Raw genomic sequence first — 122809 nt, 5'->3', positions numbered from 1 at the left:
AACATCTCATTTCTGCTACTGACTAAAATGAAGGAATACAGACAAACATTAACTTCAGATTAGTTTGAAGTGGCCCGACAACTTTGGGTTTTCCGATTTTTTATCGTAGGACTTCCTTTTCCCTTTTCCTTACGGCTCCTACATGACTCAGATTAAACTTCTATGTGTGTCAGAGGGAAAATTATTTTACCACAGAAGATTCAGAGGTTTTATGAATCTCTGTGTGTGTGTGTGTGTGTGTGGGGGGGGGGGGGGGGGGGGGGGGGGCATCACCCCAGTCAGAGCTATTCCCAGTTATGTGATGGGAACTTTTCAGTCCAATCCTCCTGTTAAATGCAGGTGGCTGTGAAAGTTTGTGAAAATAGTCAGTAACACGATGTTAATTATCTTTTTGTCACACACACACACACACACACACACACACACACATATACACTATTTTTATCCTGATTATTCTACAATAAATGGTTACAGTCAGCAGTAAACGTACATTTATGCAGAGCTAGAGAACAAGGCAGATACCTGAAGGGTAAACACTTGGATACATAAAAATGGGCAAATTAATGGAGATTATAAAAGCACAGAATAATAAAGTCTAAGATTACATGTAATACTTACCACACTTTAGCCTAAAGTCATAACTCTACCACACAACTCATCACACTGCGGCTGTTAAACAGTTCATTGATGTCACTGCCAGTGAAGTGATTTGTAGGAATAAAATACACTAAAACAACAAGATCTGGATTTGTGAGTCAATTAAATGATCAGTCATTCGACAAATTAATAGCCAACACATCTAATAGTCGGATAATTACCGAAGTCATACTTTTTTATGATAGAAACAAATGATTTTTTGGACTGTAGGTCAAATAAAAGAAGACATTTGAAGATGAGATAAGGATTTCTGTTTAGTTTGACAAAAAAAATGTGTCAATTAATTAATTAGTTCCCTGAAAACGTTTAAGTGAAAGATTTCTGTCTCGTCTTTCTGTGAGTGAAAACAAAGACAGCCTTTCATACAGATCATACAAATAGGATGATTTAAAAGCGAACTAACTGAGAAAAAGTCAAAGTCACAGCACTTTCTCTTAATATCCTTGTTTTTTGGATATTTAGTCAAAACAACTAAAAGACTAAAACATGAAATTAGTTATTTAATCAGTTAGCAGATTAAGAAAAAATAATAAGAAAGAATTCAGAGTAAAGACTGAATCGACTGTTTTTCCTTTCATGTCTGTGGATTTTTGACATTTTTAGCTTTTTATCAAATTTAGTCAAAGTAAGAATATTTCCCCAGCATGAGGCTCCTAAATTAGTCAAATATGATTAGCTGTAAGACAAAAACAGCCAATTCTGTCATGGACAATCATGATAATCAATTAATAATTCAATCATGTATGTCATTGTTTGTTCCACTGATAGTTGGACAAAAAAGAGACATCTGAATATCAAACTTAGTATTTCTTACTACTTTGAGTTCTTTTAGGCCACAGGCCGAACAATCTGTCGATAAAACAATTAATGAATGAACAAAGAAAAATCTAATTATTAATTAATGTTTCTCTCACTTTTTTTCTCTTAGTCTTATCTGTGTGTATCTGTAGTGTCTGGTGTGTTACACAAAATAAAAATACCACTTTTCTTTTTCCCATTTTGATCTTTAGAGGCACCAAAGATTGACCCTCACGAAAATAACACATTAACTAATATACCACCTATAAAACACGATTTTCATTACAATAAAAAATGACAAATTCTTTCCTTGCTAAACATAATCAATAGTTCCACACACACCGCTGCAGGCTTTATAGCAGATGGGTGGCCTTGTAGAGTGTATTTTTATCGCGTCACTGAATGGCTTTAACATATTTCAGAGCTGCGGTCACTGATTGTCTGACCAAATAACTGAGCCATAGTTTGGGTGGGGTTGAAGTGGAGCCTTTTGAAATCAGAGCTTTTGCCAGTCGCTTTTTTTTTTTAATGAGGTGGGAGGAAGAAAAAATCTCAGTATCTTTAGCAACCATTCGACAAAACAATGGCCCGTAAAAAACACACAAGCAGCCGCTGAAGAAAGTCTGAAATCACGGCGTGAGTGGCTGCAGCAGATAAGGCCGAGCCCAGAGGCTTGTATAAACAAACATTTCTGCTATTCAGCTCGGACACACACACACACACACACACACACACACACACACACACACACACCGCGCCGACTCCATCTGGAAAAGTGCAGCCGGCTGAAATCGTGCGTGGAGACGGGAGTCGTGATTGGGGGCCCCACCCCAACACAAGGACACAACCGGGATAAAGTTACACAACAGACCAAGTGATTAACAACCGTCTGCAGCAAACTGTCAGCTCTGGAATCCACCGGGAATAATCACACACACAGACAGGCTGCGAAAGTAAACTGTCAGCGGCGGCACCAGAACGCCCCAGAAATGAAATTCATCAGATTTACTGGAAATCATGAAGGTGTAACCACGACGCGGAAACACACCGGTTACAAAGGCACGGGAGAAATCATTTAGACCAGCGGTCTCCAACCTTTTTTGCGCCACGGACCGGTTTATGCCCGACAATATTTTCATGGACCGGCCTTTAAGGTGTCGCGGATGAATACAACAAAATAAAACTAGTACCGGTACCAAAAAAAAGAAGATTTATTCATAACACACGTGAAAAGACCCAGGAAAACAGAGTTAATGATAAAAACGATAACAAAATAACGCTGAAAACCGATTAAAAACCCTGAAAACGATACATTTCACACCTGAGCCTCAACTCTCGCGGCCCGGTACCAAACGACTCACGGACCGGTACCGGTCCGAGGCCCGGGGGTTGGGGACCGCTGATTTAGACCAGAAACATCAAACTAGATTTAATTTAAAAAAGTTCAATTTGATCCTATAAGTGGGCAGGAACACTTTGATAATAACCTACATTTATTTGAATGTAAAGGTCTGTTGTGATGACATCCACGGAGCAGACGATCAACAGCCGCAGACACAGTTCATTAAAGATGAAAGAACAAACAGAAAAGCCTCACCTGCATTGTTTCTGCTATTAAACAGCTATATGATCATTTATTGACGTGATAAAGATATATCTTCAGTATGTCTTCATGTCTGTGTTGTAATTTAATCTAAAAAAAAAAGATCACCATAATTACGTCACTGCTGTTTTCATTGACGCGTAAAGCAAAGTATGGGCCGGTTTGGATCTTCGGAGGATGTTTTCTCAGGCCCGGGCCGCATGTTTGACAGCCATGTTTAATACGTCAGCATAATGTTAACGCGAAGGTTACTTTAGCTCAGATGTTGAAAGACATTTTTCGCTTGCAGTCCTTTACAGCATACGTATCAGAATGTCACTTCACAGATCAAAATAAAATCAACGTAACAATATTATTTTAAAAAACATGAAAATTGTTTGTGTTAAGTGGTCTAAAAGTAAAAGAAAATGCTGCTTTTTACTATCATATAGGCATTATTAAGTAAATATTGATATTTCATTTTTGAATATCCTGATTATCACAAGTTCTCAGTGTTGTGTATGGTACACATTTATAAAGACAACATTTATTAAAAAACACACACATTTAGTTCATTTAGTTTTTAAAGCAGCAGAAACATGAATTTCATCTTGTTGAATATAATCGTGTTTTGCGTGTATTTACTAACCTACAGTTACGTCATGCGGTTATGTGGGGCTTTGGATTGCACAGTACTGTTTAAATTGTGATTGCAGAGTAGTTTTACCTGCTCTAATCCCTTTATCTTTACAGCCAGTTTATTTTTTGTGCTGCTGTAACACCTAATCCTCCCAGCAGGGCATCAATAAAGTGCTATCTTATCTCACCTTTCCCCTGCTGCTAAGTTTTTCAGTTTTACTTTAAAACCTTTGTTTGGTGATTTGTGACTGTTGCTGTGTGGCTAAAATATATTTTCCCCAGAAGCCCCGAAGGATAAAAGTGGACTAATTAAAATATATCTTTTATGTTTCATAAAAATCCAAAAGTTCCTTAGTTAACGAGCCAAGGGCCACATTTTCTCGAGCATTTTCTACAGCAGTCCTGAATGAAACAGGAACCTCTTATTAAGAGGGGCTGTAAATTTTATGAACTGCACCGTGCTGATGCACTCTGTCAAAGCACTAACTGCCACCATGAACAGCTCTTTTTTTTCCACTGAATGTAGATCTTCTAAAGGTCAGACGAGTTTTTCAAAAACGTTACGATCTTTATGAACATGCAGGAAGTTGAAGATTTTTTTAAAGTGACAACAAGAACACAAACAGGTTTTTTTTGTGATATAATCTTTTCTTCTCTTATAAGTGGTGTGGTGATGGGGCTGCGGTACTTCTTATTGGAAAACTTACTCTTCACACCAGCGAGATGTGTCTACGTTTTCTGAGCAACATCTTCTCTTTATGGTAGCATGACTTCACTGCAGCTCAGGAGGGAAACAAGACGACCATCTGCTGCACGATGCAAATTGTGGAAGTCTCATCTAAGCTGCAGGTGGACTTTTGAATACATTAGTGTTCATGTGGGCACCTCTGCAGCAATTTCAAAACACTTTTAAAAAAAGAGGCCTGTGCCCCAAATCCAACACTCAACACTAACATCTGCCACCAAAATGAGACAAGAGCTTGTTAACATAATGGCCCTTAATCTGCTACAGGTTCATAATATATGTGAAAGGTTAATATCCCATAACTGTCTGTTTGCACTTCAAATGCAATCAGGTGGGAGTCTGACAGGAAGTTTAGTATTTTAAAAAACTGCTGCTCACTGCAATCCCAAACCAAATGAAATAATTGAAGAGCTCAATCACCTACAACGCCGAGCTGCTGCTAGAAATATACCTTTAATGTTAACTTTACTTGTATAAGAAAAATAGGAGAGAGAAAGGGAGGCTTAGAGACAGTAGAGTCCAGAAACACACATTTATGACTGGTAGGTGCTTCCCTGTTGGTGAAGTAACAGTGAATTATTTATCTTCTTCACAGGCACAAAAAGGCCAGTTTTACTTTTTCTAAATGAATCTTTTTCAGTGGGTTTACTTAAGTGTAAACAGCCAAGGAAAAGCAGTTTTTCAGATGAGGAGTTTATTAGTTTATTAGTCGTGATACACACCTACATCTACTGTGAAATGAAACCAAATGACAACAACAAAAAAAGGAACCAGTGCTCGCTAAGTACAACATAACTGTTGTTAATAATAAAACCTTATTTTCAAAATATGAGGATTAATTGATCTCATATGTCCTACTCTCAGGGAATGTTTGATATTTATCACAGGAATAAAGATTAAAAGTTGCAGTTATTTATGGAACTCTGTGTGTAGTTTCAGTTATTGTTGGATTTAAGATAAGATAGAACTTTACACCAACGTGGGTGCTGAAACGTGTGGAGTGTGTGCAGTGATGAACTTCAGCCTGTCCTATGACTACAGGCTAAAAATGGCCTTCATATGTTCATATAGTCAGGTTGTCTAAATATTCACAAGATCAGTGAAAAAAAAAATCAAAACAAAATAATGGCTTCAGTACAACGTGGAACTGAATGAAACATACTCAAACACACAAACAGGAGTTTTATTTCTAGGAGATTTTGTGATTTTCCTTTAATAGCGCTTAAAAAAAAACAAATTTACTCTTTTTCTAATGTTGTGTAGTAAGTTGTTCTAAATCGTGGGCACTTATTACCCAATAAGAATATTTTTGTAATCAAATTACATGCAAATAGTGTGAAGTCTGGCTGTTAACCATTTAAAGCTGCTGGGACTAAAATCACAGAGGCTAGTTGTATTTAACAAATATATATATATATATATGTATATATATATATATATATATATATATATACATATATATATATATATATATATATATATACATATATATATATATATGTATATGTATTCAGTCACATCTCAGCTCTGCCGAGGTGATGCTAAGACTCGCGCGCTTCAGACGGTGTGTTGATGCTTTGACTTCTTATGAATCTAATAAAGCTTTTTTGTTTTTCCTTCTAAGCAGGACGTGTTGGTTTCATGAGAAGTGACTTTACTGCTTTCAGTGTTGAGAGTGACTTCACTTCCCAATTTAGAGTGTGAAAGAGAGAGAGAGAGAGAGAGAGAGAGCGGGTGAGAGAGAGAGAGAGAGGGGGAGAAAAAAACTTGCCATCCGGTTTATGGTCTGTGAGCAAAAATTGTAACTGCAATGGTTTGCGCCATAGAGCCAATGCAGCCGTGCACGATTTGAAGTGAGGTTAGGAGCTAAATTAGCTGAAACAATCACAAAACGACTAAATGACAAAGACCGCGAGGCTGCTGCTGCAATGGACTGTTCGATAAAGGTAGGTGTTTGCGCCGTTTTTTTAACGCCCGTGTTGAAGATGACAGGCGGCCACCCACACCGTGAGTCTGCTGAGTGAGAGAGTCAAGGCGGTGATGCGAGCTCCCCACTCTTTCCTTCTTGTACAAAATTTCCTCTTCCTTCCCGTTCGTGGTTGTATGTCGGCTCTATAATAACACAACTAACCACTACATCTTTACACTCAGATAAAAACACTAATTGGTGGCCGGTTATACGCGTAAAAGAGGATTTCCAAACGCACGCCTTTCGACTTTTTTCGTAATTTCGTCGAGCTCTTCCTGCATTATTCACGGACCCACAAATAACGACAAGCATAAGGCACGGACAGACAAATTACTGACCACCGATCGCTTTCATAAACGCTTTTGTTTCTTTAACGAAGATGAAGTAAATGAAGGGGATGCTGGACTTTCTCGGTGCGCGTAAGGCAGGTGTCCTCGAAGGCGTCATGGATCGAATTGGAGCAGGAGGATCCATTTCCATCAGATGACTGGTATTTCACATTCCACACTATTACAGCTACAGCTGTTTATCGTCTCCTGAGGACCGTTAATTGTTTCGATGTCTTATCTTCTAAGAGAAGCTGAAATAAAGGCCTCTGTGTCAGAGAGAAAACTTACTTTTTACCGAAATTAGCGCCGACTGTTGCGCAACGAGGGGAAAATGCAATTATTTTAATCAGATTATGCACTCAAGTGACCCAATTCACGCTCGGTTTCTATTAAATGTGCGCCTGTATGTAACACTGGGCCTTTATATGCATGTATATAATTCTGTACTGTAATATTTTGCAGTATGCACGATCACAATTCTTAATTTCGACGCTATTTTAATATTGACTTTTTTAATTAGTTCAAAATTAATTACTATAACGAATTCCTTTAAAATTTCATGACGGCTGCAAAAACCTTTTTTTGCAAGAAAAAGCGTTCCTCGGATGCAGGAAGTCATTATTCGCTGATTTCTCGGGTTGTTTCTAACATGCATTTGTATGTGCAGCTGTTTTTAGGCGCTAAACATGACCGAGATACGTGGTTTCTCGTTATGAAAAGGACAGCAATTAAAGGGCTAGTACAAAAAAAATGAAGCCATACTGAAAGTAAACCGTAAATTATTATTAACACCCTTTATAACGAGGTTTTTTTTTAATTCTTTTTAGTTTGTAGTTTAATTGTCGGGAGACTCTTTGGGATTCTTTGTTATTTTTATATAATTATCCAGATGCTTATTCTCTTGTACTCTGTAGCTGTCGATTGTGTTTGAGGTTATTTTAAGAATAATTTATAGCAGCAAACGGGAGCACTTGTCAGGTGTCGTTATCTGAACGCAGCAGGCTTCCTGTCTCAAACCTCAGACTTTCCGCTCCCTGGACCAGAAAAAAAAAGCCAAAAAGGCAACAAAGGCTCTGAAAGACAGAAACAAAGTGGACAAAGTGAGGCGTTGCGTTGTCGTAGCTGCGCTGCCCGCTCCCTCGCTGACAGGGAGCTGGAGCAGAGAGGCCTGGCCCCGAGTTTGCGGCCTGCAGAGGCCTGCGTGCTGTCAGGATCCGAGCTGTGAAAACCGCACCGTTGTTTGTGCAGCACAAAGCGCAGCTGCTCGAGCCTTTGCAAAATCAGCTCAACTTTTACTTCTCCTTTCTGCCACTTGTTGCTTCAGACATGGCGAGGACAAAGGGCTGTGCCTTTGCACAACGTGATCTCTGGTCTTTTACTGCAGCATGCACTCATGCGTGAGCTGCACTTAAACACAAATGTAGGTGTTTTTTTTTAATTATTATTATTTAAATTAAACTTAAATAACCCGAAATCAGACTCTTATGTAAGCAGGAGCTCAGTTAAGCTTTAAGACTTTTAGTCTCTATAAATAAAAACACTGAGGGGGAGAAGAGGAACTCAGAAATCACCAAAATACAAAGTTTCTCATTAAAACACCAGCGTTTGAGATGGATATGTGGAAGTCCTGTTTGCGCTGCACTATTATTTATTAAAATATCAATCCAGGTTATTTGTCAGGCTGCACGCAGCACATTTTACTGAAGGCAAGATAATGCAGGCATCAACATATATCACCCAATCCGCTTCTTCAGCCCAAGATAAGCCTCGAGGGGCGTCATAAACGACTAAATATAAAACAGATTTTAATCATGTAACTGCTTCTTGCAAGTTGTTAACCACATCCTTTGTTCCAGCTTAGGGTTAGTGGCTTACCAACCTTTTTGGCCTTTAACCCCTTCATACAGTGTATTGTTTTATTAAATATCGCGTAGAGGTGGAGATATGGAACATTTATACAGTGAGCCAGATAAAAGACATATCTTTAAAAAAAAATTGTTACACAAATATTCTCTAGTTGTCTTGCTAACCATTTGGCAACCTGCTGGAAACTACAAATTAAATGAACAACAGTAAATTAATCTAAAAGGGCTACTTTTTGTTTTTAGTGCACCTAGATTCCAAACTGGGGAACTGACAGTTTTCCCTCCCCTTTAAAAAGTAGAACCAATGACCTTCTACCTCTATGGTTAGGGGATGTGGTGATTTTGTTATGCTGTGTTGCAAGCATGTTTTGGGTCAAATGATCCCCTCAGTGGTAAAGGGCGACTGTAAATCTATATAAAGTTGTTTATGAAATATTTTTCTCCTGATTAAGGATAACACTGCTTATCCAGGGGGTGAGGGTGAATGTTTGAAGAGAATGAAAATGATGTGAATCATAATTGTTTCAGAGTAACCAAATCTCAGCCCACCTTAACAGTTTTGTTAGACCGCAGTCTTCCCTAATATTGCCACACAACAAATACAGAAATAATTATAAAACCGGTGTTTCATCCTTCCACTAAATGCTTCAGACTTGCAGAATCATTTCATTTAGGTTAGTCTGGCTCACTAAGACCTTTTATGTTGGTTTCCTTTCATTTGTTACCTGTTTGTAGTCTTTTAAGGCTTACACAGGAATTTCTACAATTTTTGTTTGTTTGTTTATAGATCAAATTATTAACCAGGACATATTCATTAGATTGTGGGATACCTGAATGGTAGTTTTTGGTTGCAGCCCTGGTTACAGGTGAACTTTAGCAGTACAAATACATGTAAAATAGTACATGCAGCAGGATATATTTAAGGGGAAATTTCCTTTAAATGAAAAGCTCTTGGCAGTAAAAACTAAGAGTCTTTGAACACCGACACCCTTCGTGTGTGATTCATAACGGACTACTACCTAACGTTATCTGATTCAGGCTCTGCTGTAATGGCCCTGCTCGTGTGCTACTGAAAAATGACTTTTGGAGGTAGAGTTATTAAAGTGAGTCTTGGAATATAAGGCATTTGGATTCATGGTTAAATGTGGACAAACTATGAATCTAAAATGTCATTTATACAAAGATGAATAAAGATCCACATCTCGACAGGCCTCCTGTGAGCACGCTTTTAGTTGCTGGCTTGGGCAAGACTGCACTGATGCAACCTGCAAAGCTGCTGACAGCCATGTCAAAAGTTTCCATGCAGGACTTCGTGTTCGTGCGCTCACTCAAAGTGGAAAGTGCGTGCTATCAAAGTGAGCAGCAGCGGCGTAAATTTTAGGACATCGAGGCACAAGGCGGCCTCAGTTTCAAGAAGGTCATGTTTTTAAAAGCAGTTTTGTGTCACTGAGCAACAGCCTGAAACGCTCTCAACAGGAAGTCAGTTGTGGCATCGGCGGTCAGGCCGCAGTTTGGTATATTTGTATCAGTGAGCAGAGGAGATGAAGAGAGAGGGAAAGAGCAGAAAGAAACAGATAAAGAAAGAGCGGGAGTGTGCGTGAGCTCTTCACTGAATTCACTGTGCCGAAGAGCAAACGTTTGGATGAGAAACTGCAAGTGACGATAATGTCAGCTTGAATTTTGAGCTCTAAATAAAATTAAAAAACTAAACAAAGCAACAAAAAAAAGATACAATCTTCAGCTACGGCTCACAACTGCCTACTATCACGCATTCTCGTGAGAATTTGCTGTCAGCAGCGAGTTTTATCCCGCCTTCAGTTGACTGTTTCACTTCTGCACAGAGTGAAGGGCCCCGGAGTGTGAGAAGACAAACTGACAACAAGAGGACAACAGAAGTAAAAGAAAGCAAAGAGATGGAGAACAAAGCACAACATGCAGTCCTGCTAACCACTTCTCAAACATACAACACACACACACACACACAGCCCTACATTTACAGCATTACATGCGTCAGACTGTGTTGCCGGTCTTTCATATGCAGAAGTATTCCTGTAAACAAAGTGTGAAGAAGCTTTTGGTTCGGCTACATTAAGCGTGACCAAAAAAACCTGCAAACTCGAAATAAAAACAATATTAGATGGTGGTTTACAAAAGTGTCAGCGTTCATGTTGCATTATGGGTATTGTAGGCAGTTTTTTTAAACGACAGATATTCATCTGAAGTAAGAATCTGCATGAATTTGGATCAAACAGCAGCCTGAAGCTGAGAGTCCCAAGTTAAAATCTCCAACTTTACAGCACAAATAAACATGTTTACAGTAGAAAGAAAAAACCCACCCCTGAAGCTTATTTGTGCGTTCACAGTGACTATACTTGGCGGAGGGGGTTCTTTTTATCACGTGGCATTATGAGGGCATCCTACTTTGTTGGTGACTGTAGTCACTGGCTTCATCTCCAGTAATATGAGTCAGAGAAATAGACCCGGCAATTGTATATTTGGTGTTCGCGCTTTCTGAAGAATTTTCTAAATCCGTTATCTGATATACTGATACCTGCTTTGTAGCCATTTGTAATATAGGACCATCCAAGAAGTCTGGATGGTCCTATAGTGCAGCTTCTCACCTCATTAGTTAATTAGTTTAGAGGAGGTGAGTATTAGCATTGTATTTGGGTACATTAACACTAGTCAGCAGGTGTCTGTGTTTGTATGTAACACTGCGATCAGTCATCCAAATATGGCCACTTTTGGCTCAAATGTTTCCAACGACTCACATTTTGAAACCTAAATTTGAGGCTTCAACAAAGCAAGGAGTCCACAAACCAGTAGGTGCTTACATCCATCTTTTACATACAGTCTATGATTTTGACAGTAGTGCAGTGTTCAGTATTTTTCGTAACAATTGTGTCTTTAAAATCTTGTGCAACTTTTTTGTGTAATCGTGGGTTGGAGTGAAATGAAAACGTAACCTTCTTCTAGAAAAAGGGCGTATCCATTACACAGCAGCAAACGCTCCACGCAGCAGAAGCAGTAGCTGACTTCTGTAGGAGTTTGTCTGCAGCATGAAGGAAATGCAGAATTGTGTGCCATGCATTAAGATGTGGTTCACAGTGCTCAGGCAACAATTGAGCTAAAAAAAACAAACAAACAAAACAACACACACACGCACAAATGAAAAACAATGTGATGGCGGCACTTCAATCAAGGCTCATACTCTTCTTTCCGTCCACCCTCTCCTCTCCTGACCACAGGCCTTTAAGGGTTGTTTTCCAGCTTTAAAATGACCCACATTTTTACACCATGCACCCCCTCCTCCACCATTTCCTCTCCCTTGGCCTGTGCCAAAAGGTTCCTGTGCACATGGCGGCCTGGTTTCCTGTAGGCCACTGAAAAAGCACGGCACTGACGTACAAGGCCCAAAGACAATGCTCAGCTCCTCTAAACAAACATGCACTTGCACCCACTTAGATGGCCGTGGTCGCATCACACATGCACGCACTTAATTTGAGCAGCAGACAGAACAACAGGTCCGGTCTCTGGCCTCCTGAGTACGTGGGATGAAAGTGCCATCTTCGAGCGGTTTTGAGGCCACATTTTGGGCGCTGAGCACAGGAAGACGGACTTAAATCTCAATTAGACTCCACCTTGAGCTAACACCCCTCCCCCTCCCTGCAACCCCGATCCTAACGACAAAATAAAACTGTGGTTAAGGTTACTGATGTTCTTTATGATTAGGCAGCCTCCTGGCTGCTTTCACGGTTCATTTTTCATTTCGCTCCTCATTGTAGTGGTTTCATAACCTCCTGTAGCTTTTTACGTTAAACATGCATTTAAAGTTTGAAACAGTCACAGGGGAATTCTTTATCGTGCAGAGAAGAGTTGGATCCTTCAAACTCAGCCCAGGGCCCAAATCTGGCCTCTTCAGCCAGACAGTTGAAGTTCAGGAAAACTGCAATATGTTTGTGATTGACAGATTTTCATGTGCTTCTGTTTTCAAAAATATGGCCCATTATATCGACATGATTACCTTTTTTTTTTTAGGGCTTTCTAAAAAGACTTTTTCTTGAAATTTGTCACTCAAGTTCTCGTCTTGAGGCCTTCAAGAAATACATGAAAACAAAATCAGGGATTATTTTGCTTTTACAAAATCAAAGGAAAATAATCTTTATTTTTACCTCTTTTCCCAAACAGCATTTATGTTTGCAGTGTTATCAAAATTAACAAATTAAACACTTTTAAACATAAATAAACAATGACAATTTGGACAACAAACCACAACATAAACATACATTTTGCAACATAAAAAAAGATTTTCAGCATTTTAAAGTTGACAGTTTTCCTGGTTTCTTGTGTAATTACTTCCATTCCTGCACAGTTCATCAAAAATAGCTCATCTGACTGAATTCAACCTTCCAACCAGACAGTTATGTTTCAACGCGGACTCTATTTTGTGCCACTTAGCATTTCTTTATCTGATCCTAAAAACTTATAATTTTGGTTTTGGTTTTTTGGGTCAGAATTTTGCACATCTTTTAATTATATAAAGACCAAATCCCATGTTAGCAACTATTTTAAGTGAAGTATCGGTAACAAATCTACAATAATACCCAGGACTCCCAAACTGGGTTTAGAAGCATTTAATTTATTTAAAAAAATAAAATTAGATCGTTTATTTTACTAAATGGATTGAACCAAATATAATGGTAAATGTCTCAAACACATTCAGAAGCAGTTTATCTGTGTAGCCACTGACTGCAACTCTAACATTGTGTAATGCAGTCGTTTCGAAAGCCAAAGAGGCTGAATTGAACTAAGTTTGAATAAAAGTGAACAAAAACAAACTGATTACACGTTTCATCCACAATAAATAAAATTAAATATTAAAACGAAACGTATTCAGCCCATATTAACTGACATACGGCATTAATTTGCTGCTTTTTGATGTTTGCTGATTCTCAACCATAGAACTTCTGTTGGAAGCCATTTTTCCCTTTGTTGAGCAAGTTTCCAAAAATAGAAATGTGTTTCCTCGCAGCAGGTATCTGATCTGATATATATGTTTCCTCTCTGCCATTGTTGTCCAAAAACTATTAAGAACTCTTGACTGGGGGACTAGTTTGTTTTGACTCAGTCACACATCATCCTGTTGCTCACTAACGTGCATTAATCCACCGGCGAAAATAGTCGCCAACAAATTCATTACTTCCTGCTGTTTGAGTAACATTTAATAAACAATTAAATTAATTCGTATTCAGTGAAGACCATTTAACCTTCTTCTTAAACTCTATATTTGTGACACAGATTTAACACTTTATGGCAGCAGGAATTAATATACTTGAAATACGCGATATTATTTCCTGATTCCAAATCCTGGATGTGATTAATTCAATCTGGTTTCATACAAGCAGAAAACATTTTAGCATTAAAGCTTCAGTGTTACTGCTACAATCACCGCTGCTGCTCGTTTCGCTGGATAAAAATAAGTGTTTTGAAAAAGCAGTTTCCACAGGTTGTGACCCGGCAGACACTGACCCGCGGTTCTGTTGAACAGGAAGCGCTGTCCGTGGTGAGTGAGGATCAGCCCATATTCGAGCCAACCTACACCGCAGCCCCGGCCATGCACATGAAGACTGAGATGACGTCGCCCGGCGGGTTCAGCCAGACGAACAAGCAGAGCCCCGAGCCCACTGAGCCGGAGTGGGTGGGGCCAGGAGCACCAAATGCTGGGAAGAGAGAACACGTCAATGGCACCAGGTGAGTCACGGCACGCCGAGGCCACAGGAGAGCGCGGGTTCCCGTATTATCTGACTCCAGTCCATGTTGGTATGTCGGGTTTTCCACATGCTAAAAATATTTGTTTATCGTTCACTTCCCAGATTCCCGCCTCTGATTGTGGTCACGGCTTTGTTCATTTTCCCTCACCATCGCTACAAAGCGTGGGCTGGCTGTGATGGAAAATTTGGGTCCCTGTGTTCAATATTTTAATTTCCTGCATTATTGTGGTCCACCTGAATATGCTGCTCACTTTATACTGCACTGCGTTTACACTCCGCAGCTACGTAATAAAACACGATACACCAAAAAAAACATTAAGCATATACTTTCCAAAACTTTTGGCTTCTGAGATATCAATGTTGTGAGCACCTCACTGTTTGTTTGTTCTTCTGTCTCCGCTTCTTCAGTTAGAAACCGCTAAACTACTCAAACGCAGGCTGTTTATCAGCATCCACCTCCCACTGTGAGACATAAACACTATTAGACTGTTGCCTTTCTATTAATGTCAAATGTGACATCCATCACAGCTGACATTTGAATGAATAAGTGCTTCTACTTTTGATACTTAGACTGAAAAAAGAAAAATTAGAACCTTTTTTTAAAGCGTTTTTTCACATGTGCACATGGCTCCATGTAGATCTAACAAGATATCCTAACAAGGTTTGAACAGCTTTTTTCATTTAGTAAAGTCAGTGTATTTTTTAAGTCTTTCTTTTCCTATTTGTTGCATGTTAAATCTAATTAACAGGGATTAATGTCCATTTTTAATAGAAATCCTTTAATTCAAATGGACTTTTTTAAAAAGTTAACTTATTGCAGCACAAGTAATCCCTTTGCACTGAAAGCTCAGACTACTCTAAATGCTCAGTTTTACAGATTTCTTTGGCTCAGTATGATGTCAGAAATCATTATTAAGGCACACAAGCTCAGGCTTTAAGCACAGAAGCCACGTCTCTGTTCTTACCTTGTGTTTGTGATAGGCACCCAATCACAGTGCAGTCCCATGAATGGCGAGGTAGCTCACCAAAACTGATTGTTTCAGACAGCATGAAGCCTGACGTAGTGAGTCATTCTCAACAGGCAGGTTAACAGTGCTGATATGGAGATGGTTGCCAGTTTAGCAACCCACCTTTCTCGTGTTTTCACAACTTTGACCATCTAATGTGACGGTAAATATTACCGCTTCAATAAAAGAACTCTATAAATATAGAACGTGCAAAACACTTCAGGTAAAGCTCAAAAGTTTTGCTCCTACCAAAACTACCAGATACAAGTGCCTGTGTTGTGTTTACTGGGATTCTATGATCAGCAAAATTTCAGCTGGACTTTGAATTTGAAGTCAAATCCCAAGTCGGTGAAATATTCTGGAAGCTCCTTCAACTCTGAAGCTTTTAAACAGAATAAATCAAACAAGAATAACATGAAAAATGACTTCAACAAGTTACATTCACAATACAAATTAGATTTTTAACCTTGACACATTTACATCTGCTTTCTATATTTAAGTGTAGTACACTCTGCTCATACCATTTCTGTACCGTTATTTAAGGCTTTTAATTCTAGATCAGCGCTGCAGAGTGCAAGTATTTTCTAACAACTTCTATTTTTATGCAAAAACTGTCTATGTGGTGAAAACTGGGTTAAATTAGTGATGCACGCCACCTACTCCTGACAGGTCGTTTCAGTGGAAATTGTTGCAGAGAAACAGTTTGACTAAATTTACCTGCTGTCATATACAGACTAGCGAAAACTCTGAGGAAATGTAGCTGGCTGAAACTGCATCCAGTCTATTGTCACAGATTTTTCTCTCTTCATAATTTGACTGTGGAGAGTAATTGATATATTTCCGAGACATTTAGAAGACTGAAATTGCTCCTCAGATGCTGACTAAAGCCTCTCTTTTCCTTTTGTCGTAGTCGCGAGTCCCCAGTGGATTGCAGCGTCACCAAGCGTTCCAGACACATGAGCAATGAAGGGGCCACGATGCAGTACCAGGCCTCCTCGTACACGGAGCCCCGCGTCAGCCCCCAGGCCACCACCCCGCCCAGCAGTGCCACTGAGGAGAAGAGGGTCATCGTGCCAGCAGGTGAGCTGAGCCCCTCACACGAGCTGGCGCTCAGCCGCCATGATGCATCACTGTCCCCATCACGAGACTGTTTCCCAACAGCCGGCACAGCCTGGGCTTGTGCAACATCAGTAACTGAATCAGAGACGGGCATGTGCGTGTAATTATTCGTCTCTTAAAAGAGCCCCAAGAGCCCCGGAGCACAACAGATAAACAATAGCAGGTTTCTAGCAGTTGTGGTACAAGGTGACATCAGGCTTTGAAAAAAAGTGTGAAGTCTAAAGTGCAAAATTAACACTCAGGACTGTGATATTAATAAAAGAGAGAACAAGCAAGAACAGATCTGATGAGCAGGCTTCAACATTTTCAGTTTTAATCAGCTCGCTTCCTTTTTCAGGACTGTAATGAAAATAAATCAATAACCAGCAGCTACGTCTGAAAACACAGTATTTAAATATTCTTTGAAATGAATTATTTTTTAAACTCACAGCAAACCTAAGAAATCACATAAATATGTGTGCACATTAATACATCACAGGAATTTATCTCAAGGAATGCTTTAAATAATTAACCGAGCACTTCTGCCATAGTAGTTCATTTATTGTACTCTTACTTTATTTTACTTTTTATTTTAATGCAGAATTGCAACAAAGCAGGTATGTAATACACAGATTTCACTGTAATATACATCAGATCACATGAAGATTATTATAATAGTGTAATGTAACTCAAACAGCTGGTAGTATTAGACTGCAAAGCTCCTATTTGATATGCTGCTTTTATAGCAAGAAACTGTGTACAACATGATTTTTATGGTATATTAATCAGCAAGAACATGCAGGCATATTTCAGCAGCTTTCATACCTTTTAGTAAATCTATATCACTATAAAGCTAATAATAAATGTTTGTCCAACCAAACTGTAAGCAGGCAAAAGAAGTCCAACATCCAGAACTTGAAAGTTGCTTTTTATGATTTATTTATCAAGTTTGGCAAGAAATAAACAAAGATCCATTTTTGTTGCTTCCTGCTGCTTCTCCTGCTCTGGTAAAAAAACCATAGGCCCACCCCAGTGCATGCTGGTCCTATACCAGGCCCTACTGTTCTTCCTGGCTGACTTAACAAGATAAACAACAAAACAAAGCAAAAAATGAAACAAGTATTGACCTACAAATAAAACTTATAACGGAAAATATAAGTAAACCAACAACAAACTTTAACAAATTTAACAAATAATAAAAATAATGAATAAAAAGCTCCAACAATAAATAAACAAATGTTTACTTCACATTCTTCTACAGAAACTACAGTATCTATCTTTAAAAAGTACACATTTTAAACACTTTAAACATAAATAAAACAATGACAATCTAGACAACACACCACAACATAAACATACATTTTGCAACATAAACAAAAAAAAAACAAAAAAAAAAGATTTTCAACATTTTAAAGTTGACTATCTTTAAAAATTACACATTTGAAAGGTATTAAAAAAATCTGAAATGAATGAGACTGATGTCATCGGCTGCTTTTCACATTTGTTGATCTTCTGAGAGAACAGAACAACACCAGCCCTAATATTTAATACACACGAGGCTGATACTCATCAGACGAATGTGAACATGACAAAACAGGAAGGATGTGTCGCTGCGACTAATTCAATGTATCGTTTTTATAAGTCGTGGTGTCGATGCAAGTTTGTTTCAGCTGAGCGATGTGAAAAATGCACCGATCTCTCTGTTTGCAGAGGAAAAAAATCGCCCATGCACAAACTGGATTAAACACGCCGATGTGTCATTTCTAGCTGAGTAGTTCAGTTTGCTGTCCCTTTTATCGCTGCTATGAATCACTGGTCCAGTCATCTACAGTCTTCCTCTGTCACAGCTTCCCTGATTTTGTCATCCCCTGAGATTCGTTAAACAGACAGCATGTTTCGGTGCACGTTTCAACTGGCAGGTGATTTTAAAATTAATGTAAAAATCATCCGTGAGTCACCATCACAGAGTTATTCTGCCTTATAATACACGGATGTTGCATCACAGCAACACGTGTTGATCAGAACAATCAGGAGCTAAAGGGCAGGATAACGTCCGCTCAGAGCTGAAGCTGCCGTCCGATATCACAGCCAGTTCACAGCATACAGTCATTGTTTGCTGCTGGAAATGAGCTTCCTGAATCGGACCAGGTATATTTTAACAGATCAACACCAAGCCAAGCTGAAGCTGCCACTGACTGGAGCTTAAAAACATGTTAGGCTCTTAGCACACAGGATACAATTAAAGAGTACAATATTCAGCATTATATAAATGAACAAGACGATTCTGATGGTTCAGATGGAAAATCAACATCTGTTCAATGTCTCATTGCTATCTGGGATGTGTATTGGATCCCTCAAACTATAACAAAAAAAGACAATGAAAATCCAAATGTGCAAAAATAAATATTCAAGATGAAGTCTATCTCCGTGAGATGCATATTACTACAACACGATTAAAAAAAACATACTTTTAAGGCTAGAATGAGTAAAAAAACAATAAGTAGAGTTTAGGAAATTTCATCATGTGGTGTATATATATATCAGAAATATGTTCGTTATTATTTCTGCAGATTATATCAGTAAGGAAGCTGATTAAATATTGACTAATGACATATGGCAAAGGGGTGAGATTAAAAAAAAACAATTCTATGTCTGAACAAACGTGTAATCAGAGTTTACTCAAAAATGGTTTGTTTGTTTGTTTTTTTTTAACATGTATTGTATGTAGATTATGAAATATTGGACTCACACCAATGTTTCACCTTTACAATAATAATTTGACCAATAGCAGACCGGGACCATCAATACCAATATAATTCCCTCGAAGCTCAGGCAAAGTGGTTTTCTGTCACTGGTTTATTTGAAGACTTCTCTCCAAAGCCACCGTGAAAACTATACAGCATTAACAAAATAAAACACAGCAGTAAAAACACTACAACAAACACGATAAATAAATAAATACCTCGTTGGCTGCAAAAAGGGAATTAGCCGCCGTTCTTCTGAGGTTTCCTTTAACCGTTTAACCGTGTGTAGTTAAAGTCCACTTAACATGTCTTTCAATAAAAACCATCATTTCTGCGCGCTTACAGGTGTTTTTCTTCTTTCTACCCAAAGAGGAAACTAGCGCAACTTGTAAGCGAACCCGACTTTCAAAATAAAAGCACCAAAACGTTGACTACAAAAAACAAAGTAATGTACAGCTTAAACAATTTACAATCATGACAAGATAAAGAAATAATACAAATTATATACAACCAATGTTTTTGTCATTTATTCCCAGTTTGTGTGCAAATCGAATATTAAAATCTTTTTTCATTATTAGAAGTTTCAAAGCCTTTCAGCGCTTCATAATAATTTAACTTTAAATCAGCTCAGAATTCCTGTGACACACAGCCGATGGGCCATTTTCAGTCCCACCAACCGGCACTACAACACTAATGCATGTCAAAAATGTAAAACACTCCCAAGTACATGAAATATGCTTAATGAACATAAATATAGACGGCTTTGTCAAAGCCACTGTAATATTTCTAAAAAGCTGTTTTCAGCTCAGTATTATGGTCATTATTTACTTCCTGAATATTGAGCCCTTCGGGGAAATCAAGAGAGCAGATGGAGAAGCAGTTGAACAGAAGAAAAAAACAAAAAGAGAAAACACGTGGAAACCAAAGAACAGCTTATTTTAAATGTAATTTTCCTAATTATGCATGTAAATATAACAGAAGTGTTGTCATAAATTTTAAGATGACTATTGATTTATTAAAAGAAAAAAGAAAAACAATCCCAGCCTCAAATTTCAGTTGACTTCACAGCCCTTTAGAGATCACCAGATACCCTCTGAATGGCTCCACTGGATGAACTTATGACTATAAATATAAGCAGGACCCATTTAAACGTGTTCTCTGGTTAGGGGTGTGTTATCTGTTTTGACAGTGTGGTTATTCCCACCCTACCACCTATTTTACAATCACTATCAGAATCACTAAGAAGTATCCGGTGTTAATCAGCACTTTCATGACCTCCAAAACAAACACGTCGTATTTAGCTGAGTGCTCTTTACACTGTTGACTCTTTCATCCCCCCAATGTGATGGTGTGAAGGATTACAGGCGAGCACTGCTGGTATTTAAAGATTCCTTCCTGACATTCTGGAAAACGTAATTTTCCTGACATCATAAAGGTAAAACTACAATTTTGTAAAAATTAAAATCTTAATAATCTTCACATCCAGGCTGCAGTGCTGAGGTAAACAAAATCCAGGTTTTAAACTCGTGTGAAAGTCTTCACATCAAAGCTGAAGTTACTGCTTGAGCTAGCCACTCCTGGAAGTATTTTCACAGGAAATCAGTGACCAGATTAATCAGAGTAATTTATGGTAATTCCCCAGGAAGTAGCTTCTACAATTTCCTGTTTGAAAGTTTCTGATACACAAAAAGCAGAACAGCCTCACAAAGGATGTTCAACTCTTCAAAAAAATGCCAAACATGAGTGAAAGTGTAATAAATGACTAAGCGCCTCTCTTCAATTCCAGATCCCGAGGTGTGGACGCAGGACCACGTGCGCCAGTGGCTGGACTGGGCCATCAAGGAGTACGTCCTGGAGCAGGTGGATGTCATGCTTTTCCAAGCGCTTGATGGGAAAGCCCTGTGCAAGATGACCAAAGACGACATGATGCGGCTCACGTCGGCCTACAATGCAGACATCCTGCTCTCGCACCTCAATTACCTCCGGCAGAGTAAGGCTGGCTTCACGTGTGAGATCTTGCTCTGCAGCTGGTAACATTGTTCACATGTCTCGCAGATTTCAAAGGTTTTCAAGTGGCAGAAATGTATCGAACACGAGGATCTAACAGTTCCCCGACGCAGCTGCTTTAGTCTCGCTTCAGTCTCACTCTGTGATCTTCCGTGTAATGAAGATCTTCTGAAATTAAACACTCTGAAAAGAATTGCAGCAAAAACCATTTTTGAAAGTGTGCATTTGGATTTTTTAAAATATTTTTCCTGAGGTTTGTTATCTCAGAATTGGATTTACTGATAAATAAACTCCACCCTGGTATCAGTGCAGTTAAGAGTAACGCAGATTCATTGGGGGCAAATAAAGAGTTCATGATGTTTTTTGTTTTGAGGAACATGATGTCACTTCAGGCTCTCGTTTGTTGTTCTGTTAACCAAATTTGTGGTCTTCACTGAGCGCTGTGACCACTGTTCCTCTTTGCAAAAGCAGGTTTCCTGTGTTTCGCGTAACACACGTACGTCACCATGAGTTTGGATCCGTACTACATTACATAATTTACCAAGTGTTTGTGACTGAAGCAGCAGCAGTTTGACGAGTGCAAATCACTGCAGTCATCGTGTCTGAGCTGGTTCGACGAGAGGTGGACAAATGAACAGCAGCATCCAGTTTTGCACTGAGGGTGGGCTGTGAGGAAAACAACGTGGGTGCTTGGTAGCCTCGAGCAGACATTTTGAATTAACAAAAATCAAAGTGAAAGTTGCAGGAAAAGGTTTGCGGTTTTAAATGTTCGAAAGCAGATTTAAAAAAGATTAAAAAGTAGTGAAACAAAAACAGCCGTGGTGATTAATTTACTGCAGAAAACGATGCAGGGTTTGTAAAAGTATTTCTTTCAGTATCACAGGAAATGGTCCTCTCAGATCCTTCCAGAATTGTTCTGGTGAATTGGCACCTCAGTCTTTGATAGATCCTCATTTTTTTTAAAATAAAACCTGAGTTTTCACCTTCAAGTTATCATACCGGTTCACGAGGCATTCACAGTCCATTCTTTTCAACTGGCTGGACCAAAAAGTCGAGTCTGTTGAAGCAACAGGAAAAACAAAGGACCCCCACCCCACAGTTATAATGTTATTCTTCTGACACACAGGACAGACACTACTCTTTCTACTCTGCTGTGCATGTTTAAAAGAATATAACATTGAATTTTATTTCATTCTTGAATCTTTTTTTCCCAGGTAGTCCAACGTTCTCCTACCCAACAACTCCCACCAACAACACACCACCACAACAACAGCCGCCCAGACAGGTGAAAACAGGTGAGATCAACCTCTGACACATTTCACCCATTTTCAGGACAACACATTCTCCTAATCAGCTTCTTTGTGTGATGAGGTCCTAAATGTTTTAATACCTAACATGAGGGATTTTATGTTGTTGCTTAGTGAAAAATCATAATTAGCAACACTAACATCAAAGTTGTTCAGTTATCCTCTGATTTCACATATATTAAAAGGTGCAATTCACCTCAGAATTGAATATAAATATTTATATATTTTAATGTATTCATTTTGCTTTCGACTGTCTGCACCCATCACCCAAAAGTAGTGCGCAGCTAGCTAACTTCACAGTTCAGTTCAAAGAGGCAGTGTTGGTAATATTTACCTTCCGTCACGAGCACGAGGCCTAGTGTCAGATACGCACTTCCTTCTGCACTGCGATACAGTTAGCGGGTGTAGTTTGATAGAAACAAATAGTTCCTACATGAAACCACTCACAACAAGGTTTGTGGAGGTTTTCAGTAACCTGGTCACGGTTTCTGGTAAGACACACGGCTGCTTAGGTTCTCAGATGTATTTTTTGTTTTTGCCGCTTTCAGCACCACAAAGTTATTGTGAATTAATTGCATTACGTACAAGGAAAGGACGACATTTCTTGGGGTCATGCAAGGTTCATTTTGGGGTGAACTGTAATTAAACTCAGTTATACCTTCATCGTCCAGATGAAGCTGATTAGCTGACTTGTGTTAAGTTAATAAACAAATTCTAATTTGAGGTTTTGGTTTACTGGGACAGTTATTTACCAAGTGGGACATTAAAACCAAATCTGAAGGGAGGTGCATTTTTATTTTATGCATCGTTTCTATAAAAATACATTTCCATTTAATGCAGGATGTTAGGGTTCTGAAAAATAGAACAGTTCATAATATTGTGGTCATTCTTCAAAATGAGGTCACGGTAACAACTGTGCAGGACTGACATGTATAAAACGCTTGGCTGTTAGAATTTCACCAGTCACTGCACCTTCTGCAGCAAAACCATCACAATCATCAAAACTGATACTGAAATGATAAAAACAAACCGGTTTTTAATTAAAATGCAGTGGTGGATGTTTACTCGAGTATTGTAGTTAAAGTAAATTATGGGCAAGTCAAAATCATTTGATTTTACGGTATTTTTATGTGTTTAGTCTTACATTTCAGAGGAAAACAATACGTTCCTTTCTCCTGCACTGCATTTTTCTAGTAGCTGTGTTTAAAGGTTGCTGATCACACACACACACACAGCTACAGTAAATGAAACCATTGTGAGACGTCAGGATTTCCAACCTTATCTTGTTTCAGGTTTATGTGAACAGCAATCTTTCCTCTAAACCTCACTGCAGACTCTTATTTAGATCATGTCCTGAACTCTGAGGTCACATTTTCTAATAATACACACAGCATAACTGTCTTGGTTTACTGGTTTGCTACCAAACTACTTACCTAAAAGATTTATAATTAAAAAAAATACAGTAGTTCAAACTAGGCTTTCTACCAGTAAACTGCACTTGGTGTACTCTGTAACTGTTGAGCATGAGCACTATTATGCACTTTAAGCATTCATAGCAGATACTGCGGTATGATTTTAATTGGAGGATTCAAAATGAACCCGTTGGGCTTTTTTTGTTTCATATTTTAATTGCTGTACTATATTCAAGTAGCTTAGTATGATCACTATTCAAAATAATCTATATGCGCCCCCTTAATCCTCCATCTGAAAGAAGACATTGTAGCAGTTTCTCCTTTAAGACAGCTTCTTATGATTGGCTGCCCCTCATAAACAGAGTATCTGAGCTGGGTGGGGCTTTGTATTCACAGGTAGAGATGTCTGACATCATACAGAACCAAGAGTTAAATTAAAAATATATCTTTCAGATGTGTCCTTGATCCAACACAGCTGATTTAAATGGTTAAATTTCCTCCTCAACATGTCTTGAAGTTCTCCAGAGGCCTGGTAATGAACTAATCATTTGATTCAGGTGTGTTGACTCAGGGCGATGTCTAAAACCTGCAGGACACCGGCCCTTGAGGCCTGAAGTTCCCCACCCCTGGATTACATGATGGTGGGGCAATGTCTTAGAGATGTTTCACACCTTACGGTGACAGTAATGACCCCCACATTTTTTCTACACCTTGGCTCATGTGGCAACAAATGATTAATAACTGATGAGTGACCCTGAGGTGAAACAGAGATGGCTTCCTGTACAGCTTGTGTAGGAGGGAGTAGCTTGTAATAAGTACTGATGTGTCTCAGCATTGATAAAGTGTTTCTGTTTGAGGTGGATCAGGACACATTAGCATCTACACTCAGTTACTGGACATTCAACTTGTAGTAGTCACTGCACAACTGTGCAGTAGTTCATGTTTGCCACAGTTTGCTATTAGTCATAGTCTGTGTTTCAGGTTGCTTGATGCAACTGGTGGTTTTTTCCATTTTTTCATTTCCATCACCCACAGGCCCTCTCAGTGGGGGCCGGGTTCTGGTGGGGGCCTCTTCCTTTGACTTGTGTCGCCTACGATCATCTGATTATTGGGGTTCTCGCCTTGAGTTCAGAGTTATTATAGTTTTGTGTTGTTTCATCAATTTCCATTTCATTTGACTACAAAGCCTTGAGCTGACTGTTGTTGTGATTTGGGACTATATAAATAAAACTGAAATGAACTGAACAGACTTAAGTCTAGCTTGAGGAGGAGGTTTGCTCATTTTAGTTTGAGTTGTTATTATTATTGTGTGGAGGGCATATGTCAGGGTCAGCACAGGTCTTACAATAAAAACAGTTGACTTACATTTTGTAGACATCCAAGTCTCAAACACATCAAAGCCTCGTCTGACAAACTATGATTAAATTTGACTAAAGTACTAAGTAATAAAACGTCCTCTATATTTTTGTTTCATTCGTTAGTTTTCCAAGTTCACCAAATTGTTTCAGTTGTATTTTCCAAGTCTATTTTTTTGTTCAGTAAAATATTTTGGGGGGTTTTTACATCTAGTTTTAGAGTTTAGTTTTAGTTAACTACAATAACCTTGCTTGAGAGAACCATTGTTGTGAATTGGTGCCATATTACCAAAAAAACAAAACAAAACCCTGAATGAAATCAAAGCTCATGAGCTCAGGGTTTAACAGAGGCCTGAACTACTTGAACATTTAAGAATTTAAAAATGATGTGCCGAGTTTCAGAACCATGTTGCCCAGTGCCCAGTCTGAAAGGCTCCTTGGCACAACATTGGCCCCAAAACCGACGAGTCCAAACTCAACAGCCAGTTTCAAACAGGAAACAGCTGCACCGACAAAGGAAATGAGGGGGTATGGCTTCGGCTCCTGGGACAAAATTCACAATCTTGTGGCAACAAGGGTGGTCTGAACAAAAGAATGCTCTCCCAAGAAACTACGGGTCATCTCAAGACCTCCAAAGCCTTATCATTGTGGTCTCGGTTTACTAAACTTCCTTCCTACTATAGCTCACTCGTCTTAATGTCCACTTCAAAGATTTTACTGCTCGTCAGTGTCTGGTCTCATCCTCATTGTGTTTGTGTTCATACAGAGAACAGTTTTGATGAGATCAGCCGCAGGAACAGCTGGCCGACAAACACCATGACTACAGTGCCTAAAGGTATGAAAAAAAGACGATATGAAACCGATAATAATGATGAACTTTTCATGCAAGAACACCCAATGGGTTTTGCATTTTCTCTGGCTTTAACGCAGCAGAAAAATCAAACAATTTCACACATTATACACAAGTTTTATTATTTTTTAGGTTCTTCAATGGAGCACCAGCACAGTACACGTGTTACAGAGCCTGCTCCAAGGATTGGGCAAGGTACGAAGACCACATGTTTAGGCAGATCCTGGTTTACTGCTAACATTTTCTTCTTCTTTGGCTCTATAACTCATTGCACCCCTCACTGTAGGAAGTATGGGAAAGTCGCACAAAACGATATGCAAATGACATCGGTGCCTTTTTAAATGTTTGTTTTCAGTCTATCGAGTCAACGAGCTTCATCTAACAATTATTTCCTTCTTAGCCAACTCACCACAAGCACAATATGGGACAATGCTGTTAGTTTTAAACTGATGCACAAACCTAAACTTTGTTAAGTCACAGAAATCCAGTCACATTGTGAAGACAAACACAAAGCTTGTGGCCTGAAAGGTCACAGGATCACCAAAGAAACTGCTGAAACACAAATCTGACTGCAATCATTTAACAGTTGGAGACGATCAGATATTGTTGTGGGTAAAGTGGTGAACTGATCACACATCTCTTAGGCATTATATTAGTTTGGCAGGTTTCATTGTGCTCACGTTAGAACATTTGAACTAACCTCCTCAAAAGACAACATTCAAAGCTCTGATTGGTCGAGCGTTTCTTCAATCTCAGCTTGAATTATGTGTGCAAGGAAATGTGTTTTAACTCATTTCAGGGCATTTAAATCTTGGAGCATTAATATTAAAGTGACAGTGTGTAAAAGTAACATTCCTTTTCTTCTTTACAGACCCATATCAGACATTAGGACCCATTAGCAGTCGGCTAGCCAACCCAGGTAAGAATCTGAACCATCATCAAGATAAATAGACAAGGACGATACAAATGAGGCCTTTACACTGTCTGCTTTGGCATCATGAGAAAAGGCAAGCAAGGAAGGGCTGGCACACATGCACTTACTTTCCAAAGTGGAGTAAACACCAAGCAACAGCTGTTGTGTCATCACGCTATGACAAAATCCGGCTTCCCTCTCACCAAAATGACTGTTTGCCCTGCTGTTTCCTCACAGAAGGCCAAGCCCTCAACTCATCCAAGAACCGAACAGGCAAACAAAGTGCATACAAGCTCCCTGACCCCAGCACTCACAGGCCTGTGGGTAGGTTTCTGCCCTGATGTCTATCACTTCAACCAAGCCACACAGTGAAAAGGTCACATTTGCTCGGAAAACAAATAAAGCATATTCTGACTTTTGTATGGAACTCGTTACACTCAGAAAACCTGACGAGCTATCCAAGAGCAAATGGATCCATGATTAGGCTGAAGTAGCCAAGTTACCCTAACTCTGTATTTATTCACTCACTTATCCTGGAAACTAAAAGTGTTTTACTTGACTTTTTTCATGTCAAGACTTGAGAGAACTCATTTAGAAATTGGAAAAATAAACTTTACACAAATTTAAATGCTAATTTTAAAGCTGACCTGTTTACATTTTTAAAGACTGATGATTGTATTCCTTGAAAATAAATAAATATAGGCACAAACAGTTTCCTTTCTTGTTGTGAGCATGCAGTCACTGTTAAATCAGAACTGCCTTAACTCTCCTGCGTTTATGCTCCCAGGCTCAGGGCAGATCCAGCTGTGGCAGTTCCTTCTGGAGCTTCTGTCTGACAGCAACAATGCCAGCATCATTACCTGGGAGGGTACCAACGGCGAGTTCAAGATGACCGACCCGGACGAAGTGGCCAAACGCTGGGGTGAGCGCAAGAGCAAGCCAAACATGAACTACGACAAGCTGAGCCGCGCCCTGCGCTACTACTACGACAAGAACATCATGACTAAGGTGCACGGCAAGCGCTACGCCTACAAATTTGACTTCCAAGGCATCTCGCAGGCACACCAGAACCACTCAGGAGATGGTGGGATTGTCAAGTACCAGAATGAGATGTCTTATGTCCAGACGTACCACAGCCACCAGCCCAAAATGAACTTCATGGGTGGCCATCCTGCACCCATGCCCGTCTCCCCTGGGAACTTTTTCGGCCCACCGTCACCATACTGGAACTCACCCAACAGCCCCATCTATCCTGGGTCAGCCATGACCAGACATCCTGCCACTCACTCCCACCTGAGCTCGTACTACTGAGCACGATGTCAACTGAACAGAAAACAAAAACAGGAGAGGAACCCAAGTGCACCAAAGCACGCTCCGTCTCACCTGCCATCGAGCTGAACTCTGTTGAAAGAAGGCGAAATGACGCTATCATTCAAATTTTAAAGGCATTATTAAGTTGTCTTTGTTACGTTCCGTCTCAAAACCAAAAAAAAAAAACCCAAAAAAAACAAACCACGGACAAACATGAGGGTATATTAACCCTGGTATTGTATGCTTCCAGGAGTTTTATAAATAAACTCATAATATACTATATTAACGGTTATTCAGTTATGAATTTTTTTCACACATCTGTAAAATACTTTGTTTGATATTGACTGTTGTAAAGAGACGTCATAGTAGCATAACAGACCTACAACTGTTCTTTTCACTTCACAGGTCAAAACAGTTATCCCTGACTTTTTGTAAAAGGGAAATTGTACAGAATTAACATGTAGCAATAAAACAAATGCTTGATGTAAAGCTAATAAATAACGCCTGTATGAGGAAAAAAGATCTGATTTTATGTTTACAGTTAAAAACAACAACAGCAACAACAACAAAATCCACTCGGAGGAAAGTTGACCAAAGACGGTCCCATACTGCAGCCCACAAAACCCAAACCATCTGTCATCAGAGACCCCAGGACATCCTCAAAGATCCCACACGCCTTACAGCAGCACAAGACACCTTAGATGGTCCTATATTAAATTATAGCACAGCAAATCTTTTAATTCATAATAAACAAGCTAACAAGCTGGATGCAGATTTGCCATTTACAAAAGATGGATGTAGCCTTTGGGTCTGAGATGTTCAGTCAGTGTAGAAGTGCTTTAAACTCTCGGGATCTAAACAGAAGACCAACTGTATACAAGACTCGGGGAAAACTATAACATCCATTCATCCACCCACTCTATCACCCTGTCACAGGGTGGGGTACACACAAGACGGGTGGTCATTCAATCACACCTTCAATTTAGGATGGCTATGCCTTTGCTTGTTTTTGTACCGTGGGAGGATCTCTGCATAACCACGAAGAACCATGTAGACACAAGAAGAACATGCAAACACAGAAGGGCGCAGCTGGCTGCTCGATTCAAACCAACAATCTTCTTGATGCGAGGCGACGGCGCTGACCACTGCACCACTCTGCCCCACGAGTTCTCGCCGTGCCGTCTTATGCACAACAACATGGTGAAAAATAACACTTCACTACCAGCGCCTGAATTTTTACAGAAGTAGAAATGATGACATAAAATGCTCGTTGAATTGAAATTAGTTGCATTCATATCTTCTCTTACTGTTGGAGAGATGATCCAGTGCGAGTCCTGCATTTCTTTCTCTCTGTGATTGAAGTCCAAATAATTATTGATAATACAGAAACGTCTAAACTGAGTCACTGCACATTAAATTCACACTGACATGCTTTGACCTAAACATCTGGTTCTCACATCTGGTCCTCACAAACGACAAGATGGCAGACCTGGAGCTTCACAATGAATTTATTTTCTATACAACCTATGGGGGTGTCCACTTTCTCACCCATCGCTCAGTAAGTATGAGATTGAATTTCCAATAATCTTTATTTATGTCATTGTTTATAGATTTAGTGATGCAAATCAAATAAAGGTAATCAATTTGCTCAGTATCAACAACAACGTTCTCAAACTTGTTTACCACAGAAAACATTTTTGCAAACTTATAAGTGGAATTAATTTGGTTTGTTAGTGACCCGGAGGAAGCTCGTCGCTCAAACTCCAGCTTTATTTGTCAAAATCAAATATTTCTTCAAATATCCGGCGGGGTTCTGCGATCACCTCCTCCACAGAAGCAGAGCCCTTCCCCTGCTTCTCCTCACCTTCCTCCTCAGTCCACATCACTCCACCACCTCCAAACGGCCACTCCAACTCCTTCACCGTTTTCTCCACCTTATCCATCGGAAGCGCTGCCGTCACCACCGGCTGCGACGTCCACCTCCACTCAGTCGTGGCTGACTCCGGTGCCGCTGTTGTTTTGGTGGAGATCGTGTTCCTCTTCAGGGAGCCGATGGCTTTCGCTTTAGGTTCTATGGTCCACGGCCGACTGCTGATTATTCGAGTCTCTGGAAAAGATGAAAATGTTTTAATATTCAATCATTTAATTCCAGCAGAAAGCAAAAAAAAATTTTAAACAAAGAAAAGTTTAAGTGATGATTCACCATTGGATGCAGCAGAGCTACAGTTGGAGTCACAGCAGCTGCACACTGTGTCTGATCCATACAGCTCAGCCCATCTGCACAAAGCAGCAAAGACAACAGACGCTTTCAATGTCATCATATCGCAGCGTTTTTAAGAAGAGCTTCAGGGGAAATCGAACCTTCTGGCCTTTGTGTCGTAGTTGCAGGACTTGGCTGTGGGTGTAGGCACCGAACTGCTCACAGACATGATGCAGTGCATATACAGCTGCTGCAGCAGATACAGAAAAAGCAAGTTTACTCTATTAGTTTTTAATCGCTTTATTCAGTCAAACCACACGGACTCCCAGATCTAACCCAATTTAATTTAAAAAGGGGTCAGCCATCAAACCACTGAATTTTTACAGTTACACATGCACAGGCTTAGCAAACAATTAATTTGCATGAAGCAAATGATTAACAGCGACAGATGTGGAGGAATTATAACAATGCGCCTGCATAAAGAAGCTCTTTGCTTGTTTTAAATATAAGACTTCTGCTTTACTCAAATTTTTAAATCAAGCGGGTAAAGGCACGTGTCGAGATCTACTTACTTCTCAGTACGCATGCAAGCCATCACTGATTTACGGCAAAGAACTTGGGATAAAATAAAGAACAGCATATGAAACATCAGTCTGGTGACACTTGTATTTCGGCTGACCTGGCCCATCATTCCCTTGAACAGGAACGCATCCACAGAGAATCTCACAGCATCGTTTCTGTACGGGATGAACCTGGAGCGCCCGCCTTTGCTTTCAACCATACATCTTTATCAGAAAGAGAAAAAAGCTGACCATGGCATGATCTTTTTTAATGATGCTTCAGCTTTTTTGACGTGTGACATTCATTACCCAAAGTTTCTCACAACAGGGAATCTAAGCTTGAATGTGTGGGACTTCTCTGGAGTGGCATAACACGAGTGGATGTACAGTCTTTCATCGTGGGACATGGGCAGGGCCTCGGCCTGAAAGTACATGGGCTTTCCGAGCACGTACTGATCTGATGGGGACAGCCTTTCCCACTTCGCTAAAAGGAAAATAGGACAGTAAATTAGCAGTAAAGCGACAGGAAAAGCAGCTGCAAAGCTCACTCACACTTTAAAAACAAACCATTTTGATAGCAGCTGTGTGAAAGCAGCTTTGCAAAGTGCTCAAACTGCAAAAATTCACCTGAATATCTACTGGACAAAGTATTTTCCCGACAATCTGCAAAATCCTTGAAGTGTCAGGAGTAAAGTTGGTGCCAAAAGCAAAATATTAGTAGCAAAGAATGAATCTCTGAACTCAGTTTGCTACATGATTAAAACCTTGTGTTCCCTGGATATCTTAGCTCAAAGCATCAACATATTTATAAGGGTGACGTCGACATGGCGCCAACAAACAGTTTGTTTGTTTGCAGCATGAATCAAATAGTTATGAACACATCTGGATGAAATGTGGCACCAACTTAAGAAATTAATGTTTCTATTCAGATTCAATCACTACAGGGAGGATTTTTTATCTTTATGAAATAAAACAAAACTGGACATTTAACTTGTGATCTTCATAAACACATCAAGTTGAAATAATTAAATTTTTGGTAATCTAAATAAAATACCTCATTATTCCAGATATAAATGTCCTCCTGGATCCAAAGACTCGTGATTAGTGTGGAGGTGTGCACTAGGATACTGTGCTTAAAGAAACAGTGACTCAGCCACACCAGTGATTTTGACATTAATCTGTTTCTAGCACCTGCACACAGTTGCAAACTTTGCATTTGTCACATTAACATCAAGGTCTTGCTTCTGAATGATATTGAAAAATGTTTATCAAAAATTAATTTAATTTGATAAACAAAGACCACCAAGAACCTCTGAAATCCACTGGGGTTTAATAACTGCACACATTTCTGTAGCTTTACCGTTTCGTGGCGTCAGACTGAATTTAGCTCCGTTCTTTACTCGTTTGAAGATCTTGCGTATGGGCACCTTTGGTATGTAGCCAATTTTGTAGGTGTATTGGTACCTAAAAGGTTGTTAGCATTAAAAGAAAAATGGAAAAAACAGCATTAATAAACAGCTTGTGTGTTATGAATAAGTTTCTGTCTGTCCTCAATTTAATCTTTTAAGCTCACCTGTTAAAATAACATGACACAGGTAGGCTGAAGGGCACCACTCGCCTGATTGGTCCTTTGAGTCTCGGTGGGTCGTAACGAAGTGTGTTTGAATAGACAACCTGGTTATCAATGATCTGCAACCAGAATTTTTATATTAACATTTAAATAAAACTTCGTCTACAGTTATGAGCAGTGAGCTGAATGCCAACAGTGAATCACAGCAGGTGTACACATAATCTTACTCAACATGTAATCCTAATCTTATGACTGAAGATTTAGTCAAAAACAAAATTCAAATATAAATTACTGCAGTACATGAAAATGTTTTGGAAGCATACATTTAAACTACTTTTATTGAAATACATCTATTATTTTCTTATTTGTTCAATAGGAATATGAAATCTTACAGTAATGCTGACATCATCGGGTGTTTTGTGTCACCTGACCAAAACTCCAAACACTCAAAAAGGTTTATCTGACTGTGGTGTCCTACTACAGAGCCCCCTAGTGGACAAACGAGGGTATAAATATATAAATATGTCCACATCTTTCCAGCACAGACGATTTCTCTATGCAATCAGATAAATAGTGCAATACTTTGATTAATTTGTGTGACAGAAATAAGTGCATATACAGACCGGTCATTGAAGCTAGGAACAGGGGGGCAAAGACTCGTCCTCCAGCTCTCAGTAAATATTTGTGTCCTTATGTTCTGTTAATAAATTTGCATTCATTGTGACTTGTTTTGCGCATCTACTCCTGCTACATATTTAGCATTTTGTGTTTTATTTAAAGGCAGATTTATTGATTAATAAGTTACTTGTTTAAGTTGGATTTTTGGCAGATTCTGTTCAGCATGGTTCTGGGGGAAAAAAAAAAAAATCTCTTCCAGTATTTTTTCCATTTTTGTGATCTTATTAAAGATGAATACGCTTAAACAGCGGCACAAAATTCCTGCTCTGAACTAAAAATAATAATCTTACCCTGCCTGTGCGGTGCCAAGCAAAAGTCAGATATTGTTGAAATAGTATAATGGATGCTTCTGTATGCAACTCCAAAGATGCACTTATTTAAAGCTCATCTATAATTTTTCTTTTTCATATTTTCTGTGTGTGTGTGTAACAGTAACCCCTGTGAGCCAAAGGTCCAGTTTAACAGTTTCCCCCCGACTCTTGGCTCTGTGTGACGTCATAAAGTTAGTTCCTCTGGCAGTGAGTACAGAAACCCAATCGCCTCCTGATCAAGCCTACATTTGCCAGAGGCAACCAATCAGAAGCAAGCTTTTTTAAAGTGAGGTGAGGCATCTTGCTCCAGACAGAGGGTGAACTTGGGGCTGTAGGCCCGGTAATCGGTAAAAACGAATATTTTAAACAAATCAAGCAAAGCTACTCTATCGAGTCCAAGAAATAAGTAGAACCAGGCCCAGTTTCACCTACTGGAGCAAAGCCTGGCATATAAATGACACGTTCACCCTCTTAGATGTCGTTATTGGTGTAACAGTTCTGAGTCCACTGTAACCCACTAAAGACGCAACACAAAGCTCTTTTTACTGGTTAATCATCTCGGACTAACAGAAAATCAGAATCAGCATTATTCCGTTTTTGATTCTCTGGGGCCCTTTCATGCCTGAGACTCACCGTGCGCTTGGTTCCACACATACCGAGGCCATACTCAAAATAAAGGTAATCCCTCGTGGATTTGCTGGCTGTGCACGTGCCCAGCTTGAGCTGAGACCGGGCTTCACCCGTTCCCAGAAGGCTCCTCTCCACCTGGACTTGCATCTTTGTCCGCTTACACGTAGTCTTCACGGAAACATCCGAGACGCTGGGCGGAGTGGATTTGGGCGGAATAGGGAGCAGGACGTCCCGGACGGGCTCGGGCAGAGGCTCCACTCCCGTGCCCCTGAGCGGAGAGAAGTACTCCTTATCCACCAGCGGCACTTGAGAGTCCACAAACACCGGGAGGTGGAGGTACGGCGGCGGCAGGACAGTCGGCGTTTCTCTCCGGGGAACTTTTCTCATCACCTGCGCTGTCTGCTCCGAAGGCCGAGGGGCCGCTGTCCCCGCTTCAGTGGACGCAAACACGGGCAGCAAGAGAAGGAAAGGTAGGTAAAGCATGCCCGGAAATCCCAGTGACATACAACAAAGTGTCCGAAAGGGCGGAAGGTTGGCTGTCACGGCTGATGATGCTCTCCTCATGTGGAGGTAAATTAACAACACCTGGAGCAGAAGAAGCAGACGGGCAGCAAAGGGCGCCACTCACTGGCTGTTTGAAGGAAAAACAACGCTTTGATGTTTCCCAGGAGGATCACCTGACCTCCCCCAGAATCAGCTGATGTTTCATAGTTAATTAAAACGCGCAATCTCTCATACTAGGAACGATTTCCCAGTTACAGGCTCTGTTCGTACAGAAGGTTGGGTTGACATTTGGTGCTTTTACATTTGCTTTATTTTTCCAGCATTTTTTTTGTCTTTCAGAAGTACAGAAGAAGACAAATATACTCCGTTTTCAGGGCAGAAAACAGCATGATTTTTGTTATTGAGCATCTGGTCATGGGATCAGCATCTCATCATGAAACATATATTTTCAATGCAAAATGCCACCAATTTAATGTCTATGATACAGAGGAACAGGAACACGTGTTGGTACCCTGGATGTTTAGTCTATGCCTACATTTGGGTGCCAGGCTTCTCTTCTAGCTGTGACTCGTCACTGTTTGTGTTCTAAAAGGAGTGAAAAGATTCACCATCTGGTGACAGATGTTCTTATCCTGACTGTTTCAATAACAGGAATCAATTCAATCTGAATAAAAAACCTTTACACTTCTACAGGTTGCATGCTTTGTAAAACCAACATATTTAACTCAATGGACCTCCAAAACACCTGCTGATACATACAAAGGACTGTTAAAGAAAGGCAGCAGTGATGTGCGATACCACTGATTTCCTTTCCGTAGAGTGGTATCGGCAATACTGATCCAATACCGATACTCTGTACAAAAACTTAATGTTTCATTGTATTTCATAATACAATATATAATTGTATTATGTAATTGTAATAATATAGCTTCATAATGATTACAGGACATCAGACTACTTGTTCATATTGCTTAATAATGTAGAATTATCATGTAGAAATAAAAAAAAAAAGGAAGTTTTGCGCTATTTGGACATGTTGCCTGCCTGCAGCACTAAAGGACTCCGCGAAATTCATCTGTCTCCCCTATCAGCACCTGTCCTTCTCCTCCTCTTCAGTTCGCCTCAACATAAGCTCGTCATATTCTGTGATATGATTTACTCTGAGGTGTTTGACGAGGTTGCCACATGTATCGCAAACCACGTCTCGGCCGTTTGTGGAGGTAAAATACGTCCACACATGACTCCGTTCACGCTCAGCCATTGTTGTGAGTGCCCACGCCAGGGGCTGCGACACATTTATACATTTATATTTCGCATATGACTGTGAAAGGCGTAAGAGGAAGTAGTTCCTTCCAATTTAGACGATCCGAATGATATAGTTTCTTTCCACTGTGTTCCTGTTAATGAAAAACTAAAAATTTAGCCCAAAGTACTAAAATATCGATATTTTAATATGAGAATCGATTCTAGAACATAAATTACTGGTATCGGAAGAATCGATATTTCAATATCGATCCGCACACCACTAAAAGGCAGTCATATCTGTATTTTAGAATGTTTCCATCCTGCTCGTCAGAAACTTCAGGTCATGAAATAAATGCACAGAACAAAGATTTTAAAATGAAAGTATCAGCAGGTGAATTCATGTCTCAGATTAATACACTGTAACTGGTTAATGCAGGTAAATTGTTACGATATAAATATGCATATGAACTAAATGTGGAGAGGCTAAAGAAAGCATGTTTCACTGTGATTCACTGTGATTGGTTTGTTTTCACAAACACAGACATATCATAAAAATGAGCAAAAATTAATGAAGACAAAATATTATAAATGGACTCAAACCTTCAAGAACTGCATATACTGAACAGCAAAAAGTTTTTTTTAATTTTGTGAGATTTTTGGATCCAACAGAAAATTTACCAGGACATTGTTTGTTTTAAACGTTGTACTTTTTCATGTGTGTCTGTGTGAATTTGGACATTACAGGGTGGCTGCTGTGTTGCCTGGGATTACTCCTCACCCCCTACCCATCCCTGTTGCTGGTCACGTGCTCTATAATGTTGTACTGTGGACATTTATGTGCTTTCTGTGAGGAGGAGTTTTTTTGTTTCCTGTTCTCATGCTGTCCTCCTGTAGCCCAGCATGAGCAGAGGTCTCTTTTTTCCTCTTGTACTTTCCCATTGTAGTGCACATGTCAGTGTTTTTCTGTAATGCAACCGTTCTCTGACTTGTATCCCCATGTGATGTCTGTGTCATGTGTGTAAGGTCGGGGGGTGGGTTCATTCCACTGCAGGGCAACCTGCCACTGCATGTGGCGAATAAAATTTGAACTTGAACTTGAACTACACTGGTGCGCTTGCCTTATTGTTACCAATTTACTGTTAGAGTAAAAATAAATAAATATATTGTTTAAAAAAAGTTTAGTACAGCTTTTGTCCATTAGAGGGCAGAAATAGGAACTCTATCTGCTTTATATCGTTGACTATTCACCAAACGGAGTACAGAGTTAGAAGTGTGAATAATGTCCCAATCCAGTAGGGGGCAGCAGATGTAGCAGCGCCATTACACAAGTGAGTGTTGCAGCATTCATTGGTGAAGGTGAAGTTGAGTCCCAGCGCGTATTTTTCACCCGTGATTCCGCACAGGGAGGGCAGGACGCAGCTCTTCTCGTACAAAACCACACGGAAGTCCCCTGAAAGAAAGAAGCAAATCACACTGACACACTCCTCCCCGAGCCGGGCGCTGACCTTTCTCGCTTCTTTTTCTCAGTTTTGATTCATTTAAATTTGACTTTCAGTGACTCGAGCTGAACTCACCTTTCTCACCCACGGCTCGGCTGGACAGGCAGAGCTGCCCGGGTGGACACTTCAGGGGGAATCTGATGCAGTCCAGAGGGGAGATGGTGGGGAACACACAGGTGTAACAGAAGAGGGGAACTGAAGTGCAGATGTGAGTTTTGCATGTGAGCCACAGTAAATAAGTCAACTGAATCATAATAATCACAAAATACAAGAATGGTAAAAACGTGTCTTTTAAACTGCTTTTTAAAATGTACTTCAAAATGATTAATCACCAAGATTAATCAGAGGTTAGAATATTTATTTGTTGCAGCCCTAATATGATGAAACACACTGCTTTATCTTTACCACTAACACGAGTGTTAACCACTTCTTCTTTCAGCTGCTTCCTTTAGAGCTCACCATCTGCAGGTCCTCCTCCTCTACATCACACATCTTCTCTGAGCTCTTCCTCTTTTCCTCCCGCCTGGTATTAAACATCCTTTCTAAAACATATCCACCATCCCTTCTCTGCGCATGTCCAAACAAACTCAGGCTCGCCTCTTCTGATATATTAGCTTCTAATCCTGTCCGGTCACTCTCAGTGAAATCCTGCCTCGTGTCGTTTTATCAGTGCCACAGTCTCCAAACCATACGTCACAGCAGGTCTCACTACCTTCCCTTTTACTCTCACATGTATCCTTCTGTCTCACCTCCACCCACTCCACCCTGCGTGCACTCTCTTGTGCACTGTCTGTTAGCCTCAGCTATTGAAACTCTTCTCTGATTGCTACTGCGCTTGGATATTTCTTATGGAACGGCATCCTGTGACACAAAGAGGTTTTTTATATATACAAGTAATATAAAGATCAAACATATTCATTATTAAACAAAAATATTTCTGTATTTTAAAATAATTTTATTTAGGCAGTTTTTTAAGGTGTAACGGTTCCAGTTTTCCAGTCGCATCTTTCTTCATCTCACATTACAGCTACTTAAATAGTTCTTTTCCAAAAACTTCATACATCAAACAATGAGGGGAAAATAATAGATCTTAATTATGCAAGAAAATGAGTTTTTTTATATTAATGTTAACCTTTTCTGTCTGCTATAGCTGCACGAGCAGAAGCATGCACACACCGGCTTTGCTGACTTACCCACAGCTGGAAGTAAACACAGGAGAAGCAGAGAGCCAAGCAGCTTCGACATCACTGATGTTTCTGTCTCACCAGGAGAAAATCCTCCTGCCGGTCGACGCTTCAGCTCTTAAAGGCGTTTCTTTCAGAATATTTTCTAGAATGAATCCGCTGTTTTCATCTTGAATTCAAGAAATCAAGTTGTTTTTTGTTTATTTTAATTTAAAGCTAAAGTTTTACAAACTAGCTTCATGCAGACGGAGCAGCCACAGAGATCTGAAGGTAAATCTCTTACTGGTTTCTCTTAATATTCCCTTAATCAACTCTGGGAGAATCTCCCACCCCACTCCTTATGATTAAATTAGACTGTTAGACTTCTGTTCCAAACCATGGCTGCTTAGAAAAGGTCCATTCAGACTTAAGATAATCAACGGGGCTTTATGAAGAAAAGCCACATCTGTGTAGCTGAAAATGTGGAAAAAGTGGAAAGTATTAAGCTTTCTTGAGTTTTCTCTAAAGAATGATGTGACGTGTCTGTACTGAGGTGAAGCAGGGCAGGTTTATTAAATCACATCTCATCTCCTAATGAAAGACGTTGAGTTTGGTGGGAGGGATGTCAAGTGACCTGCAGTCCCATGACTAGAAAAGTGATTAGAAGCAATGAACAGTCCCACAGTTTCAAACTGAACACAGGGTGATTTCATGTTTTTTCACAGTAAGATTTGTTCATGGTATTAGATTGTGTGAATCGTGTATTTTCTGATGTGCTCTCCTCTTCTACAGGATCACCCCAGCGTGCTGCCTCTCTCCCCTTCTGTTCATTCTGTACACAAATGAGTGTCGCAGCAATTTCACGAACAGACACATTCTGAAGTTTGCTGACGACACAGTGATCGTCAGTCTTCTAGTGGACGAGTCAGGCCATGGGCAGGTTGTAGATGATTTTGTGAATTGGTGTGATGAGTCCTTCCTTTCACTTAATGTGTCAAAAACTAAAGACATGATTATTGATTTTAGGAAGTCCTCTTATAGCTCATCACCTACTATCATTAAAACTGCCAATATTGGGATCGTTGAGAGTTATAAATATCTAGGTGTGGTACTTGACCATAAACTGTGTTTTGAATCTCATGCTGATGTCACTAAAAAAGTTCAACAAAGACTTTTCTTTTTAAGGAGAATGAGATTTTTTAATGTCTCGTCTGAGATGTTGTCTTTGTTTTATAGAAGTTTCATTGAATCTGTGACGTCTTTTTGTATCGCTGCCTGGTTTGGTAACCTGACGGTGAAGAATAAGAATCGGTTGGGACTTCTGGTAAAAACTGCTAGCAAAATTTCAGGGCGCTGGCAAGATGGGCTTTTGGCCATTTACAATAGAAATGTGCTTAGAAAGACTCATTCTATTATTAATTGTGTGAACCATCCACTTCACAGTGAGTTTGAGTTGTTGCCTTCCGGCCGCCGTTTTAGAGTACCTGTGAGGAGGACTAAAAGACTCCAGGTCTCTTTTATCCCTACTGCGTCTTGTCTCCTTAATGGCAAATAATTGTCCTTGAACTTTCTATCATTATTATTGTTATTATTATTTTATTGTTCTGTTTATTTTTATCCTGCTGCTAAACTAATTTCCCCTTGTGGGACAATAAAGAAATTGAATTGAGATAATCTGCAGTATATGATTATTGTGTGGTTAGATAAGATAATCAAATTACTCCATCTCTGGATACTTTTTCCTATTTCTGTTTTTCAGGCATACATAAAGTCATTCTTTCCATTGTTGTGATGTGTTCTTTCAATAACAGAAAGCCTAATTAGATCAGAATGAAAGTGTCTGTGTGTCTGTGGAGTGATATGCTGTCTTGAGAGAAACCCACAGAATTATACTGGTTTAAACCCGGAGCTGAATTCTGTGGAGCTGCTGAAGATTTCATCCTAACAGCACAGGCGTTAAACTTCAACTCTTCTAGGAAAACTCTCCAGTGAGAGAAGGCAGCTCAAACAAAGCTCTCTTTTTTATTTCATCTCTCCTACTGTACATCACAATTTCATTGCACATGTACAATGACAATAAAGGCTGTTCTATTCTATCAGGCCAGACTGCAGAATAACAGCCTGCAGTATTTAGCATGCGATTCCTAAATGCTGCATTTCTTTGAGTGTCCACTTGATGATGGCTCCAGATGGCTGTTGGCTGCAAACAACAAACAGACATACCCCATGGTCTTTGATTTTGTATTTTAAGTTCAAAGATGGTGTTTTGCTTCTCTCACCCCAACCAATCACAGCAGATGGCCCCGCCCCTCCCTGAGCCTGGTTCTGCTGGAGGTTTCTTCCTGTTAAAATGGAGTTTTTCCTTCCCACTGTCGCCAAAGTGCTGCTCATAGGGGGTCATATGATTGTTGGGTTTTTCTCTGTATCTACTGTACAATATAAAGCACCTTGAGGTGACTTTTGTTGTGATTTGGCGCTATATAAATAAAATTGAATTGAATTGAAATGAAGAGTGCTCGTTTTTTTGGAGCCAGAAGTATTTAACAGGATGATGCAGTATGAGGCTATCAGCTCAGAGTTTGGTTAGAATATCCATCCACAGATCAGACGGCTCAGACACACTAGATTTTTGGATGGGCTGTACCAACAGAAGAGTCTGAGATTAGCATGAAAAATTATAATAATACTTCTCGGTGTAAAAATACTATCTCATCATCTGCATGATGGTGATATGCAAATGATGATCAAGTCAAAAATCTAAACTGTATGCCTGTGATCGTTGGAGCCTCAGGCAGCCCTGCATTAAAAACCAACATGATTCAGTCATGGAAACAACTGCATGGACTCAGCAACATCTCCAGAAATCACAGTCTTTGAACACAGCTCTCTGTGCCATCCCCAAAAGCAGGGTAACACACATCCATGCAAAGAACTTCTCTGGGGAAAAAGCTCGTTAAAAGGCAAAGTGGAAAATTGTTCTGTGGACAAACTGAAATCTGAAATTCTCACTGGAGAACATGGACGCTGTGTCCTCCGGACTGAGGACGAGAGGGACAATCTGACTTATTATCAGAACTCAGTGCTGGAGTGGCCTGCTTGCATTCCAGACTTTTCATCAACAGAAAACCTTTGAAGCATCATGAAACAAGAAATATAACTGGACCAAAGGTCCAGCAGCTGCTCTCCCCAGACCCTGGACATTTAGGGGCTGGATATAAAAGAAGAGGGGCCACAGGACATTGCCACACAATCATGGGCCTGTCCCAACTTTTTTGAGACATGTTGCCACATCAAATTCAAAATGAGCTAATATTCCCAAAATTGTATATTTTCTAAGTTGAAACATGTAATGTTTTGGTTTGTGAATAAAATGTGTTTTTTCTGAAATTTGCAGATCACTTGTGTATTAAATATCTATGATGATGCAATACAGTTCAACTCAAACTAAACAGCTTAGAAAAAACATAAATGAGCCAAAGAAACAAGACTGTGCATAAACATTTTACCTTAAAGTGCATTTTCAAGCTGTTCTAATGTTCTTTAACCTGTAAATAGTTCTCATCATTAACTAAATTAGCATCACAGCGCCCCTTGCTGGAGGAAAGCGGGCATGGCTCGCTTGTCGACCTGCTGACGCCTCATGCGGACCACAGCTGCGTCCACCTGAGCTGCAGCTCTCTTGCCCTGCAGGTCATCCAGCAGCTGCAGACATGTGCGCTGCAGCTTCCCCAGCTCACCCTCAGAGGACTTAAGACATCGTCTGAGCGCCGCACCGCTCTGAGAGACACACAGGAAACACATTTCAAAATGATTTTGTTTGTCCGAGGCAAAATGAGCAAGTTAGAGTGATAAACCACTTTGCTTTTTTAATACAAGTGAACACCAGCCACTGTACTCCATAATGATAATGATACGAATCCTGAATGTTCAGTTTGTGTTTATTTTTAGTCGTATCTGACATGCAAAGCATTATTAAGCATAATTATAAAGACTGAGCTGAAGAGTGAGACTGTGCTTCACGCCTATCGTTCTGCTTTGAGGTCACAATTTATTTTTGCAAACCATAAAATGCACGAGGCAGAATTTAGAAACAAGTCTCAGCTTCTGCAGACAAACATCATGCAGATTAGTTTCTGCAGAGTTCAAGTGGAAGCTAACATCAACCCAGAGCATTCAGCTCACCCTGTATTTGGATTTTTTTTCTTTGTAACAATGTGTATTAAATATTAATCCATCAGTAATCAGCAAAGTTATTAAATGTTACCAGAATATAAAGAAGAAAACATGATTGGAAATATTAAAGCTGCAGATTAATTATGTCCAATTTATCACTGGTTCGATATGCATGTGAAAGGCACCGTCCATGTTGACACACCTGCAGCAGAGTCTGTTAGCTTAGTCGTTTCAGCACAAAAGGTCCAGCTGACTTCGAGTACACTCCCAGCTTAGCATCACAGTGCAAACACACACATGTAGCCTCAGCACTCAGAGACTCAGATATCTGACATCAGGACGAGGTAAAGGCCAAAACACACTTCATGAAGTATGATCATGAATGTGGCAGCCGGATGTGTGTCGGACGCACCTGAATGAGCTGAGCAGCTTCAGGTAACTGTGTCCCCGGGTGTCTCTGATAAACCTTCACCAGAGGCCTGTTGAGCTTCTCTCTGGACAGAAGATCACCGCTGTACTCTGGACCCTGTGAGCAGGACAGCGTGAGCCAAACATTTTCATAAAATCTCACATAAACATGCTCCACGCGCTCTCTGACCTGCGCTCTGCCGTGGCTGTGACGAATGCAGTTGATCTCCCTCTGCTTACGAAACATGGCCTGCCGGGTGGCTGCAGACGTCAGCGCCAGATTTTGCTACAGAAGACAGAATGATGGTTAAGTATGTGTTATTACCTTAATACAAAAATGCACTTCTGCATTCATTCAGGATCTTTTTACCTGCAGGGTGACTGTCTCTGCAATTTTTTTCACCAGGCCGTCATTGACAGCGCAATGAGCAGCTTTCTGCCTGCTGATGGCGCTGTTTAGCGTCCGTCTGATGGTTTCTCTCAGTAGCTGCGACTGGTTGACCCTCAGAGAGGACGACTCTAAAGCCTTTTTACACTCTGCAAGAGAAGCAGGAGATATCCTATCTGTCAATGTTAATCCTGAGGACACAGGAGATCTGTTTTAAGATGATCTGCTCTTTCTCTGAGTGTGAGCAGGGACACTGGCTGTGTAGATTAGTGACCACGTACAAAGCAACTAATTCGTTTAATTAAAGTTCTGGAGTTTATACTTCTCTTTTTTTAGGATCTTGTTTTGAAAATATATAATTTATGTGTGGTGTAAGAACTGTTGTTTTTCTCACTTGTTTCATTGATATTTGGGCAAAATCTGCTCTTATTTCTTATATGATTTCTTAACGAGAGCTTCTCCTTGTCCTGAGTGTACCTGGAGTAAAGGGGCTGATGGGGTCTGTTTTGATAAAGGTCTGAGGTGCAGAGTCATGTCCTCCAGCAGAGCCACTGAGAGGGAGCAGTGTCAGTACTCGAGCCCTCTCACTAGCACAGTCCAGCAGCTGTCTGCTGCTCTCACCCAGGGCCTTAAAGAAGAAGGCAGGAAATAATGCATTAGGACAGCAGCTTGCAGACAAATATATAGGTACGGGTTACTTTGCAGACAGAAAAATGTGGTAAAAAAATAACAATAAAAAGTTTCATAAAATAAAATATGTGAGATTTTCAAGTGGGGGGGTTTTTCGACTGAAAATGCAAACCACAAACCAATCGGTTATTTCACAGTGGCTACATGTATCTTTCTGTCTATGTACATTATTCTTGACTCAGGCTAACAGCACCTGTTAAACTCTCTGTTCAGTGCGCTTAGCCAATGCTTAACAACAAACAGCCCATCCATTTCAGGGGCATTCAGGCCTTTAGCTTATCCCAGCATCCCAGCTCATAAGGCAAATGGTGGAATAGACCCTGAACATGTCCCCGTCTATCACAGGCAGAACGCGTTACTGTAATCCGATTACTTTTTTCAAGTAACGAGTAAAGTAAGGGATTACTATTGCAAAAACGGTAATTAGATCACCGTTACTTTCCCGTAGGAACGCTGCGTTACTGCGTTACTAAAACTGTGATTCTTTTGCGAGAATGTCTCATGACAGTGACGTAAGCGAGTGCGACGTTCGTGACAACAGCTGTGTGCAGATCAACAATGGATCATATATCGAGTGCAGAGAGAGTATGAGCGTGCAGCGTTTAAAGCGTGGAAGTACTGACCTTACTTTGAGTTTGATTCCATAAAAAGTGACAAAAACATTAGTGTCCGTTGTGCGTGGGAAGAAAACTTCTTTTTACAGCGAAAAACCCCTAAACTTCTGAGCAAGCACCGAGTAGCTACGACGTAATGGGAAACTCACAGAGAAACTCGCGGATTCTTCCACTGACCGCTGCACACCTGCACCAGGGTAAACCTCCGCCTACCCCACTCCTGCTTTACAGGTGAAAATAGAGCAACAGGACCGCTAGTCTTTGACTTTATTTATTTTCTGCTGTGTTTTACTTGCATCTATTTGAAAGACTGAGTGTAAACACACAAAATATTTTATTTTATGTGCTGGAATGTGCAGAAAATAGGTTTAAATATTAAACAAATTTCTTCCAGTCAGAGAATGTTGCAGATAATTTAATGTTTGCTTGATGCATAAAGTTAAAAGATTAAAACTAATAAAACAAGTTTTAAAAAGAGACTTTTCCATTTGATTACATTTTGTATGATGATTATGCAGAAAAAGTAGAATTGGGCTGAAAGATCTATCGCTTTATCACCTATTCAGGTTGTAAATCGTGTTTTTAAAAAGTAACTAAGTAATTAATTACTTTTGAAAATAAGTAATCAGTAAAGTAACGGGATTACTTTTTGGGGGAAGTAATCAGTAATTAGTTACTGATTACTTTTTTCAAGTAACTTGACCAACACTGATCACAGGGCTAACACAGAAAGACCTTCATTCAAGCTCACATTCACACATGCAGCCTATTCAGAGTCAACAAGCAGTTCTGCTGTGGGGAAAATCTGCAGCAGCCTAAAGAAACCATGCAGGCACAGGGAGAGCATGCAGTCTTTCAATTCTTCATTCAGCTGGTCGAGGCATCAACAGCCTGGATACGCAGCAGAGTTTCAGTAACCCAGTAAACATACACATGTTACGTTTAGCAACCTCAAAGATATATGCTACATGGCTGTTACTTCCTGTTACTCATCCCCTGAAATGCCTGAGCTTTAACTTAAAGGAACAGTTCACCTCAAAAGTGAATTTACATATGTTTCCTCTGGCCTGTAGTTCTAACCAACAAGATTGGACAACTCACTCTAAAACAGACACATCACCGTACCATCTCGCCTTTTGGTCTTCAAAGAACCAAAACAAAGGAACTACTTTTTTTCTACTATCTACATCCACCAAACTTCTAGTCACAAAACTGCTCACAAGTCTTTTGGATTTTAAATGTGTTAAATTTAAGAGAATTCACTCGTCTCACATCAGAACAGTTCAGGTGGATAAACTGTCCCTATAAATCCAGCAACAACAAAATCTAAAGAAGAAGGGTGGAGGTTAGTGATACCTGAGCATTGTTGTTTTTCTAACCTCTCTCGTGCCTGTGAGGGTAGAGTGGAGGGAAAACAAGTCAAGCGATGAAGACAGAGGACTGTAAATCACCTGAAGCTGGCTCAGTGTGGTTTTCAGTGTTCCCTCCAGATCCTGTTTCAGCTCAGCCAGCTCTCTCCTCTCCCACAGCAGCAAGTAATCAGCACCATCTCTCTCCTGCAAAGGGGCAGACCTGTCAGGGCCTCAGTCTACAGCTCTGAACTTGGTGCTGGATTAACTCTCAGTGATACTGGAGGTAATAAAGATTTAATGCTGTATGTGCGTGAGGCAAGCAGGCAAGTTTTTGCACTTGAAATCCTGAAAATGATCCTGAGGTGCCGGGCAGAAAATACTTCACCACAGTTGAGCATCTTTAACACCAAAGTAGACAGAAGAATTTCAGCATTTTAAGTGTTGTGTAAGCTTGCCGTCTCAGTGGTGGATGGCCTCCTGGTTCTCCCCTCTGAGCTCTTCTGGTTGATGGTCAGATTGGTCCTAAGACTGCGCAGCATCTTCTCCAGGTGTCCTCGCTCCCTCTCCAGCTTGACACCTTCCTCGGTCACTCTGCCGGCCTGCCTGCGCAGCTGGACCTCCACCTCCCGAACTCTGCGCATGTAGTCAGCAACTACAGCAACACTGGCTCCGGCACACTGCTCACGCAGGCTGGACGGTGGGAACGGGGCCACAGGTGTCCTCTGAGAGCCACCAGGGAACTTTAAAAAAAGTTCAAGCTCAACGTCTGAATCCAACACTCAAAAACATCAGTCGACTTTAAAAACGCAGACGATTGAAATCTAAATAAAAACAAGTGAAGGCTTTTAATATAGAAAGAGTTAGAAAATAAAGGTGTTTTAAGTCTTGAAATGTCTCAGAGATGAGAGTCTTAAACGAATTTAGCTCCGCCTCTACCAACAAGTGTAAAATATTGCTGATTTATAAAGCTGTACTTTCCTCTGTGGTGCTCTGCAGCTTTCTGTAAAGAATGTTTCAGTCTGTTTATCTCCTAAAACATCTCATCCTGGCTCCCTACGAGCTGAGATTCCAACCTTTACGGGCTCATACCCCATAAATTTAACGTCTGCATGCCACTGGACTGGAGCACTGTTGAGCTCACAATGCCCAACACCACAGGATGAGGGCATGGAGAGGGTGAGCAGTGGAAGGTAGTAGTAGCAGCAGTTTAGTAGATTTACTTAAATACTTTGCTGATTCAGTTTTAATAGACTTTAAGTATTTCTCTGCGATTCTGTTTTTTAGATGCTTTAATCCAGGAAGCAAATACTCCACATCCGTGTGCACCACACCATCATTTTTGCTTTGCAGATTTTAAATCTATGAATATGTATAATGCTGTATTAATGTAGATAAAGCTATTCAGGAGTATATAAGTAATTAAAATCACCTCCAGTGTGTTAATGCATCATGAGTGATTTTAATTGAGGTACTTTTAGTATATTTTGATGCTAAAACAGTTGCTCGTGCTGGGTTATGACATAATTAAAGAGTTTGTTATCTCATTGGATGTTGTATGCATGTGTATATGTAAACATGTATTTATGTCCACGTGCATACCTGTGTGTGTGTATATGCATGTATATGTTTGTGTACATATATACTCGTATAGACAAGTGTATATAAGAGTCTGCTTATGTGATTTTTTGTCATCTTCTTTACCTCATTTATCTTAATTCCTTGTTTTTATTCCAGGCACTGTTCAGCACTCTGATACTTGATGTCTTTTAAATTTGCTCTACAAATAAAGCTGACTTGACTTAATTACAGAGCAAAACAGTTATTCATTATTATTCAATATGAAATGAAGTTTAAACTCGTGCAGTTTTCATATGGATTCCTGTAACTGTGAACGCTAGTTTAGAATAGTTTACATATATTTATTTTTAAAATCTATAACTTCAGGCTTTCACACCACCCTGGCGCACTGTGGATCGTTTGTCTCACCATGGCTCCTGCACTTTGGGGTCTTGATATCTTCTGGTTGCAGACGCAGTCACGACTCCTCGGTCTGCACGCCTCCGCTCTTATCTTATCTCTGGATGTGACTTCCGCTGTGCCGTCTGAGCGCTTTAGGCTTACTCCTGCAGCGGCGCTGCTGCTGCCGCTCCGGGGCTGTCTGCACGCAGCGGGCTGCCCGGCTCGAGTCTGCCGGACCAGGCGCTCAGCAAGCCGAATGGAGCGGACCGTACCCTCGCGCCAGGACTGCGGTCCGATGGTAACAGAGCCGAGGGGAACCGACTGAACCTGCATCACTATGCTATGAACTGGCCTCATCTGTGACTGCTACCAAGTATCCAGGGTGAGAACTTTGTGTCATCTCCATAGCAACAGCAGCTAAAGTAACTAGAAACTCCGAGCTGTTTGGTGATTGGAGAGAAAACGGAACAGAGGACACGCAGCACACAGTGGGATCTCCACCTTCAACTTTCACAGAAACTCTTAAATGACTGTGAAACACAGCTGTGGCGCGTCAGTGCTCCTCTCTACTTCGTATCTGGTTCTTTAAAGGAAGGCGAGAACTGAAAGAGGACAGTTTACTTAAAAACAAGACAAAACTATAAGAGATGTGAGAATTCTGCAACAGGTGGGGGTGGAAGTCAACAGCTTTAAGGCTCATGCTTTTAAAGCTTCAGGAGGAGGAAGTCAGGAGCTCTGTGAATGTGCGTGTTTTTAAATATAAAATCTGACTGAAATTAAAATTTAACTTAGACAGTGCTTTAAACCTGCGTTCTCTATAATGACCAGCAGGGGTCGAGTCCCTGATCTTTGACCCTAAATGCCTTCCTGATGAGTTTATGGTTTTAGTTGATAGAATGCGTTGTGAAGTCTCATCTACATCAGAGTAAAGTAGAAAATAAAGCAGTCTGCTTTAGCTTGTGCCGACTTTGTGACTGACAGCACTGAATCACTCCTGCTACTGTAAATCAAAGTGTGCACTTTCCCACAATGAGAGACTCGTGCTCACGACAGTCTGACAGCATCTAAACATTAAAGCCGTTCGTCTTGGTTGAGCTGTAATGTTAGACGCACACTTCTCAGGGTTGGTGGAACTGCTCACATTAAGTTTGTGAATTTTTCTTAAGTAACTGCCTCGTGAACTTTAAGAGAGACATTGCTGCTGAGTTTTTCAAACATGTGGTTTGCTGCTTTGATCACCATGGAGTGTGAACTGTTTACTTACATTATATTAAAGAGAAGGATCACTACTGCAGAGCAGTCCAAAGGTAAACAGATTGAACTTTAATTCTGGAGTGAAATGTCCCTTTAAGAAAGAACAAGTTGAAATGCAGTTTAAAATAACAAGAACTGCAGACTGAACTTATTTGGATCAGAGTTTTTAATCCTCTTGAGCTAAAAGGCAAAAAAATGGGGAAAAAATGTCTCAGTTCCCGACCAACAACACGAGACATGTAAACATTAAAGATGGTTGAAAATAATTCCAGAAAAATAGAAAGCGAGACAAAGAAAAATGGAAAATTAAAACAGTTAAAAACATTTCTTTGGTTGCACGTTTAACAAAGCGTGACATCAGCACTGTAAACAGCAACTAGGCAGTTCTGTACTAAGGGGGGAAAAAGATGAATACAAGACGCCACCATAAAGAGTTTTAAAGATTATAATTAGCCCCCGCCCCCCTGAAAAAAAACAAACACCTTTTAAAGCGATATTGTGCCCGCTCCTGTCCTAAAGGACAATCACACCATTCAGAAATGTTCCCGCTGCATGAAATGATCTCACTGCTTAAACCCGTTACATTCAAAATCACATTTATACAGTAATCTGCTCGTATCTGAATCAAGTATTAAACATCCAGCCACAAGAGGACGCACCAAACATTTCCCCTTCCAGAAAACAATCACACCGTCTCACTCGCTCCACAGAGAAAAGTAGCTTCTTTCCTTCAAGTCTCATTAATCTGCGAGGATAAATATAAATAGACTTAATGTACACCGAGATAAATATGCTCAGGAGGCAGAAAGGAGGTGCAGAAAGTGCAAAGTGCTCCTCCGTCTTTGTGCAGTGAGTTTGCATGGCGTCGGTGCAGTGTGTCCTCCTCCATCACAGTGTGTGTTTGACGGCCGTCAAAGGCTCACGTTTGTTCTGCAGGTTCTGCTGCAGCTCTCTGAACAGATGGTCCCGCTCCTCAGCATCCAAAAGGATTTGCTTTAAAAAGAAAAGCACTCATAAGTACAGTGAGTTCATTGTTAGCTCTCTACTCCTCCTACTGCGAGCAACAACACTGAATACAGCTTAACCAAGAAGTAATATTTGAATTCAGGTGGTAAGCAAAAAACAAAAACCACCTGTCTGAGCTTAACGATTCTTCTCGCGGTTTGGAAACACAAACAGAAAGGTTCATAAGTTCGAGAAGTTCCTGAATTAGTGCAGTGTTTCCAAACTTTCTGTAATATTTTGGTCAAAACGAAGCTTAAAGAACGCAAGAAAGAACAGATTCTTTACTGCAGTCGTGTGAGGAGTCTATCAGCAGCAGACGTAAGCAGCAGTGCTTTCACTACAAATCTTAGGCCCTGTATCAGGTGCTCTGTCTTCACATATATGACAGCAAGGATATACACAAACACTGGCACTCACACTCAACAATAAATATTAAAGAAACATCAAGTATCAGTATTATTATCAAAGAGAGCAGATGGGGCACTCAAAGAATCCTGAACAGAAATCTATGGGTGGATTCAACAAACATGGCCTCCAATCAAGCTGCCAGGTGCATAAAGTGGTTCAGCGTTCTCATTGGCTGAGCAAACACACTGACAGTGTTGGTACTGAGCTGTTAATGAAGCTCAAATGTTCTGAGACACTGGCATGTGCAGCACAAGTGCATCTTCCTGGGGATGAAAAGCTTTTTAATATTTATTTCGACACAGATGCAAAATATTTTAAAGCTTTTATTATTATTTGAGGCGTTCAGAGTAGCTGCCTAAAACGCTGCAGAATGGCACGAATTGCTTCTTTACCTCGATGAGTTTGTCCCTCTTCTCCAGGCTGTCCCTGAGTCTCCTCTCGCCCCGCTCTCTGTCCTCCCTGTCGTTCTGCAGCGCTCGGTCCGCCTCCTTCTTCTCCTTCTCCTTCTCCCTCAGCTCCTGCCAAGCGTCTCTGAGCCGAGCCGTCAGAGAGGACACCGTCCGACTGTGACTCTCCTGCTGACTCTGGTGAAAAAGCAGAATGAACGGCTCAGATTTGTTGTGGCTGTGATGTGAAGCTTTAGGGTCACAAACCGGAGGCAGCTTATGGCCATGATTTCATTTTCCAGCCAGCACTGATTAGAAGCAATTTCTAAAAATCGAAGCACCACATTGTTTTGGAAGAGCAGCATTTTTACTGGTTAGATTATTCAGTTATTCCATTTTTTTAATTTCCTGTCATTTCTGTAAATCTCTTGCTCTGACCTGTAGGAAACATTCAAACCGCTCGATCAGAGAAGCTGGAACTTAATTATTTTTCACATTATTTTTGGTACATTAAAAAGTTTACAATTTAATATTTTTACCTGCATTTTCAAAAGTTTCTGTCTTATAATCTATTATAAACTATGAATGTGTGTTTGAGTGCAGAATTATTAGGTAAAAGTGGAAATTCATCACAAACTCAGCCGCTTTTTGCTTTTTCAGTTTTCTAATTAACTTGACATAATTAACTCTTCTGGCCGGGCTAATCTCCCACCTGCACCATGTCCTGGTATTCCTGCAGGGTCGTTGTAAGCTTGGTGACCTCCTGGCACAAGGTGGCGCTGCTTTCCTCTTGATCCTTCAACATAGCTGCCAGTTCAGCCCCGCCCCCTCCTGACTGCGGGCCAGTCACAGAATCTGAGAGAGCCTGGAAGAAAATGACACGTTTCTACTAACTGAAGTCAGTATTTACTGACAAACCTCAGCTTAGCCTACAGAGGGAGGAATGCAGAGTTCATCCAGTCACACAGAGGAAAAAAAAACACTCCAACCGGGAGTCATGTCATATCCTAATAATACGAGAGACATGGCACTAAAAAGATCCTGCCTTTAAATCTGGGGGAGAATACAGAAACAAAAAAATGCTGATGGAAGTAAAACTTGCAGGTGAACCTTTCTAACTAGTTTTAATCACATCAGACTGATGCTCCTTATAGAAGCAGCTTATTATATGTTGTTATTAGTCAAAGTTAACTCAGATAACTGCCCACCAGTACATGGAGGCATTGCCCAGCGTTTCCCGGGGACTAAATAAGCACACAGACAGGCTCATAATTATACTGTTAGCACACTAATGACTGGTGGGTGTGTTTGTGTTCATGTGCATGCTAAATACAGGCGAAGCTTTTTCATTATAGTGATTAAATTCAATTCATAATCTAACTCTAACCCAGAGAAACCAATCTAGCTCACTTTCTAGATTTGCTGATGCTACTGCAGGTTCATTCTGTCCGTGCACAATGACTTCCTGTCTAGTGCACAATGACTTCCTGTCTAGTGCCAGGCTGCTCCTGTCTCTCTGCACACAGCTCCAACAAACCTCCAATAAAGAGAGATGTGAGATTTGCTCTCAAAGCACTGAAGCATCAGCAGACTACAGCGAGCCTCAACAGTTAAGGAGGGCACGGCTTCTGTGAGTGCTGTGCAAAAACATTTATATATCTCGTGTTTTACGGCCACAGCACAGTAAAAGGAGAAGCTTCAGAGAGGTTTGTTTGGCTGCAGGTGTATACCTCCATCCCTTTCTCCAGTTGCTCTTTGAAGGTGCGGATGAGAGCCTCCTTCTCCTGCAGGACAGCAGTGAGGGCCCCGTCTCTCTGCCTCCACAATTCCCTCTCTTTCTCCACCTCCTTCAGCAGTTGCTCCTTCTCTCCCAGAGCCACCCGCAGGTCCTGAGTCAGAAACAGAGAGAGCTTCAAGTACATGCAGCACGACGCAATGTATGAATGAGCATGCCTGCAAAATAAACAGCATGAGAGGAGCTGACAGGATTGTTTTGTATTCCTCGAGTTGTCCTGCATCTCTAACCTCGTATCAAAAAGAGATAGAGGCACAGCCAAACAGGAGACCACCCGTGTGGCAGTGTGTGGGCTTACACTGATGATGTCCTGGTTGCACTGCAGCACAGTGTTGAGGGTGTCCAAGTCTCTCTCTCGGTCTCGTCCAGCCTTCCTCAGAGCCTCGATCTCCTTCTCCGTGCTCGTCTCTTTTTCAGTTATTTCAGACCTCAGAGCCTCCAGTGCAGCCTGAAGATCAGAAAATGAAACAATCAGCTCATCGACAGAAAATAAACATAATTTTGAACTCAATAAAAAGTGTCCATCACAGTACTTCCACCCTTTCAGGGACATGAGAGCTTGGTTTGCTGACTATCAGCAAAAATGTGTCTGCTTGTGCTGACAACCGCCGTGCTTCAGCGAGCGGGTAACGTCATCATAAGCAGAGCAAGCTTTGCTATAACGTCAACAATCAGCATGAGAATGACAGACAGCGCAGCTCTAACCTTGTTGTCAGAGATAATCTCTCTCAAGTTCTCAGTCAGCTTGTTGGCCAGCTCAGTCCCCGCTCCCTCCTCCACACACAGCCTGCTGATCAGACTCGTGCACTCCTGGAAGACAGGAAATATCTGTCTGTGAACACATTCGTGACATTTTACCTGCATTTTCTGGATGTTAAATGATTGAAATCCTCTCTAAACGAGGATTACAGCGAGCTTTTAAAGCAAAATGCTACAGAGAGTTACAATAGCCACAGGCAATGACTTGATATGGATGCAAGTGAGACGCAGGTACACGGACATGCTCAAATCTGTTTAAAACCACAACTCTCAGTGTTCAAGTGTAAAGAAGGCAGAGGTGTGGATCCACAGAAAATGAAGTATAATGCTGAAAATGTCAGTATTATGTTGGTTCTACTGCTTTTACAGGACATGGTTCTCCTTTTGTAGCATATATTTACTTACTCAGTGGTTTCTGCATTAAACGGCTTAGGTAAGCAGACTTTCTTTGAGTGTTAGATGCAAAAATATAAAGTATGTGCATATTTTAAATGGAAGCGTTTCAGATTCAGATAAGGTTGGCAAAGAGAAAGTAAGATGGAGCCAGTAGCTTGTTAGCTCAGCATAAAGACTGGAGTAGAGGGAAAGAGCCGGTGTAAAGCTAGAGACGTGCAGCCTCTGTGCACAAGCACATGCAAAACCAATTATAACATCATATTGTATTTTATGTGGACAATGATAATCTTTTAATCGTTTTAGTAACTGAAAAGCTCCATCCTATTACATTATCCTCAACCATAAATGTCAATATTTTCTTTAATAGTCTCCGTGATCCTCCAGTAACCTTCAGGTAAGGAAATCTTCCTGCTAGGTGAGCCCTGTTTTGTTTTGTGTTTTTGTGAGTCCACAAATTTTCCTGCTGTTAATCATCAACATGACAAGTAGCTACAAACACCGGCAGTCGCGATGAAAGCTTTCTCCGATCACTCGTGAACACACAGATTTGGCACTGCCCCTTTAAACGTACAGCAGCTTCACAGAAAAACAACATTCCAGAGAGCTTTCGAGTCGGAGCCTCAGCAGCGGCAGCTCGAGCCGCCGCAACGCTTTCCACCTCACCCACCTGGATCAGACGCTCGCGGCTGTGCAGGGAGAGGCCGAGGCTCTGCAGCAGGGAGCTGCCAGCCTCCTTTTCCTGGACCAGCTGGAGGAAAGAGAACAAACAGCTTCATTCAAAAGCCACAGAGGAGAAATGGAACAGCTCAGACTTCAGTACCTCAGAGAGTTTAAAGACGACCATTTCCATTATTGATTATTTTGTTGTGCATTGGCTCAGAGTTTACCTACTTTTAAAAAATAAATTTTAAAAGAGAAGCCAATTTTCTTCTTTGAGAACTTAAACACATTAAATATTTGAAGTATTTACTTAATAGGAAAATAATAATAATAATAATTACAAGATTTATTTTCTACAGAGTAATCCCTGAAAATTCTCAGCATTGTTTAAACAGTGATTACAACTATTCCAACCTGCTGTGTGATAACTCATAAAACATTTAATAAATATATTTAAATGTGCTCAGAACAAGCACTTCAGTCCTTTTTATTATTTCATTTCTGTAAGGATCCATTTAATTTAATACTTGGCAGCTTTGTTTTGGTTTTTTTGCAAATCCCCAAAACTTAGAAATTAAATACCAAATTTTCCAAAGAGAAAAAAGCTCTTCATTTGTTTGTAATCACCCAACACTGCTTTAAAACTGACAAAGTTTCAATATAATGTGATGAAGAGGCCATGAGAAAATAGGTGGCTGTTGTGACTGTATTCATTTATGTTTCAGTTCAGCTCATTTCTTACAGTTACAAGCCAGAGGCAGCAGGAGGCAGTTTTCAGCTTTTTAATGGAACATAAAAAAACATTCATCTGTTCATGAGGAAAATTCTTCCCTTAAGAGCTGCTGGAGATCAAAGAAAGCTAAAAGAGCGAGTACTGAATTTAAAAACATCAGTTTCATGGAAAGAGAACAAAAACAATAACAAACTAACTGCTCGGGGCTAAATTAGTAACTTAAATATCAGTTACTGCAGGTTTAAACCTGCTGCTGTTTTCAGAGATTTCACATTAATTATTAATAATGTTCACCATGTGAACACAGCAGCCTCGCTGTGACAGGTCATGAGGCCGGTTAATGATATCCTCTATCATAAGACTAGCGAGCCCGGGGCAAACTCCACTGGTCGGGGAAGATTCCAGTGAGAGGCTGTGAGTGTGTTTGTGTTGTGCGTGTCTTTATGTGCACCTGAAAATGAGGAAATGTAGACACACCCTGCACAGATACAAAACCAACCACCCAACCTCCATTCCTTTCATAATGCTATATTTGTACTCGGTCAACACTCGCAGGGTGGCTCACGGAGCTGTTTGCACATGTGACAGAGGAGCTGCTGTAATAAACCTGTTTTTCTTCTTAGAAATAAAGGTGGAGACATTTACCTCGTGCGACAGCGGATAAAAATAACTCTGTGGTAATAAATAAATATATCTTAAATCACAATATCAGCAGCATCTCTGTTCAGTTTACCCTTCAAGCTAGTCTAGATACCAGGAGTTAGTAAATCTGGCCTTTGGACTACGAAGCCTAGAATGAGATGTTTTCACCTCACAGTCACTGGCTTTGCTTTTGCTTTCATATCCACATAAGAAATGATGGCAACCAGAAAACTCTGTGTGATGCCACTGTGACATTACCCACTGTGACATCCCAATCTGAAGCTGCACCTTTTAAATTTTGACTGTTGCCATCTTTTTGTTTGTTTGTTTTTTTCAACTCAGACATTATGAATTTCGAAGACACCAATGACCCACCTTCATCATCCATTTAAATTAAAGTAGGACCATGTTACGGCCCTACCATAATTTATAAAATGAACATGATGCTGCGTTATAAACAGTGTTGGGGAGTAACGGAATACATGTACCGCCGTTACGTATTTAAAATACAAAATATGAGTAACTGTATTCCGTTACAGTTACCGTTTAAAAAGGTGGTATTTAGAATACAGTTACTTTGTTGAAATAAATGGATTACACGGCGGTACTTCCCTGTTTCATATTGTGGCGGGTCAGGACTGTTTGGGTTTTGTTTGACAGCTACGTTCTGTTGTTCCAGGTGGCAGCGTTACGGTTGCCATGGTTACAGGGTGACGCTCTCTCTCTGCGTGTTTCCTGGGTGAGAGAGCGCTTTGTTTTTGTTGTTGTGCTAAGCTAATAGGCAGAATGCTACAGGTATAGCTCTAAAGAATGTAGCATCATGGGCAGTGTAGTCCGTGCTGCAGGGAGAATGGACTGCCATACCCGTTATGTGTCTGTGAGCGAGGGAGGGAGAAAAAGGAAAAGTACGAGCTGTCATCGAGCAAAAACGGGAGCTGGAAGCATGTAAATATAATAATAACCACTGCAGCCAAGAAGAGAGCCTGACGAGCCCAGCTGTAAGTAAGCTATTAAGACTCGACTGTACACCGTGTTCGTGTTTTCCTCCAAAAACAATAAGTTCCGTTGGAGCAGCCTTTCAACGCCTCTCTCTGTCTCTGCTAGCAAAGTTGACCCAGACAACAAAGTAAAGCTAGTTTTCAGCTACGAGCCGACACAGAACCCACCGTATTAGCCAGAGGTCCCTTTACTACGGTTTGGAGCCGTGGACCTTCAGTAACAGTAATAAATCACAGCAATAGTACATTCATGTAGTTGTAAACAGCATGATAATATATTAAGTAATCCAAAGTATTTAGAATACGTTACTCTCATTGAGTAACGTAACGGAATACGTTACAGAATACATTTTGGGGCATTTATTCTGTATTCTGTAATGGGATACATTTTAAAAGTAACCTTCCCAACACTGGTTATAAAGGACTATCAAATTAGCGTGTCAGATCAAAGACCGCTGAGGTCACAAATTGAGTGAGAAGTAGGACAGTTTTCTTACAGGCCCTGCCGACCAGTTTTTCAAACTGAAAACTAGATTCATTTCATTTTATTATTCAACATCTAAAGAACAAACTGAAAGCTTACAGGGGCCCAGTCTTGTGATCCGTTGACTTCCACTTGTTTGCTTCTCCCATGTTTCAGCTCAGCCTCCAGGGTCCTGATGCGGGATGCAGCTTGGTCAAGTTGGCCTTTTAGGTGCCGGATACCATGATGAACTCTAGCAGCAGTCTTCTAAAATAAAATAAAAAAGCCTCACAGTATTATGCAATACACAAAGAAAAGTAACGCGTGTAATTCTAATCATGTTGGACGTTTGGACAAGCTGCAGCTGTTCCTGGATAAACTATTGCAGCACACGGTCAATATTTACAGCTAGCAGCACACATGGCAACTGCTCAAAGTTCATCCAGGCCTGCATGATCTTCTACAGCACACTCACCTCTCGGTGAAGAGGCATGAACTCGTCCCTCAGCAATGTTAGGACATCCCCATTTTCTTCATCCATTTCATCCCCTCCGTTCTCCACATCCCTAAAGTTCAGCACCCTGGTCACTGTGGGTGATGCAGTCTCCTCGATTTTTCCCAGGTACCTCCCATCCCTTTTGCCCAGAACAGGGATTTTACTTCCTGATGGCGAACTGACCGGCTTCCCTCCAATACTTCTCAGCTCTCTCAGCATGAAGTTGACTGACTGATCACTTGCTGAATCAAAGGGGTCATTCCCGTCCAGAGAATCAAGAGACTGAACGGACTCCGTGTGGGAAGGAGCTCGTAACGAGAGACTGGACCCTGCCAGGGAGGCTGGGCTGGAGTTGACGGATGGCACCCTGTGCCAGTGGAGGGGCACGCTCTGGGATCTATCCTGGGACAACGGGGAGAAGGGCTGGAAAGGCATGTGACGAGGAACCCCACAAACTGACTCGTAATCAGAGTCGGACACCCGTAAGGAATCGCAACCTTCGCACCCCTTCCCTTTTCTGCATCTTTTCCCCGTTCTGATAAAATACGGACACGTGTCCCACTTCTCTGACCAGCACTCATACTCTGAGAGCGCCATATTCTCCTTGAGCATCTCCCTGTAGCCTTCCTTCTCCACCTCTCCTTCCTCCTCGCTGGTGCTGCTCCTGCTCTGAAAGTCCTGCAGATGTCTATGGCAGTAGTTTTGGCGCACCCACTGTCTGATTTTATCCCTCTCCTGCGTCAGCTTCTGAAGGCGCTCAGACGAAAGCACCCTCACCCTGGCTATGACCGTGTCAAACTTGAACACGCGTTCTAGCAGGCACACGCATTTGCCACATATAAACTCCCCCTGCCCGCCGCCCCGTGGTACAGACTGGCCCAGTATGTGGGTCAACACCGTGAGCAGATCCACGCTCTTGGAGGGGGAGCTCACGGACATCAGGGACTTGGAGAGAGAAACGGAGGAACCAAGAGATAACGTGCTGCCTATGAAGAGAAACAAAATGTTTACTTTTACATTTTTACAATATGTTGAGCATTTTTAAGCTCTATACTCACCCCAGGAGCTGCTTTGTGAAGACTGGGACCGGGTCCCTCCTCTCAAGGACCCTGTTGGGGTCTGAGGCTGACCAGCTTTCTTATTCTGGCCCCCAAACAGCCACCGCCGTTGGTTTCCCTGGAGAGCTCCGCCACATATTTGGCACTGGTCCTTTTTACTTCTGGAGGACATCTTGGACAGATGGGTGGATGGACTTCTTCCCCTTGTTGTCCAATAGATGAGGAAACTGTAAATTAAAGCAGAATTTAGCTCAAATGTTTCATACAGACACTGATGGAAATTCTCATCATTTACTACTGAAGGCCTGGTGTTGTGTTAGGTAGAACAAAGTTTGCTTTTGAACTATACACATAAGCTGGATTCATTTCCTTTTTGGCCTGGAGGGCAAAAATTCCATGATTTTCAAACACAATTTTGGATTTTGATTGATCAGACCACAGAAAGCTTTTACTTCCACCCACTCCATCACAAACGAGGCCCAGAGAGGGCTGCTGGGGTTCTGGCCTCTTTTTGTTTTCTTTTGTTTCGCTTGGTGGAGTTTTAACTTCCATTTATGGTTCCAGCACTGGTCTGTTGTAAGCCCACAAAGTGATTTCCTCTACAGAACCATGTGTTTTTTAATGTAATTGCAGCTTGAGGATCCAAACATAACACACATTAGTATTTTTCCACCCTTGTTCCTTGTGCAGAGAAGTTTTTTCTCTATTCTCCAATTCTTTATTTGATATATATCATTTTCACACATCTCAACATTTCTGGAAACAGGGTTGTGCATTTTTATGATGTTTGAATTTACATAACGAGGAGACGCTCAAGCTGGTTTCTTTGTGATTCTTTTCTTTTTCAGAAGGAGTCAGCACAGAGACTACAAGCCCATTATCATCAATGGAGCTCCAGTGGAGAGGGTGCAGTCCTTCAAGTATCTTGGTGTCCACATCTCCTCAGACCTGACATGGTCTGCCCACATTCAGGTCCAGACCAAAAAGGCTAGGCAGCGCCTGTATCACCTACGACAACTGAGGAAGTTCAGGGTCTCTCCAGAGATCCTCAGGATTTTCTATACAGGCGCTGTGGAGAGCATCCTCACACAGAACATGACATCGTGGTTTGGGAACAGCTGTGTGAAGGACCAAAAAGCTCTCCAGAGAGTGATCCGTACAGCAGAACGCTGCTGCAGGATTGCTCTCCCCCCTGCTTCAGGACACCTACACCAGGAGATGCCGGACTAGAGCAGTGCAGATACTGAAGGACCCGTCCCATCCTGGCAACAAACTGTTCCAACTTCTGCAATCCGGCAGAAGGTTCCGCATCATCCGGGCAAGGACAGAGAGACTCAAGAGGAGCTTCTATCCCCAAGCCATCCGGGCCCTAAACACACACACCCGCCCTCTCACATCATCTATAATTGACTCAGACAGGACTCTGTTCCAGACACTCTAAACACAGGCACAATGTACATTTCAAATTCCTTTAATTTTAAATATGTTTATATTGTCTATTCTGTAAAATAGTCAGACGTCTATTCATATTAATGTACAGAATTCACCTGCTTGCTGCTACTACTGCACATTCACCTAATGTATATACTCTCTATATATATGTGTAGCGTGTCAGGCTACATTTCACTGTGTGTTATACTTGTATAACTATGCATGTGACAAATAAAGAACCTTGAACCTTGTGTCAACAGAAAATATATTATGTTAGTGTACTTTGAGGGCTCTGCAGATTACAGTCTTCTTTGGCTTCCTCCTCTGTCACACCCTCTGCTTGTCCTCCATCACTACATCCATAGATGCCTGGCAGCTCCATCTTCAACATCCTTTCTCCATCATATCCACCATCCCTCCTGTGCACATGTCTAAGCCACCTCAGCCTCGTCTCTCTAACTTTGTTTCAAAAATGCTCAACCTGAGCCGTCGCTCCCATTGACAACTTTAACACCTTCAACTCCGCCACCAGCTCAGCGCCACCGTCGTAAAACCTTCCCTTTCTCTCTGCCTGCTATCCTTCTGTCACAAATCACCCTGACGCCCGTCTCCACCCACTCCACCCTGCCTGCATTCTCAACAACAGGTATTTAAACAGCTACTTTTATTGTCTCTGCTCCTTGCATGTTCACCGCACCACCTAAATCCCGCTCCTTCACACACATGTATTCGGTTTTGGTTCTATTGACCTTCACTCCTCTTCTGTCCACAGCATACCTCCACCTACTCCAACTACAGGTCACAGTGTTGTCTGACAACATGATACAGAGACTTCTGCCTTACCTCACCTGTCGACCTTTGACCCTCTCTTCTCTGTGCTTCTCATCAACACTCTCAAAGTAAACATCAGGTGTGTGGAGCTCTTTCTCAGAATGAAGCCGCACTGATGCTCACTGTTCCTCACCTCTCTTCTTAACCTAGCTTCAACAATTCTTTCCCATATCTCTAGTGTGTGGCTCATCATCTTCATCCTTCTGTTACTACAACTTTGCACATCAACCTTATTGTTGAAATGGATGAGTAGATCCAAGATTCTGTTGAACAATCTGATTAGAAACTTAACTGCTGTCTCTGACATCACCATAGCTCCACAGGTTTGTCATCGGGGCAAACCATCTTTACACTCTTCATAGCTGCCCTCACTTTCTTTTAATCCTCTGCACTTCCTCATTCTCTAGCTTTCCTCCATCCATCCTAGTAACCCTCCTCTCTTTCTCATTTTCTTCAGTCATCAGCTCCTCAAAGTACTTCTTCCATCTCCCTAGCACACTCTCTTAAAATGTTATGAAAGTTCCATCTCTATTCTGAATCACTCTAACCTGCTGCACATCCTTTCTAGCTTGACTTCTCTGCCTAGCCAACCATTACAAGTCCTTATCTCCTTCCTTAGTGTTCAGCCTTAAACAAAACTTACTTTTCCTTTGCTGTACACTTAGCTTTCCAGTACTTCTGTCTACAGACTTCATCTCCCTGACTATACCATTTTTCCTCAAATACCTTCTTGTACTTCCTCATTCCACCACCAAGTCTTCTTGTCCTCAGCCCTCTGCCCAGAGGATAGGCCAAAGAAACTTCTGCTGTGCTTCCTCAGTCATTTGGTAACTCTTTCCTATCACCCAGGGCCTGTGCCAGCTCCACACTGAATCATCTTCCACCATTTAATCCTTGCCTCTGCCTTCATTTGCTTTCTCTTCTTCATTTTCAAAGCCATCCTACAGCCTGCAGACACCCAATCCTGCCCAGCTACATTCTGTCTTTCCGACTGTTCCTTTTGGATAAGATATACTGCCCCACTGTTACATAAAGCCTTCTGTCTTGATGAAATGTTCACTTTAGCCATGTCCAGCCTTTTGGCACAAACTACTACCATCTGTCCTTCTGCACTCCTCTCCTTATCACCATACCTACCAACTAGGGCTGCCACGATTACGTCGACTAGTCACGATTACGTCGACTTTTAAAATTATCGACGACTGATTTAATAGTCGACGCGTCGTTTGAAGCTTTGTAAGATCCCAAAAGACGCAGGAATAAGTAGTAGGATTTAAGAGTGTAATAACGGACTGAAACAGAAGATGGCAGCATTGCATGTACAAGGATGCCAGCTGCCGTTAAACCCCGAAGAAGAAGTAGCTGTCCCAGAATTCATAGCGCAGCCCAGCTCAGTTGTCAACAATGGCGGCAGCTAGTTAGTTTTAATATTAGTCTTATTATTCTTTCTGGGTCACAAAATAAACGTTTAACATATTTTCAGGCGAGAATGTAGCTGTGTAAACCTCAAATATCTGCTCAGTTTATCAAGACACCACATATTTTCAAAAGCGCTCCGACGTTTTCGGAGACGTCTGTTACCCACTAGCTCGATAGCTAGCCGGGGGCGAGGCTCACTAGAGCCGTGAGAACACCGGACTCCCGCAAATCGTTTTCAAACCCAGCACCGTCTTTCGCTACTCAGGTTAAACATATATAAGTCACTTAGATAAATTCAAAATGTTATTGTTTGGCTTTTTTTTAGTATTTTATTTGTTCCTGAGTAAATCGGTTTGGCTGAGATTAAAGTTATAGTTTTTACACAGCTGAATAAACATCAAGCAGACAGCTGATTATCAGAAGTGTGAGATGCTCGAGAATATACTCCGGTGTCCTGTTATATTTTAGATAGCAAGGAGTTTATGAAACTTCACCGAAACAATCTGCAAATTTCATTAAAATTTAATAAACTATCATCTTGTCTTTAGTTTTATTTAGCACATACCTTAAACACTTAAAGCTGTAAGCTAATGATAGTTATATAAGAGCAGATGCTGCTGGTGCAATAATGGATGATGATCTGATTAGTCGACTAATCGCAAAAATAATGGTGACTAGTCAACTATCAAAATAATCGTTTGTGGCAGCCCTACTACCAACACCTGTTCATCTACAAGTGCACTCCAATCATCATTCTTCCCCTGGGGATCCTCCCTGCAGATTACATTATATTGATCTAGATCCACTATCACAGTGACATACTAGCTTACTGAGAAGGTTATGAATTTCTTCTGGTACAACATTCATCATAGGCAACGGTGTGCCTAATTTAAAGTTTAAATGGATGGCTGAGAATTGTCTGCATTTTCCAGCTGCCCTCACACTTAGCACGACTCGTTCTGACATTATCAGCAGCCTGACTGGTGCTCTGATTTACAGCTTTCTGTTCCCTCCGTGGATGTTTTGAGCCCTGTGCTGTCTGCAGCTACAGGCTGTTTACAGTAGCTCCCCACAGGGCGGGACACGTCGACCTTGAGCCACGCTGACAGTGAACTGCAGCCAGACTGTCGATGAATGAATCTGTCTTTCCAGCTTTCAGTCCCTCCGAGCGGCTTTCGCCCTTCAAAGGGCGCTCAGCTGTTTTAAACCCCAGCCTGTCCCGTCCCACGACATGTTTCCAAAAAGGAAACCCATCCCCATCCAGTGGAAAACATTTCAACTCCGTCTATCTGCCTCTATTTTAAGCTACCGAGGTCCAGAGATTCAACGTGAAAGCAGCGTCAGCGCAGAAAAGCAGCGTAGTTGATCCAGCACGAGACAAATCCACGGGGAAGTTTTCGAATCGGCGTCAACTTACGCTGAAAGTCCTGCGGGCCTCTCAGAGGGAGGAAGGTTTGAAAGAGCCGCCGGAAAGCTTCATGGTCGCGACAGAAAGAAAGAAGCTCAAAAGATTTCCAACCAGAAAAATCTCCACCGGGAACTGAGCCGGAGCTTCGTTGCAACACACCGGAGAGGAGGAGAGGTGGGTGTCACCTTAGTGACGTCACCGGTCATACCTGTTAAAGAGCAACAGCTGGAGCGAGTCAGTAAAGATCGTTACTGCTCTCGTGTGGCTCTGCGCTGACTCATAGGCCCACTACCACGCCTGCTTTCACTAATGTAATGAGACACGCAATCGGCCTTTCTGTTATGGAAGCATTTTTAATTTTAGCATTACTGTACTTTTCATATGAAAGCTTTTTTTAAATTTTTTTAATTTTAGCATTACTGTACTTTTCATATGAAAACATTTTTTTAAATTTTTTTAATTTTAGCATTACTGTACTTTTCATATGAAAACATTTTTTTTATTTTTATTTAATTTTAGCATTACTGTAATTTTCATATGAAAACATTTTTTTTCTAATTTTTTTTAATTTTAGCATTACTGTACTTTTCATATGAAAACATTTTTTTTATTTTTTTTTATTTTAGCATTACTGTACTTTTCATATGAAAACATTTTTTTCTATTTTTTTTTAATTTCAGCATTACTGTACTTTTCATATGAAAACATTTTTTTTAATTTTTTTTATTTTAGCATTATGTACTTTTCATATAAAAAGTACATATTATTATATTATATATTTAAGTAGTAGTAGTAGTGTTACACAATAAGTGGATCTAAAATCATTAATTATTACAGATCCACTTCTTGACTCTGACCTTTTTAGTAATTCAGCTGCAGGGTCAAATATTAAGTCATTTTTATGCTAGTCCGTCACCGAATCTAATCTGGATGTAAGAAATAATTATGAGGGGAAAAACTGTGTATGGAAGATTAAATATATTGAATTTTTTTCCTACAAAAATGAAATGAAAAAATATATTAGCTAATCACAATTTAAAGTGAGATTCTGAATCAGTAACTCTTGTTGGAGAAAATGAATTGGATTAAGTGACTGATCACACTCCACCATGACGCTTTAATCTAATCATGAGTGAAGTGTCAGCAGTGGGACAAACTGTATGTAAAATCTAAGCCAGGTCAAAGAGCCGGTTTAGATTTTCACTGCTGTTTAACTAGATTCAAATTCATCACAACGCTGCGCTTTAAATATGCTGAAAATATGCTGACTTACAATAACGACTTCAACTAGACGCTGGAGAAAAGTTTGGCAGAAGCATTATTTGCTGGTTTACATTCAAAAGTAATTAAGTCTCTATTCTTATGAGCAAAGCTAAATTTGACAATCATAAGTAGCATCATAAATGTGGAGTTAAAGTCACAGAAAAGCATGAAAATATGAGAATTTTCTGAGAATGCACTTTAGAAAAAAGTTCATATAATAAAGTCATTCAGGTCGTTAGTTGAACTGTACAGTCTGGGGGAGAGATGCAAGTTTTCATGAAATATGTTAATGCAATTATGAAATGCACCTCATGAAGAGGAAACTAGGAAATAGCTTTGATATAAATACATTGTTATAAATTACAAAACAGTTTCACCAGAGGGCACTGAGTGATTAATCAGGAGCTCAGCTATGCATACAGCCGATTCTTCACCACCGTGGGTGCGATGCTGACAGTAAGCACACAGTGGACAGGAAGTCTCATTTAGTTATACTCTGTACTTCTGAGTATACTACTTCCTCTCTCCTTGTAGATCTTGCTCACCTCCTGCCCTTACACCGCCATCTGAAGGTGCACGGAGCGGAAGTGAGGATGTACAGAATGAGAAATGAGAGCAGCAGCTACGCTCAATATTCAAGATATTTCCATGAAGGACTTCTCAAGGTACAAAAAAGGATCACAAAGTTTTGGCTGTGTACAAAATGCACTTTCTGTGAATCAGACAAAAACAACAGTTTAAAAGATGTTTCATAGATAATTATTATCAACACTGATCAGTGGAAAACGTTAAAACATTGCTGATTATAAATGCAACATATACACTTATATAAGCAAATCATGTTAATAAAATAAAAACCTTTTAAAAAAATTACAGCAGTCAGTTGTGCAGTATGAATAGTGCAGTAAGCACAAATGCTGCACATTTGCACAGACAGGAGTTAAATCATTGTTTTCTTTGTCCACGGTTTTACTGTTGGAGAGTTTTTATGTGAGCCACTTCTCCATGCAGTCCCTGAACACTGTGAAGTTGGAGTGCCAGGTTGTGTGCTTCACCCCCGAATGAACACACGTCACCAAGTCGCCACGTTGGTCCAGCGTCTTCAGCCCAAACGCATCGTTCAGGTAAAACTGAGAGAGCAGCAGAAAATGACATGATTCAAGTTTTGTTTTTGAAGGAACACAGTGGAGGCTCTGCAGTGAAAATAGTAGAGTAGTTTAACACATCTGCAATAAAATACATTCAGCTAACATTTTATTCTCTACAAGAGAGCAGCCTAACACAGCAGGCCAGCAGGGGGAGCTTTTTCGTGTTCGTCTCTGTAACATCTTTTAGTTTTGAGTTCTTTCTTAAACTTCCTGTGCCTACTTCTGGTTTCTTTGTGTGCTCATTCTCATTTCTCACATTTGTGCCCCTTCGATCCTCCTACCTGTTTATCCAGAAAACAATCTCATTACTTTGAAGAACGTCTCGATTCCTAAAACACGTCTGGTGACAGACAACAGAAGAGGCTTGCTGCAGGAGCTACAACTGAAGACACACAGACGCATCCTTTTTCAAAAGCATTTTTTACCTGTGATGCATGATAGAGGTGTGATACGCTGCTGGAACAGGAGAACTCCAAAATGAAGTATTCCTACCTTTGCAGCATCTGCACACATTGTATGTTCTGTTCCCTGTCTGACTCCAGCCTCTGCCTTCCTCCTCTTCCTCCTCTGGCTCAGCTTTGAAACCTCTGCACCTAGCTCCACCCGTCTCTCCCTTCATCTCTCCTCAGCAGACTGACCCACCTTCCTTTCAGCCCCAATTCCACCACCACTCCCTCCCCATCAACCACCCTGAGTATTTTTATTTTGTTAATAAAATGATCTTTTCATCCTTAATTTCCTCCCTTCAACATTTGTGTGTGTGTTAAACAAAATGTGTATAATATCCTGCCACACTTGCATGCTGTGAATGTCACTAAAAGCAGCTCTGCTATGAGATAATAAGATACAGCAGACAAATGATTCAGCTTTGCCACACATCAACTCATAAATAAAACATGGACTGTATAATGCAGCACAACTAAGAAACTCCACCAATTTCCACAAAGCTGAATCAACACCTCTGTAACAGACTTAATATTATGTCAGTCATCAAGTGAAAACCTACAGCGGGACTGTTGTTTTTAGCTACACCTCAATAAAAACAAAGTGTGTTGTACAGGCAGCACTTCAGTTTGCCACTAACCTCCTGCTTCTGCATTTCTACGACGTTTTCGCTGCTGTCATAGAATCCGAAGTGGCTGCACAGAAAAAAGGAAACAGTTGTTTCAGGTAAAGATGTTTCATAACTTTTACCACAAACTGATCACTTTGCAAACACATCGAAGGCTCTGCTGGTAAAAACGTTGTTGTCTCCAAACTGAGTATCTTTACTTAAGTGCAGTTTTAGTATAGAATAGAATAGAATAGAATAGAATAGTCCTTTATTGTCATTGTACATGTATAACGAAATTGTGCGCGCTCCACATAACTGTTCTGGAATAAAGTTTTATTAGCAGACAGCAGGAATAAATAGCAATCAGAAGAAATGTGCACAAAAAAAGAGAAAGGCACACATTTGAGAAGAAAACAGTTGCAAAGTCAAAGAAAAAGACTTGGTCTGGCCTGAGTGATGAGGGTTACTCAGACCGTGGCTCAGAGCGGTGAGGTGAGTGGGGGGATGAATGGCTCAGGGGAAGGAACTGTTTGTGAGTCTGAAGGTGGGACCTGACTGACCTGAGTGTAACTGAATACAAATATTGTACTTTGAATCCAATATTGAAAAGGACCGACATGCATCTTAAGGTGACCAACACATAAAGTGCTGCTTTGTGGCCCACAAGCAGCAGAACACACTACAGTAAATTTTGTTCCTCCAAAATTCATGTCCGGATTTTTTCGATTGATCGAAAGCCAACAGAAGGAAATCGATGGGTCACTTTTTTTCACACAGTCTCGTCAGTGTGACATAATGAGCCACCTCTCATACATAAAATGTAAATGAAAGAGAACAAACAGTGTGTGCTGTAAAGCTGATGACAGTGAGACCTTGACTGCCACGGCGTGATGACACCATCGTCCGGTCCTCCAATTAGCACCAACTTCTCGATTTGCAGGAAGTTTTCCCTCCACGCTGTGAAAGGAAAAACCAAAGGCATGAACGTTTGTTTTCGCGCTAACCAGTGCATATGATGACTATACCAGATCAATACCTTTCATGTCACTGTGAGGTCTTTCACCATTAAGGAGAGGCAGAAAGATGTTGTTCCGCAGGTAGCTGCGTCTTTGGTGAGGGTCTGTGGACAAAATAGGTTTTATATTTCAGTAAATGTGCAGACTGTCTTCAGTTAAATCTGAAGAACTCTTGTTTTCTCACCGTTCCAGTAGTCACAAATAGACACTTTTTGACCGAATTTGTTGTAGCAGATAAAATGAACATTCTTCTTCACGGTTTTGTGGAATACCTTCTGCAGGTAGTCTGTGTCTGAGGAGTAAGAGGATAAGATCAAGTTCATCTTAAACATCCTGGTGAATATTGAGAAGTGTGTTAAAAAGCTCACGTTCTTTAAATGTTGAAGCTTATGCAGACAAGTTTTTAAAAGCTCTCTGACCTCCGTACTGTCCAGCCAGTGGGGATGACAGTGAAATGAAGGTGTGCACGTTGTGGTTGGGAGTCGTGGAGAGAAGTGCTCGACAAATTAGACCACCTTCATGGAAAAAAAGAGACTAAAAATGAGTCTCAGCTTCAGAAATGTCTACCATAAATTCATCCGTCCTCACTATTATGGAGTTTCTCTATAACTACTGCGTACTACGATAGAGATGAAGCAGCGGCTAGAAGTGGAAAAGTGTGATGTGTCGTATTCAGTGTTGGGGAGTAACGGAATACATGTACCGCCGTTACGTATTTAAAATACAAAATATGAGTAACTGTATTCCGTTACAGTTACCGTTTAAAAAGGTGGTATTTAGAATACAGTTACTTTGTTGAAATAAATGGATTACACGGCGGTACTTCCCTGTTTCATATTGTGGCGGGTCAGGACTGTTTGGGTTTTGTTTGACAGCTACGTTCTGTTGTTCCAGGTGGCAGTGTTACGGTTGCCATGGTTACAGGGTGACGCTCTCTCTCTGCGTGTTTCCTGGGTGAGAGAGGCCTTTTTGTTGTTGTGCTAAGCTAACAGGCAGAATGCTACAGGCATAGCTCTAAAGAATGTAGCATTATGGGCAGTGTAGTCCGTGCTGCAGGGAGAATGGACTGCCATACCCGTTATGTGTCTGTGAGCGAGGGAGGGAGAAAAAGGAAAAGTATGAGCTGTCATCGAGCAGAAACGGGAGCTGGAAGCATGTAAATATAATAATAACCACTGCAGCCAAGAAGAGAGCCTGACGAGCCCAGTTGTAAGTAAGCTATTAAGACTCGACTGTACACCGTGTTCGTGTTTTCCTCCAAAAACAATAAGTTCTGTTGGAGCAGCCTTTCAACGCCTCTCTCTGTCTCTGCTAGCAAAGTTGACCCAGACAACAAAGTAAAGCTAGTTTTCAGCTACGAGCCGACACAGAACCCACCGTATTAGCCAGAGGTCCCTTTACTACGGTTCGGAGCCGCGGACCTTCAGTAACAGTAATAAATCACAGCAATAGTACATTCATGTAGTTGTAAACAGCATGATAATATATTAAGTAATCCAAAGTATTCAGAATACGTTACTCTCATTGAGTAACGTAACGGAATACGTTACAGAATACATTTTGGGGCATGTATTCTGTAATCTGTAATGGAATACATTTTAAAAGTAACCTTCCCAACACTGATCGTATTTTTACCTAAACTTGCCTAAACCTAACCAATGAATAAAAGTTAAAACATGATAACAATAATTAATTTTAAAAAATTAAATCAATCACACAGACAAAGTAAAAGCTAAATTCAAAATTCAAAAAGTCCCAGTGGGATATAAACTATTGTCTCCTGGATGAAAATCCTCTAAATTATGACTTTACCACCTCTCCAAACTCTAAATGTGGACCTTTATTTCTCAGTTGGGCATCAACGCTATAAGACTATGTTTTTGTTATTTTTCTATCAAATCTGTTTTTCTATTAAATGTTTGTACGGCAGGAGCACCTTGTGAAAAGCACAGAAGATGGACACCATCAGGAGCGTTTTTCATGATGGAGTTGAAGGACTGCCTGAAGTCTGGGACCTGCTTCCACAGCGGCTGCAGACTCAACAGGTCGTCGTACAAGTCAATCACTGTGACCTCAGTGCCTGGATGCACCTGAGAAGTGCAAAGAAATCGAAGTGGAAGTAAAACTTTTGGCACAATGAGGGGAAACATCAGCTGTCATAAAACTTCAGCCAGGTGCTCGAATGCAGAACTCTTAAGTCAAAACTGATCCTGAGGAAATGAAAGACACAGAGGAACAAAAATCGCTAACTTGAAACCATTTGCTGATTTTCACTTCACTGTTTTTTTTATCTGATATGTTATCAAGTCCAATATCATTTTAAGTATTTTATTCCTACTTGAAATACAAAATCCTGCCTTGAACCTACAGTAGGATAGAAGCTCTTGATTTGAGTGTTGAATATTTGGTGGATTCAGGTACCGTTGAGGAAATACCAACCAGCTCGATTTACACACAGATTGTTGTTTAACCAGCAAAGACCCACTGAGATTTATAATGTAATTTACACGGCCAACCTGGACAACAACAGCACTAAAACACATGACACGTACATTTTTACAGAGCATGAATTTTTATGTTGATCGAGATTATTAACCCTGTCATGCATGAATTATGAAAACCTCAATCCAGATTTTTTAAGCATTTTTATTCATCTTTAGGAATTAAACATGAATAAAAACACTTAAGAAAAAATTCTGATTGAGGTTGTCATAATTCATGCATGACAGGCTTAAATAAGAATAATTACAATGAAACACGTCACACATCTATAGTAACATTAAAGGACCAGTGGGTGGTGTGGAGTGACACATCAGTGTCCAGTGTAGAGGTTTATGTGCAGGTATGCCATCAACACCAACACAAATACAAGAAAACAGCCTTTGAATAGCTGTCACTGTAGTGACCACTATACATGAACGGGTTAACATATTATTAACATATAAGGTGAACAATATTGGCCCCAGAATTGATCCCTGGGAAACACCTTCAACCACATCAAGGAAGCAAGAGTTCAGCATTCACACACTTAGTTCTGTTGGAAAGATCATTTTTGAACCACACAGTTTTTGCTTCAATAGCTCATGATCTACAGTGTCAGAAGCCTTAGAAAAGTCCATGAAAAAGGCTGCACGGTGTTTCTTACTGTGCAAAGCCTCAATAAAATCATTTAGTACTTTTAAACAGACTGAACACGTGATCTAATATCATGACTAATGAGATATTCCTTCCTATTGCTCACTTACAAGAGACACTTTGGGGGCTTTTCATTCGTCTTTGGAAAGGGTCAAACAACAGTCGAGCGCACAACTGTAGTTTATGTGGTTTTGGATGAATATTAACAAGCATAGAATCATTTACGAAGGCACATTATCTGCCTGCTGCGGTGACAGATACAGTCAGAACATCCCGTTCAAAAGATAGTCAGAGCAAATCCAGTTCAAAAAGTAACCATTTCAAAGTCTTTTAACTTGAAATGTAAGTCAAAGAAGTAAATCTTTAAGCGTGATCATTAAGTTCTAATAACTAGTACTTAATGATCAGACTTACCCCCTTTCAGCATTGTTCTCTATCAATCAACAGCTTGGCGGCTGGATCCCAGCATCCATGAGAGTGTGAGTGTTAGTTCGGTTAAAAGCACCTGAAAATGTTTTTAATGCTCAAATAGAACAGGAAAGCTCTGTGTGAGTACCAGTTTATTTATTATTAATAAAATAAAATAAATAAAATCACTGTTGTGAACTGTAATGTTTGATAAAGTTGGCTTTACTCGAAAAATATGCAGACTTGTTGCCCCAAAGTTACTGAAAGTCAACCGAGAAAATGATACAAACTTGTTTTGACTGCGTGTGCAAATGAGGACAAGCCTCGAACTTGAAAACACATTTTCATTATTTTATAATAAACATGCTTGTACGCAGTTTTTAGTACCGCTTTAGAGACAACGCAGGAAAACTGGTTTTAAATTTGAACAGCTACTCTGAACATGAACTTGGCCTGGAGACGTTAATCACTGAGCCCGAGTCCTGCGGTCCGTTAATAGCGAAACACTTCCACCAGAAACACATCCACGAAAAACCAAAGTCTAAACGCAACCGTGGACACAACAGGACCGCATTATAATCTAATATCGAACATTAACAGGCCCGTGAGTCTTTGTGCATATAACATTAACAAGTTTGCACAAAACACTACAAAGTAAAGACATCACCACAAGCACAAATAATGCACCACTTTTAATTCCTGTGGTAAATAAAGCGGCTCTAACGCATTTGGAGCGGTTTTCGAGCCTTGTTGTTCTGCAGCAGATATCGCTGTGCGCGGTCCTACCTTCTTTATGAACCTCGACAGGTTTTGGAACTGCTGTGGTCCATCAAAGATGCCATGCACGATGATGACTGGTTTATAGCTGTCCACGCAAACACCTGCGGCGACCACCACCAGCAGCAGCAGCATCGGGCCATGCGACCCTGCGGCGACCCGTGGACACTTCATCTCCGCCCGGATACAGGTGAGAAGCAGTGCGGGGGGCTATAGATGATCCCGAGGACTTTGACCTGAGGTGGTGTCGTTAATACGGCCGATGAGGGACTACGGTTCTCTTCATACTGACAACCAACCATACATGAGCGCGCGCTGCTTCCTCTTTATACACATGTATTTTTTCCACAGGCCACATCCGCTTTTACAGAATCACACCCCTTCAACATTCAACGGTCTGAACCCCATCGAGCGATCCGGCTTTATGATAAAGCAAAAGTCTTTTCGATCTTTTACTTCAATCAGTCACTTATAATTAATTTGAGACAATTAAAAAAATGTTGCATTTTAATAAATGAAATTTTTTTTTAATTTATATTTTCATCTGTTAGATGAGCTCACAAATACACACAAGGTATACGTTAACATCATGCTGCTGCTCATCTCTTACTTCTGTTCATGTGTTTGACTTCATGTTACAAGTGACGTGAACGTTTGTTTGTTTAAATGCGTTGTCTGTCTTAGCATTAAGTCTGTTGTTGGTGGTGATATTGTGTGTGTTAGACTGCTATTATAATAGCGGGAAGTTGGGGTGGATCAGTGACTCAGCTTATAATATTGACTCGTCATGTACGTGTAAAAGCCGCGTGTTTTTGTCATGTTTAATTGTGATTAGAAACAATAAGGTTTAAAATTGTTGTCCAACTAAACGCCAGAACCTAACGATTTTTGTTTATAATAAAATAATTGGGAAATTGAGTTCTGGTTGTAAAATATCTCTAAAAATCATAATATGGATTGAAGAAGCTGGAAACATTTCTCAAATCTTAATAAGACACAGGACAGTACTGTATGTGAGGCTATGCCCGGTGTATTCAACGCCATTTTCTTCGCAGATTCTACTTCTGATAACATGTTCTACTTTCCCCTGTTTACTTTTTTCATAGTGTTTTGTCAGAGAATATATATCTTATTTTATGATCTCTTATGAAAGTGGAAAGACAGGCTGACATATGAGATCAGGCAGGACTCTGCAGATGATATTGTGACCTGTAGTGAGAGTATGGAGCAGGTGGAAGAATAAGAAGAGAATTATTAAATATAAAACGTATTGTCCTGCTCTTATTTTCTGTTTGTTTGCGGAACTGGATGTTTTGGTTTTATTGCTAGCTGGTGTTGCTGTTCTTTACATGGCCACACGGGGGCAGTGAGTGCCGGCGCCTCTGATGCAGCCCGCTCTTCTTCCCTAGTTTAGCCTGACGTATTTCCGTTTGTATGTTCAGCGTGCGTTAAGCTAAAACAGCAAAACAGTTTACAGTGTATGAGTGTGTGTGATGTACTTTTAGGACAAATGAACAGTTTTTCGTGTCGACGGCAGGATGCTCGTGTCCGCTAAGTGTCCGAACCGGAGACTTGTGCGCTGCAACTCAAGCTAACGCCTCATCTGTAGCTGGAGTTAGCAGTCGGCTAACTCTCAACCTGCTGTTTCTGTCACAACAAGAGCGTTTGAGAAGCGGTGAGTGGACTTCAGAGACGGTTGTGTTGTGTCTCCTCTAACGCTCACACTTTGTATAATACAGGTGTAACAGTGGACGGATAACTACGCTGTAATATGAAAACTGACAGTATTGGTGCAGCGGCTTGAACAAAACACTGCGGTTTGAAACGACGCTGAATCCAGATCTGCAGTTAAAGGCGAAGTTATTGGAAACTTGAGCTTGTTTAACGAAAACTATATGTGAGGAAACATTTTTATTTAGTAGTTTTGCAACAAAAAAAAACACTCACTGCTCTGACTCTTTAGCTTTCACAGAGGTTATCAAATCCAGGTTGTCAAAGGTTAATGCTGAAGGTTTGTAACTGGACCTGGTCTGAATGTGGGAAAGGCAGCAGGGAAATCATCCCTTTTTGCATATTTACTGTCCTGGAGCATCCTCCAAGTTGAAGCTGACATGTTGGCTGACTCCTTTCAGTGTGGAGGTGTAGCATCTCCATTATGAGCTCCTTCGTGTCCTGGTTTCTAAAGTCTCCCTCTTAAACCCAGATTTTAAAAGTCTGGATAAAGTTGCTTTTACTTTTGTTCTGCTCTAAATGCTCCAACAGTCATAGCATTGCTGCCTGTTTTTGTTTTTTCACAAAGGGATTCACTGCAGCTCTACAGTTTAGTAAAGTTTTCCATTTCTAAGGGTGATCCTGTCCATATTTGAAAATTCTGAATAAATCATTTAAAAGTTTGTTTTTATTTTTTTAAGTTGCAGTGATCTGTGACTTAATTTAAATCCCGTCCTGGAGTCTGTTAAAACAAGTCTGGTCAAATGTAAAAATCTGTTAGCCTTTTTAAAACAAAAACAAACAAACAAACTAATTTGTTTACTCATCATATGGCCAGGTGTGGTCCACATGTGCAGAACAGTATCTACAGTGTTTTAGATCATTTGAACAGTGAATCATGCAAAGCCAGTCTAGGTCATCTTTAAAGAACAGTGTTTAAAATGATCCTTATTTATCCTAAGCTGGGCCTTGGTGCAGCCCTCCATTCACCCACGCCGGCTCTATTTTGATTCAGCCTTTCTTTACAACAGCATTCTTTTGATTGGCCGCTTCATGCAAACAGCAACTTGGCGGATGCTGTGCTGATAACCATATTAAGGATATCCTCTGTGTGGGATATCATACATACAGGTCTGGGGGAATACATATGCGACTTATATACATCCTCTATACTTGCTACAGAAGAAAGTGGTACGAATGGTTCATAATGTTAAATATAGAGAACATACAAATAATTTGTTTATAAAATCGAAATTGTTGAAATTTGAAGACTTAGTGAAATTACAGACATTATTATTCATGTGCAAGGTAAAAAATAACACATTACCTCTTAAGTTACAAAGTTTGTTTGTATTGTGTTCAGGAAGTGGGGACAGTAGAAGGAAGTTTGACTTTAAGCACCAGTTTGCTAAGACCACACAAAGGCAAATGTGTCCGACAGTTAAAGGTATAAGAATATGGAATTCTCTTGAAGATAATCTCAAGAGTTGTACAAACATGCACTGTTTTAAAATGTGTTACACACTTAAAAGGACAAATCAGTATGAAGAACATGAAAGTAATTTGGGCTAAATGTGGAAGAAAAAAATTTTCATTGCCATTTAATGCTGTATATTGCTGATTATATTGATTTGTTGTTTAGTTTTGCATTGTTACATAAAGATACATGTTAGGGTTTTTTTGGGGGGGTATAGGTGCCCTCTTGTAAGAATATTTGGTTTGCAGATAGGGGGCAGGTGCTAACAAGAATTTATTCTTCTTCCTGCTCCTTTTCACCCATGGGTGCAGTGTCATATTAATGGGAAGGAGGTTCTGTATGTAGGAAAAGAAACACTGTTGAACCATGTGTGAAATAAATAAAGAAATGAAATGAAATGGAATACATCTAGAGGAGTTGAAAAAGCGGTTTTGGCTCACAGGCATTACTTCTACATATGTTGACCTCATTGTCTAAAACTTTGGCGTTGTTTAAAATGATCACACATTGGAACGCTAATTATATAAGAGAGAAAGTAAGGAAAAATATGTAAGATCCTTTATTTGTTAATTATTTTAAGTTCGTCTTTCATGAAGCTGCTGTGGGATTATTTTCTTTGGGAATCAGTTCATGCTTAGGACAACTTTTTGAAAAGATTACATCCTTCTAAACCTTTATTTTTGAGGCCTCGTATGAAGATAATGGTAACCAGGTACCTGCGCATGTGTCTGTCGCACCGGGAGTTTGGATAACCCTGTTTTTGTTCTGTGACTTTGCCCTTTCAGAAGACACCATGGCCAATCTGGAGCAGTGGGTGAGCGACCGTCTCCACGACATCCTCGGGCTGAGTGACAGATACGTGTCTCAGTTCATGATCGGCACTGCTCGGAAAGCATCGAGTCCCGAAGACTTTGTGGCTCGTCTCGAGCAGACGGGCACGATTGACATCGACCAGAGTGTGGCCGCCTTCGCAAAGGAACTCTTTGAAAAGGTTCATTCATGAAACTCTACCCGAGTTCCCTCGTTTTCTTTTAGCTCTGGTGGTTTAAAAAAAACCTCTAATGTTGTTTTACTGTTGCAGGTTCCTCATAAACAGGTTGTTGAGAAACCGTCCCGAGCGGTGGAACGGCAAGCGATCGAAATGGAGAGGAAGAACCGGACGTACACGTTACTGGAGGACAGCGACGATGCCGATGAAGACGCTGCGAGGGAGAAACAGAAAGGAAAAAAGAAAAGCAAAGACAAGGAACGCGGGAACAAGAGGAAGCACATCAGACAGAAGAAAGGCAGCGAGTCGTCCAGCGAGGAGGAAGCACCTAAAAGGTCATCTGCTTATTTTCTGCTTTTTTAAGATGTTGGTGCTTTTTTCTGTTTTTTGTTGTTTTTTTATTACGATAATTTACATTCATATTTATTCTTCGTTGTGGAGGAGAGATAGACACCAGTGTAAAACGATGTATCCTGTTCTCTAACATCAGGGATAAGTCGATTCAAGAGGACCATAAGACAGTAAAGAGAGAAGAGGAGGAAGAGGAAGAGTGGGAGAAGGAAGAGAGAGAGCGACTGCAAGACATCGAGGAGAGGGATGCGTTTGCCCTGCGAGTGAGGGAGAAGGACAAGGAGAAGACGCGCAACATAGCCGAGAGGACGGACAAGAAGGTGGGCACGCAGCTCTTTTACGGTCTTCCACAGATGACCTCGTGGTAAATATTTATCCTGTTGTTTTGTTCTCCACAGGCTTATGAGGAAGCTCAGAAGAGGCTGAAGATGGCTGAAGATGATCAGAAGAATATGGTGGGTGGTACGGGACGATTTGTGCGCTCATTGATTCCTGAAATAAACAAAGTGGACCTCAGTTGCTCGGCTGTGTGATAAGTTTCCCTCTTCCTCTTTAAAGTTGCCGGAGTTGAGGAAGCGCTCTCGATGGGAATATCTGAAGAAGAGAGAGTCGGAGAAGCTGGAGGACCTGGAGGCAGAGATCGTGGATGACGAGTACCTCTTCTCCACTGAGGAGCTGACAGACAGGGAGAAGAAGGAGCTGGAATACAAACGCACCATTCGGGATCTAGCTAAAGATTACAAAAAGGCCGGCGCCAAGGAGCAGGAGGAGAGAAAGAACAGATACTACATGCCGGAAGAGAATAGAAGAAAGGTGGGAACGAGGAATGTCACATGTAGAAACTCGACTGACTGCAGTTGGTCATATATTTACCGTCTCTCCACACTTACAGGAGGTGCCACAGAGGGACCTGGAGCTGGAGGAAACCCCCATGGAGCTGGGAGGAGAGCAGGGTCGCTGGGAGGAGGAGAGGCTGAAGACGGCCTCCCTCAGCTTTGGGGCCAAGAAGGAGCGAGAGCAAGGAATGAAGCAGGAGCAGGAGAAGTACCAGCTGATCCTGGAGGAGGACGAGATGATCAACTTTGTCACCACCGCCATTACCATGAAGGGAACTCGGTCTGAAAAGGTGACGCTCATCAGATTCCTTATTGTTTTTATTGTTGTGGGTCTCGTTTAATTTTGGCAGCTAGTGCCTGCAGCTCCGTGTGCAGTGTTGATTAAAAGGAAATATCTGCTTGTTTTCGCCATCATAGCCGGCGTGCAGGCGTTACACAGCCTCCTGCACAGCAGCAATAGAGTGCTGTGCTTGATGGAAAATGCAAAGATACTAATTATTACCTGTTTACATATCATATCTGAAATACCAGCTCTTTCTCAGCTGCATTTAAAAACAAAGAAAAAGACATAAATGGAAAAAGTATCAGCAGAAAAAATGTTGACCACCTGTTTGTTAAGATTACTCTTAGACAGATGGACATATTTTTAGATTTATCCTCATCTGTACTTTTTAACATGAATCTTCATTCTTCATCTCTGCCTTATTCCCAATGTTCAGACTGTAAAAGTATAGAAAATTACCACATAATTACATTTCTTTAAAAATATGTACATTTTCTATTTTAAAAACTCTTAATGTAAGCATAGAAGTGCAGAACCAAAGAAACATTTCCCAGCTCGGTCTAACAAAAATGTTCATTTTTACTTGAGAGTGATTTTTAAAATTTTCCACACGAAGGAAATTCCTAATGCAGAGACGCGGGTGATTTCCAGTTACAGTAATAACAGCAGAGGGGGGAGTCCACTGGCTAAGCTCCAGCTTTTCATGTATTATATCCCATAAATGACACGAGCCTCCAGGCCTCTTGTTTCACCACTAGATGGCAGAACTGATGATCTAAAAAAGCAGCCTCAGTATTTGATGCTTTGACTGATGAGCATGGTGAAGTGTTTTGGACTGTAGTGTTTCATGACCTCTGACATCAGCGGATGTTGAGATCTGATCAACTTTTAAGTCATTTTTTTTGAACTTCTCACTGAATCTGAGGAAATAACTACAGAGAACCAAATCTGCAAAGTCAAAACATAATTATGCACCTTAAACGGATCAGAATTTATTCATTTCTGTTTTCATTTCCACGTTTCTTTGTGCCTTTCTGCTTCAGCGCACAAACGATCAGGTTGACTTCAGAGAGTGCAGTGGGGTCAGCCTTTCACCTGTCAGATAATCAATGCAGATCTCAGAATCATGAATGTCTGTGTTCAGAAAAGAGCTGAAAAACCTGAGTTATTTTGGGTGTTATTTGCATGATGACACAGAAATCCTTAGCGAGGCGTGTAAACAGAAAGAGAAGTAAAGAAATTTAGGGAAATAAGAGGAGACTGCGTGCACAGAAGACAGAAAACACAGAAGCCAGTTCATACAAATGTTTTGCATTTAGTAACAATTTAATGTTTTCTGGACAGTTTCAGTCACATGTGTGTTCCCAGGGTTCCCAGCATGTGTTGTAGTGTGGTCTTTGGCGTGATGAAAGGCTGTATTACACGGAAACATGTTTGAGTTGGTGGAAAAACTAAAATATCGTCCACCTGCCTTTTTATATGAGTGAAAATAAAAGAACCAGTCGACTGTGTCCTTCCAAACCTTCTGTAAACATCGCTGACACAAATTCACCTCCGATTCAACCCGACGAGTACGAGCAATGCATGACATCCTGTGCATAAGGTTTCATTTATTACTGAATGATTGTTTTTAAATGAATCTTTTGTAATTATATTTAAACTTTTCTGCACTTATTTTCCTTGTACTTGTGACAGTGACAGTGAAGAGATTCTGATTCTTCTGCTTCACCGTAAAAACTCAAACTGCCTTTTCTTCTGACCGTGTCCCGTTCAGGATCAGGATGCTCCGGCTCTGTCGCAGGCTGAGCTGAAAAAACAGTCAATGCAGGAAGTCCGACGCAGCCTTCCCATCTTTCCCTACAGAGACGACCTGCTGGCCGCCATCCACGAGCACCAGATCCTCGTCATCGAAGGAGAGACGGGCTCGGGGAAAACCACCCAGATCCCTCAGTACCTCCTGGAAGACGTGAGTGAAGAATTTAAACGTAGCTTCATATATTCACGTGTTAAACGTGTTAAAGCATTTGGTTATATGTCAAAGTAATTGTTAAACACTTTCCATCAGGGCTACACCAAAGGAGGCATGAAGATTGGATGTACGCAGCCTCGCAGAGTGGCAGCCATGTCAGTGGCAGCCAGAGTAGCAGAGGAAATGAGTGTGAAGCTTGGTAATGAGGTGAGCTCAGCACATGACTCCTACACCAACACTTGATGTGTTACTGCACCTTCAAGCAGACTGAAGTGGAGTGTTTTACTGTCATCCAGGTGGGTTACAGCATTCGTTTTGAGGACTGCACATCAGAGAGAACCGTGCTCAAATACATGACAGACGGCATGCTGCTCCGAGAGTTCCTCACCGAACCGGACCTGGCCAGCTACAGGTGCCATTAATGCGTCTGTGCCCTCTGCTGCGTTTTTATGTTGCTTTTCATGAAGAGCAGAAAGCTCCTAAAAGTACAGTGCTGACATGGGAGGGTGGACTTCTGTACTGGCTGCTCTTTAAGTGTTTAAATAGTTTATGGAAGCAGGGTAAACGATTCTCATAAACCATTTTCTTTATTAAATCTACATTCTGGGAGCAAAGTAATGCTGCAGAGGATTTGTGGAGTTATGTAGGCTTTACTAGGAAGACAGGGCAGTTGACTTTCAGCCTGCAGACACAACCAGGTGTGCACGCTTGTTAAAGATTATCTTGGTTTAGGCAGGTACACAGTCTTAAAAGTAGGTAACTTTACCAGTACTGACCTTCTCTGGTTCTTGGCCACTACCTTTTTCTTCTGTGGGGGGTTTGGAAACCTCATCTGATTTAAATTTGGCTTCCCTCTCCGTCAAGATCATTTTGTCATGCGCCTGTGAGCTGCTAGGCTGTAGCGTCTCAAAATAGCAACCGTTCAAACCAACACTGACATTTTCATAATGTGAATGAAGCTGCAGAGTGGTGGAACTGCAGTGAGCACTTCATTCCTTCAGTTGTGTCAGCATGTCATTGGTTCTGCTGCTCACTGGATCTGTCACCCTTGGGCTTTAGGGGTGCAACGATACTCGTATCGATATTGAACCGTTCATACAGTGCTTTCAGTTCGGTACGCATGTGTATCGAACAATACAAAATTTTTAATTCATTTTATCAACTTTCCTTTGGACGGTGCTGTCTGTGTTGAGCGCTCAGTGGATCTGTTTTCGACAGTGCAGCCTAGGCGGAGTAGTCGAACACAGATTCACTGAGCGCAGCGCAAGCTAGCAGACAGAAGCTAAGCTCTCGTTGCAACATGGCAAATTGAACCTCCCCCACCCTCATTCAGATGTGGCGTTTGGAACTATTTTGGTTTTCATGTGAAGTATGACCCTGAAGGTAAGCGCGTCATGGACAAAAGTAAAACAGTATGTCGGATGTGCCACGCAATGCTCAATTACATTGGTGGGAACTAGTGCGTTAGCGCACTTAGCTCGTTAACGTGTTGGCCGTCCAGCCCCACGCACGGGGCGATCCGCGGTAGCTCGTTAACGGAGATTTGCCGTGTTGTGGCGTTAACGTCATTTCAGATTAACGCTGACAGCACTAGTGGGAACACAACGAATATGACTGCACATTTACTCCGATATCATCCTCGTGCAAAGACAAGTGGAAGCAGACAAAAACAACAAGCACGCATGCTACAAACTTTACCCGAGTCATTTAGACAGCCGTTAGCACATGATTCTCCTTATGGGGACCTGATATGTTTAATATGCTGCTGAGAATATAGCCCAGAAGAAGCGTATAGTATAGCTTTTATTTTGGAAAGAGACATTTCTCTGTAATAAACTCTCTTTTCCAAAGATGAGTGATTTCTCCATCAGATAGATTTATTTTATTACTTTGTTGTTTCAGCAACATTAAATTCAAAAACTGTACTTTTGAGTTAAAATATATATTTATAATTTTAATAAATGACAAATTAAAAGGCATGAACATTTTTTTTGTACTGAACCAAACCGAACCTTGAATTTTGTGTATCCTTGCACCCCAATTGGGCTCATTAGAAAATTGCTCAACCTTAGCCAAAGCTGTCGTCACATGAACGTCCGGTCAGTTTGAAAAGGAAGGTGACATTTTCTCTCTGCACACAGCAAAGTGCAGGTGGTCAATCAGATACTTTATTTAGTTTTATAAATCATCTGCTGGCTTCTCTGTAGTTTGACATTTATCGCTGAACCCGTTCGTGTTGATTGTTTTGCTCCCCCCACGATCTCTGTCTGTCTCCCCCCACAGTGTGATCATCATAGACGAAGCCCACGAGCGAACGCTCCACACCGACATCCTGTTCGGTCTGATTAAAGACATCGCAAGATTCAGATCGGACCTGAAGGTGCTGGTGGCGAGCGCCACTCTGGACACCGAGCGCTTCTCCTGCTTCTTCGATGACGCGCCTGTTTTCAGGATCCCTGGCAGGAGGTTCCCCGTCGATATTTTCTACACGAAAGTAAGATTATATTTGAAGCCTTGCCACAGTAAACATTACAATTTAGAGCCTATAAACCAAACTGTGGTGTCGATGTGTGTGTGTCTGTGTGTTGTCTTATCAAGGCTCCAGAGGCAGACTACCTGGAAGCGTGTGTGGTGTCGGTGTTGCAGATCCACGTCACTCAGCCTCCCGGAGACATTCTGGTCTTCCTCACTGGACAGGTGCTCTTCATATCATATTCCCAAGAGATCCAGAGCTTCAGACACGACTGTGATGCTCTGCAGCAAACGTCAGACTGAAATCTCTGAAATCTCTCTCTCAAAGAGTTACACCGAGTTTAACATCATGTTCTTGCCATGTTTTCCTTTGTGTGCAGATGTTTTTATAATATAATCACATTCTAACTGATGGCTGTGAAACAACATTGATCTTCACGTGTTCTGTAGAATAGTTTGGACATACCACTTTATCAAAATCCTGACACAGAGGATCGCAGGTTCCAGGCTTAAGTGAATGAGAATAAGAAAATCAGCTGATTTTAATGAAACTGATGAAACTGCCTTCATTTACCTGAATCCTTTTTATTACTTTTTTCGTGGAATGAGGAAAAAGGTGAAACGACAGAGTCGCTGTTGCTCAGGACGATTCTTTCTCCATAAACTCTGTGTTCACAGTGAACACATCACTTTCTGTGGAAACTTGATTTTCCCATGTGGCTCCTGCAGCACTGATAAAACACAATGAACGTCAGAAAAAGGCCACAGTGAACCTGAAACAGACCTGATCTAAAACCAAAGAAGGATCAGAGTGAGCTTGATCATCCATGCATGCGTTCATTCATATATTTCTATATTTATTCTTAAGATTTGACTCTGTTTTTGCTAGAAAACAGGTAAAATCCCACGTTCACTCTGAGAAAGTTGATCTTGTAAATTCTACAAGTTTAGAAAATTGTCCTGACATGTACGGATGCAAACGGTAGGAGAGGGATGAGAACAGATATGTTAGATATGTTAGAAACACGGGTACAGTGTGCTTGTGTGTGTCGGCTGATTGTTGAGCCTCACTGTCTTGCAGGAGGAGATTGAAGCGTGTTGCGAGCTGCTGCAGGAGAGATGCAGGCGCCTTGGTTCTAAGATAGCAGAGCTGCTCGTCCTCCCCATCTACGCCAACCTGCCGTCTGACATGCAGGCAAAGATCTTTAATCCTACTCCGCCTGGAGCGCGTAAGGTGAGACAGTGTCTTATTTCTGAGAAGCTTTTATTGTTTCCTAATACAGCTGCCCTACAACTAACAGGTCAGTGAAGGACTAATATTTCATTTTGGCTGACACAAAATAGACCAGCAGTCGACCATGGCGGGTTTTTGTTAAACCCTCATTTAACCAGGATACCAGAGTCTTGATTTAAAATCTGTTTGCACAAGTGTCCTGGTCTGTTTGCTCTGTCAGCTGGATCAGCCTCGGATCATTTTCCTGGATTAGAATATTCACAGTTTGCACCAGCTTATAACAATCACAACAGGCTAACAGGCCTGTTTTTGTTTTTTGCTTTGTTTTGATGAGAGCTGCTGGAGCAAAATATCATTAACATCATGCCAACACGGTGTTGAATACTTGACATGATTTATTAGCTGGCGTGCGTAGTTGGGAGTTGGATTCTCTGGGAGAAACAGTTGCTTCTCACAAGTCCATCTCACAACCACAGCTGTGCTCCCTGCTGGTCTGCCTCCACTGCAGATGTCTGATGGTGCAGACGGAGGTGAACGGATCTGCGCTGTAATCACAGGGTGAAACCAAACGCTAGCTGTCATGCACTGCTGAACGTGAGCTGGATGTGAGGCTCTGAATGATGTCGGGACAAAGGGAGCTTCAGTTAAATCTTTCCACAGGTTCACCTGCGAGTGGACCACATCAGTCCAGCTCTGAGGTCTTTACACTGGCTGCCTGTCCGTCAGAGGACAGACTTTAAAGTTCTGATGCTGGTCTATAAAGCTCTGAATGGTTTAGGACCAAAATACATCAGTGACCTCCTGACCCAGTATGAACCTTCCAGATCCCTCAGGTCATCTGGATCCGTTTTTTTATCAGTTCCCAGAGTCAGAACCAGACACGGAGAAGCTGCATTCAGCTTTTATGCTCCTTATATCTGGAACAAACTCCCAGAAAGCCTCCGATCAGCTGAAACAGTCAGTTTAGTTAAATCCAGGTTGAAGACTCACCTGTTCTCAGCTGCATTTGAATAAAGCACCAAATCTGCACTTTTAAGCTTAAATTTCAAAACTTACATTTAACTACTGATTTTATCTGTTTTGATTTTATCTGTTTTGTTTGTTTGTTTGTTCGTTCATTTGCTTGTTTTAATCAATTTTAAATCATGCTTTTTATTTGTTTTTGTTTCTAATATATCTGTAAAGCACTTTGAATCACCTTGTTGTTGAATTGTGCTATACAAATAAACTTGCCTTGCCTACGAAACCTTCAAACTTTTAGGCTCTCGCTGACCCAGGTCGTTCTTTCAGTCTTGACTCCAATTATAATCACTAGAAACATGAATCCTAATTCACATTCAAATTTGTTTAACTGCCCAATCCTAAGACAAAAGTTTCAACCACAAATAAAAAACGGCAGCTATTAAGACCTAAAACAATTTCACCTGTTCAGGAGGTTTTTGTCCCGTAATCAAGGTGAGCTGAAGCATTTAGTGCTGCGTGTAAACAAGGTTAAGTGTTATATTGGTACTTTGATCATCAGCAACATTAAATTCTACTGAGTCAAGCCGTCGTATCCTTTGATTTTACAGCTTCTCTGTTAGAAATCCTGATAAATAAATATGCACTTCCTGCAGTTTTTTAACCTCTCATTTATCATCCGGATTTGATCTTCGGTCTGTATGTTGGTGCAATGTTTTCTAACTTTATCTCTCTGTGCTTCTTTTCTTATCAATCCAAGGTGGTGGTGGCCACCAATATAGCAGAGACTTCATTGACCATAGACGGCATCATCTACGTCATTGACCCTGGCTTCTGCAAACAGAAGAGCTACAACGCCCGCACAGGCATGGAGTCACTCATTGTTACACCGTGCTCACGGGTAACTGCTTTTCCTTAATGTTTAACTAGCAGGAAATCAAAGTGAAGTGACGATAAATTTAAGCCATTTCCTTTTATTGCTGTTCTAAACAATGACGGTGCTTCCTTGGGATTGGTGCAGGCTGGTCTGTGGGATTAGACCAGTCTTCACCACCATGGAGGTACTGAATGGTGTCTTTGTGTCTTTAAATATGAGAGCTCAAAAAGTTTTGAATGAATTTTGATAAAGTTCTTTAAGTGTTTATTAATAGAACAAAGAAAAGTTGAATTCATATATACGAAATACAAAAGTAAATACTACCCGTGTGAGCTGCCTGGGTGGAGCTTTTACTTACATATCACTCTAATGTGAGATAAACTGTTACATAAAAACAAATATTTGGAATATAAATATATTGTTGATACATATTATATTGTTTAAAGACCAAGTCCTAGAAGCTGAACTGAAAGAGAGATTATACGTCTCGTTTATTAGCTTCTCTTTATTGGCTCACTGTTAAACTGAATTCCTTCTCCTTGTGCTCAAAGTGCTGAATGATTCGCCAACATCATAACTTCATTAGTACCATTTTATCCTAATAGAGCACTTTGCTCTCAGACTGCAGGTCTACTTGTGTTCTTAGAGTTCTCCAAATTAAAATAGGAGGCAGAGCTTTCAGCTTCCAGGTCCCTCTGCTGTGCAACCGACTCCCAGTTCAGGTTCAGGAGACAGACGCCCTCTGCTTTTAAGAGCAGGCTTCAAAATGTCCTTTTTTTTAAAAAAAGCTTATAGTTGGGAGTGGGTTCAGGCGACCTTGAACCATCCTTTAGTCATGCCGCTGTTTGAGGCGAACCAAATGAACTGAACTACAGGTGTGAAATCACCTGGAAGGTCAAACATTTGCTGAACTTTATTGTAGCTGCAGCTGAGACATCGAAAGGTCAGACGTGTCGGATTCAGTTCGTTGGATTTCTCGTCTGTGATTGCTTTTGACTCTTTCGTTGTTTTAAGGTGGATTGATTTTGGAGTTTTGTCTCCTAACAAGGCAGCTGCTGCAAACCTGTTTTGTGAAAACATCTTACTGAATATATTTGATTTGATCTGACTCACACTGCTGAAAGCAGCCCGTGGTGAAATTGTGTTTGAAATATAATCAAAGGTGGAGGAGGGCCTGATTGGCACACTGGAGTCAGCCAGAGATCCTCAGAAGAACAAACCTCTCCAGCTTTCCAGAGAAAAAAATAAATAAGTAAATCTCCTGATAAGCTTGTGGATTTGTGGGAGTGTAAATCACTTTGACCCAGGTCAAACATAAAAATACTATGTTAAAGAGACCTCAGAGATATCCTCCACTGGCTCCACAGACATGTATTGTAGCTCAGGTGTGGTGGTGTATTAGTGCAGGTGATTTATCTGTGTCTGTTTTTTTTTTCTGTGTGTTTAACTCTCAGGCTTCAGCCAATCAGAGAGCAGGCCGAGCAGGCAGAGTGGCTGCTGGGAAATGTTTCAGGCTTTACACAGCCTGGGCCTATAAACATGAGATGGAGGAAACAACTGTGCCTGAGATTCAGAGGACCAACTTGGGAAATGTAGTCCTGCTGCTGAAGAGTCTAGGTGGGGCAAGAAATCGGGATCCTGTGATTTTAAAACACAAGTTGGCTGCTGTTGTGTAGTGAGCTAATCTTTTTTCCTTGCAGGTATTAATGACCTCATTCACTTCGACTTCATGGACCCACCTCCTCATGAGACTCTCGTCTTGGCTCTGGAGCAGCTCTACGCCCTGGGAGCCCTCAACCACATGGGAGAGCTCACAAAGGTGCAAACTTGGAGACGGTCTCTATATTTTTAATATAGTCATATATATTTATAGAATTTCTGCAATCACAGGTTGCTTATAGACATTAACCTTCACAGTATCGTGATGTGAATATGCACCGTCCGACAGAGTTAATAGAGGCCAAAAACAAAGCTAAGGGAGGGTCGCCAAAAAACTGCACTAAAATCAGATCGCACAGATCCCTGGGTATTTACAACAAAGAGCTGGGAACTATCTCATCCTACATTTGAATCTGCAGCAGGCGCAGCCGAGTTGGACATATTTTACATTCTTACTGTAACTTAAGCTGCAGCAGAGAGATTCACCACCTTTTATTTTTACAGGAATAATCTGTGACCATCTCTGCACGTTCGGCTGCATATTTGCATCACGTACTTTGCACACCTGATGCTCGTAAGGCTGTAAAACGGCTTCCAGCACTGAAGAGTCACTCACTTCCTTGATCGAAAGTGCTGATGCATTTTAATTTGGAGCTTTTATTACCAATCTGATCGTGTTAATGAGTAATTATCAGGGACAGGAGGATGTTTTTAAGAGCGTGCGTAAAGGTGTCATTAGTTTTGTAGGTCATTGGGTTTTTTTTAATTAAATGAAGTGTTTATTGGTATTTAACTCTTTCTTTCTCTGTCTCTTTTTGGGGGGGCTCAGCTGGGTCGCAGAATGGCTGAGTTACCTGTGGATCCCATGCTGAGTAAGATGATCCTGGCCTCAGAGCAGTGAGTCTCCAGTTTGATTGCATCACAGTCACCTGCTTGAGTCTGTACTACCTGCCAAATTAGCTGTTTATTTATTTATTCACATTGCACCATGAAAGCGTTAAACTATTAATTATCAGGAAATCTGATTCCCACACTTCCTTTATGTACAGGAAGCTTGCATGGTTTGTTGAAAGATTTGTATGGTGAAGTTGTAGAACAGGTAAGCTTGTGTGCACATATTAGCATAATTCCAGTTTGTCCCTCCATCCTCACATCTGTGCTGATTTTAGCTGCACGTGGAGTCTCAGTTGGGTGAGCTGAAGGGTCTCTTTGACAAGACAAAGGCTAGAAATATGGTTTAAATGGCCTGTATTTATACAGCGCTTTACTAGTCCCTAAGGTCCCCAAAGCGCTTTACACATCCAGTCATCCACACACTGGTGATGGCAGCTACATTGTAGCCACAGCCACCCTGGGGCGCACTGACAGAGTGCCGGACACTGGCGCCACCGGGCCCTCTGACCACCACCAGTAGGCAACGGGTGAAGTGTCTTGCCCAAGGATACAACGACCGAGACTGTCCGAGCCGGGGCTCGAACCGGCAACTTTCCAATTATAAGGCGAACGCCCAACTCTTGAGGCACGATCGCCCCACAAACGATTTTTACCAACCAGAACACGTCAGTGATGCTCGGTCACTACATCAAAACCGTAACCGTAAGGAAAGAGAGCATCACGACACATCTGTGTGTGCAGATTGTGTCTTTAACGCCCTCATTGTCTTTGTATCTCGGACATCTCGTTTTATGAACATGTGCAGTAGAAGATGAAGATGGACTAGAGCAGGGGTGGGGGAACTCCAGGCCTGGAGGGTCGGTGTCCTGCAGGTTTTAGATGTGTCCTTAATCCAACACAGCTGATTTAAATGGCTGAATGACCTCAACATGTCTTGAGGTTCTCCAGAGGCCTGACGTTTCCCACCCCTGAACTAGAGGCTGCTGGTGTCCACCTACTGAGAAATTCAAACAAACAAAAAAACAGCTAGTGTGCTTTCGTTGCTAGTTTTTCCACTGATGACTGCTTGGGAAAAACATCCTGCCTGTAGCTAAGCTGACACAGGACGCCATCATCTTTATCTAACAGAAAGAGAACTTCCATTCAGCAGCTACAGCGATTTACACTGCTGTGTGTTCACTTTCTATTTTAAGCGTTTTTATGCATTTTATCTCTATTTCTCGTCTGACCTGTTGTTATCATTTCCCATTATTATTAGCATTTATATTAACAATATAAATTATTAATTTTGACGCACTTTTATGAAACTTTTAAATCTGTCCTGCATAAATGAAAGACTTTTTTTGTTTATTACTCCTGCAAAAAATGGAAGTCGTACCTGTAGCTGTGCGGACTTTCCCCCTTTTCCATAAACAAAAAGCTGTTGCACTTTAACAAAGTGTGGTCAGTAAGTCTGCCTGAGTGCGGACTGAAGGATTTATAACCCTCATACACTTACGGGCAGTTGGTTTGGAACAGCATGTGGCTGAACCTCCACATGACGGAGAAACAGACTGAAAGACTGGATTCAATCAACTCAACACGTCATTGTTCAGCGAATCAGCCATGTTTACCAGTTAGAAACATGATTGTTCCTCACTTTGACAGCAGAACGTTGCTGAATTAAACACTTACACTTATTAGTAGGGATGGGTATCGTTTAGGTTTTATCTGATACCAGTACCAAAGCGGTACTTTTGAAACGGTGCCGGTGTTTAAAGAATGGAGAACACAAACTTTGTCCAAAAACCTCTCATGTTCCACTTTTTCTTTGGTCATTTTAGCCTTTTTGGCCAGGGTGAAGGGAGTATCTGCCATCAAACAAGAAGACAGCCGCATGTAGCTATGATGATGTTTGCTAGTTCACCTTACATGCATTAATGTAATAACGTGGTTAGCCTACTCAGCGTAAATTACACACGAACAACATTAAGCTACTCACGCAGAGAAGAACGGCTGCTGCTGCCATCATCATCCTCATCATTTCTGCTACACTGGCAGGGCTAGGGGCCAGGACTCTCCTTTTCGGGTTTTTGGGGGATGTTGCTAACTCCGGGTCTGATAACAGGCACCACACCCGCAGTAGATGTGCTCGGTGTGAGGTCTCGCAGCAAGCTATCAAATACGGCGCATTTCTCGGCTTTAAAAAAAACGCTATGCGTCGCCAGGTGTTTCATCAGATTTGAGGTGTTACCTCCTTTGACAGCATCACAGTATCAGCTTAAAGCACTTGTTGCAGCTGCTGAGTTTGCATCTTTTGCTGTGAAGTACAGCCAGACTTTGACCGCTTCGCCTTGGGCATTTTTAATCTGTAGCTCTGCTCTAAAAGAACGTACGTACCTGGACCCGCCTACTATCCTCGGAAACGTAAAATGATTGGCTAGAATCTAAAGTGTATCACAGCTCAGGAAAAAAAAGCACCGAAATAAAGCACCAAAATGTGCGCTGCTTTTCGGTCTGGTTACTACCGTTTATGTCAGAACCCATCCCTAATTATTAGAGTGTTGGAAACTTGATCAGCTAGTTCAAGTTTTGTTCACTAAGCAAATGGAAAGCAGTTTCATCAAAGACAAAGAGAGAGAATTAAAAAAAGAATACATAGGATTTTAATTAGCAGAAGTACAAATGAAGACTGTGTAGGACTGATGGTGTCTCAGAGGGTGGGCAACATCTCATCTTAGCACTTGGGTGGTCTCAGAGTAAACAGCATATGATGTTGAGGGGGAAAATGTGATAAATCCCAGTTAGAGATCAGTGGCTCAGTGAAGGGTGGCTATAATAAGATGAATGAGTGACGTGGGGCGATCGTGGCTCAAGAGTTGGGAGTTCGCCTTATAATTGGAAAGTTGCCGGTTCGAGCCCCGGCTTGGACAGTCTCGGTCGTTGTGTCCTTGGGCAAGACACTTCACCCGTTGCCTACTGGTGGTGGTCAGAGGGCCCGGTGGCACCAGTGTTTGGCAGCCTCGCCTCTGTCAGTGCGCCCCAGGGTGGCTGTGGCTACAATGTAGCTGCCATCACCAGTGTGTGAATGTGTGTGTGACTGGATGTGTAAAGTGCTTTGGGGTCCTTAGGGACTAGTAAAGCGCTATACAAATACAGGCCATTTACCATTTTACCATTTGACCTACATGACCTTCTTGTAACATTCAGTAGTATGAAGGTAAATATGGGTTTGAGGACACTTTTCCACCGCGGAACAAGACTGATGACAAAACAAAAGGGTGATTCACAAGGTTAAAACATGACTGTAGAGATTAAAATTGGATTAAACTCAACTGATGGATTTCTGTGTTTACATCAAACAAAAACATTATGTGTGGCCTGTGAAAGTGGGTCTGCTGTGGAGGAAGAAATGCAGTCTGTCTAATGTGTGGGTATAAAGGATGCAAGCAATTTCATTTCGGGAACATTTGTTTTTTTTTCTCCAGGTACAAATGTTCGGAGGAAGTGTTGACGATCGCGGCCATGCTGTCTGTAAACAACTCTATCTTCTACCGTCCCAAAGACAAGGTGGTGCACGCCGACAACGCCAGAATGAACTTTGTGGTGCCCGGAGGAGACCACCTGGTGCTGCTGAATGTCTACAACCAGGTATAAACTCAGCCGGGTAACATCAGGGCTGGAGATATGTTTGACGTTTAGAAACTGCAGCTGTGATATCTTCCTCCCACAGTGGGTGGAGAGTGGTTATTCCACACAGTGGTGCTATGAGAACTTCATCCAGTTCCGCTCCATGCGAAGAGCCCGGGATGTCAGGGACCAGCTGGAGGGTCTGATGGATCGCATTGAAGTCGAGGTGGTCAGCTGTCAAGGAGACAGCGTGCCCGTTCGCAAGGTTAGTGACACTGATGAACTACAGAACAGCTTTAGATGTTCCCAGGCAAAAATATGGAGTCTTATTATCAGTCACTTCATATTAATAAGGAACTACAGCTAGTCCCACTCTGGGTTTTGGCTTTAGCTTCATCTGAGGCCTTTTTGAGATGGAAACACAGATTGAGATTGAGCGTAACTTTGCAAACAAAGACTTGTCTTATCTGCCACGCTCTGGGAAAATAATATCAGTGATATTTATAGCTTGTACAGAACATAAACATTACAGCAAAACATAAAGATATTTAAAGAATTACTCACAGATAAAAAACAAAACTGTGGATGAGTATCTAAAAGATATTAGAGCTTAAAGTTGAGCATTTGTACTGTCTGCTAGTCTTTATCTCCACTAATTCAAATCAGTGGACTTGATCTTATGATGGGTCTAGTTTTTTCCAACATTTTTGAAGCAAAATCCTACAAGTCATACGGATTGTTGTGCAGAATAATTCAGTTTTATTTGTATAGTGCCAAATCACAACAACAGTCACCTCAATGCACTTTATATTGTAAGTTAGACCCTACAATAATACATACAGAGAAAAACCCAACAATCATATGACCCCCTATGAGCAAGCACTTTGGCGACAGTGGGAAGGAAAAAGTATGATTTAATGTAGAGAGGTCTATTAACACATAGTGAGTGAAGAAGAACTACTCAATGCATCATGGGAATCCCCCGGCAGTCTGCACCTATTGAAGTGTAAATATAGGAGGACTAACTATATACTTTAGCAAAAAGGAAAGTTTGAAGCCTCATCTTAAAAGTAGAGATAAGTACTCTAGGAACAACAAGTAGGCCTGCAGAGCGAGAGCGAAGTGCTCTAATAGGGTGATATGGTACTACAAGGTGTTGATGCATGCTCAATCATCCAGGTAAGTAAATTCCCAAAAAGTTGATTCTGTTCATCTGGACGTAGCGTTTTGTGCGAGAAACGTTTCGTCACTCATCCAGGTGACTTCTTCAGTCTCAGCTGTCTGCAGGTTTCAATCTTATCAACAGTACATTTGCATAATGACTGAAACCAGCCCAGTGAAGGAACAATGGGCTGGGAGGGCAGTTCCTTGATCATTAATATACAAATTCTCATTACCATTGATCAACAACCACTGATCAAAGTTCATTGATCAATGGCCAAGAATACCACTCACAGAGAATTGAGGAATGGCTGCAATCACAGCGTTGTAAGATTGTAAGATGATGACAGATGCACCCTCAGGCCCGCTCTTCGATTAGAGCCTGAGGGTGCATCTTTCGCCATCTTACAATCTTACAACGCTACGTCCAGATGAACAGAATCAACTTTTGAGGATAGTTTTATAAGGTCATTAAGATAAGATGGGGCCTGATTTTTTAAGACCTTGTATTTAACAGGGAGCCAATGAAGGGAAGCCAGTACAGGAGAAATCTGCTCTCTCTTTCTAGTCCCTGACAGGACTCTTGCTGCAGCATTTTGGATTAGCTGAAGATTTTTTGGGAGGTTTTAGGACTTCCTGATAATAATGAATTACAGTCGTCCAGCCTGGAAGTAATAAATGCATGAACTAGTTTTGCAGCGTCACTCTGAGACAGGATATTTCTAACTTCAGAGATGTTGCACAAATGGAAGAAAGCAGTCTGGCCTATTTGTTTAATATGTAGCACTCTATTTTATTAGATTAAGCACCAATTAGCTGCCATCTGTATCTGTGCTGTGTACTTAAGCTCATCATGGATTCTCCTTACAAAGCAAGGTTGCTTTTAACCCTCCACCCTCTCACCCAGTTATCGTCTTCCGGTTTCAGAACACTAACATGTAAAAATCAAGCCTTCAAGACTGGATTTCACAAACTAAGTAACTATATTCATCTTTAAAGCGGCAGCAACAAACATAAATGGAGTGTTGCATTGTTAGTTAAATTATTAATTGTTATTAATGAGAGTTGTCCATATAAAAACAATGCTAAAGTAAAAACTACAAGAGCTGGTTTGATATGCCCTGACTCAACCATTTGATAGAGAATTGGTCTTTATTTGTGGATGTGTTTTCTTTACACACTTACATCCTGACACATCCTGAAAGGCAAGGCAAGTTTATTTGTATAGCACAATTCAACAACAAGGTGATTCAAAGTGCTTTACAGAGACATTAGAAACAAAAACAAATAAAAAGCAAAAGTTGAAACTGGTTATTCAAGAGATGGGATGGTTCCTCTGGCACATTGTGACTCATCGAGTTGCTGTGCTGATAAGATTATTAATGTTGTTTACAGTCTGAAATGTTTAACTGTTTTTAGCACCGTGGCCTTTAAACAGTCAGATATTTCAACCAGGATATAATTAAGAATGATAACATTTTCTAAATGAGACTTGGAACAGACCACGTTTCACAGCTGCAAGTTTCTTGCCATCAGGAAGCACATTCACTAAAAAGTGGTTCCCATGGCAGTCGTGCATTATTAGTACACTATACAGCTGCACAAGAAGATATAAATGACCTGTCATTTTTGTGTGTTGATACTTTTGTATGTACTCATTTACTCTCAAAACTGACTAAAAAAACACTTGTGCCAGAGGGGAAAAACTAACATCCCTCTAAGAGAAAACTGGCTTACTTCTAAAGAGTGTTGGATCTAAACCAGAGGGAGTAAGACTGATTTTGTGAAGTGTTTGATGACTCAATGGAAGCAAAGTATTTGGTAGTGGAGTGGCAACAATCTTGAAAACTGGGAACTATCGTGACATTTGCCATTTTTGATCTGCCAATTTGTCAGTAAAATCAAAACAACTAATGCCATGTGTCATGTGGTATACGTGACTTAGAGACTGTGTAGTGCACGTATGATTGGAGATAGGCCTTGAAATAATTTCAGATAATTTACCTAGTGAACAGATGTTGCTGTTTTTAGGGTTTTCTGTCCTCATCGGGCATATCGGAGCTCTGTGTTTTTTAACATCCTTGCAGAAGCATATAAATCAGCCCAGCCACCGCTTTCATCACCCTCTGGAACTTGTTCTGACATATGGCATAGAAATATTTTACTATATCTCCTAAAACTTCATTTGTATTATAATTTTTAATTATTTGTGCAGCAAAATGCCCGAGTAACGAAATCCGCTGGCTCTGATCGGCTGAGCCTACAATGCCTACAGTGCCCACAATCACTTCCGAATCATGTGACAACTCCTTGGCTTCCGTACTTGCGCTTCGCTGTTCCACTTGAACGACGTTGTTCTAGTTAGCAATTAGCCTATAGCCTATCGTTCAGCATCGCCTCACTCAAAACGCGCAATGGGTGCTTCGACTTACGAAAACTTTGGACTTATGGACTTATGAACGATTTAATTTCGTAAGTCGGGGTTCCACTGTATTCAGATTTCTCCAATTGATGTTTCTGAGTTAACTTAAATAAATTCTTCCTCTGGACCATCAGCACGTCTAGACTCTGACAAGACTGTCGAAAATGTCATACCATTAATTAATGCTTAAATTAAATATAATCAACATATCTCTGTTAATGGGCTGTTCATTTTAAGGTGGCAGTAGTTCGATACTGTCAACCATAATATCCTATTAGAGCGATTAGAACATGCTGTAGGTATTACAGGTACTGCGCTGCAGTGGTTTGTATCATATCTATCTAATAGACTCCAGTTTGTGCATGTAAATGGAGAGTCCTCTTCATACACTGAGGTTAATTATGGAGTTCCACAGGGTTCAGTGCTAGGACCAATTCTGTTTACATTATACATGCTTCCCTTAGGCAGCATCATTAGAAGACATAGCATACATTTTCACTGCTATGCAGATGACACCCAGCTCTATCTGTCCATGAAGCCAGATAACACACACCAATTAGTTAAACTGCAGGAATGTCTTAAAGACATAAAGACCTGGATGGCCGCTAACTTTCTGCTTCTTAATTCAGATCAAACTGAGGTTATTGTACTCGGCCCTGAAAAGCTTAGAAATATGGTATCTAAGCAGATTCTTACTCTGGATGGTGTTACCTTGGCCTCCAGTAACACTGTGAGGAATTTTTAACCAGGACATGTCCTTCAACGCACATATTAAACAAATATGTAAGACTGCTTTGTTGCATTTGTGCAACATCTAAAAACAGAAACTTCCTGTTTCAGAGTGAAAAACTAGTCCATGCATTTATTACTTCTGCACTGTACTATTATTATTCATTATTGTCCGGTTGTTCTAAAAGCAAGATTACTAACAGGAACTAGACAGAGAGAGTATATTATCCCATATTGGATCTATTCACTGGTTCCCGGTTACATCCAAGATCAAATTTAAAATTGTTCTCCTCACCTAGATCGTCTTTCGTCCTTTATTTCCTCTGTATTGTTGTAGGTCTTTACCTTAGAATATAAAGTATCCTGAGTAAATACATCGAATTAAATGGAGTTGTTTCTGCAGCTGTAGTTTTAAAAGACACTATGCTCTACTTTTTTATTGGTGCATCAGAACTATTAATATTAAACTGAATAAGATGAAATGAAACAAATGAATGGTACAAACAGCTGCATGCATGCAAGGTAAAGATGACGTTCACGACATAATGAGAGAGTGAGGAGAGAACAGGGTAACAAAACCACCGGAAAGATGAACAAAACTGAGTAAATGTCAGAAACGTAGTGTAGGTAGTGACCTGTTTGAGGAGTGATCAACACCATTTCATATTTGCTTCTGCTTTGAATGTTCACAGGTAAACATCAGTGGTGCAGTGCAGTAAAGGTGATGCACAGGAGGGTGGAAATTTAAAATAATCTGAAGGCCTGAGGGCAAAAAATAGTTATATTTTTCTCTGACACAAGATGATTTTGTTGTAATGTCTTCCTCTTCTGTGAACAATAATTTTACTTCCTTGTGGGTGGTAAAAGTTCACGCTCCAGGACAGCTCAGAGCAGCTCCTATGTTGCTCAAGGACAAGACATTAACAACATAACAAGCTTTAGAGAAATCTGGATTCTGGTTCTGTAACTAAAAGAGTACAAGGATCTGTCAGAGGAAACCTGTAAATCATCAGCAGGCAGAAGCTGTGTGAGTTACATACCCGTACCTGTGTGTGCGGTGAACACCTGAAGTATTCGCGATAAGGAGAGGGCGTTTATTTTCTTAGCTGAGTCACACCTCTTCCCTTTGCACGCTGCCTTCACTCAAGTCAAACATAGAAAAAAAGACGACGCACGACTTACTTAATAATATTAAATGATAATTGGCTTAAGGAGGATTGTGTGTGTCCAACGTTTAAAACCAGGAAGCATCAACTTCTCAGCTCCTGTACACAACACATAAAAAGCCGAGTCAGTCACCTGATGATTATTCCGTTTTAAAGTGAGAGACAGTTAGGTTACATGCTACATGACCTGTACGTGACAGCCGCTGTCTGTCTGCTGTGTCAGCAACTATCTGTAAGGAGGTTTCACTGTGGAGAGGATCTCCATGGTTTCTGTTTGTGACTCCCACATGGATCCTTACTCAGACCCTGATGTTTCAGTCTCAGTGCTGATTGTCTTCTTTTCCTTTAGTTTCAAGCACAACAGTCGAGTTTTTCCACACAATCCAGTAACATCAGAGGATTTCATCTCAGCTAAACGACAACTGATTTCTCTACCTGCCTACAAAGTTGTAATTGTACAATAACAATATAAGAACAACAATAAACTTGCATAAAAAAGTTTTTTATCACATAAAAAAATCCACATAAGACTTCATATAGCAACTTTCTATTCACATATACAAGGACACTCATTATACTTCAATCCAAGCAATGATAAGAGCATGGTCTGAAATAAGTATCTGCCCTGACCTCTGCTCAGCAGAAACAAACCACAGAGTCAGCCGACCTGAGTGGCATGAGGCAGTTTAGGTGCTAGAACCTCTAAATCAAGGAAGTCAAAAACATTTACATGAGCCACATGCAGCCCGCTTTGATGTTATGTGGATCGGGCCAGTGAAACTCCAATCATCAATACGATATGTCCAAAAGTTGATTCTGTTCATCTGGACGTAGCGTATTGTAGCGTATTCTCTCCCAGAATACGCTACAATACGCTACGTCCAGATGAACAGAATCAACTTTTGGAGATTTATTTTCCTGGATGATTGAGAATGGATAAAGACATCAATACGATATCTTAATACTAGACAAAGAAGTACTATTTCAACAGTCTTGTTTTTTTACATGATAAAGATATCAGTCAGCACAACTCTTTGGCCTTCAGCTGTAAGAAGTAAATGTGTAAAATACAGAAATCCATCACTTCCTTATTTTGGTGTATTGTGAATGGCCATGGGGGAGGTCTTTATCAGTAGGAAAAGCTGTACAACAAAACAGTTCATATTTTTCAAAGCCATCCATTGGGTTGGAGTCTTTACCAGACAGAGTCAGGCCCCCAGACCTTTTTTAACATCCCTGCTCTAAATCATGGTCACTAGTGTATTATAAATAACAGCTGCGAAAGTTAGAAGGTTTACACTAGAGTTAGTAGTAGACAGTCCCCTCGCTCTTATTTTAAACCTGTCTAAAATCTTCCCTTCAGGCAGGATGGCTGATGTCGTAGTCCTGGAGCTCTTTCACTCTTTTTGTTTTTTCATTTGCTGTGCCTCGTGCTACCTGCACTAGACTAATTCTGGTCACACTGAACTATTTGAGATGAGATAAGGTGTACTTTGTTTATCCTTAAAGTAGGGAAATTCTTGCACTAGAGCAGCCAAAACATTAAACAAAACCTATAGCAGAAGAGCTTGAATAAGCAGAATAGACATATAAAGGTTGATAAATTACACAACAGAGATCTTAATAAATTAAAAAGGGACATAAAAGAAAAGTTAAAGTTCAGGTTAAATGGGGCGGCTAACCCCTGAAGTATTCAGATCATAAAACACTGCTTTATTTTTTTTTTTAAAGGTCATTTAAGTTTATGTGTTTAAGTTTGAAAGGTTATAAGATTGTAAAACTTGGTTTTAAGAGTATCTCATAAAATAACCTAGTTTAACCTTCTTCAGCCTCGTGCCCAAAGGTAAATGGAGTGCGTTATTTGTACTGTACTGATCAACAGACTGGATGAACCAGTCGTCAATGTGCTGAGTCAGCCACAGTGCTGCGGCAGCTGCCACTTCTCACGTCTTCTGCATTATCGTTGTTGTTGGTGTTATTATTAAAGTCTTTATTATCATTAATACTTTTATTTAACACTGTTACACAGTACTTCATGTGTAACGCTTGTATGGAAGTGTGGAACTATGAACTGTGGCTAAAGACGGGGAGAAAGGATGAGGAGGTAGCCGTTTAAAACCAACCACAGATTGAGCCGGGGGGATGGGCTGAACCAAGTGTGTGGGACAGGTCTCAGTAGCTCTGAGAAATCAACGTTTTGAATCCTGATCAAAAGTAATACCAAGCTCTTAGCAGAGGATTTGATATTGGCGGCGAGCGTGCTGATGTAGTGACTTGGTAAAGAACATTAGAACCTCAGGTTTTCCTCAGAGGTAAGAGAGGAGGTTAAATACAGAAAATACGTCTGAGTGTCATCAGCACAGCAAAGGTAAGAAATACTTTTGAAGCTCATTAAAAAAACAGAACTGGTCCAAGGGGTGAGCTGTGGGGGACTCCAGATACGTGGGATGTAAATGAGAACATACAGTTGTTCATGTGAATTCAAATAAGTGTGAAAACCATTAAGAGAGCCAGTGACGCCGGCTCAGCTCTGTAATCTGCATCATCGGTGGTCTCAAAGGTGGGGTTAGCGTCTAGTAGGACTAAAATTCACTCTTGTCACTGGTAATTTTCAGTAATGCTGTTTCACTGCTGTGTTTCTTTGGTAATCGGATTGGAATTTATTATTTGTTTTCCTCAACGAGCTGAAGGAGCTGATGAGCAGCTGCTTCCTGGAGAATTTTGGAAGTTAATGGACCTGTGGTTATCTGAAACCCGGCAACTCGGGAGGGTTTTTTTAAGCACATGAAAGATGTTGGCTGTGATTGTTTGATAACTGTGAGAAGCTATTAGAAGATGACGGGTAGAATCTCTTTAGGATAATATCGAGTTTGCAGAAAGATGGGCACATATGACAAACGATATCAATGAGATCTGTTGGGGAAATCGGATTAAACTCAAATAACATAACTGGATGAGACACTTGGGCAGGTTGAAAGGATCCACACTTGAATTTGAATTTTTTCCACAGTCATTGGAAGATACAGCAGGAAAAGCAGACATAGCAGGATTAACGAGTCTGATAATGGTGTTAACCACGAGGCTCAGATTGTGCTCATTATTGTTCATCAAACCAGCAAAGTAAGACATTGTTGTCTTTATGGCTGGTTGTTTTGTGTGGTTAGTAACTTCTTAATGTGGAGGTAGCAAACACGGAAATTTGTGAAGACTCTTCTCTTCCCTCCACATACGTTATCTGCTGTTTGTGTCACAAAGTCTTGAGCTCAGTTATGGGAAGTTTGTTTAGGGCTGCAGCTCCCCAGTATCTCCTTTCAGACACGAGTTCTTCTAATAAGCAATTAATCTTCTAATAAAGAGTAAATGTTTTATTCTAATCACACTTTGTTCGTTGCGTTATATTCTAACGCCGTTCTTTTTTGTGCCCAGCGCTTGTGTATTTTTCTTGTTGTTCGTCCCTGCAGAGCTTTATTAACCCATCTGCCCTCCTCTGCCTCTTATCCTCCCCTTCCTGCAGGCGGTGACTGCAGGATATTTCTATCACACGGCCAGACTGAGCAAAGGAGGCTACAAGACTGTGAAGCACCAGCAGACTGTTTACGTGCACCCCAACAGCTCTCTGTTTGAGGAGCAGCCCCGCTGGCTCATCTACCATGAGCTGGTCTTCACCACCAAGGAGTTCATGAGACAGGTTGGCCTGCTCGCCATGTGATGCAGTTTTACTTTTTCACTTATAAGCTTTTACATATCAGCGACTCTCAGCTGGTCCCCCATGAGGTAAATAATAATCGGTTAATCAAGTGTATTTGATTAGTGGCTCCTGGCTGCAGTAGGGTTGTTCTTTTTCACACTGCTAATCAGTGTTGGTCAAGTTACTTGAAAAAAGTAATCAGTAACTAATTACTGATTACTTCCCCAAAAAAGTAATCCCGTTACTTTACTGATTACTTATTTTCAAAAGTAATTAATTACTTAGTTACTTTTTAGAAACACGATTTACAACCTGAATAGGTGATAAAGTGATAGATCTTTCAGCCCAATTCTACTTTTTCTGCATAATCCATCATACAAAATGTAATCAAATGGAAAAGTCTCTTTTTAAAACTTGTTTTATTAGTTTTAATCTTTTAACTTTATGCATCAAGCAAACATTTAATTATATGCAACATTCACTGACTGGAAGAAATTAGTTTAACATTTAAACCTATTTTCTGCACATTCCAGCACATAAAATAAAATATTTTGTGTGTTTACACTCAGTCTTTCAAATAGATGCAAGTAAAACACAGCAGAAAATAAATAAAGTCAAAGACTAGCGGTGCTGTTGCTCTATTTTCACCTGTAAAGCAGGAGTGAGGTAGGCGGAGGTTTACCCTGGTGCAGGTGTGCAGCGGTCAGTGGAAGAATCCGCGAGTTTCTCTGTGAGTTTCCCATTACGTCGTAGCTACTCGGTGCTTGTTTGGAAGTTTAGGGGTTTTTCGCTTCCACGTTTTCTTCCCACGCACAACGGACACTAATTTTTTTGTCACTTTTTATGGAATCAAACTCAAAGTAAGGTCAGTACTTCCACGCTTTAAACGCTGCACGCTCATACTCTCTCTGCACTCGATATATGATCCATTGTTGATCTGCACACAGCTGTTGTCACGAACGTCGCACTCGCTTACGTCACTGTCATGAGACATTCTCGCAAAAAAATCACGGTTTTAGTAACGCAGTAACGCAGCGTTCCTACGGGAAAGTAACGGTAATCTAATTACCGTTTTTGCAATAGTAATCCCTTACTGTACTCGTTACTTGAAAAAAGTAATCGGATTACAGTACTGCCCATCTCTGTTGCTAATGCATTTTAAATGCTTAGTTTTGTCAAATGAATAGTAACACAGTGTAATGTGCCATGCTGTTGTCCATTTCAGGCTGTGTTTAAATAATTTTAGAACTTGCTAAGAGCCAGATGACTATGCACAAAATCTCAGAACGAGCATGTCGTCGTCTTTTCCGTGACGGTTTTATTCCCAACAGGCGTCTAACTCAAATGTTTGCAGCGCTTTCTGTTGTTTGTCACAGCATGAGCCTTTATCTTGTTTCAGATCTAAAGAAGCCGGCTGCACCCTTCTTTGAGTTTAGTACGAGTGGTTAATGAGGATGTGTCAGTGTTTCAGAACAATATTTAACTTCAGGCATGGCTGCGTATCAGTCCACCGATTAACCTCCACTCGCCTTCTGTCCTCTGTTGCACTCAGGTGATCGAGATAGAGAGCGGCTGGCTGCTTGAAGTGGCCCCTCACTACTACAAGAGCAAAGAGCTGGAGGACAGCAGCAGCAAGAAGATGCCCCGTAAGCAGGGCAAAACAAAAGAGGAGCTGGGCTGAAGCGAAGGTCGAGGCCGTCCACGGCACATACCAGGAAAAAAAAAAGTGCTTCTCACTCAGGACAGCGTGACGGGACGAGACGCACGAGTCTGAGTGAAAATGGAAAACACACCATATTTCTAAGCTGTAACTTGTGTTTTGACAGCGATCGACTGTCAGTTGCAAATTTGAACTGCATTATTCAAATCACACCAGTATTTTCAAACAAGTTTCTATTTTCAAAACGGAAAGAGAGAAAGGTCGAGTGGGAAGTGGGCCACGCACCCACTCTGGTTTAATCATCAACCAGCCGGCAGAGCTGCGTCTCCGAAAAGGAAAAACGAACACGCTTGGATCTGTGTTTCCCACTCTGATGGCAGCAGTGCGGACTCACCAGCTGGTTTGTGAATCAGCACGAGACTGTTGTGCTTTGAGCGCGTGCCTCTGACCGCTCGCTTATTCGCTCTGTGTCAAACTGTCACAGCTGGCACCCGATTAAAGCACGCTCACGTGTGGGGCTCCTTTCCTTTTCTTTTCTTTTGTTCTATTTTTCTATGGCAATAAAGTTTTACAATCGATTTGTTTTTCAGCTTAATAATTACTCATCGCAGTAGTATTTGCAGCCTTTTCAACTTGTTTGCTCGTCTGGTTTTATTTTCAGGAAATTCACAATCGGAAGAAGAAGTTTTAATGTCAGAAAGGCCTCCGTCACGCCCACGCCTCTGGTTTGTAAGGGGCGTATTTTATTTGATTGTTTAAGCCAAAACAAGGCATATTACGCTGACTTTTATGTGCGTTCAGGGATGCTCATGTTTTTATTATATAAAGCGTGACGTGTTTTCAGAAGATTGTTGAGCTGTTTGACAAACACAACTCTACGATGTGCAGTCGTGCTGCACTGTTAATCTTCAGACTCGGAGTAGTTTATTGATCCATAAGGGAAAATATTTGGTTACAGTGCTCCAGTACAAACAGTAACAAAGACAGACAGTACACAAAGTAAGAAATGGCACAATACATACATATAAGTCACTTACTGATAAATGGCTGAATAAGAAAGAAGAGCATGATGTGCAAAAGGGTGAAACTATTGCAGTAAACAGTGTGTTAAGTGGATGTACAGGGAGCCACAGGCAGGAATGACTTCCTGTGTCGGTCAGTGGTGCTTTTTGGTCATCTCAGTCTCACTGAACGAGCTCCTGTGACTGGCCAGCACGTCATGGAGTGGGTGGGAGGAATTATTGGACAACATTCGCCTCTCCGAGACCACCTTAAGAGAGTCCAGCTCCGTCCCCACAACATTGCTGGCCTTGCGGATCAGTTTGAGTCTGTTAGCATCAGCAACCCTCAATCTACTCCCCCAGCATGCAGCGGCGTAGAGGATCGCACTCGCCACAACAAACTCATAGAAAATCCTGAGCATTTAATGTCAAAGACTTGAATCTGGTGTAGTTATTGTCTCGAGCTGTGCGGCTCTCAGGCACAGTGAGCCCCTGCAGGCCTGTGGAGCGAGGAAAAGCTATGTAGCTGATCTTGTTTGAGTTGTAAAACCATGAAGTGACAAGACTGTGGCAGAGGAATGACAAATATGACATGCTGATATGCTGTGTGTTCACAAAGATGCATTGTCATCCTCTTTATGGAGCCGGAGTGGAATTTTCCTGGCGGTGATTGTTGTCTTTCATGACTTGTATCACACTAAGAATCAGAAACGGCGAGACAAAACGTGCTTCTATCATGTGATGCTACAGGTACCTGATCTGATATGTGACACTAGTCTGGACTCGAGGGAGACATTAGTTTGATTCTCTGGGGAGCAATGTCACTTTCATGCATCTTCTTTCAGCGTGAGCGGCCACGTGGGGCTCATTTAAGTAAATAACTAAAGTATCTATAAAGTCCACACAGAGAGAAACTAATGAAAACAATAGCAGCAGCACTGGGCCTCTGCAGCTGGTTGAACTGGTCTGACGAGAAAAAGGAGGGCGGGAGGCAGTGTGGCAAAGGGGGAGGGTTCAGAGGAGGAGGAGACAATGCTGAGTCCTCAATTAGAAAAGTAGATATAAGAGCAAAGATAAGAATAGAAGGAAGCAGGAAGATCGAAACAGTCACTGTTTTTAGTTCTGACGTTTAGTCATGAGCAGTGTTGACTGCACTGACACGACATGTCAGATCAACTCTGACGAACTGATCCGGCAGTCATCTACCTCACAGGTCAGTGTGCACCAATTCTTTTTTACTTACCAGCTTCCGTTTGAAAGTCATGAAATCATAAAAAGTCTGAAGTGGGAATTCTTGCAACTTTGCCAACGTGTCTGCGCTGCTTTTTTTTTTTTTTAACAAATGTGAACAATGTGAATTCTGAGCCTCTTGTTGGTGTTAAAACTTTTTTTTAAAAAGTAAATTTACTCGGTACAATGGAAAATTTGCTACAGTGTTACAAAGAAATCCCAGTTTTGCTTCTCGGAATTCCAGCCTCCACTTGACGCACTCCCGGCTCATGTTTCCTCACAATTTCTGTGCAGGAAAACCTACTAAACAAATACAGCAACTTATCAATTGTCAAGACTAAAGCAGCACATAAACGTTGAATAACAACAGCATTTTAATACAATGGAGATGTCAGCCAGCGATTAGGCGTTCTTGCTTCATCACCGTGAAGCAGCAGTGGTGACTGCAGGTAAATCCCTGTGGCTCACTTCCTACTCTGCTTGTTTTTGGGAGCCAATAAACTCATCTGAGGTTTAATTTTCCACAGCAGCTGTTGGGAAACTGGTAGGAGTCAAATTCCAGACGGCACTTTTCCTCTGACATCGCTCCAGTATGAGTGATGGTGGGGAGGGAAACGGCAGGGCTGAAGAGAGCCATGGAGCCAGGCAGCCCCAGGCCCCTAACGTCAAACCCAAACTCGGACAGAATGACAGGAACAGCAAGGAGGAGCACCGGAAAAAAGAGAAACCATCAAGAGTGAGGAGATCGAGGAGTTCTGACTCTGAGAGGACGGAAAGAGGGAGGAGAAGAGAGTCAGACAGGAACCATGGAGAAAGGAGGCATCGTGGAAGGAGCGAGGATGGCCGCGGGCGGCGCCGGAGAGACGGAGAAAGCGATCGGAGAAGGATGAAACCCCCTGAAAATGACGTGGAGGACACAGAGTGCGCTGTGTGCTTCTGCACTTACGATAATGTCTTCAAGACCCCAAAGCTGCTGGCGTGCGGGCACACCTTCTGTCTGGAGTGCCTGGCTCGCATCAACGTCACCTCACCTGAGCTCAAGACCCTGTCCTGCCCCGTGTGCCGAGAGGTGACCGAGCTCCCTCGCGGCCGGGACCTGCCCCGTCTGGGAAACAATCGGGACATCATCAGCAAACTCCCTTCAGATATGCAGCGGGCGCTGTCCATCCGCTTTAAGCGCAGCCAGGGTAAGCTGATGCTGAAGAACCCTCCTCCCAACAGCCCAAGCAGGCCTAATGTCGTCAGCCTGCCTACCAAGAGTCAGGACGCTCAGGCGGCACCAAGCAGGAACCTCCAGCTAAGTGCAATGGAGCAGGGGATCACCCCGACCACTGTGGTGGATGTAGGCAGACCTCCGAACAGGATGAGGGGTCGCCTGCGCAGGATGTTCCGTTCAGATCAGTGCTACTACGCAGTGGTTGCGACCATCATCGCCATCACTGTGGCGCTCATGCTGCTGGGAATTCTGGCTTTTGTGATCATACCCACTGTGTCGTTGAGCAACAACATTCCCACCCCACGTCCACCTCAATCAAACAACACTTCACAACACAAACCATGAACTAGAGATGCGTCCATGTCAAGAACAGGACAGTGAAGGGTGATGGTGGGGAGATGAAGTGGACAAGGAGAGAGAATCACACAAAACTTCCAGTGACCCTTGTTCCTCTTTGCACACCTTGTGTTTATAATGAAGTACAAACTGAGCTCCTTCAAGCTTTGTCACGTGGAGAAATGAAGGAAAACCAGGAGAGCAACATTTTTTAAAAACAAAAGAACTGTCAGGTGCACATGAGGGAAAAGGGACTGATGTGTTTCCTGTTTTTATTCTTTTCTGAAGGTGTTTGCGTTCACCGTGAGAGCGGCTGAACACAATCAAGGAACCTTGTGCACAGATCAAGTAAGCTGTAAATGTTGAAATGCACGACACTCTGTGATGAAAGGTTGGGGAGATCTCTGGATTGAACGCTGATCTCGCAAACCAGAGTTTATAGTTCTTAACTAATTTTGTTTCTAGTCCAAACCCATTGTACATACAGACGCCACAGATGATTTATATATTTGCAAGTATTTCTCAACATATCTATCAAATAAAGGCATATTTGAGATTGTCCTCTACTGATACACACCTGCTGCTTATTTCTTTTCAGAAGCCCTCATGCTTCATTTAGACACCCGATCCCCTTTAACCGTGTAAACACACCTGCTAACAGGGCGGATTGAGCAACTTCCTCTCAGCTGTGCATATCGGGATTTTTAGGATGACAAGCCTGTTTGACAAACACGGGCGTCACGCCCTTTGTGGCATTTTTCTGGCTGATTGGGGAGGATCTGTTGCAGCGTGTCGTCCATCACTTTGATGTTGGGTGGATCAGGAATGTATGCAACAAGCAGGGAGTGAAAAAAATTAATATCAGCACATGGAAAACTTTATTTTGATGGCCTGTTTCAGGATCAGGCTTTTTAATTTCAGCAGCAAGAAGTAAAGACGTGAGTGATGTCAGATGGGAAGTGTTTGTACAGGGCAGCAGGGAATTAAAAATCCCGGTGTTAAGAATTGCAGGTGAGTCTTTTGTACAAAACCACAGACATTTCTCTTGAGTCAAATTGGTTCAGTTCAGGGTCACAAGAGAGCCTGAGCTATCCCCGCTGCACGCCCTGGGCCAGGTTGTTCTATCACAGGACGACATCTCTTTTGCTTTTTCTTTTTTTAACGTTGGGGTTAATGTTCAGGTTCTCCTGCATGGTAAGGACAAATAAAACAAAACAACTATCAGAGCAAAATACATGAAGCCTTCACCCTGAGTGGTCTGACCTGTAAAGGGATGAGATGGTCGCGTCTACCTGATAAGACATTACAAATAAAAAACGTCTTATCGCTACAGATCATTTAAAAACAAAGGCGTCACCTCGGTGTCCTACATTTCTACCTTCAGTTACCTGCGTGTTTCTACTCCTCAGCATTTCAAACAGAAATACTTTTTACTCCAAAGTATATTTAAGTTAAGCTGGTTAAGAAAACAGATCATTGGATGAAAAAGCATTCGGTGCAGTGTGACAGGTTTCATTCTGTGACTCGTATGTTTATTTGCAACGAAGGATTTTAAAAGTAAAAGTTCAAAACTTCTTTCTGTAAAGTACAAATTGATTGATTGATTGGTAATTTATTTCAACATGTGAACAATATACAAGTACATTTAGAAAAGAAAATAAAGAGAAAAAAAATACTGTACAAATTACATACAAAAAAAGTTATTAATTTACATGTTGAGTGGGAAGAAGTAAACACTTATTTAATCCCACCCCTTTGCCATAAATTATCAGTTAATATTTAGTCAGCTTCCTTACTGATATACCAGAAACAGTCACACTTTAGAGGGTACCACCCCGGCGATAAGCTGTAAGCTATCGTCTTAGTCAGGGGTTTCAAGGGGAGACGCATAACTGACCCGGAGGATCAGTGTTGACCTTTAACCCACTGAGCGTCCACTCACCCAGAGCTCCTATTGGGGGACACTGGGCAACGTCCCAGAGGGGTGTAGTTAAAATAGTAATAGTGTTCATTCTGGGTCATAACATCTGACACATGCTTAAAAACCTGTACCCTGTCTTGCCTGGAAACCATGTCTTAACAGTATCCAGCTATTTCCAATGGCAAAGACCACTTTAAACTGTCTGGATTTAACAAATATTTAAAATCATCACTTCATCAGAAATAAACTGTATTGAATCTGATAAACAAAGGGAAAAACACAACAACATATGCTGAGTCTAATAGAAATGTCACTCAGGCCTAAATCTGTAACATTTTTAATCATTTAAATGTTACTGAAAAGCTTACAGCAAGGACTGTGTGGGCTCAGCTTACTCAAAACTGTGTAACATTATACAACAATACTACAGAAACTGTATGAATTGCTTTTTAAAAAAGCAGGACAAAGTTTACACAGTACAGAAATCTTTATAAAATCTTTTTTCAGGGCATTCTAGCTTAACCTGTAGCGCCCCCTTCAGGAAGTGCTCTCAATAAATGTTTGCATTCATTGTCCAACTATTATGTAATTGTCCTGACCAAGGTCACTATAACGAACGTAACGACCAAAGGTTAGTCTGGAAAAACTTTACATTAGTTTAAAAACATTAGTATTTAAACATTTTAAATAAAAGAATCGAATTAATTTTGGAAACGAACTGAAATGAAATTGAAGTGCAAACTTTACTATTTCCAAATTAAATGGAAATGATAAACGAAAAGAGAAAAAAGAATATTCAGTAGGTGAAACTTGTTTATTGCTGTTTTGTGCGTTTCTTCAGAGTCATTTTTTATTTATTAACACAAGTTTTTATTCATATAGAATTGTGTGACCCGCCCCCTGTGACCGCGTCTCAGACCTTCAAGTGTCACACTACTACTTTTTTATTTTTAGGAGAAGAAATAGATCGTAGAAATCGATCACTCGGGGCAACTGTGCCCATTTGGATTTACTTCAAAAACCTAAACTGCATTTGTCTCCCAGTCCCTCTGCATCCACCTGCTAAATCTGTCTCATTTTCATCCAGTGTTTCCACTCCGGGGTGTAAAGTAGCTGCTTGCTCTGCTCTGGCCTAAAGACACACCCACACAAACCCCCCACTGTCACAGTCGAGGCAAATATAGTCGCGTGGACCAGACTAGAAGAAACCCCCCACCCTCCTCTGACCCGCTCCTTACGCAAATAAACCTCTAAAGGTTATGTGAGTGTTTAGACGGAGGCTGGCGTTAAGGAGGAGAGACGTGGACGCTACCGATCACCATGGCTTCCACCCCCTCGGCCTCTGCCCTGTCCGCTGTTCTCCGGTGCCGGGGGAATATCTGGACGAGGAATCCGCCGGCCAAGCGGCCTGCCAGCTCGGCGTACGGCCTCGGACTGGCCGGCGGGGCGCTGCGCGACTCTCCGGGCGAGCGCAGCGGCTCACACCAGGCGTCAGCGGCGGAGGCTTCTCCACACGGAGAGTGTGTGGTGGTCCTGGTGGGAAGAAGGCTGATTGTTTCGTACAGGTCGGACAGAGTGGGGGGTAAAGTTTCCAGGGCAGTGAGTGGATTACCTTACCCAAAACTTTCGCAATCTCCAGGGCACGCGCACTCAGCTGCGCCTGCGCGCGTACTAGCGAGCGGACTGTCTGGAAATAATAAATGCTCTAAAATAATTCAGATTAAATCCGAAAAATATCCTGCACACATCCGCAAAAGCGCTTTGGTTAAAGGTGAAATCTCTGCGAGCGTCCTGAAGCTGTCCGTGACGTCCCCTCCGTGTTTAGTGGGACAAATCTCGTCCTTCGTGTTAAACGGCTGGTCTGTACTGAGGAGCACGTGCTTGTCTGTGACTTGTCTGGTGTCCAAAATTCTGTTTTTGAATTTGGGAGATGTGCGTAGCTCAGGCAGCAGCCCCGATGACGCACCAGGACATCTGCTGTGCCAGCGGGATGAGAAACTCCAGCAGCCGGAGCCTCCAGGTGAGAGTCCTGTTTCACCGAGAATAGATCATTCATGTAAATGTTACTGTATGAAAATCCATCACGCTTTGTCTTATAGGCAAACAAACAGACCTCTTACAAGAACAACTCCAGCTCAGCACAAAAGATCACACAGGAAGGACCTGACTGAGTCCAAGGCCTCAGCGCCAGAGAGAAGCATTGCGATCAACATCATTTATTGACTTTTCAGGACACACACCACATCTGGACTTCAACCTGCTGATAGAAACCAGCCAGCTGTTTTTCATGGCACACTAACTAGTGACAAATGAATGGAAGAACCAGAATGAAGTGTTTGAAATGAAGCGTTGGGCCTCCACAAACACCATCAGTGCTGTTTGGCAGCAACTCTCTAAATCTCTGATTTGGGCAAGACCATATTTACTGTAAAAAAAAAATTCCCTTATCTGTTGTTTTGATGATAGTTGTCGAGGGCAAAGTCCCACATGGATTAGTGATCAATTAGATTGAGTCGCATACTGTGGCAAAGGTTACAGCGTGTGATTTGCATCATTTTCACCCTCTTAAGACCTTTCAGTGGTTGGGGATATGTCATCATGGAAGAGCCCACTCCCATCAGGACAAAAATATTTAATCATTAAGCTGATGTTTCTGCATAACTTTGTATTGATTTGAAGTGGATCACCACTGAGGGGCCTACAGCGAGTTCCCTCTCTGTAGGGTTCAGTTTTTTCCTGTTAATTTGCCACTTGTCTGTATGAGCAACAGGAAACAAGCATGTATTCCAAGTCTTCTGAATAGATATGCTGACTTTGCGTGCTGCAGATACTCGACTCTGTTTGTCAGGGCTCAGTGTTTCCAGTGGGAGAAACGTGTTGTCGCTCGTCCAGGTGACCTCTTCAGTCCCCGCAGACAGAAGAAGTCGGTCGTCTGCAGGTTTCTCCAGCCAACTGAAAATGCTGCGCTCAGACGAGCAGAATCAAGTGTCTGCATTAAAACTCTCCCCCTGCATAATTTGCACAAAAGCTCATATTACAGAGACCGTGACACAAACTTCCTCTTTAAATTGGAGTGAAAATAAAGCCTCAAGAAACACAACAATGCACACTGAGTAAAAACGATATAAATGTGTGGAAATAATTAAAAGACGTCCACTGTGTTTATACACTGCACTGTGCCAGCGGAACATATACCAACATACCCTACCAGTCTAAAATTTGAAAACACCTTCTCGTTTAATGTCTTTTTTCTTTATTTTCATGAGTATTTAAATTGTAGGCATCAAAACTATGACAGCACATTACTGCTTTGCACAAGTTTGGGATTTTCTCGTTGAGCTGAATGCCATTTCACCTGAAATGGTTCTCCAACAGTCCTGAAGGAGATCCCAGAGATGCGGAGCACTTGTTGGTTCTTTTGCATTCACTCTGCAGTCAGTCTCACCCAAACATCTCCACTGGGTTCAGGTTTGTGGAGGCCAGACCATCTGGTGCAGCACTTCATCACTCTCCTTCTTCGTCAAACAGCCCTCACACAGCCTGGAGGTGTTTGAATAAATCTCCAACAGTGTCACCAGCAAAGCACCCCCACACCATCACACCTCCTCCATGCTTCTCGGTGGGAACCATGCATGTAGAGACCGTTCACTTTTTCTGCGTCACACAAAGACACGGCGAGTGAAACCAAAGATCTTACATTTAGAGTCAACAGACCAAGGCACATGTTTCCACTGGTCTAATGCCCACTCCTTGTGTTTCTTGGCCCAAACTAATCTCTTCTACTTGTTGTTTTTCCTTAGTAGTAGTTTCTTAGCAGCTATTTGACCATAAAGGCCTGATTCACACAGTCTCCTCTTAACAGTTGATGTAGAGATCCGTCTACTCCTGGAACTCTGTGGCATTTATCTGGGCTCTAATCTGAGGTGCTGTTAACTTGTGATTTCTGAGGCAGATGACTTTATCCTTAGCGGCAGAAGTGATTCTTGGTCTTGGGGCGGTGCTCATGTGAACCAGTTTCAACGTAACGTTTGAACTCTGGCAAACATACACCTGTGAGTGAAAACCATTAAAGGTGACTACATCGTGAAGCTCACAGAGAAAAGGCCAAGAGTTTGCAGCGCTGTCAACAAAGGAAAGGGCGGCTCTTTCAGGAATCTAACATATAAAACATATTTAGAATTATTTATCAATTTTTCTTTGCTACATAATTCCATGTATTTGATGTTTTCAGTATCTACAATATAGAAAGTAAGAAAAAGAAAGAAAACCATTAAATGAGAGGGTGTGTCCAAACTTCTTACTGGTAGTGTATATGTTTGACTTTTTTAAACCTCTACTGTGCACCATTTAGCAGCCACATGTTAGGCTACGTTCACACTGCAGGCGAAAGCGCATCAAATCCGATTTTTTTGACCCTATACGACCCATATCCGATCATGCTATGACAGTGTGAACGGCACAAATCCGATATTTTCAAATCCGATCTGGGTCACTTTCGTATGTGGTACTGAATCCGATACATATCCGATGTTTCAGAAAGCTGCTGTTTGATGGTCATGTCGCATTAAATCCGTCTTTTACGTCACTGACACAAGACAGACGCCAATTATCAGCGCCCGAGAAGACATCGCGAACGCTTCCTGTCCATCCGGTGAAACTGTTGGGAAGACAACGTTGGAGAAACGTGAACATTTTATTTGTTCTGTATAATCTGCAGATTCTGACAGAAATCTGCAACTATCCTTTGAAGCACCGCTCCTCTAAAACAGCAATAAGGATCATTATTAGGTTATTTACATTATTATGTAAATAACAAAATAACTTAAAGCAAAAATTGGGAAACGTAAAGTCCGAAGTCTTTATATAAGAGCGTTCACACTAGAGCGCGTTTGCTGTCGCATTTTATTTGTAGTGTAAACGAGCAGACAAAAAAATTGGATTTGATCAAAAAATCAGAATTGAGCATTAAGACCTGCAGAGTGAACGTAGCCTTAGACATGCACATTTTGATACTGCTTCAAAATAACTGACCAGAGACTCTGTCAAAGGTCACTTGCTTCAGAAGGGACTTTACTGATCCATACATTTTTATTTTTTTATTGACGTTTTTTGAAAAGGGACCCTGCGCAATATTAACATAAATATTGTCATTTGATACGTTGTACCAGAGTTACCTTAAAGCTAATTTGCCTCTCCGCTCCCCACAACACTTCCACGCACCGATGAGCACCAAACACGAAAAGACGTCAGTATTTATAAGCCTGTGAGTCTCTTAGCAAATCTTTCAGTCTGCTGATAGAGATAGAGTTGCAGTTCTTCATGAGATCAGCAGGATATTCCTTTAAGTTCAGGGTTTCACAGAGAGAAAAGCAAAGAGAGGAAAAGTTAAGTACAGTCTTCAGTTGAATTTTTGATTTTATGGATCTTTTATGGATTCTCCTGGGTGGAGCCTATCCCAGCTGCCATACACTGTAAAATCGAATTAGTTCCCAGAACTCAAAAAAATTGAGGAAACTCGTTGCCTCAAAAAAATTGAGTAAAGCTTAGCTAAAAATGACTAAATTGGGATAACTTATTTGAGTACTCTGTACAAGCTCATTTGTTCCCAGAACTCAAGAAAATTGGATCAAGTTTACGTAAGATGACCAAGTTAGGGCAACTTACTCATTTTGAGTACTCTGTACAGCCTTGTTAGTTCCCAGAACTCAAAAAAATTAAGGAAACTCGTTGCCTCAAAAAAGTAAAGCTTACTTAAGATGACTGTTAGGACAACAGCCATCATTGCAAGTCTGCAGTATTAAGAATAACTTGATATTTCTGACTGTACAATACGAATTGTTTACTTACTGACAAACATTTCAAGTTCAACTAAATGAAAAAACAATTTGTCATATCTCAAGTCTAATAACAGAAGACAGGAAAAGATCAGTAAAGAAACAACTTCCCCAAACCAAAGCACAAATAAAACAATAAGTAAAACTTGCTGATCTAAAGTATGATTAAAGTTCAGCCTGATTAATATAAATGTCTCTGACAGTTGCTAATATATTGGAAAACCAAAATACTTACTGATGTCTTTCTGTCCAACAACAGGAGTGCTGGTCCCGAGCCTCAAAGACAGTAAGAAGCAAGCAGAGGGAGAAAAAGCAGAACATTTTTCAGAAACTGATTTGATCCTTAATGGCTGTGCAATTATTGAAACATAGAGTTTGCTTATGTTGTTAAATAAAGTCTAGATTTGACATTAATAGATGCCACAGATGTTCAAAAGCTGCCACAAAGCATGAAAAAAATGGACGTCTCTGAAAACGATGGAGTATTTTTGCAAATATGTGATGTCTTGATAAGTCGAACAGATATTTGAACTTTACACAGCTACATTCTCACCTGAAAATATCTTAAAAGTTTATTTTGTGACCCAGAAAAAGTAATACGTTTTTTAGCCGCGCTCCTCCGCCATTGCCGCGCTTACACAGGCTCTGACAACCGTGGACAAATCAAATAGAGGACATTTCGTTCATAATGTTGTAAATCCAAGTCCATTATGGATTCATGATTTGAATCCTGGGTTGTGTGAAATCTCAGAAATAAACCCTAGACAAAGTGAATCTGTGAACTAAGGTGTAGGTGTGTTAGGTTATGTTGTGGTGATCCTCGAGTTGGGGGATTTGTGTTCATACTGGAGTGCAAAATTAAAACCAAGATGGACAAGAAAAGTTCAAAGCCATCAGGTCCGCAGTTTAGAAAAAAGAGAAAAGAGGAAGAGAAACGAGCAAAAGATGCAGGTAAGCAGATGTGTGATTGGATAATGGTAGGTCATCCTGAAACAATCAGAATCAGAATACTTTATTAATCTCTGAGGAAATTATGCGCGTTACAGTTGCTCCAAGAAGAAATGGTAAAAATAGTAACAGTAACAGACTAAACTCCAAACAATACATTATGTTACAGATTTTAATATTAATTAGTCATTGTTGATTTGTCCTGTTCTCATTGTATGACATATTATGATGGCTGTTTGGGAGCCGTTTGCATACAATGCATCAATGCATCAATGCATCAATGCATCAATGCATACTCTCTCTCTCTTCATATGTGTGTGTCTGTGTGTTTCTCTGGCGAAATTCAGTATGGTTCCGACAACAGTTTCATGTTAATGTATAATCCTAAATATGTTTTGTGTGTGTGTGTGTGTGTGTGTGGGGGGGGGGGGGGGGGGGGGGGGGGGGGGCACCAGAGGGAGTGTTCGTCCGGGGCGCCAAATGGGCTAGGACCGCCACTGTGCACATCACCCCTAACGGCTGCACCTCCTGAAGAATTTTGTCTGGGCTCTTATTTCACTTTTTTATTTCAAACAATTTCAAAACACATCTTTCATCCTTCCGCACCGAGAAGCACAACTTCCATCTTACTTAGTTTCTCTAGGTTAAGACAACTCAAATAAATTGAGTTTATCAGCATTTTTGCATAAAAAGTACTGGTAACTTATTTAAATCGAGTTCTGATAACAAATTGATAAAAACTGAGTTCGGCCTATTTAATATTTTTAATTAAACACAATATTACATTTTACAGTGTAGGGCCAGAGGCGGGGTACACCCTCGACAGGTCACCAGTCTGTCGCAGGGCCAACACACAGAGGCAGACAACCCTTCACGCTCACATTCACACCTATGGGCATTTCCCTACAAACTGCATGTCTTTGGAAGGTGGGAGGAAGCCAGAGTACCCATCTCATCTGTTCAAAAGGACACTGATCCAGAAGTCTTTTGATTTGATCAGACTAAAGTTTCTAAACCTTAGCTGTACTGATGTGTTCTTTATGGAGAAGAAGCTTTCTCTAAAAATCCATCAAGTCATTATTTTTCAATTGTTTTCTAATTCTATTGTCATGAAATTTAACATGCTAACTGAGGTCTTAGATGGAGCTCTTGGGTTTTTTAGAGTTTCTCTGAGCATTACTCTGACACTGGGCTGAATTTGCTGGGATGCCTTTGCCATTGTGTTAACAGGCCTCCAAAAATGTTGTTTGTGTAGAGGCAATCACAATAATAAGTATGGATACATTAAGGGTGTAGCACATTTTTCACATGCTGTATCTGCATTTAAAATAATGGCCCTGAGTAATATGTCATAGCTTATTGCTCATCTGAGATTCTATGATTTTATTACTTATTATTATTATTTATTACTTTATTATATTTAAAACCTGTCATATTCGGAGGCAATAAGACGCAGGGTTCTCAAGCACGAACCGCTTTTTATTGAATTGTAACAGCAGTGTACGTGGCTACATCAATTTCTGGAAAACACATATACACACCAGTATTCTAGCGACCTCTAGTGGCTGCCCCCATAGTAGCCTTACTGGGACAACATAAACAGATTTCACAACAAAACCTAAAAACTGAAACAAGGTGTACTTTCTGTATTTCTCCAACATTAAGTCTGCCAACATAAACCTCCAAAACAAAACATTAATAAAAATTTTGAATAATATCGTGGCAATACACTGTTTTTGTATTGTCCACTATGTCCTCATGTAATTATTGACTAGTCAGCATTAATGTGACATTTTAACTTCTCCATCCTGATAAATCTTTGCTTGTGGGGATTAATTGAAAATATTTCGTTTTTAGGCTGATTTAGAGTCAAAATAAGATGTTTAAAGGCAAAAGGCTCTATCTCATCTATATAGACTTAGATTCAGCAGAAAAACTATTCAGGTTATTAATTAATCTATAATGAGTATAATCAACAGCTATGGGTATAACAGTAAATTTCCAGGGCTTGGACACCGGATTTCAGATGAAATAAGCTTTCTCTAGGTTTTATAGATCCAATTTCTTCAGTGTTATATTCAACACTGAGAGTATGTGTCATAATTATAGGATGGTAGTGCAAATTTCACAATCTCTTTATGAGATTAATTCTTTATTCCTTTGGAGCTACCCTGTTTTTGTAAGTGGGCAAGCTTTGTGCAATTTGGATGCAACAATATAAGCTGCAGTAAAGCAGTAAATAGGCCGTACCCTGTGTGATTTTGTTATATGCTTGTCTACAAGTACAGCAAATAGAAGGAAAGGTTTTCTTCTCTCCGTTCCCCTCTTCCCGTGTGGCTCATGCAAATTACGCGCGCTCCTGTGCAGCTCAAGCAGAAAAAGATAAATTAGCTAAATTAAATGAAAAAGCAGTTTCCCGGGCCTCCCTGGCTGTTCGCTGTCCGTGTGGAAGCCTCGGTGAGGGGAAGCAGACAGTATGTGTGCACAAAGACTTCAAAGGCTGCCGCGGTTTCTAATTAGCTCCGCTGAGAGCGGCTCTCGCGTCAAACTGTTGCGTAATTTCTCAAGGTGACGGCTGGGGGCGGGACTTCCGTGTCTGCCCTGAAACCAGGAAGTTGTCGTGTTACTTCTTTTCTCCTCCTCTTTTTCCTGAAGCCAGCGAGAAACGGGAGAAAGTCGGCGGCGTGAAGTTGCTCCAGCCGCCGGGGAAGAAGCAGGAGACTGGCCTCATTTCTGCGGAACTTTTTCCGAAGAAATGGCCAGAGCAGGAAGGAGCGGGCACAGTGTGAGGTGAGGGCAGCTCCGAACTCTCCTCCTCAGACTACTGTGTTTACTGTGACGAGCACAAGGCGCCTGACGAGCAGCGTGAGGGAGGGACTGAGAGGGTGAAGTCGGTGATACCAGCTGTTTTTGTGTTTTAATAAACCGCAGTTTGTCTGCTGTGTCGAGTCAGCCACAGGTGATAAGAGAAAATCGATCAGAGGCATTTTGGTGAATCATCACTGTCAACTTCCTGTCTGATTTCCTGCCTTCACTTTATTGGTTATAGAAACAGAACTTTCAGATGTAAGTTGGAGCGGCGTGGGGGCAGGGCGTTCGTGGTTGACCTGGCCCTATTGAATAGTCTAAAACTGCCGTTTTGCATTAACGGGGCGGGATCATTAATAATTCGTTAGTAATTATCAGGTAAACTGTGCTGGCTGTGTCGCTGACGAAGTTGTTTTTTATTCATTTTTATTGACTTAATAACAATGTGTTTAAAAACGGAAAATTCCTAATCAAACGTCAGCAGCTTATTTTAAAACGATAAGCTCCAAACGCTGCGTGTAATTGCAGGGGGTACTTAATGGCATGTGAATGACTGTACATAAAAGATGGATGTAGCCATTGTGACGTCACCAAACGCTGCTAATGAAGACTCCCATTTTCGCATCATTGCCTTGGTATTGAAACCAGATGTGAACGAATGAAACTGTCTGAGAAACTAAAGGCAGTTTGTGAATGACCGATCTTGTGCCAGTGAGCGAAAGCTGGGCAGCCCTGCTCTCAAACCGTAGTAACGGCCAGACTTTATACCTTTAAATTTACGTTTTATTCAGTAAGACTTGAGACCACAAAGTGATCTGCAAGCTCTTTCCTGAGTAAGAGAGCTGAGGGTCGTTGTCCCATTGATTTCTTTATAACTGTAAGTCCTCCTGCTGGCTATTAGAAATCTAGGTTTAAGGCCCTTTTCAGTCTGGGAAGCCAAGTCCATCTAAATACAGCCTATGTCTGCAATCTGCATAGTGAAAAGCCCCAGTTTCTGTTTAGCTGTATTAAAATTCCAGACCATTTGAATGAATTTGAATACCGAGAGGTCATGATAACTAAGATAAACACACACAGTACTAATACAACAAACCAGTACTGCAGCTGCATGAGTGCAGGACGCTCGATCCTCTGTAGCAAGTGATTTAACTGTGTGAGACACCTTAGCTCCTCTGTATCCTCTCAGTGTTGGGAATAGTTCATTCAATGATTAATAAAGTCTTCAGTTCCTGTTCTGACAATAAAGCACATAAACAGTGTTTTGCATTCTCTGATATGTGTAGTTCAGTGTTTTTGCTGAAAAATGGTCAAAAACTCCTGTTAAACCTAAAAAGGGCTGTCAATTTTTTTATCTTAAAACATTGGCTTTAAACCTTTGATGGGAGATTTGTTTGGGAAAGTTTTGTGAGAGTTGGAAACCTTGATATTGACTTGATTTTATTTGATATTTTCCCTTTTTTCTTATTTCAGATAAAAGAGGACATTAAATGTTGAGGATTTTACAACTTTTCTCCAAGATGAATCTCGCTCTTCATCGGATTTTAACGACTTTCGCTTTCACCAATGCTGTATTGTGTCTTTATAACTTCACTATCTGCAGAGCGAGCCCGTGATGACACAAAGCATAGGCTGCCCCTCCCATATCCCATTCCTGTTGTCTCTAAAAAGGACACGTCTCTCTGTTCAGACCCTGTCTTCCTGAAATTTCCCACCCTCCCTCTCTCTCAGTTTCTGGGCCATGATCCGTAAGAGAAGCTGTCTTATTTTTTGTGGCGCGTTCCTGTTTATCACATGGAATGCCATACTGGTACTCCTGCTGTGGGGGAGACCCCCACAGGGCCGAGATCAGAAAGAAGGTCCCGAAGGGCCCCCCAGCAATGTGATGGAAGACGTGCTTCGATTTGCAAATGCGTTCGAAAGTGAACTTGAGATGCAGAAAAAAATCCTATTGCAAATCCAGAATCATCAGTTGCTCTGGGAGCCATCAGACAACAAGCCAAAGGTGACCGCTGCCCCTCGGCCTGTCATCCCTATCCTTGTCATCGCCTGCAACAGAGTCACCGTGAAGCGCTGCTTGGACAAACTCCTGCAGCACCGGCCCTCAGCAGCGCTCCACCCAATCATAGTGAGTCAGGACTGCGGACATGCCGAGACTGCTGAGGTGATTCGGTCTTATGGAAACAACGTAACTCATCTGAAGCAGCCGGATTTGTCTGACATCCAAGTGAGGCCTGAGCACAAGAAGTTTAAGGGTTACTATAAAATCTCCCGGCATTACCACTGGGCGCTCAACCAAGTGTTCAAGACGCTCGGTCATTCATCTGTGGTGATCGTGGAGGACGACCTGGAGGTGATTATTTTCATGTTAAACACCAATGATTTGTGATCTCTCCTTCATTTTCATTCTTTATTTACAACTTTAATTAATCTTCTTCTTTCAAAACTCGTTATTTCACTTGTTGCGATGGTCATGTAAAAGTTGAGCTGAATTATTCATCTCTTGCTCTAGGTGGCACCAGACTTCTTTGAGTATTTCCGAGCCTTGCTGCCTTTCCTGAAATCTGACCCCAGCCTGTGGTGTGTGTCTGCCTGGAATGACAATGGGAGGGAAGGCTATGTGGATCCCGGCAAGGCCGACCTGCTCTATCGGACAGACTTCTTTCCCGGCCTGGGGTGGATGCTCCTCAGGGAGGTGTGGGAGGAGCTGGAGCCAAAGTGGCCTGAGGCTTTCTGGGACGACTGGATGCGCCAGCCGGAGCAGCGCCGCAACCGTGCCTGTATACGCCCAGAGATCTCACGGACTTTAACTTTTGGTCGCCAGGGTGTGAGTCTGGGTCAGTTTTTTGACAAATACCTGCGTTACATTAAACTGAATACCGAGTTTGTGCCTTTCACCAAGTTGGACCTGAGTTACTTGAAGGAGGAGACATACAAGGAAAACTTTGAGAAGGAAGTTTACAGTGCTCCTGTGGTAAAATATGAAGATGTGAAGCAGGGCCAGCTACAGGGACCCGGGCCCTTCCGCCTTCAGTACTCGAGTAAGGACAGTTTCAAATTGATGGCCAAAAATCTGGGAATAATGGATGACTTTAAGTCTGGAGTGCCGCGGTCAGGGTACAGAGGGGTGGTCAGTTTCATGTCCAGAGGACGGAGGATCTACTTAGCGCCCCCTCCAGGATGGACCCAGTATGACCTTTAGTGAAGCTGATGATGAAGAACGTCCATGAGCAGTAGCCTTTTTTTAATCTCTTCAATGTGATGGGGGAAAACGTTCCAGACCAAAGAAGAAAACAATCTTTGCTGACGCTGTTTGTCCTTACTGATACAGAATGGATGTCCCTTTCTGGTGTGGGGGTTTGCCAATGCTACTCAGGTCTTTTTCATTCTTCCAAAACATTTATACACACGGTGTAGGATCCACCACAACTACGTGTTAGACAAATCTGCTGTAATTCGCCAGAGATCTATTTTTATACGATGCTAAGTGTGCACATGACATTCATTAATGCATTCAATGCAATTACTACTTTGCCACTTTTGTTTAAATTATTTGCAGCCTCGGGTAATCTGTGTGACCTGTTTCTGTCTGCTGGGAAGAGGGAAATGTAATCTGTGGTGTGGTTGCTTATAGTGTTGGTGCCAGGTAATAACTGCAGTATAATCTGTCGTTTGATTCTGATCATTAATGCCTTCTATGGAAATTATTCTTTGTGCTTACTTTTTGTCATATGATCCTGTTTGATACTCTAATGTGATTCTATTTGCAGGCTCGTTACCCTGCAAACTACTACACTTGTTTGTCTGATCATTTCTGGATTAAAAAAATACACAACTTTGCTTTTTAGTTATGTTATGTTTTCACTCGCACTTCATGTTGCATGTGTTTAATAAACAAAAAGGAGAGAGGTTTTCTTTAGGTGTGGAATTGGGTCTGTGAACTCACCACACACACACTGGGATAACTGACTGAGTACGCGATATCTTCAACGTATTATTGAGTCATTCTGTAAAAAAAAAAAAAAGGCGGCACAAGCTGATAGATGACCTCTTTTTGGCTCCTGAGACACGAGGGGTGCTTCCCAAAGTCTGGACCTGCGTGTGGTAATGTGCTCAGTGCTGTGTTG

The 122809-nt window shown here is 41.3% G+C and overlaps 10 protein-coding genes across 17 annotated transcripts; 5 read left to right on the top strand and 5 right to left on the bottom strand.

Moving 5' to 3' along the window:
• Positions 1 to 6213: 6213 nt before the first annotated feature.
• Positions 6214 to 28859, top strand: fli1rs (Fli-1 proto-oncogene, ETS transcription factor-related sequence). 4 transcript variants are annotated; one of them, XM_087848524.1, is made up of 10 exons: positions 6214 to 6367; positions 14133 to 14335; positions 16273 to 16442; positions 20991 to 21194; positions 22426 to 22506; positions 26052 to 26120; positions 26268 to 26330; positions 27007 to 27054; positions 27286 to 27372; positions 27836 to 28859. In XM_087848524.1, the coding sequence occupies exons 1-10, from the start codon at positions 6350 to 6352 to the stop codon at positions 28357 to 28359; spliced, it is 1467 nt and encodes a 488-aa protein (XP_087704650.1). In that variant the 5' UTR covers positions 6214 to 6349; the 3' UTR covers positions 28360 to 28859. The 4 variants fall into 4 exon arrangements, with proteins under 4 accessions (XP_087704650.1, XP_087704649.1, XP_087704651.1 ...); XM_087848523.1 differs by having other exon boundaries at positions 20991 to 21212; XM_006801818.3 differs by lacking the exon at positions 6214 to 6367 and adding an exon at positions 6518 to 6880.
• Positions 28860 to 29894: 1035 nt separating this feature from the next.
• Positions 29895 to 34872, bottom strand: zp3d.2 (zona pellucida glycoprotein 3d tandem duplicate 2). The gene is made up of 8 exons (XM_006801849.3): positions 34312 to 34872; positions 32693 to 32808; positions 32480 to 32583; positions 31429 to 31603; positions 31239 to 31344; positions 30721 to 30809; positions 30563 to 30636; positions 29895 to 30466 (listed from the first exon to the last, which is right to left on the bottom strand). Exons 1-8 carry the CDS (start codon positions 34870 to 34872, stop codon positions 30129 to 30131), a joined length of 1563 nt encoding a protein of 520 aa, XP_006801912.2. The 3' UTR covers positions 29895 to 30128.
• Positions 34873 to 37301: 2429 nt separating this feature from the next.
• LOC148100706 (uncharacterized) lies at positions 37302 to 38801 on the bottom strand. 2 transcript variants are annotated; one of them, XM_087847859.1, is made up of 3 exons: positions 38750 to 38801; positions 37632 to 37751; positions 37302 to 37507 (listed from the first exon to the last, which is right to left on the bottom strand). In XM_087847859.1, exons 1-3 carry the CDS (start codon positions 38799 to 38801, stop codon positions 37302 to 37304), a joined length of 378 nt encoding a protein of 125 aa, XP_087703985.1. The 2 variants fall into 2 exon arrangements, with proteins under 2 accessions (XP_087703985.1, XP_087703984.1); XM_087847858.1 differs by lacking the exon at positions 38750 to 38801 and having other exon boundaries at positions 37632 to 37809.
• Positions 38802 to 42199: 3398 nt separating this feature from the next.
• On the bottom strand, positions 42200 to 48830 carry tektl1 (tektin like 1). 2 transcript variants are annotated; one of them, XM_087847857.1, is made up of 8 exons: positions 48331 to 48830; positions 46800 to 47084; positions 46444 to 46548; positions 44166 to 44316; positions 43671 to 43837; positions 43491 to 43586; positions 43305 to 43418; positions 42200 to 42496 (listed from the first exon to the last, which is right to left on the bottom strand). In XM_087847857.1, the coding sequence occupies exons 1-8, from the start codon at positions 48658 to 48660 to the stop codon at positions 42299 to 42301; spliced, it is 1446 nt and encodes a 481-aa protein (XP_087703983.1). In that variant the 5' UTR covers positions 48661 to 48830; the 3' UTR covers positions 42200 to 42298. The 2 variants fall into 2 exon arrangements, with proteins under 2 accessions (XP_087703983.1, XP_087703982.1); XM_087847856.1 differs by having other exon boundaries at positions 43305 to 43586.
• Positions 48831 to 49620: 790 nt separating this feature from the next.
• LOC102778828 (uncharacterized) lies at positions 49621 to 64744 on the bottom strand. 2 transcript variants are annotated; one of them, XM_087848521.1, is made up of 11 exons: positions 64455 to 64744; positions 59357 to 59583; positions 58278 to 59284; positions 57923 to 58069; positions 54974 to 55054; positions 53857 to 53961; positions 53450 to 53599; positions 53087 to 53245; positions 52069 to 52221; positions 51363 to 51554; positions 49621 to 50550 (listed from the first exon to the last, which is right to left on the bottom strand). In XM_087848521.1, exons 2-11 carry the CDS (start codon positions 59526 to 59528, stop codon positions 50446 to 50448), a joined length of 2271 nt encoding a protein of 756 aa, XP_087704647.1. In that variant the 5' UTR covers positions 59529 to 59583; positions 64455 to 64744; the 3' UTR covers positions 49621 to 50445. The 2 variants fall into 2 exon arrangements, with proteins under 2 accessions (XP_087704647.1, XP_087704648.1); XM_087848522.1 differs by having other exon boundaries at positions 57923 to 58066.
• A 1376-nt stretch (positions 64745 to 66120) lies between these two features.
• LOC102793496 (lysosomal thioesterase PPT2-like) lies at positions 66121 to 73501 on the bottom strand. Its single transcript, XM_087847855.1, has 8 exons — positions 73256 to 73501; positions 70863 to 71016; positions 69346 to 69441; positions 69111 to 69218; positions 68947 to 69030; positions 68783 to 68867; positions 67941 to 67995; positions 66121 to 66838 (listed from the first exon to the last, which is right to left on the bottom strand). Exons 1-8 carry the CDS (start codon positions 73418 to 73420, stop codon positions 66695 to 66697), a joined length of 891 nt encoding a protein of 296 aa, XP_087703981.1. The 5' UTR covers positions 73421 to 73501; the 3' UTR covers positions 66121 to 66694.
• Positions 73502 to 74667: 1166 nt separating this feature from the next.
• On the top strand, positions 74668 to 103969 carry dhx16 (DEAH (Asp-Glu-Ala-His) box polypeptide 16). Its single transcript, XM_087848520.1, has 21 exons — positions 74668 to 74921; positions 77219 to 77424; positions 77515 to 77756; positions 77912 to 78092; positions 78171 to 78227; positions 78331 to 78585; positions 78665 to 78898; positions 80666 to 80857; positions 80957 to 81067; positions 81157 to 81272; positions 83144 to 83354; positions 83459 to 83557; positions 84414 to 84566; positions 86287 to 86427; positions 87858 to 88020; positions 88104 to 88222; positions 88892 to 88959; positions 92424 to 92586; positions 92669 to 92830; positions 101558 to 101731; positions 103284 to 103969. Exons 2-21 carry the CDS (start codon positions 77227 to 77229, stop codon positions 103410 to 103412), a joined length of 3168 nt encoding a protein of 1055 aa, XP_087704646.1. The 5' UTR covers positions 74668 to 74921; positions 77219 to 77226; the 3' UTR covers positions 103413 to 103969.
• A 1491-nt stretch (positions 103970 to 105460) lies between these two features.
• rnf183 (ring finger protein 183) lies at positions 105461 to 107735 on the top strand. Of its 2 annotated transcripts, none has more exons than XM_006801846.3 (2): positions 105461 to 105605; positions 106153 to 107735. In XM_006801846.3, the coding sequence occupies exon 2, from the start codon at positions 106215 to 106217 to the stop codon at positions 107181 to 107183; it is 969 nt and encodes a 322-aa protein (XP_006801909.2). In that variant the 5' UTR covers positions 105461 to 105605; positions 106153 to 106214; the 3' UTR covers positions 107184 to 107735. The 2 variants fall into 2 exon arrangements, with proteins under 2 accessions (XP_006801909.2, XP_035768424.2); XM_035912531.2 differs by having other exon boundaries at positions 106150 to 107735.
• A 2522-nt stretch (positions 107736 to 110257) lies between these two features.
• Positions 110258 to 112325, top strand: LOC102792897 (uncharacterized). The gene is made up of 2 exons (XM_006801815.3): positions 110258 to 111115; positions 111195 to 112325. The coding sequence occupies exons 1-2, from the start codon at positions 110416 to 110418 to the stop codon at positions 111260 to 111262; spliced, it is 768 nt and encodes a 255-aa protein (XP_006801878.2). The 5' UTR covers positions 110258 to 110415; the 3' UTR covers positions 111263 to 112325.
• Positions 112326 to 118483: 6158 nt separating this feature from the next.
• On the top strand, positions 118484 to 122522 carry mgat1a (alpha-1,3-mannosyl-glycoprotein 2-beta-N-acetylglucosaminyltransferase a). The gene is made up of 3 exons (XM_006801845.3): positions 118484 to 118667; positions 120156 to 121035; positions 121195 to 122522. Exons 2-3 carry the CDS (start codon positions 120424 to 120426, stop codon positions 121882 to 121884), a joined length of 1302 nt encoding a protein of 433 aa, XP_006801908.2. The 5' UTR covers positions 118484 to 118667; positions 120156 to 120423; the 3' UTR covers positions 121885 to 122522.
• The last annotated feature ends 287 nt before the right edge of the window (positions 122523 to 122809 follow it).

This window comes from Neolamprologus brichardi, chromosome 11 (genome assembly GCF_056152115.1).
Source record: "Neolamprologus brichardi isolate AB-2024 chromosome 11, ASM5615211v1, whole genome shotgun sequence".
NCBI classification, from domain to species: Eukaryota; Metazoa; Chordata; class Actinopteri; order Cichliformes; family Cichlidae; genus Neolamprologus; species Neolamprologus brichardi.
This window is presented reverse-complemented; position numbering and strand designations above follow the sequence as displayed.

Excerpts from the sequence above, each read along its gene's own strand:
- fli1rs (XM_087848523.1), top strand. Across the intron at positions 16,443-20,990 it reads GAGGGTCATCGTGCCAGCAG|ATCCCGAGGTGTGGACGCAG; the intron begins GTGAGCTGAGCC and ends CTTCAATTCCAG. Across the intron at positions 26,331-27,006 it reads TGCTCCAAGGATTGGGCAAG|ACCCATATCAGACATTAGGA; the intron begins GTACGAAGACCA and ends TCTTCTTTACAG.
- zp3d.2 (XM_006801849.3), bottom strand. The coding sequence starts at position 34,872 with ATGAGGAGAGCATCATCAGCCGTGACAGCCAACCTTCCGCCCTTTCGG. Across the intron at positions 32,584-32,692 it reads GTGTCATGTTATTTTAACAG|GTACCAATACACCTACAAAA; the intron begins GTGAGCTTAAAA and ends ACAACCTTTTAG. Across the intron at positions 31,345-31,428 it reads CCTGTTGTGAGAAACTTTGG|ATGTATGGTTGAAAGCAAAG; the intron begins GTAATGAATGTC and ends TTTCTGATAAAG.
- LOC148100706 (XM_087847858.1), bottom strand. The coding sequence starts at position 37,809 with ATGATTCAGTTGACTTATTTACTGTGGCTCACATGCAAAACTCACATC. Across the intron at positions 37,508-37,631 it reads CCGAGCCGTGGGTGAGAAAG|GGGACTTCCGTGTGGTTTTG; the intron begins GTGAGTTCAGCT and ends TCTTTCTTTCAG.
- tektl1 (XM_087847856.1), bottom strand. The coding sequence starts at position 48,660 with ATGAGGCCAGTTCATAGCATAGTGATGCAGGTTCAGTCGGTTCCCCTC. Across the intron at positions 47,085-48,330 it reads CCCAAAGTGCAGGAGCCATG|TTCCCTGGTGGCTCTCAGAG; the intron begins GTGAGACAAACG and ends CTTTTTTTAAAG. Across the intron at positions 43,587-43,670 it reads CAGAGACAGTCACCCTGCAG|CAAAATCTGGCGCTGACGTC; the intron begins GTAAAAAGATCC and ends TGTCTTCTGTAG.
- LOC102778828 (XM_087848521.1), bottom strand. The coding sequence starts at position 59,528 with ATGTCCTCCAGAAGTAAAAAGGACCAGTGCCAAATATGTGGCGGAGCT. Across the intron at positions 59,285-59,356 it reads TTCACAAAGCAGCTCCTGGG|GCAGCACGTTATCTCTTGGT; the intron begins GTGAGTATAGAG and ends TTCTCTTCATAG. Across the intron at positions 53,600-53,856 it reads AGATTATCTCTGACAACAAG|GCTGCACTGGAGGCTCTGAG; the intron begins GTTAGAGCTGCG and ends TCTGATCTTCAG.
- LOC102793496 (XM_087847855.1), bottom strand. The coding sequence starts at position 73,420 with ATGAAGTGTCCACGGGTCGCCGCAGGGTCGCATGGCCCGATGCTGCTG. Across the intron at positions 71,017-73,255 it reads TGTCGAGGTTCATAAAGAAG|GTGCATCCAGGCACTGAGGT; the intron begins GTAGGACCGCGC and ends TGCACTTCTCAG. Across the intron at positions 66,839-67,940 it reads TAGAAATGCAGAAGCAGGAG|TTTTACCTGAACGATGCGTT; the intron begins GTTAGTGGCAAA and ends CTGCTCTCTCAG.
- dhx16 (XM_087848520.1), top strand. The coding sequence starts at position 77,227 with ATGGCCAATCTGGAGCAGTGGGTGAGCGACCGTCTCCACGACATCCTC. Across the intron at positions 81,068-81,156 it reads GTGTGAAGCTTGGTAATGAG|GTGGGTTACAGCATTCGTTT; the intron begins GTGAGCTCAGCA and ends ACTGTCATCCAG. Across the intron at positions 81,273-83,143 it reads CCGGACCTGGCCAGCTACAG|TGTGATCATCATAGACGAAG; the intron begins GTGCCATTAATG and ends CTCCCCCCACAG.
- rnf183 (XM_006801846.3), top strand. The coding sequence starts at position 106,215 with ATGAGTGATGGTGGGGAGGGAAACGGCAGGGCTGAAGAGAGCCATGGA.
- LOC102792897 (XM_006801815.3), top strand. The coding sequence starts at position 110,416 with ATGGCTTCCACCCCCTCGGCCTCTGCCCTGTCCGCTGTTCTCCGGTGC. Across the intron at positions 111,116-111,194 it reads CCAGCAGCCGGAGCCTCCAG|GCAAACAAACAGACCTCTTA; the intron begins GTGAGAGTCCTG and ends TTTGTCTTATAG.
- mgat1a (XM_006801845.3), top strand. The coding sequence starts at position 120,424 with ATGATCCGTAAGAGAAGCTGTCTTATTTTTTGTGGCGCGTTCCTGTTT. Across the intron at positions 121,036-121,194 it reads TCGTGGAGGACGACCTGGAG|GTGGCACCAGACTTCTTTGA; the intron begins GTGATTATTTTC and ends CTCTTGCTCTAG.